We start from the raw sequence: 129,486 nt of genomic DNA, 5'->3' as shown, positions 1-129,486 counted from the left end.
GATTCCACCGAGAAAGGAAAGGGAAGACGGGCAGACTCTGTTTTCTGGAAACGTCTTCAGAAAGCAGAGTGTGTGTATTCTGTGCTGTCCTCTGGTGACCGGTCGTCAGTGTTTGTATTCGTGGTTTAGCCCACGGATCCGTGGCATTCGGTGGCTCTCGTGGCTTTGCGTGTGGTCAGACGTGCTCAAATGCATCCCGTGGCGGAGACCGTGGCCAAGGTACTGTTCTGTTTCGGCGTTTCGAGAAGGTTCCGCTCCACGATTGCTCTCAGTTGACTGTATCACTGTCGCCCCACCCGAAACGCACCACGCTTCTGTTTTCCAAAACAGAAATTGTTTCTGTAAACACGTCCCACCTCCGAAGGAAGTGTACGGTTGGATTTTCCCGGTGTCATTAATATCTCGTCCCGCAGGGTGAGCGGGTGGTCTCCCTGCCCTCGGGGCGGCCCGCCGGGTGGACCTTCCCCCGTCCCCTGCCCGCCAGTCCGCATTCCCCCCCATGAGGGGCTCGGGCCGCCCACTGGCTGCGGCTCCTGAGAAATTGGTTGATAAAAAACTTTCCCAAAGTGTCCTGAAGTCTCTTCATACACATGTCGCTCTGCGGAGTTGATTCCTTTCCTCCGCTGGGTTTCAGACGAGTATAAACAAAACTCTGATCCATGAAATTGCTGTGCTGAGGGAGCGGCGAGGGCTGGAAGCTTGATCAAATCCTGTTTTTTTCTTGACACAGACTGATGAAAAATTAAAAAGAAAATGACAGTTGGAAGCGTGATTTTAATAGTGGAGTGGAGTCGGGGGTGGGCCCAGCGGGGTGATGGATCGGGGGGATGGGGGACAATGTCGGATGGAGGACGTGACCGGAAAGGAGACAACAGGTGGGCAGTGCTCACCTGGCCCGCAGCCCAGCATGGCGTCTGCCCGCGGGCGGTGCTGCCACCAGGAGTAGCAGTGACTCTGGGCATGTGGGTGACGGGCTCAGTAGTTACAGCTTCTTTAGTGACGGCCTCACCCGGCCACTGCACAGCTTGGCACCACCAGCCCCGTTCAGAGGCGTTGGCTTCGCAGGTGTGGGTGGTGAGGGTCACCTGGCCCACTCGGGGGCGGCTGGGTGGGATCGAGGGAGACTGGGATGCCGTGGGGGCCCCCCCAGGCAGCCAGGTCCCAGCTGTTCTCCTCCCCACACCTGTCCTCCCTCCGAAAGGAGGTCATGTCTCAGACGCCACCAGGTAGGGGCCTCACGTCCCCCTGGGCAGGTCGGAGGAGGCCTGAGGGGCCAGCTCACCTGCCGCCCCGGCACCTGGGAGACCACGGCGTCCTGCAGGCCCAGGGATGAGCGTCAACACTGCCCCGGGCAGCGAGGCCGGAGGAAGTCGGCGCCTGCGTAACTGCAGCGTCGGACGACGACCCAATCACTGTGACCCTCCCTGGGTCCCCGCACTCCAGCCATGTCAGACTCCCCCGCAGCTGCTCACGGCGATTATTTTCTCTCGTTATGGGGAGCTTCTGTGTCAAGAAAGAATCATGCTATTCCAAGCGTGTCATGATCCTGGGTTTCTTTTCTTTTAAAAAAATCCCCGGAGGCCGTCTGGCTGTGGCCGGGCAGAGCCCGTCTCTCTCATGCCAGCTCAGGACCGGATAGGGCTGGGTCTCGTGTCGGTGGCCGGCCCGGGGGTGGCTGTGCCAGCCAGAGCTCCGGTGCCTCCACACCTCCCTCCGTGTGGCTTCTTTAGATGGCAAGGCTGTGACCTGCCGGTGAGGATTCGTTAGAACCTTCCGCCCCCCACTACACCCAGCCCAGCTGCCTCCTGCTCCCGCAGGGGTGGTATCAGCCCTGCCACGCAGCGGCCCGGGGCCACCATGTACAAAGGCCCAGATGCTTCTCCCAGGCCTTTGCTCCCACCCTCCGTGCCCAGCGGGCAGTGCCCCCCCCCTGACAGCACCCCGGTCCCCGGGGATTCCTGCAGAGACAGGGCACCGTCGTGAGAGCGCCTGGGCTTCGGAACAGGTACGTCACCTGCCTTCCAGACCTCCCTCTGCCGCTGCTGGCTGTGCGTGTGGACAGTTTCCTCACGTAGAAGGTGGACAGGTTTGCTCTGCCTTCCTCACTGGCCGTGGCGAGGATGGAGCTAATGCAAGGTGAGCACCAGGGACGGGGCATCAGGTAAGCGCCAGCTTGCTGCCCCCATGAGTGTGCAGGGGTGCGTTCGGGCGAGGACCGCGGCGTGTGCACACCCGGCACCTGTGGCCTGCCCTGGCCCCTTCCCCTCTAACTGCGTTTGCAGCTGACGCTTGTCCAGGCCTGGCCCCCGGGTCCCCTTCCCGGGAGTGCGCCCCGGTCTGCAGGCTGAGTGGGGGTTCTCGACCCCTGGGCCGGTCGGGCATCTGCCCTCCTCCCCCCACGGCCCTCCCCGCAGGCTCAGGGAGGGGGACAACCTCCGAGACTCCCTCCAGGACTTGCTCACGCCCACAGGCAGCCCTGCGGATTAACACTAACCTGCTTCCCTAATTTTATTGTCTAGTGTGGATTTAAGACATAAAAGTTAATGCCCGTGCACTTCCAAGGTGATAAAGGGGAAAGACGGCAGTAAAGACGCTCCATCTCCCGGGGGAGCGGCAGTCGCCTGTCAGGGGGGCAGGTCCTGAGCACGGTGGTGTCGAAACCATAAAACTTACCGCAGAGTGTTCGCGGCGTGACCGTGTTTAACTGCGGTGGTGGGAACCACCCATCTCCACGCGGGGCTGGACACCAGGCCCCGGGTGCCGGCGATGCTGAGAGCCACCGAGGCTGCCCACGGGGCGCCCGGGCCCACGGGGTCTCCCCGACCGTGGGAAGAAGGAACCTGAACGCCAGCAGGGGCGCAGAGCTGGGGGCAAGGGCAGGGGGACGGAGCCCGGGGAAACTGAGACTAGTATTTTCTGCTCGTTTCGGTCAGTGGATATTTATGAAGCGGCTCCTCTGTGCCAGGCCCAGTCTGTGCCCCCGGCCCCTGGGGAATAAGGACAGGTGAACAGGCAGCCGCGTGTGACCCAGGGATGCAGGCCCCTGCCTGGGCCTGGGCTCTCGGGGAAGGTGGCCCAGCAGGTGGCAGGCAGAGCAGGGGGGTGGGCGGTGCGAGAGAGCACAGCAGCCCCAGACAGGAGGGAGAGCTGGGTGGGCCGGGGAAACGCAGAGGTGCTTCGGGGCCTCGGGGTTGGGGTGGCAAGGAGGCTGCGGGTAGGGGAGAGAGGTGGGACCCGGGTGGGTAAGGGCCAGACCCCAAGGGCCTGGGATGCCAGGATACGGCAGTGAGTGGCTCCCGTAGGGGCCGGGGCAGCCACTGGGAGGCGGGAGAGGTGCATGGGTCCGAGAGCTGTTCTGCAGGCCGATTCCATTTTGTGCCGCACGGGCCTAGGAGTCAGGGACACAGAGCCCGGCGTGGGACCACCATGGGGCTCTGGGGGACCCCTCCAGGCCCCAGCTTCCTCAGCTGTACAGTGAGAGGGTGGAGTAGGCGGCCTCAAAGACCTCGTCCAGCTCTGACAGGGTAGAAATTCTCTTTCCTTTTTTTTTAAATTTTTAATCCAGAGTCAAACATCACCCAGCTCCACCCCTCAGTCTCCGTTAACAGCTGCCCCTCTTGTTTCCTGGTGTGTGGTGCTTTGCACCGTCCACATTTCAATCTTTGAAGTTTTGATTAAGTTCTCACACTTCCTCCTCCTCTGTGTGGATTCTTTCCTTGTAACAAGATCTCAATTGCAGAAGTCTTAATCGTAAGAGCCCCTGGCGCAAGCTTAGCGCCTGCCAGCCTACCCGGACGCCCACGCCCTTTCTCTGGACTTGCTTTCACCTTTTTGGGTCCTGCTCAAAATGATGCTGTAAGGTGTGGTCGCTCCCTAGACCTGGTGCCTAAAGACTCCGCCTCTCACCCTGCTGTGCCTGCTGGTTTCTACGGAGGAAACCAAGTAGCTAATAGTCTATTTATTTTTCCAGCAGTCTTGGGAAACAAATTCATGCGAGGCGTATATCTGCATAAAAGAAGTAGTGGCTGCGTTGCCCTCACTAAAGGGTAAAGCCACATTGGTATGCGCTGCACAAAAGTAGCGGCCGACTTTAAGTCACAATTTGCATTTTCTCCTTGCAGAGCTGTTTATCTGGGGATGCTGAAGTTCTCTGTATGTGGGAAACTCTCATTGGGCCGTTATATAAAGGGACACTGGCTGAATCCGTGTAGCTCGGGCAGATTTCGAAAGGTGGGCAGCGTGTTCTCTGGAATAGCTTTCCGTAATTCTATAACCGCTGGTCCCTGGTATGAAGCAAAAGCTGCACTTTACCCCATGCCTCTCCCCGTAGGAGAATTCCAGAAGCGGTGGCTTAAACCTCCATCTCTGGGATTTGAGGGATATTCGAGTCTCTGGAGGGACCGTGGAGGACAATGTCACTCAAGGATTATCCTCAAGGTAGCAACACTCTTCCCCCAGTCATAGCAGGGAAAAAAATAAGGTAACTATTAAAATAAGCAAAGGAAGGCAATTCTACCTTCACAATTATCCAAAGAAAGAGGCTGGACTCAGTTTGAGTCAAATTGATACAGAAAGGTAGGTGCCAGATCATGATCATCCTGATAATAGCCTGATAAGGTGTGTATGATTCTTTCCATTTTGCAGATCAGAAACTGAGGTTTAGAAAGATTGAGAAACTCACCCAAGGTTACGTGGCTGGGGAACAAGAGAACACGGGCTTTGAAGGCAGGTCTAGCAGGGTTCACTCTCCTGTCAATGTGGGGTCAGAACTCAATAAACAGGTTTCAAATGGATGAATGAAGAGACGAGAGCCTGGGCTAGGTCTATGTTGATAAGACTAGAGATTAAAAAAAAAAAAAAAAAACTAGCTGCAAGAGGAATCTCAGAGGGAAAATCTGGATGAACCTTTGTGTCTATCCGCTGTGGGAGGTGGAGCAGTCACCCACCACGGCCTCGACATGACCCCCTCTCCAGACTGGAAGCGCATGGGGACGGCCGGGCCATGGAAGTGGCAGGAGAGCTAATGTAAGACGGAAAATGATATTTCTGGGTCTCGTGAGAAACAGTGATAAAAAGGTCAGAAACAAAAGTAGAAGACAGCTTGGAGATACGGCCACCAACAGGATCAAATTGCTTCTAGAACACGTAGATTAAAAACATAACCAATTTTTTTTGCCACAGCATGGTTTTTCGAGGAATCAAGATTACAATAACACCTGAGGTGGTTTTGCAACTTGACTACTGAGAAGGGAGTCAAGTCTGGGTGACATGAAGCCACCTGTGCCCCTGGGATCCCTGAAAGCCGCCAGAAGTAGGTGGTACAAAACCACACGGCTTCCGGTCGTGAAGAGCAGATTTCCCCTGAGATCCAGGAAACTGAAGGCCCCTGAGTCTGAGAGCAGCTGTCTAATAACAGAGCCTCCCTCCAGCATGCCACTGGAACACAACCGCACTCCGGTGACACGGTTTTCCGTCCTTTGCCTCTGCCCTGCAGGGAGCTATGTTTCAGCCTCATGACCGCTCCTAGAAGGAAGCGTGAGTATGGGTAAAAAATGCACGACGTGTGGGTCTCACCAGGCCCTCCTCGAGGTTTTCAGAGACGTGTTCCCTGGCACAAATGCAGCAACAAATGTACAGAAGATGAAGATGGAGAGAGCAAAGAGTAATTCGTGCTCCTGGCATCAACAGAGAGGAAGGAGCAGTATATCTCACTTTCTTATTATTGCGATCGTCAGGCAGCACAATGACACAAGGCTGGAGGAACAGCAGCTGCACTGTCTGCCAACACCTGCCTCCCCTGGACCACAGCCTCTGACCGACCGGGAGGTCTGAAGGATGCCCTACTCTCCCCTGCCCAAGGCACGACTCCAATTTGATCGTGGGTCATAAGACTCCCTTTCTAGGGGGTCCTGCCCCACACCCTGGAGGAAGGAATGCTTCACAGAGAGCCCTTGCTGGGTTTAGATCAAACCCTTTTGGTCCAATCACCTTTCTATGCACGTGTCTGTGCTTCAGTCACACCTTCTAATGACATCTCTGTAAACGGCCCAGGAAAACCGGATTTGGGGGCTTCTGAAGAGCTGAACGCTTAGAGGTTCCTGGAGTGGGCGCACTGGGAGGGCATGGAAACTGCACACCCCCTCCCCCATACCTCGCCCCGGGCGTCTCTTTATCTGTGTCCTTGCAATGTCCTTTATGAATGAGCAAACGTAAGTGGTTTTCCGAGTTCTTTGAGCCTCTCCAGCAAATTAACTCAACCCAAAGAGAGGGTCATGGGAACCCCAGCTTGAAGCCAGAAGTTCTGGAGGCCCGGACTTGTGACTGGCGTCTGAAACGAGGGGAGGAAATTTTGGGGACTGAGCCCTCACCCTGTGGTATCTGACACACCTCCAGGTAGGCAGGGTCAGAATGGAATTAGAAGACACCAGAACTGACTGCTCCTTTGCTGGTGGGGAGAGATGCCCCGTTCGGAAGCACAGACGTCTTCTGTGCTATCATGTTGGTGTGAGAGCAGAGGAAAGACCCAGTCTGAGTTTCTGCAATCAATACCCTACCACCCGGCACGGCGCTTGGTTCATAAAAGCATCGAAAAACATTTATGACAGAAATGAATGAATGCTGCAGCTCTAACTTAGACTCTTACTATCTTTGCTTAGACAACTGCAGTAGCCTCCTAACGGGGCTTATTTCCTACTAGCCATCCCGTTCCCTATTCCATTCCTTCTACGCGCTGCCGTTAGGGTCACACTTCTAACGTACAGATGTGACGGTGTGGTGTCACTCCAGTGCTTAACGCCACCTGGGGCGTCCCAAACCCCAGAGCGATCCTGAGCACACCCAGACTCCTCCGCAGAGCCTAGGTGCACCCACCTGGAACCTGGCCCCCGCCTACCTGCTCCTCACCCTCCCCAGGCCTTCGCACAACTTGCACCCCATTTACCAAACCTCCAGCAGCTCCTCCGGCTGGCCACATTCCTCCACTCCTCGCCTGCCAGATTGCCCTCCCTCTGCCCTGTCCAGGTGACCAAATTGTCATTATCTTCTTCCTGCAGCAACTACATCATTGAGTCCCGGAGGCAGGGCTTCCATGCAGAGTCAGATACATATGTTATTGTAGCATTTATCAAATGATAGTTGATACATATATAGTAACCATTTTTGTACATATCCACCCCCCCCACACACACACACACAAAGCTGCAAGGTCCTTGATTCTGAAAGCCAGATCTTATGTGGATTTGTATTCCCGCCAGGAAGCACAAGGTCTATAGCAGAAGCTTAATATACGATTGTTGAATGGATGGTTAGTTTTAAGAAGTACCTAATAAACCTTGGTATTTGCATTTCCCTAAATCTTGTTTTGCTTATTACCTTTTTTATAGAAATAGTCACTGATGCTTATGTTTACAAGTTTATTGGGTTCTAATTTTGTCCTTTAAAATGAAGACCGCTAATATCATCCATTCATCAGCAAATATTTATTGGGAGACACTTGTCCGATACCGGATTTGAAGTAAACAGATTAGACATCGTTCCTCCCCTGGCGAGGCTGACAGTCTATTAAGTATGAAGGAGACGTTGACCTTGACCCAATAAACACATCCATATAAAATCATAAACCGAGGTGAGAGTCATGACGGAAAAGAACAGGTTGTAAGGAGAGAGAGTAACAGGAGGGACCTAGTTTGGATAGAAGGGTTAGGGACGTTCTCTTCGAAGGGGTGACGTTAGAGAGAACACTAGAGGATGCACAGGAGTGTGATGTGCAAAGTCACGGAGGAACAAGGGTGAAGACCCTAAGTAGGTGACTAGTAGCTTCTCTAGAGAAGCTGGAAGGGCCCGGAAGGCCGGGCTTTGATCTGGAACCTGGATTTTGTCCTCGGTGCCAGGAAGCCACCAAAGCCTTAATATAGGAGAACGACAGGAACCTCCGGGAGGGCCCTGCCTGCGACCCCACATATTGCCCTGCGGGTGTGCGTGCGACTCTGGACCTCAGTGGACAAAGCCTCTGGCCCTGCTCAGTGACAGCTTGGGTCACCAGGCTCCTGCCCCGTACGCACTGGAGAAAGATAACGGAAGCCCACTTTAAGGGCCACACCTGAGAAGACCCTAAGCTGTCCTGGCTGTTCAGGTAGACGTTGTCACCTCTCTCAATGATCTCAGCGGTTGAAAGGCATGGCCAGGTAGACGGGATCTAAGAGTCCTTCGAGGTCTGACATAAGTCCCTGGAGCCAGGTGACTGACACCAGTACAGGAAGCCAGGTGCCCCCCCTGGGGAAGGGGCTCAGGAAGTCTGGGGGGGGGGCGCAGTACTCTCTGCAACGCTCCCCGCCCCCGACAGAGTCACAGCGCCTGTGAGGAGCCAGGCCTCGCTGGCCCCGCAGCGCCCACCTGCCATGCGGGGCAAATGCAGCCACCTGTCAGGCTCCCCCACCTTGCCTGCGGTTCCCGCGACAAGAAAGGCGACGCTGGGCTTGTCCCCGCAGGCGTTACTGAGGCCTGGCCCTTACACACCTGCCCTGCCCCGTGCGGTGCCGGAGTGTGACACGCCTGCCCTCTCCAGAGTCCCCGCAGTGGGGACCAAGAGGCAGTTTCCCCCTCTTCGGAGCGCAGCCCTTGGAGACCTACTAGAGGCAATTTGTCACTCAGGCTTCGAGCTGCCAGCCGAGAAGGGGAGCTGAGAAGACTTTATAATGAGATCCTGGTGCCAGTAATTAAGTGCCAGGCTTTGTTTTACACCTGTCTTTCCCGCCCTGCCCGATCCTGTCACCGCGCTCCTGCAGGCGGTGCCTGGGGACTGTCAGCTGCCCTGCGACTGCCCCCCAGGGGGCAGGTGGGGGTGTCTGGGGGTGCATGGGGGCTGTCAGCTGCCCTGCGACTGCCCCCCAGGTGGCAGGTGGGGGTGTCTGGGGGTGCCTGGGGACTGTCAGCTGCCCTGCGACTGCCCCCCAGGTGGCAGGTGGGGGGGTCTGGGGGTGCCTGGGGACTGTCAGCTGCCCTGCGACTGCCCCCCAGGTGGCAGGTGGGGATGTCTTGGAGGAGGGGGAGTCTGTGCTCCCCACCCCCACGCTCGGTCTTACTCTAACACGGCACCATTTCCGTCCTGGAACTGGGTTTCACCCCAGAGCCACTCCAGCACGTTTTGATGACATCTCTCTTTAACCCTTTGGTGGCACGAGTCCGTTTCCTTCTTTTGACAGGTTCCTCTTCCCGAAAGCGCCGCAAAGCCCAGCGGCGGAGCGGGCGGGGGAGAAAAGGGAAGTTCGGGCAGGAGGAACAGCGCGCTCGGGGACAGGAGGGTCCATCTTCTCTGGGGTTTTCCAGGCAAAAGCAGAGTTCCCTTCCCCTAAGCGCCCCGGCTGCCGGACACACGCGACACTTTGCGCTGACCGCAATCTGTCACCGAGGTCAGCCCAGTGCAGCCTGAACTCTGGCCCGGCGGCGGGAGCACTGCGCCGGGAGTCCGAGGCGGGGCTGGGCCTCCGGTCCGGGACTCTGCTCTGTGCGGCGACAGGACGGGAAGGGGCGGCGCGGGCCTCGATGGCCTCCAGGACACTTTGGAGTCTGCAGAGGACCACGCGTGGCCTCTGCCCCTTCACCCTGGCCCCGGCCGCCCCCAGGGGAAGCCCCTCCCTCGGGCCCAGGCGCCCCTCGCCCCCCACCGCCGAGCCCGCTGCGTCCCTCCCGGCAAACGGACGCTTCGCCCGTCCCGCAGCCACAGAGTCCCCGCCGCGGGCGCGGGAGGTCGCCCCGCTTCCCTAGGAGAGCGGAGAGGGGCGCGGGCTGAGGGGGCGTGTCCGGGGCGGGGCTGGCGGGCCAGTGGGCGGGCCCTGGGCGGTGGGCGGGGCCTGGCGGGATGGTGGTTGAGCCCTGGGCGGTGGGCTGGGTCTTGCGGGGCCGATGGGCGGGGCCTGGGCGGTGGGCGGGGGTCTGGTGGGGCCGGTGGGCAAGGCCTTGGCGGCGGGCGGGGTCTTGCGGGGCTGGTGGGCGGGGCCTGGGCGGTGGGCGGGGCCTGGCGGGGTTGGTGGGGGACCTGGATGGTGGGCGGGGCCTGGGCGGTGGGCGGGGGCTGGCGGGCCAGTGGGCGGGCCTTGGGCGGTGGGCGGGGCCTGGCAGGCTGGTGGGAGGGGTCTTGCGGGGACAGTGGGCGGGGCCTGGGCGGTGGGCGGGGCCGGCGGGTCTTCCGGAGCCCCTGGCCGAGGGCGCCGCTTGCGCCGCGGGGAGGAGCAGCGGAGCGCGGGCGGCGGGGACGTCCCGGAGGTGAGCGCGCTGCAGCCGGAGGGGACCTGCCCGCCGGGCCCTGAGTCGCGGGCGGGACGGGGCTGTTCCAGCTCTCGCCCCCGCCGGGCGTCTGTCCCCGTCCTGCGGGGCCCGCGAGAGGCGGGGGCCCCTCGGCCCGGGGGTGGGGACGCGGGTCCCGTGCACACCCTGTGCCCGGCAGGCGGGACGCGGGGAGACCTGGGCAGCGGCGAAGTCGCCGCGTCCTCGCCGTGGGCCGAGCGGCTCCCTCTGGTCGGGTTCCTCATTCGCACCTTCCTGTCCACCCGGGGAGGGAAGGGGCCGGCAGCCTGTCCCAGGCGGCTCCGTCACTGTCCTTCTCGGGAAAGGGGGCTAGATGGCCGCCTCCGGCAAGGCGGTGAGAATCCAGAAAGTCGCCGAGCTGCTCCGCAAAGGCCCGAGCGCCCTGCCACACAGCACGGGGCAGTGTGGCCTGGCCAAGGCCCCCTTATGTTGGGGGGAAAATCTGCTTTTGGAGACGATGGCCTAGCGGCTACGCTCCTGTAGAACCGCAGTCGGAAAGCCCTTTCCTAAGGGTGCGGGTGGGTTGGGGGCCGCACTGCGGTTGGCTTGATTGACTGTCCCGGGGTGAGCGCTGCCCCGGGAAGGCTGGCGAGGCCACGCGGGGCGGGACTCGACGGCAGCGGCTTCCCCCGTGGAGGGTGCGCGGTGGCTACCTGGTGTCTGGAACACGTCCGTCCAGCACCGTGAGCCACAGACAAGCGGCTTCGCCCCAGTGTCCCTCAGGTACTGTTGCTGAGCAATGACCTAATTGATGCGACGCCCTGTGTGGATAGCAGGTGCACCCACCTGTAGTGACATGCTTTCGCTCGGTGCCTAGTTATTACGCACCAATGCTAGGTGCAGCTCCCACGCGGGAGCAGTCAGGCCCAACCCACCTGGGCTCTGCAAAGTTTGTCTAAGATCTCTTGGCCTCCTTGACCCACCTTATTCTCGTGGGCAGAAAGCAATTCCCAGCGTGCCACGCACAGCCAGCAAGAAGGGAAGCGCTGAAGCAGGACCCTGGGAGAAGTTTTGCGGGGCCAGATGCCGACCCTCCGGTTGCTGGACTGTGGGGAGGTTGCAGGGAGTCTCAGAGAAGGGACTTGGGCTAAGGCTAATTAGCAAGCAATAAAACAATAATTTATATTTTAACAATCAGTGTGTCTATGCCCATGCCCATGCAAGCAGGCATAACTATCAGCCTGACTGGCTCCTCCATTCAAAATGATGACATTTATAGCTCTGAGCAAAGCAAATTGCAAAACCAACCCTACCAGCTTTTCAGCTTTGTTTCAGAGGAGGGAGAACCTCTCCTGAGGATGGGATATCTAGCACAGAGCCTTTTTTGTTTATTTCTGTGCATGAGGAAGTTTGGCTTTGCTAAGTATTGAAATTGAAAATAGTACTGTTTGTTTGTCTCTGCATGTTCACAGGCTTGTATAGCAAGAAAACATTGGGATGTCCAGTTATTGAGTCCAGGTGTGTTTATTTCACTCTTAACTTTGTGGAAAGGAATGCAGAAGGCAGATCCAAATCTTCCATTAGATCTCTGAAGCTTAGATGCTTCCCAGCTCCGGTTTCATAAAGTCCCCTAATGTGTGAGCCGCACAAACAATATCCTCCTCTCTGTGTAACAAGCCTAAGATTGAGGCATAGTCCCTGCTGTTCGGAAGCTTCGAGGTCTAGGTGGGAAGACAAAACCAGCACCTGTGAAACAATTGGAAAGTAATTAAGTGCAAGATTATATATCGTCTGCTTGCTCAGAGAAGACAGCCAGTGTGGGCTGGGAAAGGCAGAGGGCTTTGCGGAGCTAGCTGGTCTTAAGCTCGACTTAGAAATGGCATTCAAGGCCCAGGACAGACAGAGGGAAGGAAACTGGAGGATAATATGAAGCTCAGAATAAGCAAAGGCACTTGCTGTCCACAAGAGGCAGTCTAAATTCCCTGTCTCTTCATGCAACCCTGCCATCCTGACTTCCCTGTAGGGCTCTGACCTTGTAGTTTTGCATGCCTCTTTCTCTTTATGCTCGCTCTCTTGTGCTCACAGCGCTCTGCTGGGGAATCCTCTTCATTTTTTAAGACGCATCTCAATGGGCACTTCTCCAATGGGGACTTCCCTGGCTGGTCCCTACCCCAGTCTCTGAGCAGAGTTGGAGACTTCCTTCCTTGTCCTCCATTGCCCCTCGCAAAAACCTCTGCTGAAGCTGTTACCACCTGCACTGCCCACAGGAGTTGAGGGGTCTGTGCCTCACTCATCCAGGGATACCCTGAGCCACATTTGGTGTCTGGCACCTAGGAGGCATTTGGTAAATGATGTAGGGAACAGTAAAGTGTCCCCTCCTACTTGGAGCAGAAGGTGTGGGTTGTGTGTTGTTGGGGATCTAAGATCGGATAAAGTAGCTGGAGCCAGTTCCCCGAGGCCTTGCGGAGTGTGACGCGGTGGTTGTGCTCACGACCCTTAGCCACCCCTACCGCCCTCACTGTGGATCCTTGATCCGGCCCCAGAGTGTCCCTGCAGCCTCATTTCCCGCCAGCTCGTGCCTTGGACTCACGCTTCGATCTTCTGAGCCCCCCGAGCCCCAGACAGCGCCCGGGGCCTGGGCTTTCTCTTCCCCCGTGGCCAAGCTGCTCGGCAGCCTCTGCCAGGAGTGTCGCCTGCCGTCCCCAGCTGCCTGCTGGTCACTAGGACCCCACACCTGCACCCCCGTGTGCAGATGCCCCTCGGGCTGGGTTTGCAGGGTCTCCTCTGTGCTCCACGGCGCCCCTGCTCACCCTCAGCACCCGTCACACCCGCCTACGGCTGCCGGTTTCTCGGCGGTCTCCCTCCCGGGCTCAGAGCCGGGGCCGCGTCCACACCGCGCTGTTCCCCACCGGCCGCGTCCACACCGCGCGCTTCCCCGCCAGGCTTGGCCCAGAGCCGGGGCCGCGTCCACACCGCGCTGTTCCCGACCGGCCGCGTCCACACCGCGCGCTTCCCCGCCAGGCTCGGTCCAGAGCCGGGGCCGCGTCCACACCGCGCTGTTCCCCGCCGGCCGCGTCCACACCGCGCGCTTTCCCGCCGAGCTGGGCTCAGAGCCGGGGCCGCGTCCACACCGCTCGGTTCCGTCTCGCGCGCGCCCCCTGCCGGTCCCCAGGAGAAGCGCCTCTCCAGGAACCGGAGAAATCGCCCCAAGCTCAGCTGCTTCCTTTGCTCCCAGGAAAACGATGTGACCTGCCCAGCGCCCCCTCCTCGAAGCCCGGATGCATCTTCTTTGCGGTACTGTCAGGTGCTTCACTCTTCAGGGCTGAGAAGGACTGGGGTGAATGTGACAGCGTAGCCCCTGTCACCAAACTCATGCAGCGACTTGGCCCTACGCGTCCCAGGACAGCGGGGCAAGAGCGGACCTCCAGGTCCTCACGGCTCCAGGGGCGGCCGGTGCGCCAGCAGCTGCAGCAGCATCCGGGGTTTGTTGGAAATGCAGATGCTCGGGTCCCACCCCGACAAGAGGATGAATCAGAATCTCCGTTTCAACAAGGTCCGCAGCTGCTTCCCAGGCAGGGGGTGGTTCCAGGCTCGGTACGTTTCGCAGCGTGTTCCGTTTTGATTCTGGTGAAAGATCACAACCACAGGTCAGTTTGCAGCTGGATGCAAATCCCAGCTCCACAATTTAATAACCGTGAGACCTTGGGCAAGCGCTCACCCTCTCTGAGCACCAGTCTGATCGTTTATAAAATAATAAAAAGCACCAGAAGTCAACTCTTCAACCGCCAGGACGCCCTTCATCCTAAATCCGAAATCCAACAGTTACGCGCTGCGTCCCAGCTCGGCCACATCTGCCCCGTCGCGCTGCTTAGAGATGTCGAACTCTGAAGGTCACCTTGGCTCTGTTTCCCCCTAGAAACCCACAGGGGCCTTCGGTCAGCAGTTCTCTGCTCCCTGGAGAGTAGAGATGGTGGAATCATCCTCATCCTTGTGCTTGAGTCGTTGGAAACGAAATGACCACAGAAATGTCATGAAAAATTGCTGGGTCGTGGGGAAAAACCTGCTCACTACCACAGATTTTTTTTCTCCTCCCTGAAGTTACGAGGAAGAAAGATGCCGTGTGGCCGAACGGCTTAGCCATCCACCTTCTGAGCGAGAGGCTGAGCCAGAGTAGCCCAAGATCCGGTCAGCCATGATGTTCTGCACACCTTGATTTACAAAATGGTCTTGATCTTTTTAAAAATTCCGTTTAACAGAGAGACGCAGAAAGTTTCCGATTCTTCTACAAAGAAAAATGCTGAATGGGGACCCGCCCATGGACGCTGAAGGGGACAGGGACTGAGAGGCTAAGCCTGCGTCCCACGCCCACACTCGGAACCGGTCCAGGATTTTTGTTGCTATGTGAACTTTGGAGAGACTCTCCCGGGCACCCACTTGGAAATGAATTAGGCATTTTTCTTGGATGGTCTCCCGTGCTGGGCGGCCCGGTGGGCCCCGGGTTTGGGCCCAGCAGGAGAAGCATCCTAGCCGCAGCTCCACGCCCAGCTGGGAATCCTCTGCCCTGACGAGCAGCCTCGTTATTTGCCGGGGAATCGAGTATTAGCTCAGCACGGGAGCAGCCCTCGCTCAGCGGAGACACTCGCAGGCCCACGGTGGTGCCCCCTGGAGAAGAGCCACCCCCCAAACCCCGGCTTGCGTGTTTGCTGTGCGGAGAATCCCCCGGGCTCAGGTGAGCAGCTTCGCTGTCCAGGCAATTAAATCAAGAAAGGGTATCTGTCCGGCTAATGGCTGGAATTAAAGCTAAATGAATTCAGCTCAAATGAAAGGGATCCTGACCCTTCTCCCTCTGGCCTCATTATCTTAATTAACAGTGCTTGGCGGGAGTACTGAGGCCGGCATTGATTGTGCCGTTCCTGGTTTTCTCCCTCAAAGCCCCAGACACAAGTGAACTCAGCCTTAATAATAAAAACCCTCAACAGCCCTCGGATTTTCTCACCGGCCCTTTTCCCCTGAGAGCATCCCAGGGCTCTGAGCTGGGGGGTCCTTCAGACCGGCGCTTCCCCAAGCACGGCCGGGGACCCCTTGCATCCAGGTGCCTGCATGTGGCTATAAAAGGTTCTTTCCACCAGGCCTGTAACCGGAATATCCAGGAGTCAGGTTTAGGTATCAGTAGTGGGTTTGTTTGTTTGCTTATTTGCTTGTTTAATTTAATTTTTTAAAATTGTGGTAAAATATAAACAACCTAAAATTTCCATTTAAATCATTTTAAGTGCGGAGTTCAGTGGTGTTAAGTACCTTCACCACCCTCTGTGTCCGGGACTCTTTCGTCACCTTAGACTGAAACCCTGTGCCCAGTGAACAACGATTCCCCAGGCCCTGCCCTCCCTCCACCCCTCGTGGCCTCAGCTCCACTTTCTGTCTCCGTGGGTGTGTCTGTTCTGGGCATCATTAAGGACTTGTGAGAACTGCTTGGTGGAAATGGGCTGGTTTTCGAGAGAGTGACAGGGCAGGGCAGCTATTTCACATAGTGGGCGTGGGGGAAGGCTCTCATCTGAGGAGATGTCACGAGGTCCAGCCATGTGAGAAGCAGAGAGAAGGTTCACGTGGAGGCAGCAGCATGTGCCAAGGCCCTGGGGTTGGACAGAGTCTGGAAAGGCAGATGTGACCCCGCAGGGCTGGAGCTCCCACCCTAGGACCTGGGAGGTGCTGGCTGCCCCTCTGCCTCGAGTGTCAGCCCTGACATAACCTCTCCTTTCCTCCTTCAGGTCCCCGCTCACGTGTCATTACGTCACAGACGCCTTTCCCGACCACCCTATAGACAGAGCTGCCACCCTGGCCCTGGCATCCTGCCCCCTTTTCCCTGCTTTATGTCCCCCATGGCTTTACCTCCACCTGCCAGTGACTATTTCTTCTTTTATTGTCCGATGCCTCATCCTCCCCTGGGACGGAAGCCCCATGTGGGCAGTCTTGGTCTGTCTTGCTCACTGCTGTTTCTCTGGCTCCCAGAACAATGCCTGACACATAGTAGGTGCTCAGCAAATATTTGTTGACTAAGTTATCGAGGAGAAAAATGGTTGAAGATGATACTGCAGAGACAGGCAAGAGCCAGTCCGTAGACGTCCTTGCAGGATTTTATTCCGAGTACGGCGGCGAGGAAGGGAGGGCTCCGGTGCAAAGAGGGGCAATAGCAACCGAATTATGTGTTCAAAAGAACACGTTGGCTGCTGTTTGGAGAATGAGAGCAAGACCAGAAATGAGAGAGGCTAGCGAGGGGTCTCTGGTGTAGCCCAGAGAAGAAGTGGTGGCGGCTTGGACTGGAGCAGTGCACAGCCTGGGAGTGGGGATGGGGCCAGCAGGACTTGCTGATGGATCGGATGCAGGAGTGATGGTTAAGAGGATGCAGGTGACGCAGCTGTTGTCACCTGACCTCTTGGTGGAAATGCCGGGGCCACTTACTGAGATGCAGAGACATCAAGAGTGATGATAAACATTCTCACCAAGTTTTTCCTAATGATTGCTACATTTTGATACTTTGAGGCAACTCATTAATTGATGCTGATCTCAGCTGTGCTGCACTTTGGGTGCCGCAGCCCCACGGTTTCTGGGGAGCCCCCGCCACAGCTGAGCCCGGCGCAAAGCACAGCCTCGGCGGAGTCGGGGGGCCCCGGTGCCAGGACTGCTCCAGGCCTGTCCACACTGACCCGGAGACGGCGGCCGGTGCGGGGACCTCCTGGGATTCGTGCTCTTTATGAACCGCGACCTCCTTCCTATTTCTTTCTTTTCTTTCCCCTTTCATTCTCCTGGCCCCTGAGCCATGTCACTCTTTCCTTACCCTCCAACAGAGGCTTTTTGTCACATTTAGAGCAAACTGCGGACTTCCCGGGTGCTTTGCCCGTGGAGACTCCGGGCTCTCTGAGGCTGGGCTGCTCCCGTGTCTGCCCCTCACCGCGCCCAGCATGACACTGGGAACAGACGCCGGACACGTCTACTCTGCAGCTTTTGCTGCTGCCCCTGCGGGGGACACTCAACCCAGACAGCCAGCGAACTCCCCCCGGACTTAACCACACGAACCGGCTTTGGGTTATTTGTTTGCACTCACACAATCTCACAAATGCCAGGCAAGCAGGAGGCACTTAGTACATTTTTATTAAACAAACGTGACTCTTTGTGGGGATGACATGAAGTCCCAATTTCTGCCTGATGAGATGACTGTGTGTGCACAGAGTAGGGGTGGATAAACGCAGGTGGAGGGGTCACCTGGACAGCGCGGGGGGACGTCGGGGGCTTATTTTCCACGCACCAGCTGAGCCTTCCTGGGCCGGGAACGCGGTGCCGGGCTGGGCTGAAGCAAAGATGTGTCTTTCCTGCTGTTTACCCCAATTTCCCTCAGCAAATCTTGAATGACTGAACCAACGGATGAATGAACAAACCTAGAGTTATTACAGAGATTAATGGAAATATTTCTAAAGGACCTAGAATACTGCGTAGTGTGTAGATAATTCAGTACAAATGCTCGCTAGAAAGAGCAAGGACGGCTTTGTCTGCACTGGCCAACAGCCACGTTCACGGAGTCAGAAGAGGCCAGGGCTCGACGGGGACGGGCATGTCGTAGAGGAAATCCCCAGTTCCAAGGCCCCAGAGCTTCGATGCCCGTGTTCTCATTGTCCCTTCTTCTCCGCAGGACCATGGGAGACCACCTGGACCTTCTCTTAGGCGTGGTGCTCATGGCCAGCCCTGTGTGGGGAGTCTCTCCCTGCTCCTGCGACGGCCGGATGGCTGTGTATCTTTCCTGCAACCTCACCCAGGTGCCCCCGGTCCCCAACACCACCGAGAGGCTCCTGCTGAGCTTCAACTACATCAGGACTGTCACCGCCTCGTCCTTCCCCTTCCTGGAGCAGCTGAAGCTGTTAGAACTGGGGGCCCAGCACACGCCCCTCGCCGTCGGCAAAGAGGCCTTCAGGAACCTGCCCGATCTCCGGATCCTGGACCTGGGCGGAAGTCAGATCGACTTCTTGCACCCAGACGCGTTCCAGGGGCTGCCCCACCTGTCCGAGCTGAGACTGTTCTCCTGTGGCCTGTCCGATGTCGTACTGAAAGACGGCTATTTCAGAAATTTAAAGTCCTTAACTCGCTTGGACTTATCCATAAATCAGATTCGTAGCCTTTGCTTCCATCCTTCATTTCAGGAACTGAATTCCCTAAAGTCCATAGACTTTTTCCTCAACCAGATACACACTCTGTGTGGGAGCGAGCTGCAGCCCCTGCGAGGGAAAACGCTCGCCCTCGGACTCGCGGCCAACGGTCTATACGGCACCGCCGCAGCCGACTGGGGCAGATGCACCAACCCGTTCCGAGACGTGGTGCTGGACAGCCTGGACGTTTCGGAGAACGGCTGGACGGTGGACACCACGGGAAACTTCAGCAAAGCCATCAGTGGAAGCCGGATTTCCTCTCTGAGTCTCTCCCACCACGTCATGGGTTCCGGGTTTGGCTTCCACAACATCAGAGATCCCGACCAGAGCACGTTTGCTGGCCTGGCCAGAAGCTCGCTGACCCGCCTGGATCTTTCCCACGGGTTTATCTTCTCCCTGAACCCCCGCCTCTTCGAGACACTCAAGGACCTGAAGCTTCTGAACCTTGCCCACAACAGGATAAACAAGATCGCAGACGAAGCGTTTTACGGACTCGACAACCTCCAGGTTCTCAATCTGTCCTATAACCTTCTGGGAGAACTTTACAATTCAAACTTCTATGGACTAACTAACGTGGCCTATGTTGATCTGCAAAAGAATCACATTGGGATAATTCAAGAGCAAACGTTCACACTCCTGAAAAAACTAAATACCTTGGATCTCCGAGACAATGCTCTTCAAACCCTTTCTCTCGTTCCAGGAGTATCCACCATCTTCTTGGGAGGGAATAAACTGATGACTTTGCCCAGGACGAGCCTTGAAGCCAGCTTCATCCAGTTATCCGCGAACAGGCTAGACAATATGGATGAACTCTACTTTCTTCTTCAGATACCTCACCTCCAGATTCTCATCTTAAATCAAAATCGCTTATCCTCTTGCACGCGAAGTCCTACCCCTTCAAAGAATCTCAGCCTAGAAAAACTTTTGCTTGGAGAAAATATGTTGCAACTTGCCTGGGAAGCTGGGCTTTGTTGGGATGTTTTTAAAGGTCTTTTCCACCTCCGAATTCTACATTTGAATAATAACTACCTTACTTTCCTTCCACCAGGAGTGTTTAGTGATTTGACTGCATTAAGGGGACTCAACCTCAACTCCAACAGGCTGACAGTTCTGTATTCTGACGATTTGCCTGCTAATTTAGAAATCTTGGATGTGTCCAGAAACCAACTCCTCGTTCCCGATCCTGATTTATTTGTATCCCTCAGTGCCTTGGACATAACTCATAACAAGTTTATTTGCCAGTGTGAACTTAGCCCTTTGATTCAGTGGCTCAATGAGACCAATGTCACTATATTTGGGTCTCCTGAGGACATGTCCTGCTCGTACCCTGACTCCCTCTCTGGGGTCTCCCTGTACTCTGTCTCCACAGAAGGCTGTGACGAAGAGGAAGTTTTAAAGTCCCTGCAGCTTTCCCTTTTCATCTTCTTCACCGTCACTTTGACTCTCTTCCTCGTGGCTGTCCTCGTGGTCACCAAGTTCCGGGGCTTTTGTTTCACCTGTTACAAGACAGCCCAGAGACTGGTGTTCGGGGACCATCGCCGGGAAGCACAGCCCGATCCGTACAAATACGATGCCTATCTGTGCTTCAGCAGCAAAGACTTGGAGTGGGTGCAGAGCGCTTTGCTCAAACACCTGGACATTCAGTACAGTGACCAGAATAGATTCAACCTCTGCTTCGAAGACAGGGACTTTGTCCCGGGGGAAAACCACCTCGCCAACATCCAGGATGCCGTCTGGAGCAGCAGGAAGGTCGTCTGTCTTGTGAGCAGACACTTCCTTAGGGACGGCTGGTGCCTCGAAGCCTTCAGCTACGCCCAGGGCAGGAGCCTGAGTCACCTCAGCGCTGCCCTAATCGTCGTGGTGGTCGGGTCCCTGTCTCAGTACCAGCTGATGAGACACCAGTGCGTCCGAGGGTTTGTGCAGAAACGGCAGTACCTGAGGTGGCCCGAGGACCCCCAGGATGTTGGCTGGTTTCTTAACAAACTCTCTCAACAGATACTCAAGAGAGAAAGAGACAAGAAGAAAGACGATGGCGTTCAGTTGCAAACCGTAGGAACCGTCTCCTAAGCAAGAGAGCAGTTTCCAACTTCTCTCAAGCCACAAATAACCCTTCACTTTGTATTTCCCACCAAGTCACCATTTTGGGGTCCTTTTGGGAGGTTTTTCTTTTTTGGCTTCTGTGAAAACAACATAAATCTCTTGATTTTCATATCAACACAATGGTTTGCCTCACTGGCCTCCGAATGGAAAATAACGGATCTAGAAAACTGCGACTGCCCCGAGAGATTCCCACTCTCCATTAATTTCCTTGCGGACCGGGCAGTACCGTTCTGCAGGGTTGCGTCGGCTGCGGGCCGTGTCCTACCCGCTGGGAGGGCACCTGGGAGAGGCTGCAGAGGGCCGGCAGGCTTGTGCACCATTCGGTTCAAAGACAGGCTGGTCCATGGCTCGAATTCTCTGTGTTCTGCGGAACAATACCGAGCGGAAAACAAGCAGCAGAAGAGGCCGGTTTCCTTCTTCTGCCGTGGGCACGGTGCCGTCGCTGGGTGCAGGTCACGCTTCGTCTTAGGGATCCGAGGTGGCCCCAGAGAAGTTGGGGTGAGAACAGCTGCATCTTGAGCAGCTTCGTGTTCTACCCCCGGGTCCTGCAGGTCTCACCCCGTGAGCCGTGTTCTGCCACACGCTGCCTTCCTTTCAGCCCGGCCCTCAAGACCCCCCGCGATTTAGCACCGACCTGCCTTTCAGCTTTATTTCCCACCACGCCTCGTTTATCGGCCTCGTGGGCTGCGGTGCAAAGACACGACTTTGCGCACTGATCCTGGCCTGAGTTCTGCTTCGGCTGCTCATTAGCTGTGTGACTCAACCGCAGCGGCACACCCTTGCTGGGCCTCGGTTTTCCCATTCGTGGGCGTGATGCCATCTACCTCGTGGAGCTGCCGTGAAAATTGCACTGGCCCAGGGTGCCGGGCTCCTCAGATCTGTTCCTCAGTTGCCCTAGTGGACATGACAGTCACAGTTTCTTTGAAAATTGTATATTTTTTATCTTAAAAGAAATTTATGTGTATTTTGCATTCTATTCCTTTTTTCACTGTTACTAATATAGAAATGTTTTTCTGCAAAGGCACTGGGGAAATTTAAACCAAGGAAGGGGTGCCAGAATTACCCTGTAACCTCAGGTATGGCTTCCTCCAAATCCGCCATACGCTCAGGTCAGCACCCTCAGTGTGAGGAGGACAGGTAGGCCTGGGACGCGGCACTCGGAAATGTGACTGCCTTCCCCTCCCTGACAATCCCGAGTCCTCCAACAGACACGCGTGCACACACACACACACACACACACACACACACACACACGCACTGGCTAGTCTCATCCCGGCTTCCCTGGGCCGCCTCTGATCCGTGAGACTGAGCTTGCCCGGAACCCAGCGACGGTATGATTCTCATACACGCCATGCACACCCCACTCCACCTCTTCCCTCTGGAACGTTCTCCCATCTCTGCACATCCACCCTGCATGTGTCTTTAAAATCCATCCCGTGAATCCCCCTGGAATCCCTCCCACCCAAAGCCTTTTCCCTTTTGTGAAAACTCTTGGCGTTTTATCTGTTCTTTCAAAACGAGCCCTTACTGCTTGCTGCCTCCTTGGAGAGTCACGAGCCCGCCCGGCTGCTGGCTCCCGTGGACGGTGGGCTCCGTGGGGAAGGACCCTGTGTGCCGTGTCCCGCCCTTGCTGGTTTCAGGATTACGTCTGCCCCGTGAATGTCCTGGACTAGCACGAATGCTTGTTCTTTGTGACCCACAGATTCTGTCCCTGACACGTGGCCCGGTGGTGTGCCAGTGTGTTTTTGTGTATGTGAGGACCACCTGGGCTGGGGGCCCTGCTGGCAGGACCCTGTCTTGTTCATCTAAGTACCCCAGGCTCAGCGTGGTGCCTGGCCTGTAGTATGTGCGTGACAAATGCCCAGTGGCTGAGCGAGGTGTGCTGGGAATCCCAGCCTGCCTAGCGTCAGCGCCTGCCGCTGTCACACTCCCTGGGAGGGGCAGGCCAGGCAGGGCCATGAGAGCAGGACGTCCACGGAGGCGCTGGAGGGTGCAGGGGACCACAGGCTCTGAGACGCCCCGAGCACCCCATCTCCAACAGCCGGGCGTGCCACGGGGGCCCTGGGTCACGAGACGGTGGCAGCCTGGACTGGCAGCCCGGAGCTGGGCCAGAGAGGGAGGGCCTGGACACAGGGGAGGAAGACAGAATCCACAGAAATCTGCAGGGAGCGAGGTCCCCTCGAACCCGTGCTAAGAAACACAGGAGAACAAGATAAAAGTGCTGCTGCCGGTAACAGGTGTGACCACGAGCCGGGAGACTGTGACAGAGCCACTGCCTCCATCCTGGCTCCCAACCCACCTGCCACCCCTCATGGTTGACCCCAAGCCGGGAGTGGGGTGAGGGCAGCAGGACTGGGAGGATGCCTCCTCCTCAGATCTCTGGTAAGACAGGGCTCTCCTAGCCTGGCTGGGGGGCTGGGGGTAGCGCGACCCCAGGGACCCCCCCTTGGTTTGCATGACTGCCACCATCACTCTGTTTTCCAAACCAAACCTAGGACATGCAGAGTGACCAGTGCAGCTGCATCTGCAGGAAAATAAACTGGAGCACAGATGACCCTCCGCGTGTGAAAGGCATCTATCTGTCCCACAGCCTTTTCTAACCCTCCTGTTTAAAAACACAAACAGCAGGTAATTTTCCTAACACAACACATTTAAAAAGCACCTTTTGCCGTTTCTGTATAGAGTTTATGGGGAACCTATTCACTTCCACATCTTAGCCACTCTATTCCAGAAACTTCCCTTTTCTGACAAAGATCCAAAACTTACTCTTTTCATTGTATCTTCTCACCCACAGCCAGGCCCAGCGGTTGGAATTCTTTTTGAGGACATTCTCCCAGGTCTTAATCACGTCACAGGAGTTGCTGCACATGTGACAAAAGGAAGGACCAACAGAGCCCGGGTGGTCCACTGAGGCACTGGTCGCTGAGTGAGCCACACTCCACAGCAATTCAAAGTTGGGCTCAGTGAATCGATAAATTCCACATGGCATGGTCCTTCGGGGCCACTCCAAAACAGGAGGAACTGCTAGTGCTCAAACTAAGAATGCCTAGAGCTTTCTGTATTTGAAATGGAGACTATTCTAGAAAAATCTAGAATAGTGACTGGACCTGCTGAAAGCTTCAGGGAGAATTCCATTCATCACCCCAAATACAACTGACTTTGGAAATTCCTTGTCAACCATGTGCATCTGCAGTGAATAATATTTCAGATAGTCTTGATACGATGTAACACAAACGTGGTTTAAATTTTAAATCTCAAAATAACTACGTGGTGAAACAAGAGACTGTGGAATAAAAGTGTAAGAAGGTTAAATGCTCATCTGCCCCAAAAGAAAATCAATATTCTCTTGGGGTGTTATCTTCTGAAGAAAAATAAAAAAAGAAAAAAAAAATTTTTTAAATCAATATAAAATGTCTAAAGTATCCAGTCAAGGCATTGCATGCTGAGTATGTATCGGTAAGTATGGGAATGCCGGAAGAAAGAACTAGACAAATTAATGGTGGTGGCCTGAGGGAGTTCTGCCCGGTTCTTCCATCGGAAACATCTAGAAAAGCAGGAGAAACTATGTTTTAGAATCTGTTCAAAGGCTCCAGAGAGCTTCAGGGCAGTGAATTAGGCCAGAATGTGAGAGAAGAAGGAAATCAAGAGAGATGACTGCATTGCAGTGACGACCTCCCAGTCATCAAAAAAGACCACCAGGGAGTGAAACGGCAAACCGTGGTGCGGGGTCTGTCCCGGTGGTCCGTGGTCCCTGGACCCGGGTTCCCAGGGGCAAGAGTGAGTGACGGCATGATCACGCATACAAAGCCGTCCCACACAACCAGTTAATTACAGAAAAGAAACTCTGCAAAGCGAAGGCAAAGAAAGAAGCTGCCCAAAGCGAAAATTCATTCCAGAGAGAGGAACGGGCCAGTCTCGGCGAGTAAGAAAGATGTTGAGAACTCCCGGGTGCTTTCCTTTCTTTTATTGGCCTGGCCAAGGGACCAGAAAATATTGTCAGACATCCTTTAAGATGGTGTTAGCATTAAAAAACTGTAAAGCAGACTCAACTGGATCTACGAGAGCTTCGGTATTTCTTTTGTTTTAGACTTTATGTCGATGTTATAATTTTTTCCTTTTATATGAGAAGGGAAGCTAAAGATTACAGAATATTTACAACCACAGGTGTTTTGTTAAACTGATCAGATTTTAAGGGATGTCGCAAACACTCCGTCTCAAACTGGGAGGGTGGTAACATTCCTACCAAGGGGAGTTTGGAAATGCATGGGAGGCATTTTTATTTTGCTACGATGACTAAGGATGCTACTAAAATTTCATGATCAAGACCAGGGATGTGGCCAGGCGTGGTGGCTCATGCCTATAATCCTAGCACTCTGGGAGGCCGAGGCGGGAAGATCGCTGGAGGTCAGGAGTTCGAGACCAGACTGAGCAAGAGCGAGACCCCTGTCTCCACTAAAAATAGAAAGAAATGATCTGGACAGCTAAAAATATACACAGAAAAAAATTAGCCGGGCCTGGTGGCACATGCCTGTAGTTTCAGATACTCAGGAGGCTGAGGCAAGAGGATCGCTTGAGCCCAGGAGTTTGAGGTTGCTGTGAGCTAGGCTGATGCCACGGCATTCTAGCCCGGGCAACAGAGTGAGACTCTGTCTCAAAAAAAAAAATAAATAAATAAATAAAGACCAGGGATGTTGTATGTTTGTGCAAGCAAGTAATATGCTCCTGTCCTTTCTTTAACTGCAACTGTATTTTCCTACAGTTCTGTCTAAAGGAATAAGGATTTTTTAAATTTGTGTTTTCTTAATATTTTTTTCTTTACAACTCCAGTGGTACATATAAAGGGATAAGGGTTTTAGTGTAGTCAAATTGTTTGACTATCCATGTAAATGTAATTTTTCATTTTTTTATATTAATATTTGTCAAGAATAATGTGTTTAAGATAATTTTGAGAAATAATAAAAGCTCGACCAGTGTAGGAGCTTAATGATGACTTAGAGCTAATACTTTTTTTGCTTCTAAATATAATGCCGTAAGAAAGCTTATGTTTTTTAAAGACTTCAGATTCATCTGAAATGGCAATGAAATTCTCAGATGCCCCAACAAGTATCTCAGCCTCTGATTACAAACAAACAAAAACCTGGGGCTTTGAGAGACCCACTGTCATTCTTTCTCTCTTTTGCAGAAGTTCTAAGAGAGCTTGGCCAAAAATATTTTAAATCCTAAACAAAATTTTAAGCTTTGCCTTCCTTTCAAATAAGTGCATATAAAATAATGTATAAACATATCATATGAACCTGGTGTTAATTTCCAATCCCTTTCTAGAGCTGTGGCTTTCTTTAAATGTTCCTAAAATAGGCTGTCAGTATAAAATACTTATACAAAGACACATCAGATGTCTGAGACTTCATATGAAATAAAGAATGTAAAATATCTCATTCATAATTTTTATATTGATTACAAGTTGAAATGATAATATTTTGGCTAGATTGGGTTAAATAAAATACATTATTAAAATGAAGACCACTTATTTTGTTTTACCTTTTTAAATTACTTCTAGGAAATACAAATTTCATACGCAGCTGGTATTATCTTTCTGTCGGACAGCATTGTTTTAGGGAGTCAGTGAGAAATAAGAAAAATATCAAGGTCACGTTGAAATGCTCTGTTTAGTCATTCTGGTTTGATGCCATTTATCGAATCCTCTTATGTATTCCCTACCATTTCATATCCCTGGTGGATTTAGATAGGAATGAGCTTTCATGCTCATTACAGAGAACTTGTTTTTTCCTATCTGTAATTACTCAGTCTCCCCATTTGAGTCCGGTCTTCATGATAGTATTTATTTTTCTGTTTCTGATTTTAGAGTGCATGCATGAAATAAAATGCTGAAGCCTCAGGGAGTTGGCTTTCTCTCTGTGTGTGACCTCTGACAGGTTAGGTTGGCTGTGATCGCGGTTTAGCCTCAAGAATGTATTTTCTCCTTCTCCGCTCTCAGTCCCTGTAGGAGGCGCTTCTGATCCTCCCAGCACAGCCTGGGCGGCTGCTACTGGCTTTGCTGACTTTCAGTGAAAAGGAAACAGTTTCCAGTGGGGGATACTTTGTAAAAAAAACGTCTCCTCTGTGATGAAGTCACTGATTGGCCAAAGCTCTCGTCGCACCATCAGCCATCTCTGTTGGCTGTAACAGCCTGGGATGTTGCTATTTAATTATTTAAACAACATAAATGGGCAATCGTTTTATACATTATCTGATTTGCTTCTCAAAGAAACATTATGAAGTTTTGACCTTAGCCTCGATTTTATAGGGGAGGAATCTGAGACTCACAAAAGCCCATGGCTTGCCTGTGGTCACACAGTTAGACTTCTGGTCCCTAAGTCAGTGCTTTTGACTCCATTTCCCACCTCTACTGTTGTCCTGGTAAGGAAGTAATTCGTATCTGAAAACTAAATGGATGAACTGTGGAAATTGAGCTATCAAGGCCACGCCCTGGAATGTGTCCTGCGTTTGTTTCAAAGCACCAAATATTTGACTTCTGTGAAAACAGTGCCAAGGTAAATTAGGCAGAACCGGAGACAGGAACTTATACACACACCTATATATTAGTGGCAATTTCAGATGTTTGAGTTTCTCTGTGCAATAGAAATGGGAAAAACATTTGTCAGGCCAAGACAAATAGTACATGCTGATAGAAGACTTTGCCTTGGTTCTGACTCACTCACGGGAGAACATGCCCTTTGACATGACTTTTTGATTATGAGGAGAGATTTAACCCTACTAACCATGCCCCAAACAAACCTCCACGCTCCCTGGCTTTCAGAACAGGATACTTGCTTAAATTTCCCTTTGTTTCTCTGATCCCTTTACTGAAAGACTGGTAGCTTTCTACGTCTTATTCTATTAAATCTAAATTCTTATGCTTGATTTTCAAGGGTTTTCATAATCTCACCCATCCCAGCCACCCAAATTTGTCTCCCACTCCTCTAATAGAATCCTTTCACCCTAGTAAGGTTAGATTTCCCTACTGTCCGTTAAACATATTTCTTTCTGCTGTATCTTTTCTTATGTTGTGTTCTTCATGCGCCCTTTCCTCTCTTTTTGGAACCTAAATTCTATATATTCACCAAGGCGCAGCTCAAATCCCACCAGCATCACTTACTTTTCTCCTCCTTTGAACTCCTTACTGCTGAGAATTTGTACCAAAACACATCTGAGCACTTTTGTGTGGCAGGACAGTGTCTGTGTTCAACGAATGCTTCACCCCTTACTCTTACCGAGAGAGGGAACTGACGCTGGCAAGAGAGGTCTGTTTACCTTTGAGGAGTTCCCACCCGGACAAACATAATGAAGATCCAGAATCATCCTCTCCCTTCAGGGGTGGAGTCAAAATTGGGACTCCTTGGACACAGGGGTAAAGGTGGCCCTACCTCCTAGACCCTGGCCACGAAGGATGACACTGGACACACACAAAAAAGCCAGAACTCTGGGGAGAGGGAAGAAACGAGAGAGACCTCAGGATGCCCAGCAGGGAAAGGATACGGCACCGGCTGACCGGAAAGAATGAAGACACGTATGTATGTTGTTTTTCTGACTCACTATATTGTGACCAATCACAGGGTTACTATGTTTACTAAGATCTTTACGAGGATTTACCTGGTTTATAACTCTTCAGTTATTTATAAGGACAGCCAAACCTTGTCTCTTTTTGTCTAATATCATAAATTTTCCCCATATAAGTTATTGGACAACTCGATTTCGGTATACATGACATTAAGAATTTAAATTGTACAGTTTTATGAGTTGTGACTCATGCATATGCACCTGAAACTAATCAAGAAAAGGAGCATCCGGCCGGGCGCGGTGGCTCACGCCTGTAATCCCAGCACTCTGGGAGGCTGAGGCGGGAGGATCGCTCGAGGTCAGGAGTTCGAGACCAGCCTGAGCAAGAGTGAGACCCCCCCTCTCTACTAAAAATAGAAAGAAATGATCTGGACAGCTAAAAATATATATAGAAAAAATTAGCCGGGCATGGTGGCGCATGCCTGTAGTCCCAGCTACTTGGGAGGCTGAGGCAGGAGGATCGCTTGAGGCCAGGAGTTTGAGGTTGCTGTGAGCGAGGCTGACGCCACGGCACTCTAGCCTGGGCACCAGAGTGAGACTGTCTCGAAAGAAAGAAAGAAAGAAAGGAAGGAAGGAAGGAAGGAAAGAAAGAAAGAAAGAAAGAAAGAAGGAAGGAAGGAAGGAAGGAAGGAAGGAAGGAAGGAAGGAAGAAAGAAAGAAAGAAAGAAAGAAAGGAAAGAAAAAAGGAAAGAAAGAAAGGAAAGAAAGAAAGAGAGAGAGAGAGAAAGAAAGAAAAGAAAGAAAGAAAGAGAAAGAAAGAAAGAAAGAAAGAGAGAGAGAGAGAGAGAGAGAGAGAAAGAAAGAAAGAAAGAAAGAAAGAAGAAAGAAAAGGAGCATCCATCACCCCCAGTTTCTTTGTGCCAGTCCCTTCCTTACCATGCCTTCTCGTCCCTTCACCAGGCCGCAAATGATCTGTGTTCTGTCCCGTCCTCCCCGACACCCTAGTGTTTTGTCCAGTGTCTGGCATGACATGGTCGCACAAAACGGAAGCGCATCACATCTGTGTCGAATTAAATGACTTCTCTCCTCTGGATATAGATCTGGGAATCTCAAGCTCTCAGCCCGGGACTGTCAGGACCCCCCTAAAGGCCACAGGCTGTGATCTGCACCCCCAGCCCAGCACTGCGCTCACCTCCCCTCTTCTCAACCTGACGGGCTCGTGGGGTGGGGGACCCCAGGGGACCCCGGAGCCGGACGGGCAGGGAGCCTGGAACCGGAGACTGACGGCGGCAAATCACAGGTGAGGTTTAAGGGAAAAGGAAGGACCCCGCCAAGACTAGCTGGTCCAGGGGGGACCAGACATCCGAAGCTGCCAGAAGGCGCCGGAAGGGACCTGTCGCCGCGGCGCAGGGCCGGGGACCCCGGTGCGCAGAGCGGGGCGAGCGGCGACGGGGGCGCGCGGGGGCGCGGCCGCGGCGGGAGGCGATTGGACGAGCGGGAAGATGCGGAGTCCCCGTTGCCATGGCAGCGCCCGGACGCAGTCGGCCTGGCAGGAAGGACGAGCTCCGCGTCCCGCCGGCTCCGCGCGGTCCCCGCGTCCGTCCCGCAGGCCCTGCCGACGTGTCAGCCGGGAACGGCCGAGACCTTCGCCGCCCCGCCCCGCCCCGCGTCGCCCCCGCCCCCTCCCCGCCCCCCGGCCCGCCCCCGGCCCGCCCGTCCCCCCCCCGCGTCGCCGGCGCGGGGACACAACATGGCTGCGGCGTCCGCGCTGCTGCTCTGGCTGCTCGCGGCCGGGGCGCCGTGGCGGGTGCGGGGCCAGCGGGAGCCGGGCGGCGGCCGGCGCTTCTCGGAGCACAAGCTGTGCGGGGACGGCGAGTGCAGCAGTGAGTGCGGGCGGCCGGTGCGGGGGTCGCGGCCCGGCGGGCGGGGCGCGGGCAGGGGCAGCCCCGGGTCCCCGCGTCGGGCGCTGCGGCTGCGCCCCCACTTGTTGCAGCGCTTCCTTTTTCCCCTGCCGGGGCGGGGGCTTGCGGGGGCTTGCGGGGGCGGCCCCGGTGTCCCCATCCCCGGATCGGCGCGGGCTCCCGGGTAGACGCGGCTGCGCGCCGCCCTCGGCCGCCCCCGCCGCGGGGATCGGGGGGCGCAGGACCCGCAGCCGCGTGCGGGCCGGGCCGGGCCGGGTGGGCTCCCCGCGGGGCTCCCCGGGGTTCGGCCTCGCGCCCGGTTTTGAACCGGATCGGAGCTCAGGTCCGGGACAACCCGAGTCCGGGCGCGCGGTGTGGCCCGGGGTCTCCGCGGGGTCCGCTCAGCCGCGTCGTCTCCGCGCGGAGCCCCCGAGACGCCGGGCAGGGCCGGGCAGCGCGAGGCCAAAACCTGCGCCCTCCGAAGGCCGAGGGTCTCCTGGGACCCGCAGCCTCTGCCGAGCGCAGGAAGCGGAATCTCTCCCCGGTCCGGGCTTGGGACCGCGCGTGGGGAGGCCACAGGGCTGCGGACGCAGATGAAGACGGTTATCACAGCAATAATGATAAATGCTCCAAGGGTGTCACAAGCCTAGACCAGCTTTAGCCGTAGCTGTTTGTGGCGTTGGAACCTCGTCCCCAGTGTCTGTCTGACCAGGGCCGGCCCTGTGGCCTCCCCGCCTGTCCCGGGTAACCGTGTAACCTACTGACACCCGCGGGTTGTTCACACAGTGTGAGCGAGACGTAGAGGCCAAGAAGCCTGCAGTTCAGTTACTTATATTCCAATTGGTGTTCTCAAAAACCAGTCTCATAATTTGAAGCATTTGTATCAATACAGTTTGTATCAATACAATATTTAATGGTGTATCAATCACCACTAAAGAAAAGAAAGGGGGTGATCTTCGTGTTAAGCTGTTCCTGGAGGTAGCCAGCCCTATGGCTGCTGTCAATAAATACTGCAAGGCCGGGCGCGGTGGCTCACGCCTGTAATCCTAGCACTCTGGGAGGCCGAGGCAGGAGGATCGCTGGAGGTCAGGAGTTCGAGACCAGCCTAAGCAAGAGTGAGACCCCCATCTCTACTAAAAAATAGAAAGAAATGATCTGGACAGCTAAAAATATACAGAAAAAATTAGCCGGGCATGGTGGCGCATGCCTGTAGTCCCAGCTACTCGGGAGGCTGAGGCAGGAGGATCACTTGAGCCCAGGAATTTGAGGTTGCTGTGAGCGAGGCTGACGCCACAGCACTCTAGCCCGGGCAACAGAGCGAGACTCTGTCTCAAAAAAATAAATAAATAAATACTGCAAAAGTGGAGCAACTGCCGTGATTTTTCCCTTCAGTTTTCTTGGAGCAAAACCAGGGATTTATCCATTTGCCATTGGATAGGGCGAAATATTTGCTCCTCTTTGCTTTCGAGCTCTGACCTCCCAGGGTTCTTCAAAACAAGTTACCTGGAGAATCACATCCCTGATGCTTCCCTAGTACTGAGACAGGGTGTTCGAAGAGCTCAGAGCCGTAACATAACTTGAGAAGTGGTGTGTATCCAAACAGGTGTAACCAAACACGCAACAGCAGGAGCAAGGGCTGGGTCCGTGTTGTGTTTATTAAGGTGTGTGTGTGAGGTGTCCTTATGTGCTTTCCAGATAGCTGTTCCTCAGTGAGCATTATGTTGTCATCTGATGTATTATGACAGATCCTCAATGATCTCTTTTGGGGGAGCAAGGGAAACATGGCTGTTCCCAGTGCTGATGGAATTCCCAACCTTAACTTGCCCATCACCTTCAACCTTCCTCTCACCCAATTATATGTGAATTAGGGGGCTGACATATTTGAAAAGAATCAGATTTTAGCTTTGGAAAACAAATAACCCCCTCCAAATCTGTATGTTTTTTTCCCTCAAAGATGTATTTAAAGATACGTCTTTATGTATTTGATTGCTAATTGGCTTTTAGAAAAAGTGTTATTTCCATTTCATCCTTCTTCGTTTTTGCTATTTAAATGCACTTATTGTCCATTTCATCTTACATCAGACACTGTGTGTTTGGTCAACGAAAAGAAAAATACCGCTTCTACCAGTTGCTAGATCTAGTGTGATTTAAGTCCTGCGTTTTAAAAGGATGAAGGTAACCAGTACTGACCTACTCTCATAGCTCCGTTTGGTCCCTGCTACATGAGATATCCATTTTTGATTTTGTTTATATAAAAATATAAACATGGGTATTTTTTCCTTGGTTTTGAAGCCTTCTGAATGTTGGATCCAGTCAACATTAGTTACTTATAGAAAATACTGCCTTGTGATGTGTTTGGATCAATAATAGAGTATGATACATAATATCCTTTCCCATTAATTTACCCAGATACTGTACAGAGAGCACGACTTGGCTGCAAATGAAATTGACAGTGTTTACTGCTGCCCAGTAGCAGTTCCAGCCACTTAGAGGTAGCACCTTTGAGTGGTTAGTCCAAGTTAATCGGCCCCCCGGGGGTTCCTCGGTGCTCTTCCTGGTTCCCTATTACCTCTGCACGTAGCCGTGCTCACGCTAGTCAGCACCTGTGCTTGAATTTACCCACTTGCAAGATGCAGCTTTTTATGATGATGAAACAGAAAAGACTGAGGACTAGAAGGTCAGAGAGGAAGCCAAGAGTTTCCCTTGAGAATAGCCGCGTGTGGCGGTAGACACATTCGCTTTCTGTTTCTCCGTATTATCCACCGAGAAAAACAGGGACGTTGTCCTTTCTCCTGTCTACTTGCAGGGGATGTTGTGATTTATAGCAACAAAGCTCTAAGGATTTTATGTACTTTAAACATGGGAATTAAAAGTGCTTCCAGAGAATACTGGGAAAACTTGATTGTTATTAACAACAGAATTCTTGTATTTCCTGATAAGTCAGTATGGATGGTGAAAGCTGAATCCTCATATCTGTTTTTTGGTTTTTTTCTTCCTATATATATATACAGTGTTAATGTACCGGGGTGAAGCTCTAGAAGATTTCACAGGCCCGGACTGTCGTTTTGTGAGTTTTAAAAAAGGTGACCCTGTGTATGTCTACTATAAACTGGCAGGGAGAGGGCCTGAAGTTTGGGCTGGAAGCGTAAGTACAACTTTGACATACTTTATTCGCTTTCTTTTTATTGGCTTGTTTAGCACTGGAGATTTAAATATGTTTTCTGAGAGTCTTTGATGGGGTTAACATGTCTTCTTTCCTAGACTGTGAAAAAAGAAGATGACCCTGTGTCCCTAGCGGGCCCTGGGCCTGCAGACAGCAGGGACTTAGCAGAGGTTTCTGAAACAACAGAACTGATTCTAGCTATTGCCCCTGAGCACCAGTTTCTAGGATGTTCCATATGTACCAAAGGTTGAAATGGTGAAAACCTGAATATTCCTTGACCTCTTTGCTTTAAAATGGATTCATGGGAGTTAGACTTAATCCCATAAACTATATGTGAGACAGTGTTTCAGGCGTGCAAGTTAAAAGTTGATTTTTCATGTATTTCCTTTCTTCTATATTATTATTTATGAAAAAGTGGCAGTCTTGGGAACAATCATCTCTACGTTACTAGTCTGTTCAAAAAACCAAAAATGTTGTGTTTACTGGGTGCTTTCTTGTTTGTTTTTTTGTTTGCAACTTTTGGGTCTTCCTTTTTTCTGACTTTCAGATACCTGTGTCTGGAGGTTCTCCCAGGGGCCCATTTCTGGCTGGTTTCATGGGTGCTTTGATATCAGACATGGCAGCCAATGCCTGAGTCATGCTTTGATGTTGTTAAAGAGGAGATTCATTAGGAATAACCTGACTGAGAGGCTCTTCTTATGAGTTATTGTCCTTTCCTTGTTGGAGCGTGTGACGTGTGGACTTTTATCCATTTAAGGTAGTGAGGGTCCTTGATGTCCCTTAGGATTGTCCCAACTTAGAGAAATACCCAGTCCCAACTGTGAAAACTTTCCATAAAGCACCGAGTGAACAAACAACAGAAAAACAAGGCGTGAGAAATCCCTCTGGGAAAAACAGATTCATTTTGTTGGTATCCCAGATTCCTAGGGAGCGACCTTGAGAAACGGCAGCTGGTCAAGTGCAAACCTCACCCCGTACAAAGACGAACCTATTCTGTTTCTTTCAAGTTTACCAAATGAGATTTCTTTGTTTTTTTTTTTTTTTTTAGCAATTTATTGATTTTTTAAAATTTTTTATTTATTTATTTTTTATTATTTCAGCATATTATGGGGGTACATAAGTTCAGGTTACGTAGATTGCCCTTGCCCCCCACCCAAGTCAGAGCTTCAAGCGTGTCCATCCCCCAGACAGTGCACATCGCACCCATTACGTGTGTGTACACCCATGCCCTCCCCCCCCACATCTACCCGACACCCGATTAATGTCATTCCTGAATGTGAAATGAGATTTCTTCATAATCTTCATCTTGGAAATCTTTTCCCACATCCTTAGGCCGCATTTTTCACAGAGCAGTTTTTTCCCCCTCCTCGTCTTTGAGCATCTGGATAAAATGAACTTGACTCAAGGCTTTCTCTCCTGCCCACACTTTGGCTCGTGACACTGTTTGCCTCTGGGTAGCGGGTCGGTCTCTCTGGGTCTCAGCTCTCACCCTGCTCTCAGCACCCAGCCGGGAGGGACCTTTGCCGTCTGATGACTGTTTAGGTGGCACTTTGTTTGCACTGCTCACGTGGCGTTTGTTTGACTGTTTTGTAACTGCGGTTAGTTTGTGTGCTGTGCTGGCTCCTGCAAAGTCAAACACCCTTTAATGGAAGGGCCCATGTCTCTCTCACTCGTCTTCCTTCTGAGTGATTCCTTACAGGGCGGTGGCTCTTGCTTGTTTGTCCTGATGCAGAATTTGTTCTCTGGAGGCCATACTCTTCCTCCCCGCCCCACCACACTAATCAGATCAACAGCGCCTCGGCACGGGTGACATACGGAAGCAGAGTTAGACATAAAGATTACTTCAGTCATGTGGGCCCACGATTCTGCAGCTTTTTTTTTTTTTTTTTTGTCAGATTGTAAGAAATGAGATACCACCCCGTGCATAAATACGGAGTTTTTATATGACCTACGGTCTCAGTTGACAAAGATTAAGCAAAGATAAATTTATAGTGTTTCTTTTCATCATACATCTCTGATGTCTTTCCCTTTTCCAGATTCTCCCTGAATAACATTTTCCTCGGAAGGCAAAAGTATATTTCCCCCCAGTCTCCCCTCTCATTGCATGGACGTTATACTCAGGGTATTGAAAACTCACTCTCCTTAGCTTTCAGAATGATTCTTCTTTCTATTTCTTAGTTTCCATTCTGCAGCCTTTTTTGATTTCCTAGAGTTTCAGACTTTATCTGCCCATAATGCCGGTTTTAGTGGCCCTGTCTTATCTAATCTTCGTGGCAGTATTCTACTACTGGAACTGGCTCTCAGATAGTTTCCAAATGTAACAAGAGCACTTGTGAATGGGGATATTTTACAAATTAGCGATAAGATGGCCTTTTGTTCGTTTTGTGCGTTTCATTTACGTGTCAGTCTCCTTGAATGATTAGGGAGAAATCTACATACAGCTCCCTTTGAGATAGTAGCTACTGTTAGTGCTGAAAATGAATAGGATTGTTTTCTGTGGAGGTTTCACTTTGCATGAAACTGAAGTTTGGTGTGTAGATTAGCACGTATTACATTGTATTTTGATTCTGTCCCCAAATACATCTAAAGGTCGTTTTTGAAAAAGCCAGTATAGCACATACTTGTCAGTAAACACAGTTGACACTTGAACAAGGGTCCACCTATGTATGGAATTTACTCAATAAATATATTGAAAAATTTTTTGGAGATTTGCCACAATTTGGAAAAACTCACAGACTAGCCTAGAAATATGGAAAAAATTAAGAAAAAGCTATGCCATGAACACATAAAATATATGTAGATAGATACTGGTCTATTTGTATCACTTACTACTATAAAATATACATATATCTATTATAAAGAGTTAAAATTCATTAAAACTTACACACATGTACGTTTGCAGACCGTGCATGGTGCCATTTGCAGTGGAGAGAAATGTAAACAAACAGTGATGCAGTATTAAACCATAACTGCATGAAATTAACCATAGTACATGCTGTGTGACTGTAATCATTTTACAGCCCTCTCCTGTTGCTATTGCAGTGAGCTCAAGTGTCACCGGTATCTGCTTAAAACACCGTGTGACACTGAGCTTGTATCACAATAAAAAGTGACCTCCTGCAGTTCCTGTGTACGATTACAAAGGGCCACATTTAGGGACCTGTAGGGCCACGTGCATCCTTGAGGCTGCGGGTTCCCCACGCCTGGACAGTAGGCTATTAGTAGTTAAATTTTGGGGGAGTCGAAAGTTATATGCGGATTTTCACCTGCACCCCACCTCCTGCGTTGTTCAAGAGTCAGCTGTATTTGCCTTTTGTTGTAGTGGCTGTACATTTCGGAAATTTTGTATTTTTTTTTACTTATTACAGGGCTGTTGTTTCTTGTTTAACAAAGACTTATAAGTACTGGTTTATGAGCAATGCTATGAAATGCGCAGGTAAATTCTTACTAGAGGTTATTTGGAATTGCATTTCTCACCAGCTTTGATTTGTACAGTTTAATCATATAATGTACGATAATCTTCTCTTATACAGATCTTTTATCTGTTTCTAAGCCCTCACTTTATGTTAGCACTTCAATGGTTTTAGAAACATTGGCTCAATAATATTCTGTACTTAATTTGTATTGGAATAATAATCGCAGCGTAATTGTAATAGCAACTGTGTATCTCTCTTTGTTGTATCTACCTACCTGTATATTTGTATATTTCCTGTTAGTACTAAAAATCTCTCATTTATATTTCTTATATAGAATTTGATTGACGTTTGTCCATTTTGCCCATTCTCTCTTGCAGGTTGGGCGTATTTTTGGATATTTTCCAAAGGATTTAATCCAGGTAATCCACGAATATACCAAAGAAGAGCTACAAGTTCCAACAGATGTAAGTTGCGGATGTCTTTTCTGTTCTTAGATATAAATTGGCTGATAAAGGACTGCCTCATAAAAAAAGAAAGAAAAATTTGAAAAGAATTTAAAGGAGATGCTGTCGTGATCTGATAGTCATCTAATGTATTGAGGCAGATGTTCTTACACAAGGCTGTATACTCATACAGGACATTTCTTTGCTCTGAAAAGTTAAGAGTTCATTATCTTTCTATTTGGTTATTAAATTTAAGAGTTCAATAATTGCATTTTACAAGCAAAAGGAGAAAGTGTCCTGATTTGAAAACTGCTCATTGAATAGCCATTAGACATTTTAAACACATGGAAATCAGGTAAAATTAGTCAAACTCATTTTGCACTGGGCCAGACATATCAACTTACAAGGGTTTTCTTACCGACTTCAAGAACTATAGTGATGGCACACATGTGGAAAAGAGAACCTGAGAGTTTCGGGTGAGGTCGATAAAGCATTTTTCTGCGGTGCCCTGACTTAAAGTGGTTTTGTGACTAAAAGGATTTTGTGTTCTGGAATCCTCATTCCAGCTGACGATTTTCTGGAGTTTTAAAATTTGTAGTAATGGCTGCCAGCCTCCATTTAGAAATTCTGAGTAGCTTTTTGGAGTCTCTGCAGAGCTGCTGGGCTCAGGCAGCTCTTGGAGGGGACTGGCGGAACGGATGCAGTCGCCGAGCTGTTGCTATTCTTAAGATTTCTGGATAATCCCGGGGGCCATAAAGTCAGCCCTGTTGCCCGTCTGGCCTCACTCCTGACGCAGAGATTGCCGGCGACGTCAGCGTGAGACGGCAGCTTGCTGGTCACCAAGCCCTGACCAGCGGCTTCCGTCTTCTCGTTGCTCCTCCACCGCCCGTGTCCTCGACACCAAGGAAATGGCTCGGGGACGCGGGCGATGGAGAGAGGAGACCGTTAATCCCCACGACGCTGGACAGGTCTTCCCAGAAGATGGCGGAAGCTCAGTTGGGAGAAGGAAAGTGTCTTTGTTGGTTTTGTAGCTTTTCCCTCCGTTCATGACTCTTTGTGTGCCAGTCTGCGTGCCAGTGGAGGAGGCAAGACTGTAGACTTACAGGTGGTCCCGAGAGCAGATCCTGGGGACTGCCTGGACCCTGATCTAGAGTAAGGTGTGCGCCTCCCCGAATCCCGTGTTCAGGTTGTCCTTGTGGCAGGAACAAAGTGGGGAGCCCCTGTGACATCGTTCTCTGTCCCTTTACACTTTTACTTCCCTTGCACCTGCATCCCAAGAAGATGCTCCTTCAGTTGATTTCTCTTTCCAAATCCAAGGAAGATACGAGCCAGAAATCCACATAGACTTAGAACGTGACAGCCAGGCGAGTCTCCCTGTGTCTAGCTGGGTGAGCAGAGACGTGTGCACACGGGGCGCGGCCGTGGAGGAGCTGGGTGGTCTCTCGGCCTCTCCCGGATGGGGTGTTAGGAAGTGAGTTCCCAGGACGTCAGGCGTAGACATCGAGCGCTGGGGAACCCAATAAATGACACCCTGCTTTTCCCCACGTGTGCCCCAAACAAATCGAGAAACCCAGGAGTCAGGCAGGTAGAGACCAAAATGTCACCGTTGTTGACTGATAAAGCCATTTGGAGAATACGATTCAAGTGTGCAGAAATGATGGCCTAACGTTGCAGTCTACATAAACAGACTTTCCCAGCCACAGACGGACCTAGGCAACCGGGGCCTCCCCAGTGGGGACCGTCCCTACGAAACCAACAGCATGGAGGGACAGAGTATGCGTTTTCCTTCTGGCAGGTCCCAAACAGAAAAGAGGGATAGGGCTGAGGGAACCCACCAACCCCATGGTTCCTTCCTTCCCTGGGGAAGGGAGAGTGAAGGGAAGCCGGGACCGGTACCCGGGCGGGAAAGGGGGCTCCTGCCTCCCACGCACCCCCCGATAGCCAAGAACAGCCATTGCCCAAGGTTGACGCAAACGCCCCTCTAGCGCCAAACGTGCATTTGAGACTATCTCTATCATTAGTACGGCTGCGAGTTTGCTCTTGTGACACTTGGTTAGTGGCTCACTAATGTGTTTCTTTCTCTTACAGGAAACAGATTTTGTGTGTTTTGATGGAGGAAGGGACGATTTCGATAATTATAACGTAGAAGAACTCTTGGGGTTTTTGGAACTGTACGATTCTGCCGCTGGGGATTCTGCGAAAGCCGCAGAAGAGACCGAAGGTGTGGAACAACCTCCCGGAGGATCTGAGGAAAGCGGGGCTGAGCCGGGGGCAGCCGAGCCAGCGGGAAGCGAAGGTGTGTCCTCAGGGAACACCGAGGGCCTGGAGGAAGCGTTCCTGGCCCAGGAGAACCGCGCCCAGGCGGGCAGCCAAGCGGGAGCCGCGCGGGGAGGGCAGCCTCCGCCGGAGCCTGTTGACCAGACGCTGCAGGGGAGACTAACAGGGGCAGAAAGTGAAAACAGAAGCGGCAGCGGCTCTCCCGTCTCAGCTGAGCAGGGGAAGACGGACGCGTACAAGCTTCTGAAAACAGAAATGACTCTAGACTTGAAAACCAAGTTCGGCTCCACCGCCGACGTGCTGGTGTCGGACGAGGAGACGACCAGCCTGGTGACTTCTCTAGAAGACGATTTCGACGAGGACTTGGACGCCGCGTACTACGCGGTCGAGGAGGAGGAGGAGGAGAACCAGGAGGACCTTGAGCAGCTGCCGCTGCTGAGCTTCGTGAGCGGAGGAGACTCGGGAAGGCCAGCGAGGCCGGGAGCTGAGAAATACTCCCCCGACAACGAGGAGCGGAATGCAAACGAAAAGGACGAGCTTGAGGGACTCGTGCCCCCGGGCGTCAAAAGTGATGATGCAAATATTCTAACAACCTGGGGGGACACGATCTTTTCCATTGTCACAGGAGGGGAAGAAAAGACAGGTGTGGTGGATTCGGAGAGTTCCGATTCGGAGGAAGAAAAGGAGGACGAGGACGCGTCAGTCCCAGGCAGCAGACGGGACAAACCACCAGTGACGGCAGACCACGCTGACCCTGACGGTGCAGACGACGGTCTTTTGACTGTAGACGTCCCCAAAACAAATAGTGACAGAGACCCAGAAGCGGACACCGAACTTCACAGTGAAGGAAAAGGGAGGAAAGTTCAGGAACCTGAGTGGAGCCCGGGACAAGACGAGACAGAATTAGAGGACGAGAAGCGGGACGGGGTGGCCGTGCACGGTTCCACTCAAAGCAGCGACCGCGACGCTTTGCCAGCTGCCGACGAGGGTGGAGACACAGCACCGTCAGCCTTCGGGGACAAAGACGACAACCCAGAAGTAGCAGCTATTCACATCTCAAAGGAAACGCACCCCGAAGACAAGCCCGCAGAGCAGACGCTGGAAGTGGGGTCGGGGGGTGGCCCTGTCCGCAGAGCCGAGGGGAACCAGACGGGCTCGGAGAAGATGACACCGGCGCACCTGGGTCCCGCAGCGCCCGCCGGGGACACACGGCCCGACACACCCGGAAACGCGGTGCGGGAAGCAGGCGCTTTGCCAGGGGGACCGAAGCCGCACAGGCTCTCCGTCGAGCCTCCCCGGGAGGCATCTGGAGAGGACCTGGCTCGCCAGACTCACAGCCAGCCGCGCTCGGCCAACCCGGGCAACACCGGTTCCCCAGGAGACCTGGAAGGAGAAGTTCCCGTGCCGGGGACAAATCTCTCCTGGCCACAAGAAGGGGCCGTGTCTGCTGTCGTCCCCGAGCCCTCGAGCGCGACCACGAGGCCATCCGAGGACGAGGGCAGGGAGGACCCGGCAGAGGAAGAGTTTGCGGGTCACAAGGCAGCGCGGGGCACGCAGGAACCAGGAGGAGCAGTGGCAGGAGCGGGTGTCGCTCCCGAAGCCCCCGCAGCAGAGGAGGAGGACGACGACCTCCCCGAGGAGCTGCTGGAGGACGAAAACGCCGCGAGCGCAAAGCAGGCGAAAGAGAGCGGCCCTGGGGGCCGGGCCGGGCAGGCGGACGGTCACCTGCAGATCCCCGAAAGCGCCGTTGTGGGGACCACCAGTCCTGATGCAGAAGACGAAGAAAGCAGACGAGAAGCCAGTGTGGCGGGCAGCGGAAGAAAGAGTGAAACTGCAGCCGCCGGGGTCGGCACAGCGGGCGGGGGACCAGCGAGTGTGGCCGGAGAAAAGGAGGGTCGCCCTCTGCCAGACGAGAAAGCACAGAGACCGCCTGAAGCGAGTGACTTTCCCGACCAGAGAAAGACTCAGACTCCAGAGTTGGGCGATGCGTCTCGGAACAAAGATTCTGATGACCCGAAAAAGGACAACTCCAGGGATCCCATGGAGACCTCGGGGCTGGCCGAGAAGCCGGGCGGAGAAGAGCTCTCGGGAGAGGACCGTGAGGACGCAGAGAAATCTGTGGACACAGAGAGCCGGGGCTCTGCTTCTGGGGAGCCTGAAGATGACCCGTCCCTCTGGACCCCACAGACGACGGCAGAGCCAGCACCGGGTGACAAGAGGGACGACCTGCCCATAATCAGCAGCTTCTTTCGAGAGCAGCAGTCTCTGCAGCGGTTCCAGAAGTACTTCGACGCCCACGAGCTGGAACTCCTGCTCCAAGAAATGTCCTTCAAGCTGAAGTCAGCGCAGCGGGACAGCCTGCCCTACAACGTGGAGAAAGTCCTCGATAAGGTCTTCCGGGCCTCCGAGTCTCACATCCTGGGTGTGGCGGAGAAAATGCTAGATGCTCGTGTGGCCCGGAATCGAGACGAGGGGATGCAGGACAGCAACGTGTTTGAAGAGTCTGCAGCGCTCGACGACATCCAAGACCTGGTCTATTTTGTCAGGTACAGGCACTCGGCGGAGGAGGAGGCGGCCCCGCTGGCGATGGCAGGCTGGGGCGAGACGGTGGCAGGTAAGGGACCCACCTGTGGCCTCCCGGAGACAGCTGGAGTGGCGGGGGTCGGGGTGGGGCTGGGGTTCGCCCAGGCGCCTCCCGTCGTATTTGCAAAGGTCTGTTCACAGTTTCCAGGGTGCCAAACGAGGGACCCACGTGTCCCTCCCTGCCTTCTTCCTTTTAGGCTGGAGCACGGAGCAGGATTTCTCACTGTTTCCCTTAGGACGGTGGAGACCGGTTAGCATTTTCAAAAGGAACCTTTATGCAAAGCTAAAGAGAAAACTATAAATGAGAAAGTGATGCACAGAGTAGACCTGTTGACACAGGACAGATGTCGTGTCGGGTTAGGAGGGGGCTCTGCTGGACGCAGCGTTTACGCCGTAAGAGAGCTGCTCTGCAGCCCAGCGTCGGCCGGCACGACTCCCACCTCGATGCCCTGCCCGTGTTCCTTCCCCCTCCAGCACGTGTCTCTCGTGGATGGCGTGTTCTTTCCCGCCTCCCGGGAGCCGTCACTGGCTGTGGTGAACCTCTCCCACACACGCGGGCCTTCTTGTTGACATTAATCAAGGAGGGAGTCAGGAGGAGGAGCCTTCTAACACAGTGCTTGTCACACACAGGCCACTCAGTAAATATTTGCCGAATTGACCCTGAGCAAATATCCTGACAGAAGCTTCCCGATTCCCAGTTCCATGTTCTGTTCCCTGTGCCCGGGCTCTTCAAACACACGTGTTTGCCCTGAGGGCGTACTGCAGATAACCATAACGCCTCAGGAAAATGGATCTCCCCAAAGTGCTCATGTTTCCAGAGAGTCAGTGCAGGGGAACATGTTTTGCATTTAATCGAAGCAGACGCATTTGGGATGAGAACGCAAAATTCAAATGCATTTTCAGGGTGAAATATGAGGCTGCAAAGAGGCTTATCTCTGCAGTGGGTCACGGTGGGCTGTGCCCCGAGCCCCTTAGGGACGGAGATGGGCTTGTTCTCTTGGGCTCGCAGACCTGCTGTGACGGTATTTGCAAGGCCCTTCAGCACGCTGCCTTGGCGTGGAATGCCCTTCTCTGTACCAGCTCGGTGAGAAGAGCATGCTCACGTATGAAGGGATCGTGTCGTTTCTATGTCGAACAGATGTTTCCCATTTCTGCTCTTGACTGCAGTTCCCTTTTGCACGTTTATCTGTGTGGGCGTGTGTTGGTTTGCCAAAGGCAGTTAAGTTATTGAAGTCCCTGCCATAAATATATTTGCTCATGAAATACTTCTTTGTAAATTTTATCACGTAGATTAGTCATCCTTCAAGTGGGATGAAAGAAACTGAAACTCTTATTTGCCTGCCTGGTGATACCCCGCAGGGTGCCTGGGCGTGGAGGGTGCTGTTGGGGTCCCCCGTGCTGTATTCGGGGGGCTGTGCTGGTCAGGGGGGTTAGCTGACAGGTAGTGCCAGCTCACTGCTTTCTTCTCACCTGCAGAGATGCAACCACCCCATGAAGATCATTTCTCACCAGAGAACATGGAAGAACTTAATATGCGGATTGTTGAAGAGCCCACCCAGTTGGACCAGCCCGTGACAAGGGACACAGGAGCCTCCGAAGTGTCACAGCAGTTGAATACTGAGAAAGATTTAGACCCAGGTAAAAGCTTGCTACTTTTTTTCTACAAAGTAATGACATAATCCTAAAGAAGACCTTCTAAAATTTGTTGCCAAAGGTAGGAAATAGAGGAGAGAATAATCCAGATATATGCTAGTTTAAGGGGAAAAAACAAAATCCCAGAGCTAATCGAGAAAAAAGCAGGGGTTAAGACAGATGTAGAGGCCGGGCACAGTGGCTCACGCCTGTAATCTCTGCACTTGGGGAGGCTGAAGTGGGAGGATCAGTGGAGGCCAGGAGGTTGAGACCAGCCTGGACTACATAGCAAGACCCCATCTCCACAAAAAATAGAAAAATTAGCCAGGCATGGTGGCACGTGCCTGTAGTCCCAGCTACACGGGAGGCTGAGGCAGGAGGATCGGTTGAGCCCAGCAGTTCATGGCTGCAGTCAGCTATGCTCACACCACTGTACTCTAGCCTGGGCGACAGAGCAAGACCTTGTCTCTAAAAACAAAAAATGTATATATGAAGAAAAGACGCCAGAGAAACTAACCTATAGACCAATGCTTGGCTGTCACTGGCTTGTACAAATTATTTTAATCTAAAATATTATTCTTAAAAGGACTTATGCTCTAAAATAGTAGTTTTCTACCAGACCAACAGTGTCAAGAATTCTGGGGGTGGGACCAGCAATCTGTGTCTTAACAAGCCCTCCAGGGAAGACTGACCTGAAGCAAGTCAGGATTGGAGAAGCACTGCTCTAAAACTCCCGAATTCTGTGTTTTCTCCCCACTTTCCCTCTTTTCCCTGAATAGAAGACAAAGTAATGCAGTTCATTTTTCCATTTGCTATTTGGACATGGTAAATAAAACTTTGTATAACCCAGGGAAGGCGTCCAGGGGTGTTCAGCCTACACGAGCCAGTTCAGGACTTCGCAGTGTGTAATGGCCCAGTGTAGACCAGCACTTGGGAGGAGTACCTCATCGCAGCGCACAGGGAACATCCAGTGGGAGATGAAAAAATGCTTTTAAAAATCGTTAAAAAGCAAACCCTAATAATGGTATCAACAGCTTGCTCATTTCCGTGTAGCCTCCTCTCATCGTACAGGAAATCAGAACAGCTAATTGTGTCGTTTTGTCTGTCCAAAATGGTGATGGTGACATGGTGATGTCATTACTGTTTTGTGTTTTTGAAGCTTGCGGTCTGGAAGATAGATACAGCCTTACTGTGTCCCCCTGCAGGGCTGGGTGGCACTGCACTCACACCCCACCCCCCGAGACACACACACACACACACACACACACACACACACACACGGTGTAGGAGAAGTCACAGCAGGGAGAGGCCTTCTGCCAACTGGAGAAGGAATGACCTCTCAGAGTGGCCCATGTTCCAGAGGACGTTGTATTCGTATAGAATGCATATATACACCTCTACACACCTTTAACTCAAAAAAGGTTCTGCTTGTTGGAGATAAGTCATGCATCCTTAAGGTTTGTTACTCTATGGCTCAGAAACTTTCAAGGTCAGGGACAGTTCTGCTTACAGAATTACAAACAGGTTTTTGCCCTGTCCTTTAAGTTCCACCTCAAAATGACTTGAACGACGTTTACAGGTGAATCTTCCCAAATGTCCCTTATTTGCATCTCAGGGACCGACCGAGGCGCTGACATGAAGTCAAATTCATGGATCAGTGGTGGATGGAATCTCAGGGGTGGGAGAGAACTTAGAGGCAACTAGTCCAACTTGTCACTACTTGCACGCTGGACTCCCAGATGTTTACAAAACCTGCCTCAGACTCATATAACTCACATGGAAACCCCCTCCCGACCACCCTGTCCTGTGGAAATCCTTTTAGGTGTAACTGGAGTCCTGCCTCTTGGACACAGCCTTGAAGCCAGTTTCCTATGTCGTCAACAACCCCCTTCAGTCCCTCTTGGCATTTACTGTACTCTGTTATGCAGCCATTATTCCTCCATTCAGTGAACAATTATTGAGCACCTGCAGGGTACCAGGTGCTGTGCCGAGCACTGGTGCATTCCACCTGCAGGTCTGCAAACCAAGGCTCCCTCTTCTTCATTCCTTGTTTTCCTGAAGTTTCTAGCACAGTGCATCACTAGCACTAACTGAACATTTGTTGGATATGACTGTGTCTATGCAGAGAAAGCATAAAATCCCGCTTTTCTCAATTCCCGTGAGGAGGTATCATTCCGATAGAGGCTATGTTGCCGGGGAGGTGCTGGAGGGGGCTGGCGGGGGTGGAGTGAGTTGGAGACGCATTCATTTTGTAATTGAAGGGTGTGGTGGCTCTAATTGGCATTCTGACTTTTTTTCTCTCTCTGTGCAATTATCTTAAAACCCCATATTCCAGGCAGAGTGACTAATATTTAGTGGGTCCTCAATAAATATTTAAAATGAATTTTTACTCTAAAGCATAAAATAAAATATTCATTTTCCTCTCCAATTTTAGGGCTAATGCCAACAGCAGGTGCTCCCGTTGATGCTGTTGATGCGAAAAAGCAACCAGAGATAAACGCCGAAGAGCCAGCCAGCGTCACGCCTTTGGAAAATGCAATCCTTCTAATATATTCATTCATGTTTTATTTAAGTAAGACGGTAAGTTTGACACATAGTTTCTTCACTAGAGTGTTATTACAGTTTTTAAGTTGATTTTGAGCGTGAGGTGAAGAACTTAAAGCGTGTTTATGAAAATGGCCCCTTATCCTTTGAAAGAGAGCCCCCGAAACGAGCTGCAGGTGTATGGCTTGGGGGGGGGCTCCTAGTTCAGCACATGCGGAGGGATTTGCTGCCTGTCGGCGCTGGGTGGGGGCATGTCAGGGCTGGGTGGTTCTTCCCGTCCGGGGACCTTCAGTTCTAGCTGGGAGATAAAGTCATTCACTGGAAATACAATATGGTGCAAGCAGAAGTACTGACGCGATGGTAGAACAGCATGTGGCATCAGTTGGTCCACTGTGGTGGCGGGACAATAGGAAAGGCCCCAAGTTAGCTGAGACGTGCTTTCAGCAGAGTCGGCGGATAGGTGAGAGCTTACCGTGTAGTCTGTGGTTGAATAGAAGGGCTGGGTCTCGGCAGGTGCAGTCAGACAGAAGAAATTACAGGTTCAGAGGAACGGAGGTGTGAGGGAAGGTTACTCCGGGAAGCCAGGGGAGCGTGAGTAGTTGGTGGCGTTGGAAGTGCGGAGCTGGGGGTGGGGGGTGGCCTGTTGGCGGGAAGGAGGCAGGGACAAGTCAGAAAGGAAGCCGTGTGCTGTGAGTGGTGTCAGACCGTTAATGGTGGGGACCCTTGGAAGGACATCAGCAGGAAAGGGATCGGTCAGATACGTTTCTTGGAAAGAGTGACTTATGGCAGACTATTCAGGTCTTTCTGGAGAGAGTCATGATCCAAATGAGACATTTAATCTACCTAGGAGCTTGCCTAAGCTTTTTAGGACTGAGCTCCCTCTTGGAGCACTTGTTGAAATTGGACTTTTTTGGTAAATTAAAGGAATGAGTCAACTTTTCAGAGGTTGGAAGCCAAGGTGCCCAGGAGCCGGGCAAGTCTCTTTTCCTTTGTTGCTTCTAGATTTTCACACCTAAGTAGTAAGGTCTGGCCCACTCATACTACAGAGAAAAATGTACCCATTTTTTTCTAGTACTTGTTTCCACTTTTTGCATCAGGTTTCTAATGCATTTGGAATTTATCCTTGGGAACAATGAGAAAAAGATCCACTTTTACCGTCTTCCATATGGCTTTCTAAATAGGCCAGTACTACTGACTAACGAGCCTGTTTTTCCCCACCTGACTTACCGTATCCCAAGTCTCCAGCGCAGCTGGGTCTGTTTCTGGATTGTTCTACCCTGCCCTCCTGCCTGTTCTTGCTCGATTGCTCCTGCCTGTTCTTGCTCGATTGCTCCTCCGAGCTGGCTTCATGCTCAGCCTGAAGATACACCTTTACCGATCTAACAATCGCATTTTTCCCCTCAGGTTAAATGTCCCCAGTTTGTTCAACTTTTAGAACATGATTTCTAGCCTATTCATCATCCTTGTCCTTTGCCACCGGCCAGACAACCTTACAACGTGGCCAGGTACCTGGGGTCCCGGCTACCGGGACGGTGGCTTGAGCCCAGGGGTTGAAGTCCAGCCTGGGCAACACGGGGAGACTCACATTTCTTTAAAAAAAAAAAAAAAAGAAGAAAGAAAAAAAAAAAAACAACAACGTGTTACCCAGACTGAACCCACTGACACAGGCGCGACACTGACGTCGCTGCTTAGCATAAGGCTCGTGTCAGGGTGTGAGCGAGAACGAGGCCGCCGGAGCGGCGGGAGACCCGGAAGCGGAAGCGGAGGGGCGAGGCGGGGACGCGCGCGGGAGGCGGCGGCGCGGCCCGAGCGGGGTCCTTCGCGGGGAGGGTCCTGCCTGGCTGGAGGGGCCGGGGCCTGGCGTCTCCCGGCTCTGGGCGGGCACGAGAGGCCAGCCGTCCCCTCTCCCCACCCGCCTCCCATAGTCCTCCGCCAGGCAGCTTCCGGCTTCCTCACGCCGGGCCGGTGGACTACTTTGCAGGCCCCTCCCTCGCCTTAGATTCTTCCGCTCGGCTGGCCGCTCTCCGCTCCGCCCCACAGTTGGTTCCTTCCGCGCTGGCCCCGCCCCCGCGGGCCGGCGCCGTCGCACGTTGGCGTGCGCGCGGGGCGTGGCCTGATGACGTGTTCACAGGCCGCCGTGGGCGGAAAGCGCCGGCAGCTGGCGAAGGCCGAGTGTGCCCCTCCTGTCCGCCGCTTGTACCGGTCCGTTCCGCAGGGGGAAACCGGGACGGGGGCGTCCAGTGCCGTTCCGCCGGGAAGTTCCGCCGGGAAGCGCCGCCTCCGCCGCGCTGTCCCCACACCATGGACCCGGTTGCTGCCACTGTGCCTTCTCTCTCCGCCTCCCCGGGGGACGCGGAGCTTCTGGGCCCGCTGTCGGTTCTCTACGCAGCGTTCATAGCCAAGCTGCTGGAGGTGACGGCCCCCGTTTCCAGGGAGGGACCCGGCTCGGGCAGGCGGGTGGGCGGGTGCCGGGCAGAGGGGCCTCGCTGACCCACGGCGCGACGGGGCAGTGGGGCGTCAGCCCGCGGCGGGCGGGACGTGTCCGTGCCGTTTGGGGAGGCCGGCGAGAGCGTGTTTGAGAAGGCTTCGTCACGTGCCCGTCTTATGGCTGAGCTCGGGCGAAGTGACAGGCGCCTCGTCACGTCTTGGCGAGCGAGATGGAAACGGGCCCGCAGGTGTTGTCCCCGTGACCGCTGACCGGGGGGACCCCGCCGTCTCCAAGGAAACGTGCAGAATCAAGGCGTTGAGTTTTGTAGCAGACAGTTCAGAGTAGTTTATCCAGGCCGGTTATCAAGAACTCTCTGACTGTACTCAGCATTTGTTCTTTGTTTATGTAAGAACAGATTTAAGGTGTAAAATTTACGAGAAATGACACATTATTTGTGTTATTCGTTAGCACTCTGTTGGTTTTATTTGCAGCCATAAAAGTTGATTATGTGTATATTTACATTTTATGTCTTACGCGGTTTTTTAAATTGCAGCCAACTTATTTATCCAAGGAGAAGTACGACCCGGAAGGATTCTGGCGTGTTTTAGGCAACGTGATGTGGCAGGGCCTGTTGCAAACTGGAACTATGTCCTCAACTTAAAGACATTTAGATTCATAATATTAATACTTAAAAACCCTATGAGCCAAACAAGAAATATGAGACCCCCAATATCCTATCTTTCATGAAGCGGTGGAAGCTATTGAAGATTTTTGAGGGAGTAGTTATCTGATAGAAGTTGGTTTAGAATTTGTATGGATAATTCTTTGTGACTGCTTAATTGTAAGTTCCTTTCAGGTTTCCCGTTATTTCTAACATGTCCATTTCAGATAGTTGCTACGTTGCCTGATGATGTTCAGCCTGGGCCTGATTTTTATGGGCTGCCATGGAAACCTGTACTTATCACTGCCTTCTTGGGAATTGTTTCATTTGCTGTTTTCTTCTGGAGAACTATCCTTGTTGTGAGTAAATTAAATTAACTTACGTTCATAAATGCAAGATCTGTTTTATAATCACTGGCCCTTTTATTTATTTTTTTAGTTACTAACATGAACACAAATTAATGCTTACGATTGAAGCTAATCTTGTAAAATAATTTAGCGTAATTTTTGTGTTGGTAAAAACTTAAGTGCACAAGACAACGTGTATAATCTCAGTGGGGAAACTTCAATCTGTAAATCCCTTATATCAAAACCTAAAAATTAAGAATTAAGTGGATGCATGTATATACACTGTTAGTAGAATTGGGAATTCTTATAACCATCCTGAAAAGTAGTTAAATAGTATATATCTGAAGCCTTAAAAATGGTCATATCCTTTTAGATAGTACTAATACCGTGTTTAGTAATGTATGCTAAAGAAATAACCAATCATACATTAATGATCTTGTACCAGAGCATTCCGTGGAACAGTATTTATTAGAGTGAAAATTTGGCACAACCTACTGTGAGCCATAGTAGGGGAATTATTACATTGTCGTACATCCATATAATGAGATATTAGGTGGCTTTATGTATTTCGAAGACATTGGGGCACAGTAAATGCTCACAATTTAACGTTAAGTGGAAAAAAGAAACCAAGACTTTAAAGTGTAGATAAACCGTGTATATTTAAACACACACTCGTATTTATACACAGGGAAAAAATGCAAGGAAATGCATCAAAATGATAAAAATTCTTATGTCTAAGACATGAGATAATTTTTTAGTTTTTTTCTTGTATATATATTTCCCAGATTTTCTGATTTGGTCATGTGCTGTTATACTCAAAAAATATCTTTTTATTTGGGAATAAAGATTATATAATGTCCAAAGACATGTGATTAAAATTTTTTATTCCTTAGAGTCTTTTTTTTCTGTGCAGAATTTGTCTTTCATGCGTATATGTACATCTGTGTGTGTATACTCATGCATATACGTACTTATGCTGTGTATCATTTTGCTTCATGGTTATTTAACAAAGTGTAAATCAGCTTTGCAGTTGAAAAGGTTTCAGTTGAAACTTAACAGTTAAAAGTGGCCAAGAGCATTGATTGTAAATCTTTCTAAAATTGAATATTATTTTTCTGATTTCTTATGTTGGACATATCATCGTTAGTAAGTTTTCTCTCCTTGTACAGTTGATTTGTAAAATCACTTAAAAGGAGGGTTTTCTTGGCCTGGATTCCTGTGAGGAATTCTCTCACCTCATGGGGGCCTTTTCTCAGATAAAAGGAGGAAGGCAGACTAGAAAGGTGAACAGAAAGGGAAAAGGTGGAAACATTTTATATTTCCCACTCTTGTTGGGAAACTCTTGTTTCTCCCATTTAAAAAATCATAGCACCTGTTTTCGTCTCTTGTTAGTAACAGTAGAGAAATAGTCATTTCTTTCCATGTTGGAATTTTCTGAGTGCATTTTCCTATAACGGCATCATAAGCGATGTTTAGATACTATAATAATACTGAGATACCATGGATGATTTGTGGACTGGTCTTGAGTATCTCATCACCGTTTTGATAGGGGAAATATGTTCTGGGTTACAAAGAAATTTAGTAATACTAGTTTTGTTTTAAATTACTGCTTAGATTTTATTATCCTATAATTCAGTGCTGTCTTTGGGGTATGATTTGAGTTTTGCCCCTTTGGGAAGGATGTTAGCTGTCATTTCTCTTATTGTTTGTACATTTTCCTCTAGCAATTTTCCCTTCCCTTTCAGATATATGAACACAATTTTTAGTGGTCTAGGAAAATCAAACGATCTAGCTTTATTAGAATTATTTCTAAATTCAGCCAGTATTCAACCTTGAATAGGATTTCTAAGATGTTTTCTGGTGAGTGAAACGGGCATAACATAGTACAAAGATTACACCTTTACTTTTTGAACAATCATTGTTTCTAGACTTCTTTCTGGCTATTTGGGGTTGTCAAAATAAGTGACTTCGAGTAAAGCATTAGTATATTTATTGTGAAAATATTAGCCATTTCTGTTATTAAAGTTAGTTACACATTTCATATGAGTGCTGCTCATTTAATAGATATATAAACATATCTTTAGCTGCAAAACTAAGGTATTTACCTTAGTGACTATTTATGAAGTATCACTACCAGTTACATTTGAAATGGTTTTTAACCTTTTCTTATTTTTTTAATCCTGTTGATTCATTTTGCTGAACCAAACTGTTACTAAATTCTCATTTGGTTATGATTTTGACTGTTGTATCGGGAACTATATGTTTCTATTAATGAAATGTTTGACATCAAATTATTTTATTTCTCTCTTCTAGGTAAAGAATAGAGTATATCAAGGTAAATTTTTAGGCTTATCTTGTTACTTGTACTATTCTCCCTCTGTATTGGTGTTCAGTATCGGTTTTATGTAAGCTAAAAGTAGATGTCATGACTTCTGATGTCTGACTGACTCATAACTTGTGACAATTTTACTGTTCTAGGTTGCTGGGTTGGCTGAGAGAGTAGATAGATGGTGCTGCTGCCAATTAAGATAGATGAGGAGGAGCAAACTGTGGGATTAGGGAGAAGATGAGTAGTTTAATTGGGGACAGGTTGAGTTTAAACGTTGATATGATGCAGATTTAGTACTTGTGAACAGTGTTCCTGCACTAATGATTTAATCCATACATTAAATATTTAAGTAGATAATTTGAGGAATAGAAATGTAAATCAGTATGCTTGTATTTTCTGCTTCTCTTTGCAAATGACATATATCTGAAGTGATGCTATTGGCTGAGAAGAAGGGGGCTTCATGCAGGGAAGAGTATCGAGCTGTAATAGTTTCCTGTACTTCCCACCTTTGAAATAAAGTTTAACAGCAATCTCATTGAAATAAGAGTTATGTTTCTTACATTGTAATAATAATTTTACATCCGTATTGCTACTAACTACAGATTGCTTTTTAAAGCCATGATAGTTAATGCTAAGAAGTTCTTTTCCCTCATAGTGCCAGATAACATGTCTTTGCTACTAATACATTGGGTAATTCAGTTTCATTTAGTGATCATAGTAACCTCATCTGTTTTTTCTTTTTTAGTCACTGAACAGCAAATTTCTGAGAAGTTGAAGACTATCATGAAAGAAAATGCAGAACTTGTTCAAAAATTGTCAAATTATGAGCAGAAGGTATAATTATTTTTTCAGTTTTTTTCCCCCATGGTTCCAGCTTGAATTATTTTCACCTGTCTTATAGTTCAGTTATGTTATTTTTAAATCATATTTTCTTCCATATTTTCTACAAATCATCCAAATCTTAAGTAATCATAGTATGTGTAAAGTACTACTTTCTTATGTGAGGGGTCACGCACTGGAAAATAAGTTTTGGTAGCACTATAATGTATAATTCTGAATGCTTTATATAGATCAAGGAATCAAAGAAACATGTTCAAGAAGCCAAGAAACAAAATATGATTCTCTCTGATGAAGCAATTAAATTTAAGGTAAAAATTCCTTTGGGGGGATTAAGTTCTAAAAACAAGAGTAAAAGTATTGAGCATTACTAATCTTAATTATCTTTTTTTGTAGGATAAAATCAAGAGACTTGAAGAAACGAATGAATCTCTGGATGACACAGCTAAAAATCTTCGTGTTATGTTAGAATCTGAGAGAGAACAGAATGTCAAGAATCAGGACTTGGTAAGAGTTCTGCTGCCAAAGTGTTACTATAATTTGGCTTCTGAACTACTTTGCAGATCGAATAAGTTGAACTCTTTTCCATTCTGTTAAGTAAGAGTGGGAGTCAGGGAAGTTGAACCCACTTCTGTCCATTTTTGTGGAATTTTAAGTGCTAATACAACAAGTTATTATTGTGGGCTGAGGAAGTATTTTTGTCCTCAACTCTTGGTAATTTTCGTGTTGATTGGCTCTGCCCTCAGGAACATACAGAACAACTAAGAAATTGTCACCCAGTTCAAACAGCACCTTTATTTTGCTTTGCTTTGCAAAGTTCTTTTTTCAATAACCTTTTAACTTGAGAATAATTTTAGAATTACATGAAAGTTGCAAAGATAGTAGAGAGGGTTTCCATAAACTGACACCTAAGTAAATCTGATAACCTCATTAAGGTAGGATTTGCCAGGTTTCCCCACTGTAAAATTATTCCTTTTTTTTTTTTTTTACCTTTTGCATATTGTACTCTTTGAAAGGAAGTTAACTGTGCACAGCCCCACGGTTAAAAAGTTGAGTTATGTTCCACCTCCTGAAAGAGCCAGTGTCTTCATAAATTATTTGGAATTCATCTATGTGAGATTTGTCTATATTTTGTGTCCAGTACTACCATTTTTAATTCAGGCAAGAGAATTTTTAAAGTGACCTTGAGGTTTTTTTTTTTTTCTTTACCACCAGGAGAAAAACCATTGCTTTGAACTGGTTTACATGGAAGTTTTTTCATTTTCTTTGCTTTCATCTTTTTGCCTGGTCACCTCCTACATTATTTCCTAAGTAGGAAGGTTGTGGATACCATGAAATATTTATGTCTTCAGTTATTTTCCCTTACCTCTTAAAGTTCTTGATCTTTCCCTTAGACTAAAACTGGATCACCTACTGTTACCCGAAACGCAGAGGATGGCTCTGGGATATGTTTTGTTAGCATTTCTTCTTTTTAGCGTATCCCAGTGTTTCTGCTGAAGCCCTAATACATGTTTTATGTTTTGTTTTCCCATGACAGATACTGGAAAACAAGAAATCTATAGAGAAGTTAAAGGACGTTATTTCAATGAATGCCTCAGAATTTTCAGAGGTAAAGCTGCCTATGATTCCTGCAGGATGTTAATACTGTGTCTTGGTGTTATGGAGGGGCGGCGATTCCGTGTGTGCTAAAACATACATACATGCACATGACACCATGTCGGCTTTGGAAAATGCACTTTGGTTTTTCCTTGGAATTAATTGACTGACAGGAGTGTTTTGCATTAGGTTCAAATTGCACTTAACGAAGCTAAGCTTAGTGAAGAGAAGGTGAAATCTGAATGCCATCGGGTTCAAGAAGAAAACACCAGGCTTAAGAAGAAGAAAGAGCAGGTAAAGAAAAGTTCATGTCCTGGGTCATATAGAGAACCCAGTATTGTTACCTCGTGGATGTCTGTTCTGAGATCGGCTTTTAAGGTAATGAAATATGCGTGTGCACGATTCTGTTCTTAGACATGCAGAGTTTAAACTGCTCCCCAAAGTGGGCATATGTATATGTTCTCTATTCTGGATTTTCTATCTTCTGTATGATTCATTACAGTGACTAGAGTGTTTAGCCTTTGTTTTATCAAACACCAATCAGTTACTACTAACTTGAGTAGCCTCAGGGGGGCAGTGGATTAGCTTTTAGATCTAAGGATTGGATACTTTATAACCCTTCTTTGAGCAGTTCCTGCTTCCACTAGCGCAGGAAAGGTTACATGGTAGGAGTCTAGACTTGGGAGACAGCAGGGTGTGTTCTGTTGCTGCTGGACGTGAATTATTTGCGTTGGCTGCAGTTTTGTGAAGGATGCACTAACCTGGATCAACTTCCCTGATAACTCTGATGTTCTCACTGCAGCTCTGTGGCTTGGGGCCACCCTTAACTGAGGTCTTAACCTGTAGTGACAGGCCACGGTCCTAATGTCTCCGCTGCAGAAGCCCTAACTGGGAATCGCACGTTTTTACTTTTCAGTTGCAGCAGGAAATCGAAGACTGGAGTAAATCACATGCTGAGCTCAGTGAGCAAATCAAATCATTTGAGAAGTCTCAGAAGGATTTGGAAGGAGCTCTCACTCACAAAGATGATAATATTAATGTAAGTTCATTCTCATGAATGCATGCTTAATTCTTATGAATTCTCTTGAATTAAAATTGAGAGGCTCTTACCAGTACCCTTTTGTTCTTGTCTAGGCTTTGACTAATTGTATTACACAGTTGAATCGGTTAGAGTGTGAATGTGAATCTGAATCGGAGGGTCAGAATAAAGGAGCAAATGAGTCAGATGAATTAGCAAACGGAGAATTGGGAGGTAAGATCAGCCTTGGGTGAGATGGACCCCCTTTTGACTTCTTGTCTTTAATTAAGTACACGATGCTACTCACCAGCTGGTTGAATTTCCTCTTGAGCTTCAGGGTTGAAGGCACGTGTCGCGGGATTAGTATGTACGTTTGCAGTGTTTGCCTTGGGCTGAGGTGGGCTGCGGGGTGGCCGTAGCAGTGGGCTTGCAAAGAGCGCGGACTGTGTTTCTCCGTTCTGCTGAGACTTGAGTGCGCTGGAGCTGCGCTGCTTGGGTCTTAGAGCTCCCAGGGTCAGACACACACAGCAGGAGGAACTTCTTTCTCAGCCTCATGCAGATGAAATTTTAATACTTACCATTTCTGCAGCTCTGTGGTTGTAAGTCCCACAGCCAGTTTACAGAACACTGGGGTGGTTAGAGCCGTAAACTAAGGCTGTGAGAGTGGAGAGCAGGGTAGCATTGTCACTGATGGGGAAATGCTTGTAGACCCTGTCTCTCCAGTGGATAGCGCTTGCTCAGCAGGTGTTTTAAACCAGCTGTCGCCAGCCTTTTTGGCACCAGGGACTGGTTTCACGGAAGACAGTTTTTCCACAGACGGGGAGGGGGAGGGGATGGTTTCGGGATGATTCAAGTGCATTACATTTATTGTGTACTTGATTTCTATTATTACATTGTAACATATGGTGAAATAATTAAACAACTCCCCATAATGCAGAATCTAATGTTGCCAGTGGTCTGACAGGAGGTGGAGCTCGGGGGGTGATATGAGCAATGGGGACCGGCTGTAAATACAGGTGAAGCTTCGCTTGTTCACCTGCAGCTCACCTGCTGTGTGGCCCAGTTCCCAGTAGCCCATGGACCAGTACTGGGCTGCGGCCCGGGGGTTGGGGACCAGTTTTAAACCACACCTGGGAGAGAACAGGAGTGAATCTTTCTAAGTAAGACATTTGTCTCAGGTAGAGAGAGATCTGAGAGAGAAGAAAGAGCTTCATCTCACATATTTTTCCTTGCTCAGAATGGCATGGATAACATTTTTATTGTACAAGTGGGAGTTTTCTTACTGAACTTAAGTTTGTAATTCTCTTTTTTTTTTCTTTAAAAAATGAAGATCCCAGTAGAAGCAGTTCTCTTAAAAATCAATTAGTCTCATCAGTTCTGTCGGTTTTGGGTTTTTTCTTTCAATATTTGAACATAATTGTGTTGTTTGGGGGAAATCAACAAAATATAGAGTTAAAAAGCAAGGGAAGAAAAAGCAATTAAAGCCTTTTGTTTTATAGGTGACCGGAATGAGAAGATGAAAAATCAAATTAAGCAGATGATGGATGTCTCTTGGGTATAATCCTTTCTCAGATTCCTGTAAGTGCCTGTGTATTGTTACTATGCCTCACTTTTAAGAATACTTCTCTCTTCTGCAATTTTTAGACACAAACTGCAGTTTCAGTGGTTGAAGAGGATCTAAAACTTTTACAATCTAAGCTAAGAGCCTCGATGTCCACTAAATGTGACCTGGAAGGTAGGTTACTTCTTCAGAAGAAGTTGCCACATATGGGAAAGATACAGAGTTGCACTGGGAGGATAAAGAGTGGCTTTCTGCGTTCCTACTTCTCCCTCCTCTCAGCTCCGCCTCCCAGCCGCGTTCTCCCGTCCTGCGCACACACGTAGAGCGCCAATGTTTTATCCTTTACAGACCAGATAAAGACGTTAGAAGACAACCGCGATTCCCTGCAGTCTGCTAAAGCCAGACTGGAAGACGAATGCAAAACCTTGAGGCAGAAAGTGGAGATTCTGAACGAACTCTATCAGCAGAAGGAGATGGCTCTGCAAAAGTAAGGTTTTTCATTGTTGATATTGTTGTGTGACTGTGTATTGATACAGATAATTTTATCTTTTTTTTAGGATTATTTACAAGTTTTTCCGTCTGTAGTATAGATTTGGCTTCTTTTCTGCCTCATTTCTCTTAATTCACATTTTCCTTCCTGTTCAGACCAGTTGTCAGACATTGTTGCCTGTAATTCGTTCGAGAGGGAGCAGCGACTTGTGTGTCCCTGCTGCGGACGTGCCTCTTCTTTAAGATCTGTCTCCTCTCTGTGGCTCCACCACTCATCCCCCTGTCCTGTCTTTGTGGTCATTTATGCAGTGTTGATTTGTCTTGCATTTGTTTCACTGGCTCTTAAGATAGTCTTCAAACATTCTGAGTGGTTTTTATGTGACATCGTTTGTAGTAGACCACAAACTTCAAAAGGTATATTTATTTTTTGAAGGTATCATAAGTTCTGGATTCTTAGTATAGTCAAATACTGAGACTAAGCATAACAATGTCATTGTGGCAAGGATGTTAGGAATTTGGAATATAGAAATACTTTTTTGGCGAGCATATTTAGGTACTAATCTTCTGAAATACACATCTCAAATTTGGAGCTATGTATCTTTTAAAGATATATTCTTGCAGTTCATTTTAATTTATTTCCCCACAAGAATATCTGACTTCTCTAAAAATAGGTTATCTGTGCCAGTTGCTGTTTGTGTTTACTCTATCTTGTGAATAACCCTTTTTACTATAGCTCTTCTAATTTTGTTTCTGATTCTTAGAAAATTAACTTTCAAGTTAAGTATCTTGTGAATCAGAACCATGAGTTAAAGGTCGCTGGTATTTTTAGATCATTCAGTGTTGCTGCCTTTCCAATCTATGTTATAGAAATAGCAGTTTGACATTTTGAACTTGATGGTTATCAGGTTAAAACCAGTTTCCAGCACATGGTACCCTGATGGTGAGAGAGCTCAGATATTTTTTCTGTTTGACAGACATTGCCAGTGTTCAGATTGGCCTCTTCCCTCAATCATGGTTCCACTGAAGCAGGCAGTAGGAATTTCACGTTTGAAGTGTGACGATGTTCTCTGGTTAATTGCACAGTTAGAGGACGTGTTCTCAAAGGCTCTCGTTTTTTGGCTGCCTTTATCATGGTACCAGTCTTAGAATGAGAAACAGTTTGTCTGTGACAAAATAAGAAAATAGTGGTCTTTCCATGGTTAGAAATAAGAGAAGTAATTGTCCCCGGGTTTGTGCTAATAAACTTAATTGTGTGAGGCCCGTCGGCCCTGGCTTTGCACAAGCAGTAAACGGAGCTCTCATCGTCTCGGTGCAAGAGACTTGCCGTGGGGCACAGGACGGTTGTTACGTTGTGTTAGTTTATTAGTGAGTAGAGAATTGTGAGAGGTTAGAAAATACAGTGATTTGCCACCAGGCCAGAGTGTGATTTTTGTCCCTAAATGGCAGTGTGAATTCCTTCCTGTAACATTGTCTGTGCCTTTCTGAGAGGTGAACGGGAAGTGACACTTGAGTAGAGGGAGGAGGTAAGAGAAACACTTTCGCTGACGACTGGTCTCATCGCAGGAAACTGAGTCAGGAAGAGTACGAGCGACAGGAGCGAGAGCAGAGGCTGTCGGCTGCAGATGAAAAGGCGGTTTTGGCTGCAGAAGAAGTGAAAACTTACAAGTGAGTTCAGCTTCTAAAGAGGGTGTTAGCGGCTGATGAAACGGTCGGCTTTCTTTTCTTTCTTTCTTTCTTTTTTTTTTAACTTTTTACATTGTGTAGAAGAAATTAGCAAAAAAACATAAATAAATGGTCTGAGGGCATGAATACGTTCAGTTCACACAAGGGAAAAACTAAAAGTTAACAAATGAAAAAATGTTAACCAAAACTTATACCCAAATGCTGGCAAGACTGTGACGGAACTCGGTTCACGCAGCCAGTTCTAGTGGTTGTATGTTGTGGTGATTCTGTAAGAAAGCAGTTTGTTGTTTGATGTATCAACAGCCATTAAAGTGATTGTGCCATTTGATAGACCCAGTAGTTCTAGCTCTGGGAAATTTTCTGTGATATAATTAAAGGAAGAAAAAAGCTTTATGGAGGAAGATACTCATAGCAGGATTATTTGAGGACACACTGAAGAATACTTAAAGAAATTATGATTTATCAACTCAGAATGTCCAGCCATTAAATGATAAATCAGGTCGTACTAGTTTTCATCATGTCGTACTCTTAGGATAACCGTGTAAAATGTGTTTTTACATACATGGATGAAGTCACGGTACAGTTGTCAGAGTAAAGGTAACATAGTCGTACTATTTGAAACCTTATCCAGTTGTGCTTTAACTGATAAAACCAAGTGCAATTCTTAGGCGGAGAATTGAAGAAATGGAGGATGAATTACAGAAAACAGAGCGCTCCTTTAAAACCCAGGTAATGATTTACAGTGCCCTACAGTTGTGGAATTCTTTGGTAACTAATACAGACTATTATAACGAATTCCTAAATATATTTTTTAATGTGTTGTCTTCTTCAGATTGCTACTCATGAGAAGAAAGCTCATGATAACTGGGTAAGATTTTTTTTTCTTTGCTTTATTTTGTGCATAGTCTGCCACAACTGAATGTGGGTACTTTTCCTCCAACAGCTCAAAGCTCGTGCTGCAGAAAGAGCCATCGCTGAAGAGAAAAGGGAAGCGGCCAACCTGAGACACAAGTATGTGATGTTGATACGTGTGTTTTCAGTACATGTTATAGTTTTAAGGCTGTGCTATGTGGTATCTAATAAGGAATTGATTTCTGTTTCACATGTAAGTCATTCTTTCTCTGTGTTCAAGAATACTGGAATTAACGCAAAAAATCGCAATGCTGCAAGAAGAACCTGTGATCGTAAAACCAATGCCAGGAAGACCAAACACACAAAACCCTCCAAGGAGAGGTAAGGGAACACTTTGTAAAGGGCAAAAATCTACTTTTGGTGCAAAATTGAATGTAAATTACTTTTTATTTCTGTTGTATAATAGTTATGATGTCCTAGAAATAATCCCAAGAACTTACTAAAGAAAAAAAAAAAGGCTGTCTGAAAGTGGTAACAAGACGCTGTTGTCTTCAGGTGCCCTGAGCCAGAACGGCTCCTTCGGCCCGTCCCCCGTGAGCGGGGGCGACTGCTCCCCTCCCCTGATGGCAGAGCCACCCGTGAGGCCGCTGTCCGCCACTCTCAGCCGAAGAGAGATGCCCAGGAGTGAATTTGGTGAGATTCGCAGTGTTGCCTTGCACCAAACTGTTCCCAGAGGGTCCTTTCAGTTCTACGTGATTGAACATTCTCATGTGAACAACACTTTAGAATTTGGGTCTGTCCAGTATAGAAAAGAAAGTTTCTCAATTTGTCTTGGTGGATCAACAGTCTTACTGCCAGGTCTGCTGTAGAATAGAAGGTGTTCATTATTTTCTTGGAGGTTCCTTTCTTGTTTTTGTTTTTTTAAATTTTTTACTGTGAAGTATAAACCTTTATCTTTAAAGGTTTAAAACGCTTTGGAGTTCTTCTCCCAAATACAGTTGACCCTTGAACAATATGGGTATGAACTGTGCGGGTCCATAGATACGTGGATTTTTCTCAATAAACATAATTGGAAAATGTTTTGCAGATTTGCGGCAACTTGAAAACACAAATAGTATAGCCTAGAAGTATCAAAAAATATGTCATGAATGCATAAAATACATAGATACTAGTCTGTTTTACCATTTACTATCATAAAAATACACATTATAAAAAGTTAAAATTTATCAAAAGTCACGCACACAAACACGGAGCATACAAAGTGCCGTTTGCAGTTGTGAGAAGTGTAAACAAACGTACAGATGCAGTATTCGGTCGTAACTGCATGAAATTAGCTGTCAGACGCACGGGACTATAGTAATTTCGCGGCCACTTCCTGGTGCTGCTGCGGCGAGCGCAGGTGTTGCCAGTACTCACTGAAAACGCCTGTGACGCTGACCGTCTCCCACGAGCAGCTTGTCCCTCCAGTAAGTTGCGTATCACAGTAGCAAGAGATCGCGCCTGGGTCTCGTGTATTTTTCACCATGCTAGTGCAGTAACACAGACCTTGGATAACACCGTGGGACCCACACGAAGTGGCTCTGTGATGCTCTCAGTGCTTCTGAAGAAGCAGAGAAAAGTCGTGACGTGACAAGAACATGTCGACTCGCTGGTGTGTCCTGCAGGTCAAAGTCCGCAGCCGCGGTTTCCCGCCGTTCCAGACGGTGCATCTTGTAAACAGTGTAGACTCACAGTGCTGTAGATCCGTTTTGTCTTCCTTACAGTTTTAGTAACATTTTCGTTTCTTTAGCTTTATGGTAAGAATCCAGTTTGTAATACATATACAAAGTATGTGTTCACCAACTGTTATTGGCAAGCCTGTGATGGGCAGGAGGCTGTCAGTGTTAATAGTGAAGTTGGGCGGAGTCGGAAGTTGCATGTGGGTTTCCAGCTGTGCAGAGGGGCGGGGCTGGGAAGGTGGTCACACAGCCGCCTTGCTCAGGGGTCGGCTGTGTCCGGAAAGGAGCCGTAACCCTGTACAACGTGTGCATCATACGTGTTTCCATTTCTCATCACTGTAATGTGACATGCTGAATCCTAAATATGTCAAATAATTGGTCAGATATGGAAATCATTCTACATACTGACTGAAAAAAATCAGCCTATAGAATTGTGTCAAGTCTGTAGCTTGGAGTGCCGACCCAGTGCTATGGATGTGCAGGGTTTATCGTTGTTCTTTCAGTCCGAGACCGTTGTTATTTTAATTAAGTCTGTGCATAAATTATAAGTGATTTCCCCTCATACGTATTGGAAGACCTGTTTTCAGTGTTGCTTTCTAGGTAGAATTGAACCCTGACCTGTCTACAGTTGGTTTATTTCTTCCGAAGTAAAGGCCTCTGTTAATTTCTCTCTCAAGGGTCAGTGGATGGGCCTGTGCCTCGTGCTCGGTGGTCGTCAGAGGTGCCTGGGAAGCCGCCTGCCTCCGGTAAGGGACCCGAGTGTGTTCCAAGAGTCTGAAACTGCGGAGGACGTGGGTCAGGGAATTTCTGTCTTCCTCACAGTGTGCACAAGACCAGAATGAGTCTAAGTCGGTTCTCTGGCCTTTGACAGATCCAGGGGCTGGGACAGCGGCCACGATGAACAGCAGCTCCAGAAACTCTTCCCCCACTAAGGCGATGGACGAGGGCCAGGTAAATGCCGTCGTTTTGAATTATAACCAGGTGTTTGAGGGACACTCGGCTTTTCCCACGCACTCTCTCTGCCTCCTCTCCTGTTTGTGTGTCCTGTCATATCTGTACTGTCTCACTTATTTTTTAAAAAAGCAAACTGTTCTCCAAGAGCTGGAAGGCCCCTCCGTTCCCAGCAGCACGTCTCTGGCTGAGCGTCCAGTAGTTGTAAGTGCTCGGAAATGGAGGACTGAACTGGGCTTGTTTGGTGTGTTTCTGGCAAGGATTTGAGGCACATGACACTAATCTTCTTTGCTTTAAATTGCTCGGTGAGATTGATCTTACTTTTGTCTGTAACTTGGGAGTGTTGCTGAAACCTGGTTGGTTGGTTTTTTTCCTCCTCTTTCCTGTTTCGGTTGGACTGTGTTTGGAGCATCCGCTGCAATTGTTAACTAAAAAATGCGAAAAGTCATCCTTGTTGTGTGCTTTATTGCTTAATGCTCTTGGGCAAATACAGTCATTATGAATTGCATAATATATTGTTATATCTTCATTTGGAAGCGTGCGATTTAGGAATACCTCCTCTCGTATACTAGGCAAAACTTATTTTGAATGATCTGAAATTACAGATTCGGAACAGAAGAATGTTTACTAGGTGTGAAATGCTGAGTAGTGAAAGTCTATAATTACCCACTGAGCTAGTTTCCAGCAAGATCCTTAAACTATGTTCACATCAGTGTATTTTCTTGTAATTTCTGTAGCTGTGACAGTGGGTGAGTCCTCTGACCATACCTGACAGTGCTTCTCTATGTTGAAATCAAAATAAGTTTAATTATTCAGAGTTTGCAACTCGGTTTCTTATAGGAAATGATTAGTCAGTATCTCAGGCAATAATACTGGTAAAGAAGGGAAGCATTAGAGTTGTGCTTGCCTAGTTTGTGTAAATAACATTGTTTCTATTGGAAAATACTTGCAAGTTCCAGCACAGAACTCCAGGAATACACATCTCTTGAGAGAGCTTTTTATCAAGGACAGCTGGGGTAAGATCTCAGACTCCTTTTGAAAGCAGAAGGCTTCACAGAGAGTAGAGACCCGAGTCGGAGAGGAGCAGAGGTGGGAAGAACATGGGCTCAGAGTCAAACCTGGTATCGAGTCCCGGGTCCGGCTCTTGCATGCTGTGTGACCTTCAGCAGATTGTCTCCCACTCCCTGTGCCTCTGTTCCTTCGTATGTAGAACAAGATGATCCCGTTAGAGATTCAGAGATCTGAGCGTTCGAGATAATGTGTGAAAGGCCTATTGAAGGCTCTCTGGATAGTTGTTACTACGTGTGTAGAGAATGGATTTGTCACTGCCTTCGTTCTGTGTTGTTAATAGGGAGAGCGTCTGTTGTGATGGGCGGGCTGCCTTAGAAATAGAGCACGATTTGTACGGCGTAACTGTTGTCACTGTGGAATGACCTCCATTCACAACCTTTTGACAGTTACTTGCTTTCCTTTCTGTTGATGTGCAACCATACGGTCATAGCGAAGCTGCTCACCCTTACGCACACTTCCAATCTCTGTAAGCTGCTGACCGTGGGAACAAGTGGGAGGGGCGTGTTCGGTGGCTCCAATTCTGCTCTTTGGGCTGCCTGACCCCCGCTTCACAGGGTTTTAGCTTTTGCTGGTGTTGGTGCTTTCGTCTGTTGTACAGAGTGTTTCAAAACTGTAATTTCTTCTGCCCTGCAGGTTCATGTGGCTGCAAAAGGGCCCCCTCCCTACCCAGGGGTGCCTCTCACGAGCTCCCCGGTGGGAGGCCCCCTCCCGCCGCCCATCCGGTACGGACCCCCTCCTCAGCTCTGCGGGCCGTTCGGGCCTCGGCCCCTCCCTCCTCCATTCGGTATGACGATCTGACAAGTTGTGATCGACTTGCAGAGCACAGTCCTCTTTCTGTCCTTGCTAAAACAGTTGTGACTGCAGCGCTTTCAGTGCAGGGACAAACTGGCCTGAGTACTTTCCCCCTCATTTTTTAGGAGACATAAGTGCTGCATGATCCATGTAGTGAGATGGGCAACAGCCATCTCTCCTAGACAAGAAAAGGGGCTATTTATAGGAAGCCAAAAATACTACTTCTGCAGGTGTTTACTGAACGTCTGTGGCTACGTACTAGGCTCTGTAAGAAAGAGAAAGGCAAGTAAGACCCGTCTCCTAACTTGGAAGACGTCCTCTAGGTCACAGATACCTGCGTTCTTCAGTCACTCATACTGGAAGCAGAAGCAGTGGGTCACAGTATAAAAAAGGAAAGATTAGACCCTCACTCCTCGCCTTGGGAACAGATGGAAGGGAGTTATTAAAGAGACTGCAGAATTTAATAGCTGCCTAATCAATGTTGTTGGATTTAATTAGACAGAGCTCGAAGGTGTTACCCAGCAGCGCAGACACCTTGACTTTGAGGGCATGTGTTAGGGCCACGCTGAGAAACTGCGTAAGGTTTTAATGGCTACAGTAACAAACAGTGGAATTTCCTTTGTCAGAGTTTCTTTGTTGCAGTGAAACCCTGTTTTAGTCTCCTTGGGGTGGTACGTAGTACTTGCAGGTCCACCCCAAGTTCTTGAGAGAAAGGTGACAGAATGTGTAGTGAGTGGGAAACACACGAGTCTGGAGCTCGTCAGAGCCCGTGTGGCTTCGGGGCCGGCGGGCCGCGGGCACCTGGCTCGGCCTTGCTGCGCCTCAGTGCCCCTCACCGTAACGGTGGGCACTGCTTGAATTTCTAGGGTTATGGGAAATAAGAGACGGTGTTGATGTTTTTTGGAACCATCTGAATTTAGACTTATTTACGTAACTGAACTCTGCTTCCCAGGCCCAGCCCTGCGTCCACCACTCGGCTTGAGGGAGTACGCGCCCGGCGTCCCACCCGGAAAACGGGACCTGCCGCTTGACCCGCGGGAATTCCTGCCAGGACACACACCGTTCAGGCCTTTAGGCTCTCTTGGCCCAAGAGAGTACTTCATTCCGGGTCCCCGACTGCCACCCCCCAGCCACGGCCCCCCAGACTACCCAGCACCACCCGCTGCCAGAGACTTGCCGCCGTCGGGCTCCAGGGACGAGCCCCCGCCTGCCTCGCGGAGCAGCGACCAGGACTGTCCCCAGGCTTTGAAGCAGACCCCGTGACCGACCGCGACTGCGACACGCAGACTGCACTCGCTGCTCATCACAGTAAGGGGGTTCCTTGGCTTCAGAATCCAGAAGTTTATTTTAAAAGGTTTGTTTTTAGAACTAAGCTGCCTTGGCAGTGTGCATTTTTGAGCCAAATAATGAAAAAATATCATTTTCCCCTTAAATGGAAATCACCTCTTAAGCTAGTACGTCCTTACACCTTTGAAACGTGCAATAAAGAATACCTGTGTTTTAGCTAAGCCTATGTAATTGCTAAGTAATGCAGAATGTCCTGGAAAGTACGAACATTTCCTGTGGAAATGCTGTAAGAACATGTATTTCCATTATCCTATTTTTGTGTACACCAGTTGAATACAGAGCAATGGTGTTTATAAGCTTGATTTTCTTTTTAAATATCTAGTCGCAAAGACTGTTACGATGAACATGTTTACTGAAAGATCACTAAACTTTATCTCCCCTCTTGCTGAAATTCTTTGTAGTAATAGTTCATAAAAATTTATTGCTATTTCCCCGGCGTCTGTGGATTTACTGGATGTTACAGGGCTTGTACCCTTTGGGAAGCGTGGGCTCAGGCTCCCCGAGCCGCAGGCAGGGTCTCGGTGGCCCATTGCGCTGCCTGTGGCTGAGGGGTCCAACCTGTCACCTCTGCACTCAGCAAGCGACTCTACTTCCAAGAGGTCAGTGGCCACACCTGTGTCGCAGTCACGTGCTGTCTTAGGACCCTCGTCGTCTACCTGACATGGCTTTCTGTGTGCAAGTCTGCAGGAGCTGCAATTATTTGACCTTGCGTTGTCTTAGCTTTTACCATTCTTGTGGTAGGATGCATTACAGGAAAATGAAAACGTCATGACCGTAAAAAGAAATTTCTTTTAAAAAATGTACACAGACTTTTAATCTTTCTCGTACCTTGCCACTGACTCCAAGGACTGTGACATACAGATGAGAAGGGTATAATCCCCTAAGAAGCAATAACTTAGAGCTGTGAGGCTTGTAACATGCCTAGCTCAGCAACCGTGGGCCGAAGGAACTGGGTTCTTTCTTTTCGATAGGTAGTATTCCAAAATTAATATTTGAACACTGGTGCTTTTGTTTAAAAATCAGTAAATCTACGACTCTGGAACTGCACCACACTTAAAAGTTATACCCATTATTAACTACATTGTTTAAGAACTAAGTAAGTCTTAAGACATTTTAATTACAGTAATTTTAATAGCACATTTTAAGAAGTTTAAGATTTACATTAAATCTTAAAAGGCTCATATTTTGGTACTGCTAGCCTATATTCTTCCATGCTCTGAATTTCTATGATGTATATGATTGAAACCTAGAGCATGACTTGTCACTGTTGGGACATTCAATCAATTAAGAATTCCCTGTAAAAAGGAGCAAAAGCTTCCCTGTGAAACAATTTTCTCTTTGTACTAAATTACTGAAGCGAGTAGTCTGGAAAGATAAGGACCTTTTGAAAGAAAACAACTCTTTGAAAATTCACAAGGAATATGTGAATTCTTTAGGAAGAGAATTCAGTCTACATGTGCTCCAATTTAATATCTAGAATAGCATAGCCCCTTTTTAAGAGCATAAAATGAGATTAAGTCTCAAACAATTTTTCAATAATCTGTTAACCTCTTCAGGATACGAAACAACGGTGAAGGTAATATAATTTTGAATTTTAAATACAGAGTCTGTCCAAGTGGCGCTTATGCCCAGAATCCCAACACTTTGGGAAGCCAAGGTGGGAGGGATCACTCCCAGGTTTGAGACCAGCCTGGGCAACAAAGCAAGATGCCCTCTCTACCAAAAAAAGAAAAATAGTATGCCAGCTCAGCAGGTAAGTTAAGGAAGGTAAATTAAATCTTTTTAAAATTTGAAACTCGAGTATCTAGTATCACTGAAAAAATCAGTAAGCTCTAGAGATTCCGGTGCACCGTAGCTGGGCAGCTCTGAACCAGCCTAGAACTGCCCTGCTCACCCCTGCCCGCTGCACCCCTGCAGCCAGGCCCAGGGCGAGCTGCCGGCACGCAGATGGCGCAGCGGCATCATCCCCTCCGGCCAATCAGACTCTTCTACCTCACAAGTCCCCTGTTTCAGAAGTCATTGTCAGCTAAATGCGGTTCTGGGTTCAGTTGCTAACATGACCTCGCTTAGGAAGCAGCAATGTTTTAGCCTGAAAGCACGTTTCTACTGTACCCGTCGTGACCGGCAGGGGCTGATGTTCCCATCGCACAGCAAACGTCACCTGTGGGGGACGGAGTGTCCTGCGTCAGCTGCTTCAAGACAATCACTTGTCATTTCATTCAGGTCGGAATTAAAGCTAAACTAATCACACAGTGTGCAAGTTAAGCTTCTTTAATACTGACGAAAGGCATTTGTAGTTCATATAAACCATACTCATGGGAAGGACAGCAGATGCTTCTTCATATAAATTATCACTTTGATATACAAGTCTTATGGTCTATGAGAAAAGAAAAAGAACGATTTATCAGTTTTGCTACATTTTAATAGGTTTTTTAAGGGATTACTTTTTAGGTCTTGTCAGCAACATCAAACAAAAGGTACTGAGTACTCCACAGGGTACAGAGTGCTGCCAGGCACCTCAGAAAACTTACATGACGTGGAGAAAATGGGGTTCTTGCCCCTCAAGGAGCTTACAGTCTGGGGTTTCGACAACCTGTAGTCCTAAGAGGTGAGTGAACAACAAAGTAATTTATTAAGGCAAATTCTTCATCCCCTAGAGCTACTGCGGACCGAATCATTTCAGAATTTGGAATTAATCCAATCCAGTGATTGCAAGGCAAGACTAAACGTGGTTGAGAATTCTTTCAGGCTCATGTATTTATTAACATCCATCTGGGACACAGAATGGGCCTCTCGAAAACGGGAAGTGCAGACCTAGAGCTCCTGAACTGCAAGGGCTGAAACAACTTAATTGTGGTTACTTATTTTAAAAAGCAAACATTGAATGGTAGGACTAGGGCTGTTACACTAGTTTAAAAATAGGCCAGGTACAGACACTGCATTCTCCTCATGCATTGCTCATTTAAAACAGTGATAAAGGACGGGGGTTCTACATGTAACCCACAGAAAGCCCCCCCCAAGTTTTAATGTTCTGTGTATCAAATATCCACTTCATGTGCACTATGAAAGTTTTATTTATGCCCCATAAAGTCAAAAGTAATGTAAATAGTCAAATTATAATAAGCTAATGACCTGCATATTTTCATATGGATGAATGTCAATATATTCTAAATAGGAAATAAATGGCAATCCTATCTACCTATATAAAAAAAAATAGAGTATCTTTCCAGATTTTGCATACTCATCACTATAAGGTATGCAGGTTTTAGGTTTCACAATCAGTTGTCAGAAAAACAGCAGTTACGCCTGCAGTATCTTGTTAGCATCTGACTCGATTATTTCTGGATTACATTATTTAGAAGATGATACTGTAAATCCATCTAAATTTGTAATCATCTTGAGATGGCGCCAATGTTAACCCTGGAATCAGTATCAGAAAGAAGAACAATGTGATGAACAAGTACAGCTAATCAACATGACTAAAAATATGCTCATTTTCAGAAAAACAATCTGGCCCTCTGGAAAATGTCACAGCTACAACCTGGGGAACGCTCCCACGTGGAATACTGATCTGGCCAAGGCACACTATTGCTAAGCAGGAAAACTATCAGATCAGGGAGAATTTAGGCCACTTCTGAGGAGCAGCCTACAACTTTCCAGACAGACCTTCTCAGGCAGCATAACTGGTCCAGTTCCTCTCAGAGCAGTCTGACGCTATTCTACCCACATCAACCCACCGTTTGAAGTGAACTCAGACCAAGGGGGCGGACGGGAGCAGAAGTGAACGGCTGTGTAAACTCGAGCACATTCTTATTGCTGTGTTAAGTCTGAAGATGAGCACGTCCCACCCACCACGGTATTGTTCCAGGAAGCAAGGCAGGAGTAGTGGTAAATTAGAAAATAGACTATTAATTGCACAATTAATAGAAAAGTAAAAACATGTTTCAAAGTCTACGATAAACCTGTGTCCGAAGGCGTCCTGCACGTCAGCGATGTGGGGGCAGCTTCGCGACAGACGCCCTCTGGCCCTGGCGGGGCTGCGGCTCGTCCTGCCTGGGGAGGGGACAGGCTGCACGAGCTGGGTGGCTCCTACCCAGGGGGAGATTCACAGAAGTTCCAGGTTCAACGTGTCAGGGTCATTCCTTGTGCAAAGTCTGATGTAGATGAAGATAAAGTGGTTTCTTGGTCAATAATTGCAATTTCTTTCTTTTAAAGTCAGTGGGTTTCTTGTATCTGTAACAATAGAGAGACCATTGTTTAAAACGCTTTGAGATAACTGAGCTATGCCAAAGTCACATACTGGGTGAGGGGCACTAAGAAAAAAGATACACGAGTCACCATTAACTTAGTACTAATGCTACGTGAACATCACTTACAGCTCGATTACAATTGGCCCAGGTTTAATCTCATCCATCTCCATGAAAGCAAAACACTTGGTGCTGGTAAACCTTTTTTTAGGCTTGTAGTGTTTGAATTCAAAGAAGATAGCTGCACCTGAAAAATTAAAGCAGAACAAACCACATAAATCACAGCACATTTCTTGTGTGTTAGTTTCTTTGATCAACAGAAGCATAGGAGCCACAATTGGCATAATTTTACAAACAACCTGTGGCCAGCGGTCTCTGGCAAGACTATAACTTACCGTGGATGTCACCCAAAACTCCTGTTTATCTGAGTGACATTTCTCCATATCACTCAATTCTACAAAGTATAGCAAAACTTCTTGAGCTAGACTGACTTAAGAATGTATACAGCCTGGGTGCGGTGGCTCACACCTGTCATCCGAGCATTCTGGGAGGCCGAGGCGGGAGTATCGCTTGAGCTCAGGTGTTTGAGACCAGCCTGAGCACGAGCAAGACCCCGTCTCTACTAAAAGTAGAAAAATTAGCCGGGCATGGGGGTGCACATGCCTGTAGTCCCAGCTACCCAGGAGGCTGAGGCAGGAGGATCGCTTGAGCCCAGGAGTTCGAGGCTGCAGTGAGCTATGATGACACCACTGCACTCTTAGGGCAATATAGCAAGACTGTCTCAAAATAAAAAAAAAAAAAATGAATGTATATAAGTCCCGTACACAGGTAGAACCATAAACCACTAAGGAATATAAAGGATTAAATATCACAAGAAAAACACAGACACTTAATACCCATAGAAATTAGGCAGAAAAGGCATTTAAAGGAGTTCCTAAAAAAAATTAAAGCTTGAATCATTTCTCTTCTCCCTGAAACAAAAACCCAAAAATTCAGTTTTGGGGGTATCTTAGAATTCAAACAACATCAGTTACGTGCTTGTTCACTTACAAAATATTATCTATTTCCCAAGACCTTTCTCAGTGTTCAAAGCAGTTTTGGGTTTTCTCCTGTAATCGCATTTGCCTGTATCGAGATGGGGCCACGCAGGGCAAAGGTCCAGAGGGTGAGGCTGCCTGTCCCAACCCTCTCCTCCCATGGGCAGGTGAGTCAAATATTTGGACAGCCTAGTGTCCCCAAAGTCCAACAGATAAGCTCTTCCCAAACCTTGCAGAAAAAAGCTAAACAGAGAAATAAGCTGCCCCATCAGTGTGGCCAAGAACAACTCATGGCTAACGCGGGCACGGAAATGACGGGAGGGAGCCGAGGTCTCATGCTTGACTGGCTACCTCTTAACACGGCCTGAACCAGCGCGGTGCTAGACCTCGGCTTCTAAAGGCAGGCCACATACATCTCAAACTGTCGCTGATGACAAAACTCGCGAGTGACTAGAAGTTAAGTTTAACTGCGTTCAGGGGCTGGTCTGAAGGTGGCGAGTCGTCTCACTTGACTGCTCACAGTCAGTTACAGATTGAGCCCCTTGTTCGACTTTCCCCCTTCTCACTACTGCACTTGTCTAAAAAAACAAAAACAAAACAAAACACAACCATGTTCAGAAACGCGTGCGCAGCCCCAGCACTCGGTCCGACCGGCGTGCCTCACATGGCAGGGGGAGAGAAATGCCGCCCGCTCAGGAGACGGTGGGCGCGCTGCGGGCAGAGGGGCACACGGAGCCACCTGTGCCCGACACGCACAGGGCTACAACCGGTGAGGGTGTCTCCTTCCAGGTGTGCGGCTGCCGTGGCCACGAGTGCGGCTGCTTCCCTCTCCCCACAGCAGTAACAGAGGTGTCTGATTACCAAAAGCTTCAGAGATCCTCAAGATAGCAGATCACATTGCTTAGAGTCTCCGGCTAACACCCATCTCACCACGACTGCGTCTGAGGTCTGAGTAAGTGTGAAGGTAAAGTCACGTTTGGAAACAATACTAAAGTTCAAATATATTGCCATCATTTTGAGGAAAGTAAAAAAAAAAAATTATTCATCTGCATCATCAGTAAACATTTCCTGCATCCCTCATCATGCTATTTATAAGAAAGAACAAAATGTGAAATGAGAATATCCTAGGTATAATCCTTCCGTGTTTACAAGTGTTTTAAATTAACCTATTACTGTGTGCATTAGCTGTAGTATCAGTTAAAACTACGGCAACTGTAAAGAATTATTTCAAAGCTGGAGAAAATGGATAGAGCCAAATTCTGGACAGAGCTCTGCCTTCAGCATCTTCTGCGTCAAGTCACTAAGAACACAGTGTAATAACACAGAAAAGTTAGCTCAGGAAACGCCCCACCTTCTCAGCACCACATCAAAACATTGCTCAGAGCAATGGAGTTAAAGAAATGAAAGAAAGTTGTTAACACTTTTATGCAGAAGACACACGTCATATACTGAAAGTTCTTCAGCATTATTTATCAAGCCCCTCTTCTCTGCATGTTCTTGTACCACGGTGACTCCCAGGCTTTGGTGCGTATCAAGAATCCCTTAACGCTTCCTACAACAGGCTGCTGAGATCCACCCCACAGTCTCTGACCCGGAGGTCAGGGTGGGGCCTGAGCATTTGCAGCCAGCTCGGTGCCGGCGCTGCTGCCCCAGGGCCACACCGACAGCCACTGTCCCACAGAACCTGGAGCCACGTCTTCAGGGGTACGAGAGACGGGGCAGCAGCACCAGACCCGAGAGGTCAAATACCATATTCTAGAGGTTGAGGCACTTGTTTAAAAGGCCCTCGTACATCTTACACAAGCTTCCTGCAGAGCTTGAACATTCCAGAAACTGCAACTGAACCTCAGGCGATAAAGGGATTTCGGAGTCTTTTTGGAGAACACTGGCAATCCCGCTGGGTGACAGGCATGGGAAAGCATTTAATCCTAAACTGTTTAACCTGGACATGTACCCTCACTGTTAGAGAAATTTGTTGTCATTCCCCATCTTCCTGCAACTTACGATACCTTTCTACCCAATACGTTCGACTGGGAGGAAAAACGGGTTCTTTACCTGTGAGAGACTTGACCATTCGGGAACCTTAGGGAGCTGCTGCTTCCCTAGCCTTTCAGTCCGGGAAAAACTTTGTTTTGTTAAGAATGGTGCATTATGTGACAGTGTTATTAGACAACTAGATAATATAATCGCTAAGTTCACATTTAAGATAAATGTACATTTTATCCAAATCAATAAACACTGTATGACATTCACTTCTGCCAGATACTAGCTGTGCTGGGCCCACTATGCACACAGACTCGGGGGAGCTGAGGGCTCTGGCCACGAGAAGCGGGTTATTTATGATTACAAACCTTTAGTTAATTTCTCAACATGCTTCTGGAGCTCGATGTCCACGTTAAAATGAACATACGTATCTTCTTTTCTTGAAGCCACAGGAGTATCTTGCACAGGGGTTAGATCTATGCCATTCAGATCTACAGAGAAAAAAAATAAGTATTTTAGGAACATTCAAATAAATTAGACTCAAAAATTGCAAACTACAAAGGGCTGTGTTCCTAAAGAGGCTTCCAGAAAGCCAAGAGGAGAGTCTCGGGCTGACGGAAATTCCCGCTTGGCGTGAGCAGGTGCCTGAAGAGCTCGTGGTGTCTGCAGAAGCGTGTGGAGGACGCTGCATGCAGGGGATGGGAGACCTGGAGGAGGGGAGGAAGCCTGGCCGCGACCAGGTATGGAAGAGAGCTCGTGGCCAGGTGCAGTGGCTCCCAGCTACAATCCCAGCACTCGGGGAGGCCGAGGCGGGAGGATCTTCTTAAGGCCAGGAGTTCGAGGTTGCAGTGAGCTATGACGATGCCACTGCACTGTAGACTGTAGCCTGGGCAAGGGAGCGAGACTCTGTCCCCCCGCAAAAAAAAAAAAAAAAAAAAAGCTACAAGCTTTGTCTACAACAAGACAAAATTTGATCTTTATAGTTAAAGAGGTAAAAAGAACTTTTTGTTTTCCTTGAGGAATAGGCCACTAAATTTTTGTGTGCAATAAAAATTTAAAATGTAAATAATATGCCACAGTGGGGTCCCTGCTCCTAATTCCCAATGCTGATCGAGGGTATTCCTTGGAAAGGCTTTTAAATGTGACGTCATCAGAATCCCCCCATCATGTTCCAGTCGGAGGACCAACAACAGACACGAGGGCTGCCAAGGAGACCCTTACATTAATGAATGAATTTTTATATGTGTTATCTAAATTCTCATTATATTTGCTATAACCTGATTTAAACCAACCAGATGGTGCACTAAGTTATCGTGTACGGTTTTAACTTCCTGGATCCAGGAATCTTCCAGTTTAATCAAATTCAACATGGACTCGTTTGATGACTACTCAGTGTGTGTATGTATTAGTCAACAGACCTGTCTTAGGGAACTTAAAACAACTTAGTACATTTCATTATTTCCGTCCTTAAAGACATTTATAAGAACATGTTTTAGTTCAGCATGGACGCAAAGGTGACTTAACATCTACTACATTATCATTAAATATTTTTGTGTTATAATGTGTATTCCTGAATGAATTATGCAGTTTTGCAAATAGCCATCAAAATACAATGTCGAGTATAAACACTTTCCAGTAGACCATGTATTTGAAAACGGATAACATCAGAAATTAAAGTATCACATAACCTGTCATGGGATTAGTTAAAAAAGCATCACAGCATTAGTGCTGTAAACCACGGTCTCTACATATTATATTTCTCCTCTGTGGCTGAATTCCTTTTTCTTTTAATTGGTACTAATGGACCCATGAGTCTGAATTTATTTCTATGGTTAATAAAAGTTCCCTCCATTTAATTTCAGCCTGTATCTGTTTATTTGATTTGCCTCAAACTACAGATTAAAGTAAAACATTCAGATTAACTGTCTAGTTGTTTCTGGTAAGAGTGTAACAACTTCGTTCTCAATCACCCAATAATTATTTTTAAAAGACTGTTAAGTGCTGTACAGATAAAGTGTCCTGTATAAGTGCTTGGCAAACAGAATTCGCCCACTGCAGTTTCCCTCTTACAGACTGAAAAAGTTGTTTACGAGCAATCAGTGGACCGCCAGGCTGGATGGGAGGGAAAAACCTCCTTCGTAACTGCAGCACCACAGTTAAGGGCGAGAAACACTTCACGTTTTTAATGCCCCGTTTCCCTGCCTTCACTGAGGACTCACATTCAGGGCCCGACTCCCATTCACCTCGCGGGACTCTCCTGTGCAGAGAGCTCCCTGGGAAGGGAGGGAGAACTCCCTGGGGCGGGAGGGACAGGAAAACAGAACTGGGCTTTGGAAAGGAAACTACACACCTTGGCAGGTACAGGACGCTTTGCTGACCTGGAGACGGAAGGATGTATTAACATCTGCTGTTAAAGACCATGTGTATGTCTGGCCAGCACCCTCGACACAATTTTAAGAATGAAAAGACATACACAAAGAAAAACTCAAAAGCAAAAGGGAGTGTAAGTTATGCTTGGAAAATACTTTTAGTAACTCTCTCAGAAATACTTGGTGAGACAGTGGTATCTCCTCCACGGATTTCGCCTCGTTGTAGAAGAAACTAAAATGAGTTGTCACAGATATAAGACACCTCCCCCCGCAAAAGAAATGGTACCAAACGAGAAGCAACATTATAAAATTCGCCAGAGGAAAAGAAGGTAGACGGAGCTCCTTACCTTTCACACTAACTGTGATGTAGGGGTCAATGCACTGCCCGGCATCCTTCAGACCGATCTTCTCAATTCTGATGGTGAGTAACGTCATTCCTGGTTCTGACGGCAACCTTGGTAATAAAGTACCTGGCGACAGGGGAAGAGCAATGAAAGTGAGCTCTGTCAGTAGTTGCACAGTAAATATTTTAACAGACAGAGAGAAGAAATGGCCCTGGTCTTAACTGACTTAGTAATGAGCCAGGCATTATTTTGGTTTTCAAAACTTCCAAACTTGACATTACTCTTTCCAAATATTTAGTTATACACAAGATAAACCTGTACTTCTGTATCTCAGATTCACCACTACAGCAGAAATTGTGACTTCAAGCTCGTTAAAAATTTAAGTCAGTCCCGGAAGCTTAATTATAAATTACCACATCATGAATAATATACTCATATATATACACACTTTGTATATACTCATATATATAATATACTTTACATCTCAGTAGAGAGTGGTAGAACAAAGACAGGACAAACTTTTTAAACATTTGTTATATTATCCTAAAGCTTGAGAAATATACTAGAATCGATCTACAAGTCCTTTAATTATTGATAGAAAAAATAATTTACAATTTAATATTTATGTATTTAATTGAATAATCTTATAGTCTAATTTCCCACTCTTTTCCTCATCAACATCAAGGCAAAAAAGAACCAAAAACCCTGTTGGAATTGCAGTGAAATTCAGATCAATTTTAGAAAGAGTCACAGCTTTACAAACTGCGTGTTCTGATCCATGGACTGGATTTTTTAAAGACTTCTTAATTTCTCTCAGTAAAGTTTTGTTATTTTCTTCACAAAAGTCCTATATTTCTTTTGTTGAATTTATTGTGCAGGACTTGATATTTTCTGATACTATTATAAATATTATTTCATTTTCTAAGCAATTGTTGCTTACTTATAGAGACAAATAGATTCTTATGTGAGGATTTTACATCCACGAACCACTAATGACTTCTATGTTAAGTTCTTTCACATGTTCCATATACATATTCATAACATCTGCAAATAGAAGGGTTTTCTCCCCTGATTTTTATGTTTTATTTCTGTTTCTCATCCTAGTGCACTAAGTAGGACTTCCAAGGCAATGCTAATGGAAAGAGGTAATAGTAGGCCCCCTTATTCTACTCTTGATCTGAAAAGAAAAGCTTTCAATTTTACCATTAAATATGATTTTTGGCTCTAAGTATCACCTTTTATCAGATTAAGGATGTTCTATTCTTGGTCTGCTAAAATTTTTGAAATCATGAATGGATTTGGAATTTAACTGAAAACTTTTCCTGCATCTACTGAGATGATCATGAAATTTTCCTCCTCAATTTGCTAATATATTAAAAATTTAATATATTGTTAAATTCTGCTAATTTAACAATATATTCTGAAAGTCACTCAAGTTGATAGAGATCTCTATCACTCTATCTCTATCACTCAGTTGATAGAGATTTTCCCAATTACTTTCTATGGCATTCTATCTATCAGTTTTATCAGCCAATCTTCATATGGCAGTTAGGCTGTTTCTAATATTTTAGTATTACTAAAACTACCTGAGCAGAGAAGCTGGTATGTAACGCAAGTGTTTTTGCATGTTAGTGGGGGCGCATCTTCAGTGTGAGCTCCCAGGAGGCGACTGCCGGGCTAAGGGAAAACGTATATTGTTGCTGCCGAGATATTGCTGAAGTCCCCTCCAAGGGGACTGTGCCATTTTCTATTCCCACCAGTGAGGAGGGACACAGCCCCACTTCCCCGCAGCCTCGGCAACAGTGGTTTTAATTTGCACGTCTTTTATTGTAAGTGAAGCCGTGGATCTTTTCATGTTTAAGGGTTCCTTGTACATCGTGTGTGTGTGTGTGTGTGTGTGTGTGTGTGTGTACTGTCTGTCCATGTCTTCTGCCCAATTTTCTAATGTGCTTGTACAGGTCCTTGTTGTCACAACTTAAAATTTTCTTTATATATTAAGGATGATAGTCCTTTGTCTTTTTTACTTTAGGGTGTTTTTAGTGTTAGTTTGATGATGGCTTTTTTTTTTTTTTTTGACAGACAAAAGGTGATGACTTATCCAACTTTCAGAGTCAATAAGAGAGTCTCTTTTTATGATAGACCATTTTCTCCCAAATAAACATTAAAATTGTTTCTAGCTTTAAGTGAATCAGTTTCAAAACCTGTAACTGTCTGAATCTTTTAGTTGAAATGATAGGGCTAACGTTTCTTTCCTCTTTACCAACAAACTTTTTTGCCTGAGGCTATAGTAAGGTTTAGTCTAACTACTGAACATATTTCTAACAATGTAATATAGAGGCAGTGATTTCAAGCCTAAAAGATACTCTATGTAAATATAGTTCTTCTCTAATTTGATGTGGGGTATAAAACATTTCACTCCATCATGGAAGGTTCAATTTTACCCTCATTAAAGAACAGCTGAAGCTGTGTAATTAAGACTATAGCTAGTATAGAAAGACGTGTCTATTCAAGGTATTTCATGGTTTCCAATGTATCTTCCCTGCACGGTCAACTTCTACACACCTTCTTTGTCTCAGTTCTAGTTAGATCACCTTTGCTAAACTCCGTCAGGTGTTTTTTTTGTTTGTTTGTTTTTTTTTTTTTTGCTCACTTGTAATATTCTGTGCTGATCTCTAACCATGATGATATACTTTGGGCTCTGTCTTGCTGACTACATGGTAAGCACCCTAAAAGATGGGTCTGAATATTCATTTTTGTATTGTTTTCACTAGTAATAAATAGATCTTTGTTGGAGAAACATTTTGTTGAATACATGAATTTTACAGCTCTCAGGGTTACTACGCTCTAGTAAATATATGGCCTGAAAATACATATCAATGTACATGGCCTTATGATATGCATGAAAGAAGATAAAAATATTAGCATAATACTAATTCACCTGCAGCTCATGCACTAGATTTTGTGCACTGAGCGATGCATGTTCACGGTGACAGACAGAGACCGGGTAGCCCCTATAGCAATTTTATTACAGGTCTCTGAGCCTCAAACGGCAGAGCAGTAAGACTACGTTCACTTACTGGGTACCCCCCCAACCTTTTTTTTTTTCTGGAGACAGGATCTTGGTCTGTTATCCAAGATACAGTGCAGTGGCGTCATCATAGCTCATTGTAACCTCAGACTCCTGGGCTCAAGCCAACCCCCTGCCTCAACCTCTTGAGTAGCTGGGATGACAGGTGCACACCACTGCACCTGGCTGGTTTTTTTTTTTGTTTTTTTTTTTTTTAGTTTTTGTAGAGACGGGGTCTTGCTCTTGCTCAGACTGGTGCCAACTCCTGGCCTCTAGCGATCCTCCCACCTCGGCCTCCCAAAGTGCTACGATACAGGCCTGAGCCACCGTCCCTGCCTGAATGGTCCCTTCTGATGTCAGCAGCTGCTCCTGATCTACCTGCCCCAACCTCCTCTTATGCAGCACCAACGGGAGCAAACGTGATTCCCTGGTATCAAAGAAAATTGGAGGGAATTTTTCAATTCAATGTGATTTCTAAAGAAGTATGAGTTAGGAGAGGAAGGCTGTAATCTAGGCAGAAAGACAATTCTGATAAGGTAACAACAATGAATTTCAAGCTTCTGAGTCATTTTACTGCACTAGTGCAACAGGGGATACAAAAAAGTCCATTTGATGACAAAAATTATTTACTAATAGGTTGTCCCTGGGGTAATAATTCCAAGTTGCATCACCTGCAGAAAACAACTTACAAATGCTGAACTTATAAAAAAAATTGAAAAATCACTTAACTACAAGTCACAGCCATTGACAAGTAAAGGTGCTGATTATTTTGAGATTCTAATAGCCAGGTAAAATAAACAGAGTAAAGCTTTAAAAAAAAGTCATATTCAGTTAAAAGGCTCAGAAAGCAAATTAATTAGTAGCAGAACTTAATGCCCAGAGAAAGAAAAGTCACACTCTGGGTGAGAATCAAATAATGCTGCTATGTGAAATGACAGTAAGTTTTTAGGACAAGACACAGTATAAGAAATTTAAAAGGTTCCACTCTCAAAGAGTAAATAAAATCTACCAAGACTACCTTTAGAAAAGTTGACACTCATTTTGGCTAAACCAGTTATGTAACAGAAATAGGTTTGCTTTATGAGATTGTAAAATTTTGAAAAGGAGAGAGATTCGTATCAAAGATAAGCTATGTTTAACTACCTCTTTTTTTCTTTTTAATAAAGGTTGGCCAAAAAGTCATTTTTAATTTTAAATGGGAAAAAGCTACTCTTGGTCATAACATAGCCACACATCATGCCTCATTAGCTTAACGGGGGTGGTGGTTAGTACATACGTTTGTCAAACCTCATAAAGCTGCACATTAAAGAGAGTGAATTTTATACGTATAAATGATACCTCAATAAACCTGACTTAAAAAAAAGTCATAACAATTCTTAGGGCCGGGCGCGGTGGCTCACGCCTGTAATCCTAGCACTCTGGGAGGCCGAGGCGGGTGGATCGCTCGCGGTCAGGAGTTCGAGACCAGCCTGAGCAAGAGTGAGACCCCGTCTCTACCAAAAATAGAAAGAAATGATTTGGACAGCTAAAAAATCTATATAGAAAAAAAAATTAGCCGGGCATGGTGGCGCATGCCTGTAGTCCCAGCTACTCGGGAGGCTGAGGCAGTAGGATCGCTTAAGCCCAGGAGTTTGAGGTTGCTGTGAGCTAGGCTGATGCCACAGCACTCACTCTAGCCCGGGCAACAAAGCGAGACTCTGTCTCAAAAAAAAAAAAAAAAAAAAAAAAGAACAATTCTTAGAACCACCCTGTCCCAATAACATAGACGTTGCCTAGTTATTACAAAATCGGGCTCCATTGGGGTAGCAACTTTTCCCTGCTCTATAATTAAAGTTAAATATCACTTTGTTATTTCCATGACATTTTCAATGAATATAATTTTACAAGTTATTTCTCAGTGGCACAGGCTCTGGATAACATGATCCCAAACCCAATCAGCACTGATTAAACTACAGGTACTCTTTCTTACTTTTGGGGGAAAAGAATCAGGGACCAGAGGGGCTCAGTAAGCTACCTGTACCTCTGAAATGAAATACCACAACGCTGTGTCAGAATACAGAAATCTATTCAGTTCAGGCTTAAATCTTACATAGCAAATGGATTTACTTATGGTAGAAGTTTCTTTCCAACTCAGCAGCCCGAATCCCCATAAAGACCTTAATCTGTCCACTTCACGATTTATATCACCTGCTTCTTGTTTGCTACAGAAGTACAGCAAGTAAACAACCAATCAGACAGCAGTTTATAGAACTGGAAGCTACATCAATTACAGTACACGGTTTGGAACGGGAATAAAAATTACTGAGTCAGTGAAACAGCGAAATAATTTACCTCACCATCCCAGCAATCTTGCAATTGCCTACAAATACGACAAGAGCAAGAAAAATACAGCTCTCTCTCCGTAAAGCAAAGTAGACTGGAAATAATGCCCTGTACCAAAGAAACATTATTAACAGTAACAGCCACCAGCTACAGGCCTGTAATTTTTCCAATAACTTAGAGGCATGACCACGAGAGTAACAGCCACCACTAATATTAGGCGTGTGAAAGGTACCATGCTGAATGCTTAATCTTCACAGTAACCTGATGAGTTAGGCATCATTATTATTCTATTTTATGAAGAAATGAAAGTTCAGCCAGGCGCGGTGGCTCACGCCTGTCATCCTAGCACTCTGGGAGGCTGAGGCGGGTGGATCCTTTGAGGTCAGGAGTTCGAGACCAGCCTGAGCAAGAGCGAGACCCCGTCTCTACTAAAAATAGAAAGAAATTATCTAGACAACTAAAAATATATAGAAAAAATTAGCCGGGCATGGTGGCGCATGCCTGTAGTCCCAGCTACTCGGGAGGCTGAGGCAGGAGGATCACTTGAGCCCAGGAGTTTGAGGTTGCTGTGAGCTAGGCTGACGCCACAGCACTCACTCTAGCCCAGGCAACAAAGCTAGACTCTGTCTCAAAAAAAAAAATAAAAAGAAGAGAGAGAAATAAAAGTTCAGACTGGCTCCAGAAACAGGTGCAATCACTCAGCTAGTGACCGGCAGACCAAACCTGTATCATTCCTGCTCCCAATGCATCCTCTCCAAGGAGTACTAAAAATACTGGAATATTACTTTAAATTATTTAAAAAGTCATCTAGATGACATACAAATTATATTTCAATATGACTGTAAAGCTTCTACAGTCTATTCTAAAATGCATCCCGATATTACAGCGTATTGCTTTGCTTCCCAAGGTGAACTAGTTTCTCAGAAGTAAAACCTGCGCTGTGTAAGAACAGAGCAGACTGAAGCAGTAACTGGGACAGGCGAGGATGTATCCAGGGTGCTTGCCCAGGTGATGCACAGGGAGAGGGGACCAAGGCTTGCTGGACAGCCTCTGCTTCCCTAAAACGAGATGGAGGGGGCCAATTGCTCAGCATCCCCTCCCCCGGGGCCAGTTTTAACCACCACAGCTTGATTAATTAAAGAAGTACTTATGACAGTATCCAGAAAAGAGCTCACATGGCAGCCTGTTTTTCTTAGAAAGGCCTGCTTGCAAGGTCAGCCCGTGGCCAGCACCTGAGCACCTGATTTGGGGGGTTCCCACCACCCCCTGGTAAGAAAGCTCACCGTGCCTGAACAGTGCAGGCCACGTGGCCTGTGCTCAACACCCACTTCCCTTCTGCAGTCTGAGGTTCGGGTCTGTGCTGGGCAGAAGGTACCTACACAGTCGGTCCCTGGTAAAGCCCTGGCCACTGACTCTCCAATGAGCTGCCCCGGTGGACAACATTTCGCACTTCACACGCCCTCACAACTTGTTGCTGGGGGATTCAGCACATCTTAGGTGACTCTGCTGGAGGAGAATTCTGGGAAGGCAGCACCTGGTTTCATGTGTTCTCTCACTGCAGTAAATCCTGGCTGTGAGGACAACTACACGCTGAGCCCTGAGTCCTCCTGGTGAGTCACTCAACACGGCGGGGTGCCGAGGACCCCTGACCCAGCTGACGAGATACCTTCTCACCAGACTTACAGAACAGCTCCTGCCAATAACATGGGCGTGAAGATTTGCCCAAGATTGGCCTGGGCTTTGCAGAGGTTTTACTCTCCGACCAGCAAATATCAAAGTAAGTGTCAAACACTCTGACCCTGGATGAAGTGCAGTACTATTTTTGGCAACTGACACCCACCGGGAACTCTGGCAGGAAAAGAATCAGGAGACCCCACTCCAGCACCACCCTCTTCTTCATCTTCTTCAAATTCCAAATTCTCTTCTTCGCCAGGTGCTAAAATTCTTCTACATGAAAAGAGACACAAAAAATAGTGAGCTACAAAACTGAATATACCAGTGAAGCTTCACAACTACTCATTTCCTAGCTAAGAGGCTGATGTAAAAAGATGTTGATATGCTGAAAACAACGTTTATGTCAATGACACCAATAATACCAAAGCTGCAGAGTGTGGTGGCACGTGCCTGTAATCCCCGCTCTCTGAGGGATCACTTCAGCCCAAACGTTTATGACCAGCCTGGGCAACACAGCAAGACCCCATCTCACAAAGACAAAAACCAAAGCTGATATTTTAAAAACCCAGAAATATGACATACAGGTATAAAATAGATAATAAAATAAGAAGACAAATATAAATGTTTATTTTACCTTAATGGGACAGGCTGAACATCAAATGGGAATTCTTTATTATATGTAAGAATATTCTTTAGGACTGGAATAAAAAGATAAAGAAACATGAATGGTTCTATAAATCAAAATAAAAAATTGTATCTTAAATGACTAATTTTAATCAATTTTACTATGCATATTAATATATATTTTTTAATTCCCAGCCTTCCTACCATTTAAGAGCCACAGGGCATTTGTCCATTGAAGGTCTTAGCTAAATAAGAATATCCAGAGTATACTTCAGGTACCAGTATTTTCAGAGCACTGTCAGATACCCAAAGAGAGTAAGTTCTAGGGTCTCAGAGCCTTCACGGAAAATAAACTCAAATAGTTTTTCTACGCACAGGATTCCAGGTGAGACACGGGTGCCCGGGAAAGAGAACACCCCCTCCCTGCAGTACGTTCACTGAAGGACTGGTACCAAAGATGACCAGGTAGAGGTATCCGAGTGCATTTTATTCTCTGTCCTGACTAGAGTTCCCCTCATTGCCATCAAACTGGTAAAGTCGGTAGTAGCAAGGTTGTAATTCTTATTTCTTTTTTTTTTTTTTTTTCAGACAGAGTCTCACTTTGTTGCCCAGGCTACAGTGAGTGCCCTGGCATCAGCCTAGCTCACAGCAACCTCAAACTCCTGGGCTTAAGCAATCCTACTGCCTCAGCCTCCCGAGTAGCTGGGACTACAGGCATGTGCCACCATGCCCGGCTAATTTTTTTTCTACGTATATTTTTTTTTTTAGTTGTCCAGATACTTTTTATGTCTATTTTTAGTAGAGACGAGGTCTCGCTCAGGCTGGTCTCGAACTCCTGACCGCGAGCGATCCACCCGCCTCGGCCTCCCAGAGGGCTAGGATTACAGGCGTGAGCCACCCTGCCCGGCCTTCTTATTTCTTTTATGATAAAATTTATTTTATATACAGTCATGCACCACATAACCATTCTGGTCCACAGCAAGCTACATAGACGACAGTGGTCTCATAAGATTATAATGGAGCTGAAAAATCCCTATTGCCTAGTATATAACTACACTTTTTACAGTATATATAGTTTATGTAGTACTGTACTTACTATCCTATACTTTTATTTATTTATTTATTTTTTTTGAGACAGACTCTTGCTCTGTTGCCGGGGCTAGAGTGCCGTGGTGTCAGCCTAGCTCACAGCAACCTCAAACTCCTGGGCTCAAGTGATCCTCCTGTCTCAGCCTCCCGAGGAGCTGGGACTACAGGCATGCGCCACCATGCCCAGCTAATTTTTTTTCTATATATATAATTTTAGCTGTCCAGATAATTTCTTTCTATTTTTAGTAGAGATGGGGTCTCACTCTTGCTCAGGCTGGTCTCAAACTCCTGACCTCGAGCTCCCGCCTCGGCCTCCCAGAGTGCTAGGATTACAGGCCTGAGCCACTGCGCCCAGCGTATCCTATAGTTTTTATTGTTATTTCAGACTATGCTCCTTCTACTTATTTAAAAAAAAAAAAAAAAAAAAAAAAAAGGTTCACTGCAAAACAGCCTCAGGAGATACTCCAGACACAGGCATTGCTATCACAGGAGCCGACAGCTCCAGGTGTGTCAGAAGGCAGTGATACTGATGATCCTGACCTTGGGTAGGCCCAGGTCAGTATATGTGTTTGTGTCTTCATTTTTATAACAAAAAAGTAAAGGAAAAAAAGGTAAAAAATTTTAAAAACTGAAAAAGCTTATAGAATAAGGATATAAACAAAGATAATATTTTTGTACAGCTGTACAATGTGTTTGTGTTTTAAGCTAAGTGTTATTGCAAGAGTCAAAAAAAGTTTTAATGTTTATAAGGTAGAAAAGTTACAGTAAACTAAGGTTAATTTATTATGGAAGATTTTTTTTTTAAATAAATGCAGCGTAATGTCCTTGGCCTTCACACTCACTCACCACCCACTCCCTGACTCGCCCGGAGCAGCTTCCAGTCCTGCAGGCTCCATTCACGGTGAGCGCCCTACGCAGGTGTGCCACTTTTACCTTTTCTATGTTTAGATACGTTTAGAAACACACAGACTTACCACTGTTACAATCGCCCACCATATTCAGTACAGTAACACGCTGCACAGGCCTGTAGCCTACGAGCAGCGGGCTATGCACACAGCCCAGGGGTGCAGGCGACACCATCTAGATTTGTGTAAGTACACTCTGTGATGTTTGCACAAAAACAAAATTGTCTAACAATGTGTTTCCGTCATTAAGCAATACGTAATTATATATACATATGTACTCACACACACACACACACACACACACATGAGAAGTCTCCCGACAACACGGTACCACCTCCTCCTGTGTTCTGACTGTGGCTAACCTGTATTTCAATGGTTACATTCTGGCATGTAAACTTCAAGAGAGATGTTCTAAATTCTAGCTGTATCTGGAGATTAAACGCATAGGTATTTAATTTAGCCTCTGGTTTCCCAGTAACTACCTGCAGTTACATCAAGGTGAATTCCCAGCATCGACTGGGCAACCCAAAGGCTCCCGTGCTTTTGTGCTCAAACTGTTCAGCCTTTGATTTTGGAGTCCTGCAGGTGGGAGCTCAAACAGGTGTGGCATCTCGGCCTCCCAAACCAGGAAACCAGAGAGCGCAGGCTGCCATTCCGTGACTGCCCCAGCCGGAGTCGGACTCACTAGTCAGACTTCTTACATACGTACTCTATAGCTGCGGTCCAACCCCTGGGCCACACACTGCTACTCGCCTGTGGCCCGTCAGGGACCAGGTCACGGAGCTCCACCCCCCCCACCTCACCCCCACCCCCTCCATGGAATAACTGTCTTCCATGAAACACAGGAAACCAGGGGGATGGGGGTGGGCACACAGGGCAGGAGGTGAGTTGCAGGCCCTTGAGCAGAGCTGCTTCTGCACTTACAGCTGCTGCTCGTCACTGGTATCATGGCCTGAGCTCCGCCCCCTCGCCCCCCACTCCCCATCTGTGGAAAAACTGTCTCCCATGAAACCGGTCCCCAGTGCCAAAAAGGTGAGGGACCTCTGCTCTGTACTAAATCCTCCAGTGATAAAGAAGTCTGAGACTCGTGCCTAGATTCTCATTCTTCTTCTCAACAAATGTGTACTGAGTACCCATACTGCTCCGATCGCTGTTTTAGATGCTAAAAATAACAGTGACCAATACAGAGGGTCCTTGCCCTCATATATGGATCTTGGACCCTGGGCAGGAAAAGCAGACAGTAAACAAGCCAACAAGTAAGTAAGGTAATGTAAGATTGCGGTCAGTGTGACGAAGGACACAGACAGGACGGCTGTGCAACTGCAAGTGGAGAGAGGGAGAACTTTAGCTGAGGGGGACAGGGTGAGCCTTTCGAAAGCAAATTGCTAGAAGACACTTGAGCCCTGACCTGAGATGAGAGGACCCACCCACGAGCAGCTCGAGGGAAAGGGCTTCCCAAGGATCAGAACAGGCTGGAGCAGAGCGCAGGCTCCGGGGCAGGGACCAGGCAGGCGTGTTCAGGGACAGAATGGACTGCACGGCTCTCAAAAGCGGGACAGGCCGGGGGGACATGGCAGACGATGGAAGCTACAAGGTTTGAAATCAAATCCCAGCCCTACAATCATGCCAAGGATTTGAACATTCACACGGCTACTCTGAATCTCAGTTTCCACAATCCGGAAATGGGAAAACCACTTCCTTCACAGGCTGTTGAGAGAATTAAAATCAAACAATGCATATGAAATTACATGGAAAATTTAAAGCACCTACAAGCACAAGCCTGCACTATCACATGGCAACGTGTTCTCCCTGTATCTTTCCCATCTTGCTGACTAGAATCCTTGTATTTCTGTTCTCGCTTAGAAGTACTATTTTTTTTAAATTATAGGAACATCTTTTCTAAACTTGGCACATGACTGATTGTTCATTATGAGCAAACTATTAATTCAACTCAATAAATATCAATTAATCATTTACACATATTGTGCCAGATACTGAGATTGGGGGAATGGGTACCAAAAATGACCATGTGTCATTTACATCAGAAATAAAAACACAGTAATGATATTTTAATAATAACAAAGTGGGAAAAATCAACCCTTAAAATATGTACAAAACATCAGTAAAAAAGTTGAAAACTGCATCAGTTATTAAGAAAATCTTCCATGTGTACTGTAAAGGAATTAAATGGTATTTTCTTTTCTTAGGTATCAATGTTTTGAAAAGGAAATGTTTGTTTTGGCCTGATAGGCTCTCAACATTTTCTTTTTACAAGCGTGGAGCATATCAGATATTTCACTTACGTGAATAATTTTGGAAAGAAAACATACATCCTTTCTCATTTTCTGTAACTGTGGGATGGGTTTCACCAACTATAGAATAACAGGGATTCTAATGTCCTTTTAAAATGGAGTTCTACCTTAAATTTTACATAGGGCTTTCCTTCCTCCAACACTTTAGGAGCTAATGCAGTGTTGTCATTAGCAAAATGCAGTTGAGAGGATTTATCCAAGTGCTTGGCACACAGCTGCTAGAGTAAAAAATGGTAACCATTATTACCCATGAAAGATCCTGTGAGACACCAGGAGTGGTACTTGAGCATGTTTACAGGAAGAGATAATAAATACCTGAGGATAAACAGTTTGCAATCTTTATAGTCATCCTATGTATCTTCAAGAGCCTTAAAATTTTGTTTGGAAGCAAACTAAAAAAAAACTAATGGAAATTAGTGACTAAATAATAAGCTAAGATCTTATTTTTATCATTAAAAAACTGAACGTGATAATTTCCTTTAAAGCCATTACATAATAAAGACATCTTAACTATAGTTGTTATCTTTTATTTAAAGCCACCGATGTACTTTTCTCAAAATAATCTTATATATAGCTAGTCATGAAAAACCATATAGGATACGATTCCATTTACATGAAGCGTCCAGAATAGGCAAATTGACAGACAGACAGTAAATCAGTTGTTGCCTAAGGCTGGCAAGTGGGGGGAAGGGTGAGAGATAGGGAGAAATGAGAGACTGCTAACGGGTACCGAGTTTCTTTTTGGGGTGATGAAAATGTCCTAAAAATTGACCATGGTGATGGTTGTACAACTCTGTACAACTCTATTGTACAATTAACATATTAATAAAAACCACTGAATTGCATTCACTTTAAATAGGTGAATTGTATGGTATTTGAATTACATCTCAGTAAATTTACTACTAAAAATAATCTTACAAAAAGTATTTGTTAATGCTTTAAGAAGAGTCAAAACAAAATTCTAGGTACAGGAAAATGCAGTAGTTATAAATAAAAATTTGTGAGAAATTTTACATTATTTGATTGGCATTCCTATATATATTACATACAGGTAAGAACTATTTCTGAATACAAAATTATGTCTTGTAACAAAAAGCTTATGAACTGGATTACATAAAGTAATTAAAAGTATTAAAGTGACACGGCTCATAATTCTTGCCGTTTTCAGAAGGATAGTGTTCTGAGAGATGAAATATGACCACCTAACAGTTGCAGAAAAGCTACCAGAGTCACACACGAATCTGCTACGTGCTCCTGTTTTTTGGTTACTTGTCTTCACCCACTAAAACCACAGAAACCAGATGCCCTGGGGTGCAGACTCTGAGAACTCCCTTCTTTCCTGGACCTGCAGTCACAGTCATATTGCAACTCCCTTAATGATATGTGTGTCTTTGTCAGACTAGCTATAAAAGAATCAGAAATTGGTAGTTTGCAGAATGTGTATGAACATTTTCTTTAGTTCTTATGAGACACATTTTCCCACCTGAGTCATGGGGACATCAGCAGGATGGCACTGCTGTGACAGAGCTAGTCTGACCAGTGTCCTGAGTTCCAGGCCCTGCTCAGCTACTGGGGGTTGACGTGAAACAGGACAAGTCACTTCACCCTTTTCTTCAACTACAGAGTGAGAGAACTCAACTCCATGGCTCCTAAGACGCCTTTCTGTTTCAAAATACTATGATTTTGATTCCCAACTTATAAATTTGACTTAGATGGATAAATAAAACCTACTGTTCCCTATTTACATAAAAATGTTAGTGTGCACAATCTTGTTTCAATGAAAACTTACATTTAGTCTTATATTCAACTCTTGTGCTTTTGCCCATATTGCAAATGTTTCCCCTAAAAGAACATCCATTTGAATCAGCAAAAAAGCTTTATCTGGCATCATCCGAACCACCAAGACATTTGAAGGAATTGTTTACTCCAATTAAGTTTTAAAGAAGGGAAAGAAAAATGGAGACAACATGGAAATATTTTGTAGAGGAGCTCCAACTGGACTGTAGTTTTCAATGACACAGTGTAAATGACCATCACTAACTATGGCTTTATATTCTCCGCTAGACACTGCTGTAAATGTTTACCTAAGTAGTTATAGTCTTATTAAAGTCAATAAAACAAAATAGAGGCTAATACATATTTAGATGAGGTACAATCTCATATATTCTATAATGACAGTGAAATCCAAACAATAATTACTACAAACATCACAGGAATTATAAAAGCACCAAAAAAGAAAAAAAAAAAATCACCTAGGATGAGATATTAACAGAAATAAATAAAATCAGCATCTATGATATCTTAGTATCTATAATTAACTATTTTTCTGAAGGAGTAAACATCACTGAAAAATATAAAATAAAACTTACTTGGTTCTAGCTTCTTCAGGTCCTCCAGTTTAAATTCTTCTTGGGATTGTGTAGACTAAATTTAAAATAAGCATATTACATCTTTTTATTACAAAGATTTCATTGTACCCTAAGTCTTTTAAGTAGCAAGAAGCAATATTCAAAAGGCATCTATTTCTTGCTTTCAAGGTGGAAAATGAAAAATCCCAAACTGGCTTTTGTTTATTTTTGCATTCTTGGAACATTGAGGCTAAAAGTAACAGAAAGAAATTGAAGTCATATCTTTTATTTTGCAGTTTATAAAACACAAACTAAATCTTTTAAGTATAATAAATGAATTTCTATTATTAAAAAAATCTTTTTTTTTTTTTTCTTTTTTTGAGACAGAGTCTCACTCTGTTGCCCGGGCTAGAGTGCCGTGGCATCAGCCTCGCTCACAGCAACCTCAAACTCCTGGGCTCAAGCGATCCTCCTGCCTCAGCCTCCCGAGTAGCTGGGACTACAGGCATGCACCACCATGCCCGGATAATTTTTTTTCTATGTATATTTTTTTAGCTGTCCATATAATTTCTTTCTATTTTAGGTAGAGACGGGGTCTCCCTCTTGCTCAGGCTGGTCTCGAACTCCTGAGCTCAAACAATCCACTCGCCTTGGGCTCCCAGAGTGCTAGGATTACAGGTGTGAGCCACTGCGCCCAGCCTAAAAAAATCTTCTGAGACAATAGCTGCTTTTTGCATAAGTGCCTAATGTTTTATCAGACTAATTCAGAATAATTTATTTTCCATGTATTAGAATGAAGGGAAAAAAACCCTATTTACCTGTAAAGCTGCACTTCGTAATTCCAAGCATGTTGCAATTTTGCCTATGGTTTTCTGTAGGAAAAAAAGAAGCTATAAATACCAAAATTATTACAAGTGTTAGTTGTTAAAATCAAGGTAATTTTTATTGATGAGATCTATAATTCTCTTAAATAAGGTAAGTTTTATTTCTTTCTAGCATCTTGCAGACTTTAGAGAAAAGAAACAGGAGGCAAAGGGCTGAGATAAGGGAAGGAAGGTGAGTGTATATTCTCTCCTGACCTAATGTGCAACAGTGAATTCCAAATCAAGTTTGCTGTGGTGACAGCTTTAGAGATGATTCAAAGGGCAATGAAAAGGCTTCCTGACATCTTCCCTCCCAAGCCTCACCTCCTCTTCTCCATAAAGCCTGAAGTTCACTAACAGACATAAAATAAAAATATCTGAAAGTTAGCACAATCGTATAATTTTGACTTCAGTCCAACCCTGACTCACTGAATTAAATACACAGACAACACTAAGCCAAATCAGTATCTGTGATGAGCAGTGGACAATTCTACAGTCAGATCTGTTTTATATAACATGGTGAGCTATAAAATGGATGTAAATGATAGGGCATAGTCCTTGCCTTTAATAAGCACACGTTCTATTATGTGAGATAAAACACACGTGAAGCAGAGACACTTGATTGTGTAAGTCTCAGCAACGTGAACTATTACAGGTACTGAAGAAACAGAACAAGATCTGTAGTAGGAATCAAGCCCCAATGACTAGGAGGATTTCTAAAGTTGAAGAGTTAGGAAATCGTCATGGTCCAACTACCGAAAGTCCCAAACTGAAAGCAGGGAGACAGGTGTGAAAAGCTGGGAGAAGAGGGTAGTCGTTCTGACGTGGGCCTTCAAGGACCAGCTGAGAAATCTGTGATTACTTTAGCAATCGGTTACACAGAAGGTTTCTGAACAGATGTAACTCTATCAGATTTGGCCTGCAAGAAGATGATTGTGACAAAAAGCATACATAGGACAAAACAGAAAAGGGAAAATCAATCAGGTTATTTCAACTATCCAGGTAAACAGTAATCAGGACAAAAATATGAGTAAGTAGAGAAGAAATGGAAAGGAGGAGATTCATAGAAGAAACAGATATAAGAGCAGGCGGCAGAATCATGCCCATTAAGACATTTAAGTCCTTCCAAAAAAGATATTTCTTAAGCTTTTATTAGGAATAAATCCAGATTATGAAAGTGAAGTCTTTATGTACAATGCTTCCAATGCCTGAACAATGAAATATTCTGCAAAAAGGATATGTTTTTCTAAATGTATTGATGACTTTCAAAAGTTTAGTAAATTGTATTTGGGGGTTTTCTCTTTTGTCAATATTCTTTGGAAGGCAAATGAGGAGCAAAAGGGAGTAACAAGTATTGTCCCGGCCCCTAGCACTTAGGATAGTGCGCACTATACAATTATCGTACCTACAACAGAAAGCTGATAGACCAACTCACACAATAAACCACTACTGAGCAAGATATGAACCGAAGCCAAGGAACAAGTAACAATATTTAACCATCTCCACAATCTTTAAAAATTCTTTTTAATCCCAATATAAGAATTTAGAAAATGACCAATTCTGTTCCGAAAACTTAAAGAGTAGAAAATTACATTTATATATAGTAACTACAAAAGGATTCAAGATACTCATAGCAGATTTTATTCACCCTCTCAAATATTGCATAGAAACCAGCAAGTCTTTTCTACATAAAATCTAATATCCTGAAATCATTGTTCAAATATACCACTCAACTCTGACAAAACTAGTAAATAATTTTAAACATAAATATAATAACAATAATAGCTAACAACTACTGGGCACTTACTAAGTGATAGGCTCTCCTAAGCGATCTATAAACATTAATTCATGGAATCCTCACTATAGCCATGTGAGTCAGATATAAGCAATTTATAGCTGTGAAAACCGAAGCACAGAGAGGTTAAGTAACTCACCCTGGACATCAGTGCCTCCTACACAATATAGCAATATATATAACAAACCAATACACTTACATTAAATACTATCCTGCTATAACTTTTTATGATCTTTTAAAAACGATTTTGTCTGTATTGAGATATATCAATAAGTTTTAAAAAATATTAGTTAACTTGTTTTCCTTCTTTATTACAAAATCCATTTGATTTCATGCTTTTAACATTTAAAGTAAAATGTTGTAGTGTCACAACTATGAGTCCACTAAAATTATTTTAAATTTAAGCATTGCTTCAAGTTAAGCAGAAGCAATAGCTTTTTATACAGAAATCTACTGAACTATGGCAAAATACCAACAGGCATTATTCACAACTATTTTAAGGGACCACACCCAACCCCAGTATTAAAAGGAGTGAAACACTACCATTTCAGCTGTAGCATTAACTGTTAAAACATGTAGAATTTATTGATGTCCAAATCAAGTGCTTGCTACTCTAATTGTTTCACCTTTCTTAGAAATAGATGGTTCAGAAAAATGATTGAGAAACACAAGTTCACATGTGCCAGAAGAGCACAGTATTGACAATTAATGTGCACTGACGGTAAGTGAGGTTTAATTTTAGGTAAGACTTGACTTATTAGCGCTTCATTCAAATTAATTGGTCATACCTGACACGGTATGGAAATGAAAAATGCTTTTAGTTTCAGAATACTGGCTATTTTACTTCGTCATTGCTAGGAAAAGTGATAGCTCCAAAGATCAGTTAAAGGAAAAGATACAATAAAAATGGATAATTAAAGAGCTAAATTAATGTTGCTAAAATGTGTTGAATTTATATAAGGAAAAATAGTTCTAAAAAATACACATAAAGTAGTATAGTCTCATTTAATCTAGACTTACTTTTCTAGATTTGAACAGCCAGCCATCTACTGTCTGGCTGAGGATGGGGGAGGGGGAGGGGAGAAAGGGGAGGGTAGAAAGGGGAACCCTATAAAATATAAAACAAGCATATAGTGCTGGAAATCTCATTACCACCAAATTTGACTCAAAACAGGGAAAAACTTTCTAAGCATCATGAGACAGGATGTTCTATTCTGTCCAGAAACTTACATGAGAAAATCTACTACACCAAAGTAGGGAACTCAGTGGAATGAAAGCTTTTGGCAGCTGTTTGTTGGCTACCAAACCCGGTTGTTATAATGACAAAACTATTGGGAAATGAAACGAAAGCTAAGTGAACTAATCATGAGGGAGGATCAAATAAGAATCATGAACTTTCTTATTTTACACCAGAAATCCTTGCGGATACTAAGAAAATACATACGAAGTTTTCATAGTATTTATCGCCACTCAACTTTAGAGAGATCAGTGGTCCTGCTTTAGAGTTCTTTAGATTTAAAATAAATATTATGGAAATGTAAGTTATTCTCTCAAAAATTAGGATTCATCTAAAAAAGAAGCCTTATCTTAAAATAATATTCATATGTGAATAAAATCTCAGTAACCTAAGATCCAAAAAAGCATTTATTTATCAAATATTTTTGAGATTTCATTGTGAGGTAGACTCTAAAAATCTTCACAAAGGAAGCATTTTAGAAATGTGGTTGGATTAAAAAAAAATCTTCTTTCAAAGTCTCACAAACTATCGAATAGTTGGCATCATTCTAAAATTTGCCACTGCTACAAAAATACTGAAAACAGTAAAAGCATAAAGAATACAACTCAAAATAGAAAACGTAAAGAACAGTTTTGCTTAGAATAATGTAAGGAACATTCTCCACTTTCCTCTTCTGAGGAAAACACAATGGAGTTGTTTTTCCTTTTGCTTACGTGCCAGGTCTGGCATTTAATTAATTTTGCAGAGCCAACACTTTATATCAGAATTTCCCATATGATGTTTCAGAACACTGAACTCAACGAAACGTCCTATGGAGGGAAAAGGGAGACTTCCAAAACCAAATACATTTTAAATACTGCATACCCAAACTCTTTTAAAATATTCAACATACATGCTAACATATTAAAAGCCCGGAGAAGTCACAAACTCTTTGTTCCAATAACGTCTATTAATTTTTCAGAACCAGTGTTCCCAGAACATGCCCACAAGAGCTTTGTTTTCTAATCATTTATGAACTTGCAGCCTCTGATAACTTTTTCCTTATGTCACATGCAAATGAGGCCTACATGTCAGTGCGCGTTTTCTGGCCCATTGTGAATGTTCCACTTGCATTTTTAAAGAAAATCAAACTTTTAAATGCATACAACTGGCCTTATAGTCATAATACAGTACAGAGAGACTGGGGGAGGGGTCCTTCTCTAAGCCCAAGGAACAGGCAGGCCTCAGCTGGCAGCCACCAATGCCCCCCAGGCAGGTAGTATAAAGAGTAAATACCTCAAACCAGGCCTCCAGAAAAGGAAGAGGTACAGAATACGTAAAAGGTAGAGGTCTCCACAAGATTTAGGGGTACCTTTCAAGATCATTTAGGGTTCTCTAAACCCTAATTTCATACATGAGAAAACTGAGGCCAGAGCCGGAATACAAGACTCTAAGCCTTCGGACTCCAGGCCTCTGCTCCCTCCTCTAGGTCATGCTGCTTCCTGGTCCTTCTGGGACACAAGATCTGGGGATCTTTGAACCAAAGATAAGCTGGAAAAAGCAGTCACGTGGCTGCTAAGGAACAGCTACCAATTAAAGAATCAATAGCATCATCAAACACCAGCTTCAATCTTAGAAAGTTAAAGAAAATTAAAAAACAGGTAAACTTTTTTTCATGAGTCTAATCATCATCATATGACAAGGCTCATTTCCTGATGGCATTTTTTTTTTTTTCACAATTTTCATGTTTTAAAAGGTCAAATCACTTTGCAGCCATGTGGCTCATAGGTCCTATACCTAAACAACAGATGTTGAAAACTAAGCATATATGTAACTCAAGGCAAACAGGCGATTAAAAAATACGGAGTCATTAAGCATTTTTTTAATTCCCTAAGTTTTCATTTTGTTTCCATATTCATGACATACTTTGTTAGCTATTAATTTACATGCTAGGAAATCTGAGATTCTATTTGTCAAAATTTAGATAGTTTACCTCCTAATTCTGTGATGCCAGCTGATCATCTCCTAATCAATTCCTAGAGAAATTTTACAAATTGTATCGAGGTGATAAAGCATACAGTTTTTGTTCCTTTCCTTAAGCAAATCAGTAATTTCCTCTGTAGTAATTATTTTCCAGAGCTAAAATCCCAAATCTCCTGAATCTATTGTGGATATTAGCAATTATTAAGAAAAAAAGAAAAATACCCTTAAATTGTAGCAATGTAATATTTTTTAACATACCAAAAAAAAAAAAAAAAAGAGCACATTAGATAAAGTAGATCCTAAATATTTTTAAAATACAAATATACTAACTTGTATAAAAAAATCGCTAACCTTAATCTTTGGGGGCTTTTTCCTCCCAAGCTCCTAAAAATAAGAGTCAAATGAACACAGGCCTATGGACTAAAATAAATTGGTTAGGCTTACTTAAAAAGTATACAAAAAAATCACTCTCACTCTCCTTGTGCAAAATAAGAACAAGAGCAAATTAAGTCACCATAGTTTTCACACTGTCTTAAGACATGAAAGACTTCCCCTCCCCCCCCCACTATCTACAAGGTTAAAAATTGACTTAACAATAGATACTCAGAGCCAGGAGAAAATGGGAGTTATTTCCTCCCATTTCTTTTCACTTCTTTTAAGTATCCCATTTTTCATCATCTCTAGCAGTTTAGAATATCAACTTGACACAAAAATTTTAATTCAAGGAGAAAGAAACATTTTGCAACCTTATGCATTTATTCTGTTAATGGATTTTTATGCCAAATTCTTGACTTTAACCGATTTTTTTCAGTGGCTGTTTTTTTTTTTTTTGGTTTGCTCATCTGGGTTTCTTGGTTTTTTTGAGGTTATTTTGTGTGTTTGTTTGTTTTGAGAGGAGGTGGATAAGGAGTTGTGAAAGTTAAGAGTTAAACAGGTGTTCAGGTGAAATGCAATTACTCACAATCCTCTATCTCCCCGAGTAACTTTAGACAAACTCCAGCCTCTGGGGTCCCCTACTCTTCAACCAGACCACGGATGGTCTCCCCTAAAGTGAAAGCCCAAATTGCTGAGTAAAGAAATTCATTAAGTGATAAGTCTCATGTTATCTCTAAATGATTAATGTTAGGCAAAGCATAATCAGTTACCGTTCTTTTTACTTAAGTATAACAGTTTTTTGTTTTGTTTTGTTTTGTTTTTGCTAAATGGACTTGAAAGACAGAACCCTTTTCATATGGAATCTGATGTATCTAGACATCATTTTATGGTACCTTTTGTTCTTCTGTGAATTCGGAATTATTGTGTTGGGATTGGGCCTCTTTTTGTAGATGTCTTGCTAATCTGTAAGAAGAAAACACACATCCTTTAGAAAGGAAGGAAAGCAAGTAATTGCAACAAGGAGAAACAATTTAAATCTTTGCAAAAACCGCGAAGTACAATAACACTGTGTTCTGTTTTCAAAGTGTAAATCTACATTACTTTTAGAATCAAATTCTTTACACAGTGATGATGTAAATAAGATATAATACTTTTCATAGCATTTCGCTGGGACAAATCGCAGCTCTAGGCAGTAAACCCAGAATCTTAGAGCTGGAAAGAATCTCGAAGGGCATCTAATCCAACTTCTTTTAGTATGCATGATTTTCTTCTCTAACAAGCCAGTAAGTAGTTGTCCAGATTCTGCTCAAACATTGCCAGTGAGCACCAATGATAGTACCAAACACAGATACTTTATCCATCTATCATCAATTTGCTGATAAAATTAGTCCAAATTCAAATTAGGGCAATGACAAAATGGTAATACTCTATCAAAATATACTTTTGAAAACCTGTTTTCATGAAAATAAAGTAAGTTCTCCACCAATCAGAAATAGAAATCAATGTTTATCTGATTATCATCATACTTAAAAACAACAGATGGGCCCTGGGTAAGTTTTTAAGGATGGATCTATGTTACTAGTCAACAATGAAGATCCAAAGCTATTTCTGAGATAGCAAAAAGCAAAGCACTGACTCTTACAAATAAACAATAAAATGAACAATTTTGAGCAAAGGATTTGAATAAGCATTTCTCCAAAAAAGATATAAAAACGTATAATAAGCACATGAAAAGATGCTCAACATCAGTAGACACTAGGAAAATGCAAATCAAAACCACAGTGGGATACCATTTCACACCCACTAGGACAGATATAATTTTAAAGAGAGAGAGAGAAAGAAAATAACAAGTGTCAGCAAGGATGTGAAAAATTGGAACCCTCAAATGTTGCTGGTGGGAATAAAAAATGGTGCCAGCCACTGTGGAAAACAATTTGGTAGCTCCTCAAAAAATTAAACATGGAGTTACTGTAAGACCCAGCAATTCCAAAATGCTAGCTGTACACCTAAAAAACCTGTACACAAATGTTTACAGCAGCATTATTCATAACAGCCAAAAAGTGAAAATAACCAAAATGCCCATGAACTGAGAGAGTAACAAAATGTGATACACCCATTCAATGGAATATTATTCAGTCATAAAGAAGAATGGAGTACTGATAACATGCTACAGATGAACCTCAAAAACATTATGCTATGCCTGTAATCCTAGCACTCTGGGAGGCCAAGGTGGGAGGATCGCTCAAGGTCAGGAGTTCGAGACCAGCCTGAACAAGAGCGAGACCCCTTCTCTACTAAAAATAGAAAGCAATTATCTGGACAACTAAAAACATATAGGAAAAAAATTAGCCGGGCATGGTGGTGCATGCCTGTAGTCCCAGCTACTCGGGAGGCTGAGGCAGGAGGATCGCTTGAGCCCAGGAGTCTCAGGTTGCTGTGAGCGAGGCTGACACCACAGCACTCTAGCCTGGGCAACAGAGCCAGACTCTGTCTCAAAAAAAAAAAAAAAAAAAAACATGCCAAATGAAACAAGCTAGGTCCAAGAGACTACATATCATATGATTATATTTACATGAAATGTCCAAAATAGGTAAATCTGCAGGGACAAAAGGAAGATCAGTAGCTGTCAGGAGGTGATGGCCCTGGAAGTGACTAACACCAGGTACGGGGTTTCTCTTGGGAGTGACTAAAATGTTCAGGGATTAGATGATGGACATGGTTGCACAATATTGTGAATATGCTAAAAACCACTGAATTGCACACTTTAAAATGGCAAGTTTCATGTTACGTGATATTTACATCAATAAAAAAATCTGCAAGGAAAAAAAAAAACTGGCAAAAGAATTTGAAAATAAAATTCCCAAGCACATTGTGAACTATGCAACAGGAATACAAAGAGTAGCAAGTGCTAGATTTTCTACCAAGCCCATTGCAGAAGACAGTTTATGTTTGGGAACAAAAAAAGTACTAGATGGGAGTTCTTTGAGATCATATCTTTAAAGATCAGGCATAAAGCTCATTATTGCTTATCCAATCTATGGAAAGTTTGCATCGTCCTCATAGTAAACCAAGAAATTCTGACAAAATAGCTCCACCATGTCACTTAATCAAACTCCTGCCGTCCATTTCTTTCTTTTCTCCCAAAGCTGGAAGCCCCGTAATATTTTTTCCTAAAATGTCATTCACAGACTCACTTTTGGTGGATTCTCTACAGGAGAGGGTACAAATGGAAACATGTATAGCCACTGTCTTTGTTCTGTATGTGGTTTCTTTTCTAACTCTTGCTGACCTAACACCTACACAGAGTACGCATGAAGGAATCCACAGTCTGTATCCTTAGCAATGTCAACTACGCATCCCTGAATTCAGGGAAGTTACAGTGTGGAATGAGTTTATTTCAATAACTCTACACATAATTTGCTAACGGTGGCTGTCAACCTAAGCAGGATCGTTGTCAGAAAAAAGGGTAAAGCCCTAAACAAACTGCTCAAATAAATGCTATCAGTCAGTAGAAAGGAAGGATGCTAAACTCAGACTGAATCTTGTCATTAAAAATTAGGCAACAGACTAGGAGGAAACATTGTCAAGTCATAAACTGATAAAATACACAGCTAGAATACATAAAGAACTCTTTTACTTAACAGGTAAAAGACAACTCAATTTAAAAATGGGTAAAACATCTGAACAGACACTTCACAAGACTTACAGAGGGAAAAATAAGTACATGAAAAGACATTCATTCAAGGTGTGAATGAATGTTCAGGGCAGTATTATTGATGACAGTCAAAAAGTAGAAATAATTCACATGTCCATCAACTAGTGAATGGACACACACAATGTGGAATAGCCATACAATGCAATACTATTCACCAATAAAAAGAAAATAATGATACATGCTACAACGTGGATGAACCTTAAAAACATGCTAAATAAAAGCTAGATGCAAAAGATTGTATGTTGTGGGATTCAGATTACATATATGTCCAGAAAAGACAAATCCAAAGAGACAGAATATAGACTAGTAGTTGTCTGGGCCGAAGTGGAAGTATGGAGTGATTGCAAATGGGCACAGGGATCTTTTCTGGGGTGATGGAAATGTTCTGAAATTTGATCGTGGTCATGGTTGCACAACGTGGTAAACTCGACTAAAAGATCATTAAATCACACATGTAAAATGGGAGAATTTCATGGTAACTTATACCTCAATAAAATTATTTAATAAAAAAAAACTTTTAAAGCCTGGGCAAAAAATTAATTTTCTGTATCCACAAAAAAGTACATCATTTCACAAAGCAAGATCTGAATCTGTTCAGTGAGGGAAAATCTACATGCTAAGGATATTAGATGAGAAAAATAAGAGCTGACATTCTGTTAGTAAAAGTGAGATAAATGTGTCAAATATTCCTCTCTAGAGACTCATCTCACCCTACAAAGGTGCCTACAAGTAAAACAGGACTATTCTCAAGGGACAGTTTTAACTAGACTTTAAACACATAAACAAGTAACTGATGCAAACACCATAGCATTTCACGACACAGAAATTAGTGCTTCTCAAACTATCTGTAGTTAAGGGAACACTTTCCCCCCTAATCTGTTCCAAGCTAATACTTTCATAAAACACAATTGAAAAAAGATCATGAAGACATCAAATTGCTGTAAAGTTTTGAAATGCTTGTTTTCAATTTCTTTCTTCATCTTGTTACAGACCAGTAAGTTTGCAAACCAGCACCAATCTGTGGACCACACTTTAAGTAGCACAGATGTAAAGCATAGAAGAGATGACTAAAAGGTAATATTCAGTCTTCAAACTCATCCATTCATTCAACAGATATTTATTGAGCATCCATGTGCTAGATAAATACCTTGCAATTGATCCTGGGAAATGTGTGACTGTGAGCAACAGTTCCTGTGTCACTCTACCATATATTAGGGGTCGTGTGTCCCCAGGTAGCTGAAAGAGGTGGCCTGCTAAATGAAGTTACTTTTAATTGACCATTTATATTTTGGATGACAATTTTAGTTTTGACACAATTCATTTAAATCTTCCAACAGTATTTTGGCATCAACTTCTTAATACGCCCACAACATACTCCTAAATTCATACATTCAATAGAATATAATAATTATATAACATCTAAATAAACAATTATGTATGGTTAGCCCAGTACTACTCTGAATCATATACAGTAGAGAACAAAATAGACCCCACCAACCCACTCCACCCTCACACCCTGCCCTCAGCAAGCTTGCCTTCCAGTGGGGAGAGAGACAGTAAACAAAACAAATATGTTTAACAGAGTATATTTTAGATATATTTCAGATGATAAGTACTATGGAAAAAAATAAAGCAGGACGGTAGAGGGGGGCAGGCTGTGTGAGACTAAGGTAGAGAGAGTGGGGGTAGACAGGAGGCTTTGTGATTTTAAATAGGGTGGCCAGAAAGAACCTCACTAAGAGGACAATATTTGAACACCTGAAGCAGGTGACCCCGTGACCCAAGCAGACCCAAGAGCAGTCCAGGAAAAAAATACAAAAACCCTAAGGCAGAATTGTGCTTTAGGGAACAGGAGTATGGCTGCACTTCATGTTTTCACGTGTCTGTAATTGCAATACCCAATTACTCTAAAACCTTCTATTAGATTCTCAGTGTTTTGAGGGCAGAAATTTTTGTATCCCCAGCCCTTACTTGTTGAGTGATGAAATTGTTCAAGCCCTAGTATTCTTTCCTCCCACATATTTCAAATAAAAAACAAAATTTGCCTTTATTTCCAGATACATTAGATAACTTTAAGCTCTTGACCACATTTTATATGTAGCCTGCATGTTTACAAAATTTAGGCCAATCATTACATATCACTACTGAAATTCAACACTGGCAGTTTTTATGACAACTTGAGGACTACTCTGAATCATGACGTTCAAAGGTTGGCACTGAGGTCCAGCAAGGATTTGCATGTGCCTAGTACCCTCATTCAGATGTTTCTAAAAATGCCAACTGAACAGCTTGCATATTCAACTTTCCTTTGTAATTTCAATTGGACATGGTATTCTCCACTTTCCATTGTGAGGTCCCCTGTCCACTGCCAACAGCTGCTAGGTCCCACCATACAAGTAAGCAGCAGCTTTATATTTCAAGCTACGCAATTTTCGTGAACACACAGAATCCGTATGCACAGGTGTTCGCTACCTGGCTACAGTATGGAAGGTTATGTTCTTCAGTAATGAAGAAAACCTTCTAATTTGTCCAGTTCACTTACAGAATTAGTCTATCAATGCATCTTAAATAAAGCATCTAAAGCACTATGTAGTAGAAGAGAGAGAATTTGGAATAAAAACAACAACAACAACAGATTTCAGTGGTATCATCCTGTGACTCAGGGTAAGCTGCTTCACCTGAGCTTCAATCTTCCTCATTTTGTAAAACGAGAACAATTATATTCTCAGTGGGTAGTTCCGAGAGCGAATGAAATCACGTGAAAGTGGAAAACGCTGGCTGTCGTTACACCTGGCAAAACGGCGCAGGGCCTGGCGGCTTGCAGGGCTTTTGAAACCGCAGGCAGTTCAAAGTCAGTGAGACTGGGTAGCGAAAACACCTGCACGTCTAAATTACCTTAACGGCCAGCTAAAGACAAATAACGATCACTGCTTTAGAGGACGAGAGCTTAGATCTTCCAGGTACCAACCGTGTATTCTTTCCAGAAAGGTGGGGGGTTGTTACACATGCTTTCATACTCAGGGAAACCTCAAACAGTAACTTGCTCCAAACCAAGATTAAATAACGAAGGGCGACAGTTTGCAAACAGTAACATTTTAGCAGGCGGTTCTCACACCCAGTCAACCGTGCAAGAAGCTCAGCAAGATTATCTATGCATAGTCTCGCCTTTTCGTTTTAAAAACATCCCTGAAAATTGGCCGGGAACACCAGGAAGGGAAAGAAACGGGGCCGCGGGTGTCGGAGGACACCGGCACTCCCGGGTGCCCCGAGGCCGCACGTCGCGCACAGGAAGGCGGGGAGGGCCCGGCGACCCCGCAGTTCGCCCCCCGCGTTCGCCTCCCGCGCGGGCTCCACCCAAAGCGGCCGCGGAGCAGGGGGCGGGGGGGACGCCGCCGACCACACAGCAGCCCAGAAACCGAAACAAAACCGAGGGGGACTGTGTATACGCGGCTCACCAGGAGAGGCGAGCGCGACAGGGTCCCTTCCCCAGGCAGGGGCCGCGTCCCGGGGACACCCGCTGCCCCCGGTGGCACCCGGCGCCCTCCCCTCCCGCCCCGGGGAGGAGGAGACGGACGGACACACGCAGAGCAAGGCCACTGTCCCCGGAACGGGGGCGGGGAGCACACGGGCGTCCCCCAGAGAAACCGAGGCGGCAACCTGGGCGAGGCGGAGCGAAGGAGGGAAGGGAACTGGCTGCCGAGCGCGGACCCGGGAGACGCCGGGCGGGAACGAGGAGGCGGCCCGCGAGGCGGCGCCCGGGAAGGAAGAGCGACCTGTTGAATGGACCCGGCCCCGCGCGGGCGGCGGGAGAGGGCGAGTCACCCCCGAGGGTCACCCGCCGTCCCCGGACGGCCCCGCCCTGAGGAGCCCTGGCCGCAGACGCGGCGACGGGGACACCCACGGCGGCGCGGCCCGGCCCGGCGCGTCACTCACATCTGATACTCGTCTATCGCCTCCACCAGCTGCCCCCACGAGTCGAAGTCGGCGCCTCTCCTCAAGCTGGCGCCCCAGCGCTGCAGCAGGCTCCGGGTCACCTCCGACATGGCGGGTCCCCGCCCCGCGCCCTCCCGCCCCTTCCCCAGCAAGGCCGGGCTCTAGGGCGCCATCCTCCCCGGGCCTGGCCCCGGCGTTAACAGGGCCGGGAGGAACCGCCGCGGCCGCCGCCGCCACCCGCCGAGGAGCCGCCCAAGCCCATTTGCCGCCACAGCCAAACTTTACGGCTCCGGAGCGACCGCCCCGCCGAGGCCCCGCCCCCGGCCCCGCCCCGCTGCACCCGGGGCCGCCATCGCTATCGCGGCATCCGCCCTCGGCTCCAGAGCCCAAACCAACTCCCTTCCTCTCTGGGGAAGAGGCCGCCGCTCGAGAGGAAGGACCAAGGAGGGCAAATTAGAGAGGGCTGATGAACAGAGCGTTCTGAGGGGGCTGAGACACCGCGGCAGACCCCGCCCCGGAGCGGCGAGCACTGCCGCCTCGGTAGCTGTCATGGCCGCCGGGCCACGTGACCCCGGCTCGGCCCGGGTCCGGCTTCTAGACGCTCTAGTTCAGTAGTCTCGTTCCTCCGACTCCCTCCTTTTCTTGTTGCAGGCTCCGATACTGCCTTTCCTCCCTCAGGAGGACCGCGCTACAGACTCTGAGGAAGCCGGTAAGTATGTCGGAGGCCGGGAGTTTCCCAGTAATATCCCCCACCCCCGGCGTTCCCCCGGAGTCCCAGTCAATAGGGTCATCCCTTTTACACCGGTTTCCACAGACCCCTGGATAGTGGTCCAAAAGTCTTCTAATGCCTTGAAAGAAAAATAGAAGGAAAATCTATATTGCCCACCCCAATCAATGGTGTTAATAGCTAGATCCACCGAACGCCCTTGCCCCGAGTCCCCACTGGAGCTCGGAGATCGTCTAATGCCAGCTAAATGGGGTTTGTTCGGCCGTCGTCTGCCCGCCTCGCCGGGTCGATAGTGTCGGCTCTCCACCACAATGCCTGTGGAGAATGAGGGGCGCGCCAGCGTTGGCGCGTGCGCAGAGTCGCCGCCCGGCGCCTCGAAAAGGGGCTGGGCAAGGGCGGAAGAGGCCGGGTGGTAAACAGGAAGTGGACGCTCGGCTCTCTGGGGCGGGGCTCAGGTAGGTTCCCCCGGGGACCCGGGTCTCCGGAGCGGGGGCGTCGTGTCTGCGGTCGGGTCCTGTGTAAGCGCGTCAGGTTGCCGCGTCCGCCGGGATGCGGCACCTGCGGGTGGGCGTGTCGCTCCCACCCCACCTGCGAATTCCCGGAAACGGGGCAAGGCCGGGCCGCGGCGGGGGCGGGATGGGTGGGGGCAGGGGCCGGGGCCGACCCCCTTCGTTCCCCGACTTCGGGCACGTTCGCGCGGGAAGCGGGCGCCGCCTTCGCAGAAGCATCCAGGAAATTTGCTTTCCCAAGATGCGGTGTCGAATGTGACCTTATCTCCGGAGGGCTTGGTTTATGTGCGCGTAGATGCGGCGTTTAGGCTATCGAGGAGGTTTATGCAGACGAGGTTTGGCTGATGGTGTTCCTGAAGGGACTTGTTAAATGTTGTGTTCAAGTTTTCCCTGGGTACGCAGTGCAGTCTCTATGCATTAAATATCTGGAGCACCCCAAAAGCAGTTTTGTCACGGATAAGTAAATGTGGTAAGGGAAGCGCGTCATGCAGGTATCTCGTACACTGTGCAGCCCATATTTCTTTCTAATAATGAGACAAGTTGACTGACAAGCTTGTATCATGCCTTCAGAGTAAGTAAACCTTATCAGAGTTTCTTGTCTATTACTTCCTGGAATCAAATTGCCATATTTCAGTCTTTGGCTAGGCTCTCCTGTGTTATTTGCACTGCTTACCCAGGGACTTTGGGCAAGAGACGTACTGCTTTTTTTTTTTTTTTTTTTTTTGAGCTAAAAGGTGTGGAACTTAATTTTTTTAAGTTGGCATTTCACTTAGGTAGTTTTTCAAATGTTTTCGTTCTTAGGGTAGCAGTCACTGGTCAAGCATTGCATTGCTTTTTTAAATATAAAAGATGGATTGTTATTAGCTATTTTATGAAAAGCATGTTTTGTTGCGGAACACATGCTGTAACCAAGCCACTGGTGTCAGTAATACGCGGGAAATGTAGTAATTAACTTAAGAACATCTTAACAGTATGTAATTAATTTTAACAGTATAAATCAGGGTCACTATTTGGATCTGTTTTGGAAATTACGTTCATCTGGTCCTGTGCCCCTCTCACCTGCAGCTGTCCCACCAGTCTAGTACTTTGCTACTCAGACATGTAGGCTGGGGACCAGCATAATCAGTGTCTCAGGTGTTGCGTTTTAAGGACTACCCCACCCCCAGGTGATTGTTATGCATATTAAAGTTTAAACATTACTGCTTTAGGATATTAACATTGAAGTTCCTGTGGGCAAATTTCTAAATGCTGGCTTTATTTTGTACAGGTCTGATCTAAACATAGACCACCATAGACAATCAGTTAAAACAAGATTGATTAACGGCAAGGAAGCATTTTATGTGTATATGTATAATATTTAATATATAAAATGTGTGCTCTAGTAAACTTTTATTTTAAAAATAACGAATTTAATAGTATTTACATTGTTTATTAAATGTTTTAATTTTTATATATTTTTTGTCTATAGAAAACAGCTGGAGAAAATGACCCATTGGTTTCATAGAAACCCATTAAAAGCCACAGCTCCTGTCTCTTTTAATTACTATGGTGTGGCCGCTGGTCCTCCTGCTTCAAAAATTTGCAAGTAAGTTTTAGTCTAAATCAACAAGTAGTGATTAAACCACTTTCAGATACAAAGTACTTTTTTAGGTTCCATGGTTAATGCCTCTTTCTATCTCCTGTAAGTGATTTGAGATCATCCAGGACACGCCTCCTTGAACTGTTCACTGATTTGAGCTGTAATCCAGAAATGATGAAGAATGCAGCAGATTCATATTTTTCTCTTTTACAAGGTTAGTTATTTACATGAACTTCTGAGTTCTTTTAAAAAGCTATGCAGGCCAGGCATGGTGGTTCACACCTGTGATCCTAGCACTCTGGGAAGCCAAGGTGGGAGGATTGCTTGAGCTCAGGAGTTCGAGACCAGCCTGAGCAAGAGTGAGACCCTGTCTCTACTAAAAATAGAAAAATTAGCCAGGCATGGTGGTGCGTGCATGTAGTCCCAGCTACTCGGGAGGCTGAGGCAGGAGGATCACTTGAGCCCAGGAGTTTGAGGTTGCTGTGAGCTAGGCTGACGTCACGGCACTCTAGCCCGGGCAAAAGAGTGAGACTCTGTCTCAAAAAAAAAAAAAGCCATCCAGAAGTTTACATTTAATTCTTAGACTTTTCAAATTTGAATAATCTTCCAGGCCATATTCTTTGGTATGCTCAAGTTTCAAAAATGTAAGGATGTTAGGGTGGTATGTTTTCTTCCTAACATTTGAAAATTAAATGTGTACATACTTCGTATCATGTCAGGAGAAGGTATGAGATTCAGAAAGGGAGAGGGGGTGAGGTGTTTCATTCAGCCACCTGGAAAAGTAATTATCTGAAAATTCTTCTAAGCAGAACACTCAATATTTCTTCTAAAACTAAAATATCTTATATCTTTTTATAGGTTTCATAAATTCACTGGATGAATCTACCCAAGAAAGCAAGTTACGATATATTCAAAATTTCAAGTGGACAGATACATTACAAGGACAGGTTCCAAGGTAAGCAGTACTAATGTACCTCTAAATTGAAGCCAGTTCTTGTAACTATTTAGCTAGTGGGTAACTCAGCCTCCGTATTCGAAGAAGAAAAATACACATCTGAAATAATTTTTTCGTATCAGGAAATTAATTAAAAGCATTTGACCTAAATCCTAATACATACAATTACGTAAAAATATAATTTGTTTCTCCTGACAAGATCTGTTTTTGAGATAATACACATGATAACTAAAATGGAACAGCCTTGACCTTTAGTAACACATAAAGAATGGTTTGGGAATTCGGAGCCCAAACCCGGCTTTCCGTCTTCGCCTGCATTCAGGCTGAGCTGAAGTTTGGTTTTTCCTCCTACTATTCTTTTTCTGGTGGATACTTCAAATGCCTTTCGTCAGTCTTTCTCCTCCTTTTTTTCTCCCCAGCTCCATACTCTTTTGATTCACAGTATTTGTTTTCTTCCTTTTTTCTTTTCACTGTTCTGCTGTTTTAAAAAATTTTGCTTTAGAACTTTCTCATCACTCACTTGAAACTATTTATAACACACCTAATCATACAGGAAACATCACAATGGTGCTAATTTTTTATTTAACTGCTCTTTTTTAACATCATTGTATTGTTGAAGTGCCCACATATTTTAATCTCCATTTGCTTCTGTTTTATAAAAACAGAAAGGAAGGAATTAGAGATTGCTGAAAGACCAAGGCAGGCTGTGCATTACAGTGGAAAGAATAGAGACATTAGATTCTTACGTATCTAGGTGCAATCGCAGGTTTTCTCCTGGGGAACATCTGCTTCAACTGTATGTTGGGGTTGTGGATATAGGACTTTGTGAGGAACAAAATAATAAAATTTACGTTAAGTGAATAATATAATGCTGGGCATATAATAAGACATTCATTAAGTATTAGTTTCTTTCCTTCCTTGGGAATATTATATGTAGAACTCATAAATTGGGTAGGAAGTGGGGTAGAATACTGATGGGCTTGACATTCAAAATCTTCTTTAGTTTGGCTCCATGCTGTGTTGCCCCGGCTAGCCGAAAGAAAGAAAACTAAAAAAAAAAAAAAAAAAAAAAAAGTTTGGTTCCAGCATGGTTTTTGCCCTTCTTTTTCCTTGATTTCTTTTTATATACCATCTGCTCCAATCAGGGACATTGGGTCACTTCCATCAGAAAAATCTATACTTTTCTGTGGTATCATTTCCTAATCTGGGATGTCCTTTTGCTTCCCTTGTGGTCATCTTCCAGGGCACAGTTCAGATTTTATATATACCATTAAGCCTTCTGTAATCATTCTGGCTTGAAATAATTTTTCCTCTGAATTCCATTTTTGTACAATGTTGTATAAGAACCACCCATTTCAGAATCAACTGAATACTTGTTAAAAATATAGATCCTGGGCCCTGTCCTAGACTTTCTGGGGTTAAGTCCCAGAAATCTGTATTTTTAAAGCTACCCTCTATATAATAAACTTTGGGAACTACTATTCTCATGCTTAATCACTGTGAAGTACAAACTAGACCATTGCATGTAGCCAGCCATTCCTTGTTAATTCCCACGTGTGTTGTGTTTACAACTATGTTAAACACAAGCATCATTTTCTTCATCTATACTAGTTAGTGTATCACTTTGTAGTTTTGAGTTGGATATCTAATAAGCTTCATGTAGTGAAGTCTCAAGAATTTACAGAACTTAATGATCATGTTTATAATTCCAGTGCCCAACAGGATGCTGTTTTTGAATTAATTTCCATGGCATTTAATGTAGCTTTATGGTATACCAAATACGCTTCAAGACTGGCTGGAAAAGAAAAGTAAGTTAAAAGGGGAAAGTTATATGCATTTGTGTTATTTGTCAAGTATATGGAGCTTCATTATTTTTAAAAACTAGGCTAGTGATTAAAAGTGCCAATTTGGACAAGTGAAAGATTGCCTGATAATGTTAATATTCCATGTGTCAGAATTATGGTGCCTAGTGTTAAAAGGGAAAAAAATTTTAATAGCCTTGTCATGTGGAAGGTCTTTCTAAATAAGTCCCCAAACCAAGAATCTATAAAGTAAAAGATTGAATATTTGACTACATAAAAATACCATAAACAAAGTTAAAAAACAAATGACAAGATTGGTCAAAAACATTACAATGCATGTGATAAATTATTTTTATATTGTATATGCTTACAAATCAAAGACTAGCAAATCAATTGAAATAAGCAAAGGACATGAATAGGTAGTTCAAAGAAGAAATACAAAGGGCTTATATGTATGTGAAAAGATGTTTTGAAGGATTAAAGAGTTGTAAAATAAAATAAAATACAGTTTTTAAAGTAGTTAAAATGAATACAGCAACAGAGATTGGCAAATTAGTCGTGGCTCATCCATATACGGGAATAATATGCAACCATTTAAGAATGAAGCCAAATTGTGTGTGCCGATGTAAAATTATCTTTACAGTAAGTTAGGTGATGACAAGAGCAATGAGTATAGGTACCATAGAAAACTAGTGGTTTTCTTTCTTTTAGAGAAATACAAATGAGTAATTTTGGTTTTGTGATGATGTATTAGTTGTTAGTTTTAACACCAGAAATGGGATTCGCCCTCTAACTAATGTAATCACTATTTTTAAGCATAACAGAAGATGAAGCAAAAGAAGTACATCGAAGCCTAAAAATTGCAGCCGGGATTTTTAAACATTTAAAGGTAAAGGTAAAAATAATATATAAATACATATGTATTTAAATATATATATATATATAGAAGGATTTATATATATACATATGTATATATATAAATGCTTTAATTCTTGAAAAATTTTTATTTTTTCTTTTGTGGAATGTGGAGGAAGAATTGTTTTATTTTGTAAAAAGAGCCAGTATGTGCTCTGTGTTCCTTTTCTTAAATACCTTATGGATGAGTGCAGCTAATTACCAAATATTAAATGTCTCCATTTTAATCTTAAAATTACCAATGACTTTTATAATTAGAAAATTGAAGTTGTAATACTCTGGTCATTTTTCCGTGTCTTCCAAAAAGGTAGGAGAAAACAGAAAAATTGGTGATTCTCAGCATTTCTTAATGTCTTCTGCGGCCGCTGCCAGGAGCAGCCCTGATTCCACAGAACTGCACTTGGGACTGTGTCCTTCCTCCGTATCACGATGCAGGGGGCAATCAGCACACTCTGATTCTCCCAAATTGCCTGGAGACGTTATACGGGGATTACAAGAAAGAATAATGTGTCTTCCAGACAGAATTCCCCCCACTTCATTCTAATTAAACCGCTATTTACTGAAGGCTTCCTGGAGGCCAGTGTTAGATTTTTCATGATAAAATAAGATAGCTTGTACAGTGATTAAAAAGCTGTGATTCTGGATTAGGTGTAGAATAGTAGGTTTTTTTCTTTACATCTTGAATTTATTAATGTGAATGAACAATTCAGGCTATCATGCAAGAGGGAATTCCAGTTACTATTTATATTTCATTCAGTTAAAGGTTTTTCAAGAGGAAAGTATGGCTTGCATATCTAAGCAATCTGTTATGACCTAAATTTTGTTCTTAAATTTCTTGTTCTTGTTAAAGCTGAGTCTTAGTGTATAGGAGCTTTTATACTTTATAAGCTTACTGTTGCACTTTTTTACACAATTTTTGTTTGTCCTCTAAATCTCTGGTAAGTCCCCAAATTCAGTGTCTCATAACTTCTGTTTTCTTCGTCTCTAACAACTGGATTAAAATGAATTTTGGCTCCTTTGTTTTTTGTTTTTCTTTCTTTCTCAGGAAAGTCACCTCCCAAAGCTGATCACGCCCGCAGAAAAGGGAAGGGATTTAGAGGCGCGGCTCATGGAGGCTTATATCATCCAGTGTCAGGCGGAAGCTCAAGAAGGTATCCCAAATACTGTCAGATTTTTTTTTTTTTTTTTAAGGACATCTGTATTGGCATTTAATTCTTTTAAGATCAGAATGAGCTGGAATTGAGTTTCAGGTCTGAGAAATTTGTGATGAGGAACAAGTTCACCTTTAGCATCTGCCTTCAGCTCTCAGCAGGGAAAGGTCTTACAGTGCAGTGGCTTTTTTTAAGGAGGATTTTGATTGCATCCTGTTCCTGACAGTATAAATTTCTTTAACTCATCGTTTCCTCCTCCACTATGCTCATTCTTTTTCCTCTTTCACTGTTCCGCTCACCTTGAAGTCTTCACCTTTCAATGGCAGGAAATAATGGGACTTACGTTAAACATTAAAGAAACTTCTGTAGGCTTTTGCTTTTCTTTATTTCAGACTCCATTGCTCCTCAGAAAGCATTTGTGTCCTATCATGTCGTGCTGTTTTGTAGTAGTAATTCTCTGTGATTAGCTAGTAATTGGCTGGTGATTTAAAGAGTTTCCAAACCAGCAAGCTCAGTGCTGTGCTGTTTTGTTCAAGTTTCCATTTTCTGTCACTTTTCTCATGTTAAAACTTCTAACAAAGTGCATGAAAATCTCAAGAAGTCACTGTCTTTTGCTATTAAAATTGAAATCAGGATGAATAAAGGTGAACATAATTAAAAATTCAATTGATTGTGTTTGGTTACAGTAACAATTGCTCGAGCAATTGAACTGAAACATGCTCCTGGACTAATCGCAGCACTGGCTTATGAAACCGCCAATTTCTATCAAAAAGCCGGTAAGCTTATAAATCTGATGTTACATTTTTAGTCTTTAGATTCTCAAATTTATTTGCTCTTGCCTTAATAGGGAGCAAAAGTAAAAGATTCTCAGATTCTTTTATTATTTGCAAAACTAAAATAATATCTTTAGTATTTTATTAATATTTATCTTGTTTAAAATAAATGAATTAAAGCTGTTCACATTTAATATGCTATGTAATTTCCAGTGGAATGGGCAATGCTATCCTTCTTAGTTGTGATAATCATATAAGTATATAGCTTTTTTTTTTTTTGGTGTTTATAACAACCTTATAGTTAGGAGAAAAGGTTGGTAAAGTATGTGTAGGTGTGATCAGGAATTGGTTTGTAAGCCTTTGACCTTTATTCTGTAGATATTTGGGACCGATTAAAAGTAAGTCTGACTTGATTGGATGTGAATTTAAGAAAGGTTCCTATAGTTGTAGAATTATAGACGAGCTGTGGGAAGGAGTAGTCGGCTGACTGGACTTAGCACTTGAGAAGAAATCTCACGGTCTGTGGAGGAAAGGGTGAAGCTTTGACAAAGACAGTGAAGTAGCAAATGGAGAGGAAGAAACGGATTTGAGAGATGTTTGGGAGAAGGGTGTGTGAGTGAACGTGTGTGTTACAGAAGATCGAATGATGCATGAGGTGCGTGAGAGGAGCGTGTCCTGCATGTTTCTGACTTGAGTGACTCGACTGTTTGCATTGCCATGTTATATAAGGTTTCATATATTAATACATAACAGTATAGATGTTAACAGTATTTACTTTGACATTCTAAATCATAATCTATTTTTAGCATTATCTTTAACTTGAAGGTATGTTAAGCATCAAATCAAAGAGATACTCTGGTGTTTAACCAATCTTATGTAGCTTAAAGTATAGTTATGGGAAAGTAAATCACTATAAGTAAAGAAGGGTGTTTTTGTTTTGGTTTTTTTTTTAAGCCAGTCAAATTTAGCAGAGGGGGATTTTTTGTTTTGCACTGTGTAAATGCTTGACGTTTAGACTTTGATGGCATTCTGCTTTAGCATCAGAACACATGAACTACTAAAAGTCGTCTAGTGAATCAGGGTGAAATTATATTTTGCTTTTTAAAATGTAACTTTAGATCATACTTTATCCAGTTTGGAGCCTGCATATTCTGCTAAATGGAGAAAATATCTTCACTTGAAAATGTGTTTCTACACAGCTTATGTGAGTATTTATAACCCTAAAAACAGTGTAAATGATTGTCTTTCCAGCCCTGGGGGTGCCAGGTGTCTCATCTTACCAGACTCTTCATTAGCGCTTTGCCAGCAATGGAGAGCTCTCAGCAAATACTCACAGTCAGCTCAGCCATTGTGGGCAAGTGGGCAGGAAGAGATGACGTAGAATTGTAGAGCTGGGTTACAGCAGCGGAATTACTGTTTGATTCAAAACACACTTTCAGGCTGTGAACCTTCTGCATACTTAATGAGAATTCTTTGAATTGTTTCCTCCTGTACATTGAGAAATACTTACTAATTCTAATCTAAGGCTTCCCATGCAGCACCTCAGCTAGGTTGGTGAGGAACCATCTACCGGCATCACTGTGGAAGTTACTTAACAGTCTGCCGTCCCCACCAGACTTAATTGTTCTGTTGATTAGAATGTCATGTGAGAGATCATCAAAAACCTTTTTCAGGTCTAAGTAGCTATTTTTGTTTCTTATACCTTATAATCAGTTTTCAAGCGCACTACGGAAGACCGTGTGCAGTAACCCTTGACATTGATGTGGACGTTGAAAGAGTAACATTGCAAGCTAATATGTTGCTCTTAAAACTTCTTTCGTCGTTAACTTGGAAACACTCTTTCCGTCTCCCTCTGCATTAGCACAGTAATTTCCTACTTCTTAATTTTAAGTACAGATTTCAGCAAAAAACCTTTATTCTCAGGACATGGTCAGAAGGCTATTTTGGCTCAAGGCTTGACATAGTTCCATCTTTTATATGGACAGAGGTGGGGAGAAGCTTGCTCAAGTGAAGAAATGTAAGAGCTTGCATTGATACTTCAAACAGTAGATACAGGCGTTAGTTTATGTGACACTTACATAGAATAGTAATAGTGGAAAGCATGATGTGGGGAGAGAATGAATAAACATGTGTTTGTCTGTCAGGCCTACTGTTACCATGGTCAGACTTTATTGGCTGGAGACAAATGCGGGGAAGCAATCAGGTCTCTCCAAGAAGCAGAAAAATGTGAGTATTCCTGCCAGCATATTAACTCGCTTTAAAAAAATAAATGTTTTATCATAAAGGGGGAGTAGGTTATTAAAGAGATTTTGGCTGAGTTCATGAAAGGGAAATGGGAATGGGTGAGATAATTGGAGAAAGGAAAAAAATGTTTCAAAAAAAACACAGGGCTGGGTGCAGTGGCTCACACCTGTAATCCTAGCACTCTGGGAGGCCGAGGCTAGAGGATCGCATGAGGCCAGGAGTTCAAGACCAGCCTGAGCATGAGCGAGACCCCATCTCTATAAAAAATAGAAAAATGACCCAGAGTGTGGTGGTGTGCACCTGTAGTCTCAGCTACTCAGGAGGCTGAGGCAAGAGAATCGCTCGAGCCCAGGAGTTTGAGGTTGCTGTGAGCTATGGTGATGCCACTGCACTCCAGCCCAGGTGACAATGTGACCCTGTCTCAAAAACAAAACAGAACAAAACAAAACAAAATTCTAGAACCTGTAGAGCATACCCACCTTTCACTAGTAGTATTATTATTGGTATTGCTGTTATACTAGGTAAACAACAGTAAAAAGCTTAGTAGCTCTGATTTAAAGCCTCTAAGTATAAATAAGCAATGTTAATTATACTCAAAAGACTTTGTATCTTTTTCACGTGCAGTTTATGCAAAGGCAGAAACACTATGTAAAGAATATGGAGAAACCAAAGGGCCTGGACCGACAGTCAAACCTTCGGGACATTTGTTCTTTAGGAAACTTGGAAACCTTGTGAAGAACACCCTAGAAAAATGTCAGAGAGAAAATGGATTTATGTGAGTACAACTGAATACTATTTTAGTAATACTAATATGTCGATTTATAATTACATTAAAATATTACTATTTTAGTCACAGTTTCTGTTTGTCTCTATTCCCAAAGGTTCCAAGTTAAATGACATTGAAGTTTAGCATTAGTTTTCTCTTTAAATTAGTGATAAAGTTCCACTGTGTGGGGCCTTTTGTTCTACTCTGATGATGATATATATTCATAAAAGCACATATGAATTAGGAACATGTAGCCTACTTCATTAGGATACTGTCTTATACTACCTTAATTTTCTCTTAACTGTTTCTCTGATATTTTTTCTTTGTGTATTTTAAATACATATGTATCTTCTCAGCTCCCTTTGCGTGTTCGTCTCGCTCTGGTGTTAGCTGCCTATAATGCAGGAAGATGAATTTTCTCTCAGGCTTTCCCGGTTCTTTCAAGAGGTTTTCCCATGTGAAATCAACGTTGTTCAGACTGTAGGTCTCCCCCTGTGTAGGCTGGTGGACTTGACCTTGACCTTGACCTTGCTTTTATCCCTTTACGTTCTTCCCTGTATATTCTTCATCTAGTCACGCTGAGCTCCTCACTTGCTTGAACATGCCTAGTTCACCTTGAGTCACTTCCTTTGGAAAGAGTCAGTGAACCCCCAAATCTGTTGTCCCTCTTTGCCTTCTCGTGGCCGTAGCTCCGGTCACGTCGCGCTGTAATTGACGGGGTTTCATGACTGTCAGTTACTTTTCTCCATGAGGCAGAGAGCTCTCTTATCATCCGTAAATCATCATTTTCCTGAACAAGACCTTGGACATATGAGGCACTCAAATAGTTACTGAATACATGAATGTTTATATAAATTGCTTTTTGCAGTTACTTTCAAAAAGTTCCATCGGAAGCCCCACAACTGGAACTCAAAGCGAATTACGGTCTTGTAGAGCCTGTACCTTTTGAATTTCCTCCTGTAAGTGCTCATTGGACACCAGAAACGTTGGCTACGTTTGATCTCACCAAGAGACCCAAGGATGACAGTGTAAGAGATTGGGTTGTTTTCTTCCATTGACAAAAGTTTAAAAAGAGAAAAAAATTCAGAGTTAGAATTTTGATATTCTCTCACTTTAAATATGTGCATGTTTGTCTAACCATTAAATTAGCTAATTACACTACCTGGTGTGATCATCACAGAAGAGTCAGAGATAAGACCTCTGGGCCGTAAATGTCTTCTGATTTTCTACATAATTGATTGACATTCTTCTTAACACATTATCTTACCTTTTTACAACTTGTCAGTGCCTCTTTTAACAAGAGTGTGGAAGAAAACATCATCCATGTTTATACTCCTATAGTAATCTGTTTTGGATTTAGCATATTGCACGATGTTTGAAGAGTTAACCTAATGTAAGCATTTCATGAATCCAGGGGTAAAATAAAAATGCTTTTATTCATTTGGATCTAAGTACATCTTGGCATTCTAAATCAAATGGTAGATTAAGTGGAAATGGTGAGGTCTAACTACCAAAAGACTAGGGATCTATGGTAAAAGAATAGGATTGTGTTGCAGCCATAACTCCTTCCTTGAAATTGGGTCATTTTTATGTAATTTCCTTCCCATACTAAAACCATTATTCCTTAAAATAACCATCTTATGTCCTTTTCAGCCTGTCAAATAATGCCCTAAGAGATAACCCATTAACTGTCACAAGTAATTTCTAAATTTTAGTGTTCTTCATGCATAGATTCATCACCACTCAGAGTAGTGTGGGGCTAGGAGTACCATTAGCTTGATTTTTTGCCGATGAGACTAGGTTTTCATCTTACTGAAAATGTTACTTTCTAAATATGTCTTAAGCTCCTGGAATCGCTTTGTTAGTATCAGTGTTATATAATTTAAGATAGCATCTTTTAAAAGTCTGAAGTAGAAAAGATCAAGTGTTTGTTTTTGGAATCTTAATTTCTATCCTTACACTGTATTTTTGTTTCTCTCTAGACCAAACCCAAACCGGAGGAAGAAGTGAAACCTGTGAAAGAGCCAGATATCAAACCTCAGAAAGACACTGGTTGCAGCATCTCCTAAAATACACCTGGAATACAACGTGCACTTAGAAGTTCTCTGCTAGTAAATAAGATAAACCATGGCACTGGAGTTCATATGTCTTGAAATGATTTCTCTGAAGTCTATAGAATCGTTATTACATTCAGAGGGAATCTGCCTTCAGTTTATTTGTTCTTGATTATTAATATAGTGGAGATACTATATGCTTTGCTTTTGAATTCTCCTTTTTAATCAGGACATTTGAAAGATTTCATTGTGTCTCTCAAGGGTGTATTTGAGGGTTGGGTCTTTTTTTTTTTTTTTTTTTTAACACTGAGTAGTAATAAGTTTCAGGTTCATATATTATAGGCCCGAATCATATCATTTCAGGTATGTTTTTCTATCTTCAGAAAAAATGTTTATTTTCCTTCCTCTTATTAACATCAGAAGAATGCCAGGAATCAGTTTTTTGTTTTGAGCTTTGTTTTTTTTTTTTTTTTTTTTAAACTTCCTGATATCTGGATTTTTTTTTTTTTTTTTTGGGGGGGGAGACAAGAGTCTTTGTTGCCCAGGCTGGAGTGCAGTGACGCGGTTGTATCTCACGGCAACCTCAAACTCCTGGGCTCAACTGATCCTCCTGCCTCCGCATCTCCAGTAGCTAGCTGCAGGTACAGGCTCACATCAGCACATCTGGCCAACTTCTATTTATTTTTTGGAGACATGGGGTCTCGCTGTATTGCTCAGGCAGGTCTCGAACTCTTGGCCTCAAGTGATCCTCCTGCCTTGGCCTCCCAGAGTGCTGGGATTACAGCCGTGAGCCACCGCGCCCGGCAGGGGTTGGTTTTAACAGAGTTCTTTCCCCTCACCATTGTGTTAATCGGAGCACAGACCTGTTATATTCTGAGTTATTCATCTTTTCTGGTGGGGGAAAAGTTCACTTAAAGATCAGAAAACCATCAAACCAACTCTTTTACATATATTAGAATCCACAGTTTACTCAAAACTCAGTGTCTCTAAGTTACAGCAAGACCTTTAAGGTGTCCCTGTTGAGTGGCCCTGTGCCTCCTGAAGTCTCAGTCACCCTGCAGTGATTTGTACAGGTACCTTTTCCAGTGGGTTTTTTACTTAGAGGACGGAACTTTGTAACAGCTGTTAATGTGTCTATAGGAGAGAAGATAGTATGAACGGAAATGTTTTTTGAAGAACTCAAATACTGCATGATATAAAGAAAAAACTCCTAAGTGAGGTAGGTTGTCCTGAATTACACTGGTCATTCTCTGCTTTGTTAAAGGAGTAAAATGCCTCTGTTACCTGATTTCAGCGTGCGATGTTTTCATAGGGTTTTCTAACGTATCCTGTCAGGACTGGATCGCTTTCGGCCAGAGGCCATAACAAATGTAGAGAATGAACACAGATGAACTGTATGATCTTAAAAATAGATTGTAACATTTGAAACGATTAGTATAGGTACAAACTTGGGAAATGGTGCATCAGACTTTACCAAAAGTCACACGTCTGTGGGTTTTTCTTTTGATGATTCTTCCAGGCCATCAGATAATTTTTCTATTATAAATGACAGACTGATTCACTTAATAGAAATAACGTAAGTAACATATATCGAGAGCTTTCTGTTTGCCAGGTACCGTGCTGAGCGGTTACGTAGATAAACCGTTGAACCCGCACGGCAGCCCTGTGAGGAATCAATCAAATCTGCACAAAGTGCTCCAATAGAAATGTACGTTTCATTAGGAAGAACGAATAGATGACGCCTGTCTGAATCAAATCATTCAAATAAATTATTTAAATCATATGTCATAGTTCACACTCCATAATAAAAGCTACATGAAAATCAGTGAGGTTTTTTTTCCTTAATATACAGAAACACTAATTCTTGCAGTATAAGATTTAATATTTGAAGCTGCAGTTTCCAGAATAAGTGGAGTAGTAGTAATTTTATTTTGCTGTCTGTAGGAAAAATAATTTATTAAATTTCACTGTTTCGTGTTACTACAAAGTCATCGTTGCTGTATGCTACTTACTGACAAAACTTTAAACAGCACTTGATACCAGCTCTTCACTCTCTGCCTGTAGGACCTATTTATTTTAGGTGCTACTGCTTATTCTGCTTACAGATTTTCACATGGACATTTTCAGAGATTATGCTACCATTTATCAAATGGAAACATGTAATATGCTCAGTGCTTCTGTAAAACGCAGTAAATGCTGGTATTACTTTCAATCAATAGGCATCTTTGATAGCAGATAATACTCTGTTGACTCAGAAAGGTGACACTTGGTGACTAAAATATCTCATTACATAATTTGTTGAAATCATGTTGGAAATTTTGGGGAATTATCAAATGTAAAGAAGTTGCAAGAAGGTTGTAGAGAGATGTAATTATTTGTTAACTATTACGTGCATTTCATACGAGGCAATGACAGCTGACATATTTCTGCTAAAAGTGGTGTTTGTATAATGAGTTATTTATGAAAATAAAAGTAATTTTACTTACACTTGCATTGGAATTTATATTTGTTTTTGTTAAATATTTTTACACTTACTAAGCCAGTAGCAATATATTAATACAATGCAAAATCATAACTCTTCATAGTAATGTTTTAAAACGACATACATTTGCATCAGTTGTTTTATGTTAATACTTCATGAGTTTATTAAATATTCAACACTCCTTGACCTGCTTGGTTTCTACTTAATGTTTATCGGTACCTGTCACCTCTTAATCTCAAGGATTTCAATCGGCCTATTTATGTCTAATGCATAGTATTATCCAGTATGCTACAGTATTTGTGTACTTTGATAAGGTAAGCTAGAGAGCTTATCATTACTGCTATACAATAATCTGTAGAAAACTTTGTATTTTGCAAACGCAGTGGCATTTTTAGTGCTATATAAATGTACTCAGAAGTAAAACCATATTCAGAAATATTTTCTTATTTTCCAGCGTAATCATGCTTTAGAAAATTTGCATTTCTTATCTCTTTTAACCTGTATGAAAATAAACTTGGAATGTCATTTTGGGTTACCATACTTTGTATCTAAAGGCTATTTTTTTTACTGGACATTTGAGTAATTCGCTTAAAGTTTAAATTCTTATTTAAAAATGTGTTAGTACGGTTCAAAAAAGCTGGCTAGCTAAAACAGTGAATGTTTTAATAGCACACAAAGGGATCCAAGTAGTTCATCTGGAAGGGGAGTTTATAAAACAAAACTATGTTTGATCGTGCTTAATCCATTTACTCAATTCCACGTGTCCAGCGCCTGTGATGCGCTGGAGGTAGAGGCAGCTGACGCTGTTTCTGGAGTACTCCCCGAGAACACCTTAGACTTGGATTTTGCTTCTTTAGAGCCTCTGGAGTAGTTTGCCTCAGGCTAATTCACAGAGCCTTGTGGGGGGCTCGCTGGGCAGGACCTGAGGCAGCTGGAGCTTCCAGGCTGGTCACCACCAGAATTTCAAACCAAGAACTTTCTCCATCATCTGCCATGATGTAAGAAAAGTTGGGAAACTCCCCAATGGGACAGGTGAGGACAGACACACAGGTCATTGGGTGCGTGTGCGTGGTTTAACACTGAAAACAAAGAGAAAATCCCTGCCAGGTGGTGGTCTGCAAGTGACTCCCAAGGAGCAGTAGTGGTTTGTGTTATACATGTGTTTGTTTATTCATATTTCACGTCTTTCCCTGCTTTACTTTTTGCCCCTGACACACACACACACACACACACACACACACACACACACACACACACACACACACACACACACACACACACAAGGGTGAACCACAGATCGGAGTGGGCCTAGGGAACTGCTGCTCTGGGCAGCTCGGCGTCTGCGCTGAGGAGTGGGGCTTCCAGTGTCTTCTTGCACCAGAGGTTTGACCTTCAGCCACCTCAGAGCAAGAGGGACCAGCAGGGGCCGGGCTAACCGTGCTCATTAGCTCTCCCGTCCTTACCTGGCCCCCATTCTTTGCTGGGTTTTAACCTGGTCCATCTTCTACATAAATAGAAACTAAAAGAACTCTAGAGAATTTTAGGTATCATTTACCTTCTTAAATGCCAAGGTGCAGTGTGTTATTTGGATACAGATTACAATGCTGTGTTTCAGTGAAGGAGTTAATTAAAACGACTAGTATATAGATGTAACGAGAAAAATGTCAAATGAAGGATGAGTCATTTTAAAAGCAGGAAATAAAGACCAGTCGGCCACAAGTCTGTTCTCTCCTTATTCTTCCAATCTATTAACTGTGCAGCACCTTCCCCCACCCATTAAGTCAATGTATGATTCGATTGTTAAACACCGAGCTCCAGCTGCGTGTCCGGCAGGGCAGGGGCAGAAGGTAATGGCCTTGCACAGGTGAAAACCCCCCACTAGGTGGAGGGGCGGGGCAGGGAGGGGAGGGAAGAGGGAGACAGACGAGGTTAGTGAAATGAGGACGCTGTTGGATGCTGGGACGTGCTAAGGAGAGAAAAAGGAACAGGAGGTGAGATGTTGAATGGCTGTAAAGGGAACGAGAAAGCAAAGAGAGCTCAGGGTGGGCTCCGTCTGAAGAATGACTCCAAGAAAGGAGGGGAAGGATGAGGCAGGACAGAGGGGATAGCAGGAGGGTCCCGGCAGGTGCCTGTGCAGTCACGGAGCCGCAGGGAGAAGGCCAGCACGGTGGGAGTGATGATGTCGGTGGGGAGAGCACGGTACCAGACTAGGGCAGACAAGTCCTGGGCGTTCGATACACAGCCACGCGGCCACGTGGTCACCGCGGGGACTGTGGCTTTCACTCTGGGCGAGATGGGAACACAATGGCTAGTTTTAAGCAAAGGAGTGACCTGAGCTGACTTAGGATTTAACAATTCTGGCTGTTTTGGGGGGTGTGGACTGTAGGGGACCCATCAGGAGGCCTCTGTGATAATCTGGGTGACAGACGATGGCTTAGACCACGGCGCTGGCAGTAGAGCAGTGAGACGTATTATGATTCCAGAAATATCCAGGAGAATTTCCTGATGGATTTGACGTGAGGGGTGATTAAAGGAGACGAATCAAGAATGATCACAGTGTTTTTGGCCTGAGCGACCAGAATAGGGTTGTCATTTATTGGGATGAGAAGCCGCCGGAGGAGTGGAGGTGAACTTGTGAGTGTGTGTTGGGGTGATGGGGGGGCCGTGGGGGGCAGAGTTGGCGTTGGAAGCACCAGCAAAGACTCAGCCACGTTAGGACTGAGCTGTCCATTGGGCATCTAAGAAGAGACGTCGACAGGGTGGTCGGGCCTGTGAGATTCCGTGGGAAAGTCTCACCTGGACAATATAAACACAGGACTCATCTGTGTGTAGATGGCATTTCAAGCCATGGGGCCCCAGAGACCATCAAGGAAGCAGAGAAAAGAGAAGAGGTCCCACCGCCGAGCCCTGGTGTGCTACAACACGGAAAGGCACACGGAGAACATGGCCTGTTAAACACATCATATACCTAGGAACTCTCCTTGATCATCTAGATTGGGGGTTTTTAAGAAACATAAGAATTTGGCGGGGCACAGTGGCTCACGCCTGTAATCCTAGCATTCTGGGAGGCCGAGGCGGGAGGATAGTTCGAGGTCAGGAGTTCGAGGCCAGCATGAGCAAGAGGGAGACCCCGTCTCTACTAAAAAAATAGAAAGAAATTAGGCAGACAACTAAAAGTATATATATAGAAAAAATGAGCTGGGCATGGTGGCACATGCCTGTAGTCCCAGCTACTCGGGAGGCTGAGGCAGGAGGATCGCTTGAGCCCAGGAGTCTCAGGTTGCTGTGAGCGAGGCTGACTCCACGGCACTCACTCTAGCCTGGGCAACAGAGTGAGACTCTGTCTCAAAAAATAATAATAATGATAATTTAAAAAAAAAGAAACATAAGAATCAGACGGAGGTAGAAAGCTCGTTGCAGGAGTATCTGGCCTTCTGAAATGTCGCTCACAGACACCCAGGCCAAGGTGCTCGGTGTGGAGCTGGCAATGCCCCCAGGCTTTTGTAAATAACAATAAGTAGGTTCCAAACTGTTCGCTCTTGAACCCCTCTGTATGACAGGCACTGTGGTTACCAAGATGAATGTTGCAAAGCATGTTCTAAAGTGCCCATTAGGTGGCAGAAAACCATTCGGTAAATCAACTGTGAGCTCACTCGCGTGCGTTCTCTCTCTCTCCCTCTCTCCCCCCACCCTCCCCGCTCCCACCCCCGTGTGCCCTCTGAACGGAGAGCTGTATTTGCCTGCTGAACGCACAATACCACAATCATGACGACAGAGACCAGTGTTTGCTTCAGAGAACCGACAGCTCCCACCCATCTGTCACCTAGCAGGGCCGAGCCAGGTGTGTGGGGCGGGAGCGTGCGCGTGTGCTTCACGTGGTTTGGAAACCTCCGAGTGTGGCTGGTCGTGAGAGGAGTAAAGTGACTGTAATGAGACCCTTAGGCCTTATTTCTAAACTTCTGCTATTTAAGCTTTTTAGCCTGGGGCGAGGAGGAGGACGGCTCACAAAGTAGGAAGCAAGAAACCGTCTTGGGAAAAAGTAGACAAGTGTCTTGGAGCTGGCCTGCTGTGCGTGTAAGCTTTTTCTGGAATACGCCAGGTCACTAAGTCACGCGTCTCTCTCTGTGTCGGTCTGGAAGCTGCTTCTGTCGTCGTCCCCGAGGGCTCGATGTTGGCTGTGTAAACACGGCAGCCCTTCCCACAACTCAAACACGCTCCGCCCTGCGAGACACGCGGGAGAACACGCCGAGCCCCGCGTGTTCCAGGCCCTGCGTGGCCTCCCTGGGGGACCCTGGGACCCTTCACTGAGCATCTCTCGGACGACGCCTCACGCTCGAGTCCATGCCGCGTTCAATACCAGACGTAACCGGTGAGCAATGCAAGAAAAATGCAGAGGAATCACGCGAGTTAACTTTTTGAAAATGTTTTGATTTTCTTTTGATTGTCGTTGTAGAATGTGTTTTCTTATGACACTGATAATATCTCCTTTGACGATACTAATATGCATAGCATATTGTTGGTCTTATATACAAAATTAAAATTGATTTTTTTTTTTTTTTTTGCTGCTCTTTGGCATCAGGAACTACATGGTAACCGCTCTTCCTGTTCCCGCCCCGGCTCTTCTGGGATGTGGCAGCGCTGAGCCGGACAGGGAAGTCCAGGTGCGTCACTCAGAGGTCTCTGAATGGGGCAGGCAGCACGTCACCTTGCTGTGGGTGACAAACGTAACCCTTGACGGGCCTTTTGCAACTCTGACCTTTGCTACGGTGGCCTAAACTCAGCATTGTAGCAGTAAGATTTGGGGATTTATTCATATAGACATAAGCATCTGTATATATGAATATGTGTGTTCAATCGTGTTTGTATTACCCCAAAATATACTGTTAAAATTCAATCTGCTGTCTTCATTTTAATAGATGGCTGGCAATCCGTCTATATTTATTACGATTACCGATTTATCTGGGATTATTACTCAGATTTTATTTAGTGTTTCTATTGATCAGGCTTTTTCTACACTCTTTCCTCTTTCTCGCCTTCCCCGGGCTGGCTTGTTGCTTCACGGGGTTTGCAAACTCCTGCCATGAGCACACCCCCAACAAGCATTGTTTGTAGTGGAGATTCAGTATACCCTGTCTTGATCAATTATCCCTCCGAGGTTTTATGTTTGCATGTAACAGAGTTCTGTGGGTTACACGGCCTTCCGGTCCCTCAGCCTCACGTTTGGTCCTCGTACTATGAGGACCATGAATTGGGGCCACACGCCAGCCTGTGGTGCCGGCCTGGGGTTCCAGTTTTTTCAGGTGACGATTTCTACCCCGGTTGCCAGAGGGCAAATGACTTGGCTGCTTTTGCAGGCCAGGGAGTAGTTTTTCTAGTTCGTGCTTTATAAGTGAGACAGTACTTTATAATCTTGTTTTATGCAGGCAGCTTCAGCTCCCCGCGCTCACGAGACCTGGGAGTCGGGGTCCTCCTTTCTCTGTCGCTATGGCAACTGCATCTGGCTCCAAAACACCCGGGAACCAGCTTGGCTTCAGCTCACACTTACGATTTTATGTTTTCTCTTATTTCTGACACCCAGGCTGGCTGGCTTTCTCTCTCTCCCATACATCTCTATTTCTGCATCTCTTTTTCTTACTTCCTTAGTGCACTTAAGATTTAATGTTATTGTTTGTTTAATTTTATCTGGCATTTCTGTGTGGTTGGAACAAGAAGGAGAATTATTCCACCTCCGCTCAGCCTGCCGTATTTGCCGATATCACATTACATTAAATATCGATCAAGACGATAAATGTCCTTACGATATTGGAATTGTGTCCCGGTAGCGGGGACGACAGGGGCACCACTGCTCCTGGCTTGGCCTGTATTACCTTTTCGTGCCACCTAGCCTTGGTCACTGTCATCCCAGTCCGCCTTAACTCATTTTTATATCTTTGAACCTTGGAGAAGCACTTTCAGTCCTCGTCTTTTTCCTCCTAGGAGGCATCTCTGCCCCTTGTGAATCTGGGGTGCCAAACCATATATGGAGGAAACATATTGCCCGGCTCTCTCTGGCGTCTTCCAAGATTCAGTGATAGATTGGAAAAGGGGTAACTCACTTCCTCTTCCGGAAACATGTAAGCCCTAGTCGCTTGCCAGGCCAAAAAGATCCCCACAATTATGTAGCAAAAAGTCTTCTGACTTAATAAACCAAATTTAAATAATTTTCTGGTTCTCGATGTTTTCGGTTATATATTATGAGCCTACGTCATCAGGTGGCAGATAGGTAAATGAAAGCTAATTTTATTATTTCTCCTTCTAATGATGGTGTCCCACAAACCCGAACCTTCAGACTGGAAATTCAGCAAGCCTGCAGTGATCAGAGAAGCTCTTTGGCAAACGTGCTCAGGCATCCACCCTTTGTCTCCACACACGAATCATCCCGACGTCTTTCCCCGCGTGAGCAGCGCTGCCAAGAACCGTGTGGGCCTTTTTCATCTTTGCAGGCTCTTTGGTGACAACGCCCTTCAATTATCCCTGCAGCAGTTTCTCTCCTCTGCCAAGCTGCGCTGCCTCCAGCTGCAAGATGTAATTGGTTCCTGTGCCGACAGCAAAGTGGAGCCAAACACACCTTAACCATTTTTATTCTCAGCTGCCTTCTATGGCTTTGTCAAGAGCCGGCAAACACGGTCATCAGCTTTTTAGGCAAAAGAGGGCAAAAGTGGTGAAAAGCTCTTTAGGGAACATCTTCCTTGTAAATCCTCATTCCAGCTGGGGACAAGAAAGGACTGGCATGGCTCTGCCGATCTGGTTTTAATCTGGGAGGGCAAACGATTGCACTGAGAAAAAGGAGAGGAAGGACTTCCAGTGAAATACCCGCAAGAAAGTGGAAGTGAATATTGTTTCCCTGGAACATGTCTTTTCTCTGTCATTTTCAAGGCTGCCTGCAGGCTGAGCAGCTGTATAAATCAGGGCAAAGTCATACGACAAAACGCTATTCAGAATTGAGTGGATTCCTGTAGAAAATGTGTTCTAAGATATGTATTTCGTGATGATCTTTGGTTGTCCTGGGGGAAAAAATTACTTCCAGTGACAGAGGAAGAGGACCCCCAAGACAAGGTGGCTCCCAAGAATGTGTGGATCATGGGAGAACCCACCTCTTCATCTCCAAAATGTACGAAGGTCGTTCTTGAAACTTTATGTATAAAATTATTAATTCTAGGCCAGGCGCGGTGGCTCACACCTGTAATCCTAACACTCTGGGAGGCCGAGGCGGGAGGATCGTTTGAGCTCAGGACTTCGAGACCAGATTGAGCAAGACTGAGACCCCCATCTCTACTAAAAATAGAAAAATTAGCCGGGCATGGTGGCATGTGCCTATAGTCCCAGCTACTTGGGAGGCTGAGGCAGGAGGATCCCTTGAGGCCAGGAGTTTGAGGCTGCAGTGAGCTATGATGACGCCACTGCACTCTACCCCAGGCGACAGAGCAAGACTTTGTCCCAAAAAAGAAATTAATTCTAATTTTAACAACCGATCAAAATATCAATTTTTTCCTCCTTGGCTGACTTGATGGTTAGTTTTATGTGTCCACTTGGCTAGGCCCTGGTACTCAGTTATTTAACAAAACGTTAATATAGGTATTGCTGCGGAAGTATTTTGTAGATGTAGTTAACATCTGCAATCAGTTGACTTTAAGTAAAGAAGATGATTCTAGACAAGGTGGGTGGGCCTCACCCAATCAGGTGAAGGCCTTGATGAGCACAGCTGAGTTCTTCTGGAGAGGAGGGAATTCTGGCTCCAGACTACAGCATCGGACCCCCTGGCCTACACCTTTCAGACTTGCCAGACCCCAGGAGTATGTGAGCTGATCCCTTGAAATAAATCTCTTCGATCCTGTTTCTCCACTGCCGGATGCGGCTGGTACGCAGCGTGCATTTGCAAGGCGCGGCTACGGTGTTTAGTTAGCTGCTTGCTACACGGGCCAGCCGGCCAGTGTCACCGTTACACAACATGCGGGCCAGCCCTGTCCTCTGCTTCGTGTTATTTCATACGTTCCGGCTTTGAACACGCTCAGACTCTTGCATTCTGACGCAAACTGCTTTCACCTTGGCTCCCCGCGGCTCATCGCATGACGTCCGACACCCTCATGTTTACGGAGAAGCACCTGGGCCTGCGTTGGCTCTTCCCGCAGATCCCAGCCCAGAGCTGCAAACCTTCCACCCGGCTGGGCTGGCCGGGGACAGTGAGCAGACGAAAGACAGGCCCCGACTTCGAAGCTTCCCCAGGTCAGTGCTCAGAATCCGGGAAGGAAACATCTTGGAGCTTAAAGGGAAAGCGCCGTGAGTACTCAAGAGCCAGGAAACCTAGATTTTAAAGCCACTGTCCCCAGTCATTAGCTGGGTGGCCACACGCAGGCCAAGCACCAGGCTTCTCACGTGGGGATAATGGGAAACCGACCTCCCTAAGAAGGGTGAGAGTTGCTTAAGGCCCTGCGCGTGGAGGTGCTACTCCAAGCCCTGCTCTGCCGGCACCGTCTTGCCATCAGCCAAGCTGCAGACTTCAGTACTTTAGGGGCAAGCTTGGCTCGCAACTACCCATCTACCCATCGCTAAACCCTGAGAGTTCAGCCTTGGTGGGGTCTCTGAAACTCGTGTCTGTGTCGGTCATCCCGCTTCCGGGCCCTGGATGCACCTGTTTTACTGGTGGAAGCACTGAAAATCTCTCTGTCTCCCTCTCTGCCCGTCTGCTCTTTACCTCCCTGCAGGAGGTTTTCCTTCCAAACCAGGAACATGATCAGGTTACTCCCCTTCTCAAAAGCCTTCAGAGGTCCCACGTGGTTGCAGAATAAAATTTTAAACTCTTCAAAATCATTCACGTTCTAGGCCTAACTTATCTTTCCTTTGCTGTCTCTATAAGCCAAGCTCCCTGCTCCTTAAAAATATCTTATTTCATGCTCTGTTAACGTAAGTTTCTGTCCCGGGGATTTCCGGTTCTCTCTTCGTATTAAAACATTTGTCGCCAGTAAAACATTTGAACCATTCGAGACTCAGCTCCAATGCCAGCTCTTCTTTGAAACCTTCCCTCACAAGAGTTCTCTCTTCTCTGAACCTGATTAGGAGGTCTCTCATCTGTTGCACCCACTGCTGGTGTTCGAATGATTTGTAAAGTCATCTTCATCATGCTTCAGATAATGGATTTGGGGGATGGTGAACGATTGGACTAGGCTCAAAAACTCTGCAGCCAGTTCAATCCTATCTGACCTCATTCACCCATTCCCTCGTTCCACAACTTTCCATTATGTGCCAGACGCTGGAGACAGAAGCACGGCTAGGACCCTACAGTCAATCCCGTAGTTGCCCCAATCCAACTCCAGGATCTTGCGAGGAGGCCCCAGTGAGGGTCCGTCCCAAACCACCCACGTCCTTCCTGAGCCGTGACAAGCAGAGTGACTGCACGAGCCCCAGGTGCTCCTGCTCCAAGCTCCTTCCACCCAGGTGGCAAGCGTTCTTTCACCCGCTATCCGGAATGTTCCTTAAAACCCAACATTAAAAGACACCTGTCCTTTGATCAAGCCTCCAAAGCCTCGTTTTCAGATTCATCCCTGTTAAGTCTGCGGAACAA

General features: G+C 45.6%; 4 protein-coding genes and 1 long non-coding RNA gene across 19 annotated transcripts; 4 read left to right on the top strand and 1 right to left on the bottom strand.

The window, feature by feature from the left end:
- The first annotated feature begins 10,181 nt into the window (after nucleotides 1-10,181).
- TLR5 (toll like receptor 5) lies at nucleotides 10,182-24,943 on the top strand. Of its 5 annotated transcripts, none has more exons than XR_006731313.1 (3): nucleotides 10,213-10,260; nucleotides 22,772-23,162; nucleotides 23,329-24,943. XR_006731313.1 is itself a non-coding variant. In XM_045537093.1 (2 exons), the coding sequence occupies exon 2, from the start codon at nucleotides 17,928-17,930 to the stop codon at nucleotides 20,499-20,501; it is 2,574 nt and encodes an 857-aa protein (XP_045393049.1). In that variant the 5' UTR covers nucleotides 10,211-10,260; nucleotides 17,924-17,927; the 3' UTR covers nucleotides 20,502-21,498. The 5 variants fall into 5 exon arrangements, 2 of the variants coding, with proteins under 2 accessions (XP_045393049.1, XP_045393051.1); XR_006731312.1 differs by lacking the exon at nucleotides 10,213-10,260 and having other exon boundaries at nucleotides 21,539-22,916; nucleotides 23,030-23,162; XR_006731314.1 differs by lacking the exon at nucleotides 22,772-23,162 and having other exon boundaries at nucleotides 10,182-10,260.
- Nucleotides 24,944-28,913: 3,970 nt separating this feature from the next.
- MIA3 (MIA SH3 domain ER export factor 3) lies at nucleotides 28,914-66,160 on the top strand. Of its 7 annotated transcripts, XM_045537084.1 has the most exons (29): nucleotides 29,836-29,974; nucleotides 33,004-33,137; nucleotides 36,949-37,035; nucleotides 39,103-41,905; nucleotides 43,351-43,512; nucleotides 45,941-46,086; nucleotides 49,367-49,498; nucleotides 51,800-51,821; nucleotides 52,561-52,649; nucleotides 52,886-52,963; nucleotides 53,049-53,159; nucleotides 54,190-54,261; nucleotides 54,438-54,542; nucleotides 55,165-55,287; nucleotides 55,383-55,500; nucleotides 56,766-56,821; nucleotides 56,911-57,001; nucleotides 57,176-57,314; nucleotides 58,880-58,981; nucleotides 59,668-59,728; nucleotides 59,832-59,867; nucleotides 59,943-60,010; nucleotides 60,132-60,232; nucleotides 60,407-60,544; nucleotides 62,247-62,315; nucleotides 62,441-62,520; nucleotides 62,653-62,724; nucleotides 64,225-64,375; nucleotides 65,336-66,160. In XM_045537084.1, the coding sequence occupies exons 1-29, from the start codon at nucleotides 29,842-29,844 to the stop codon at nucleotides 65,644-65,646; spliced, it is 5,790 nt and encodes a 1,929-aa protein (XP_045393040.1). In that variant the 5' UTR covers nucleotides 29,836-29,841; the 3' UTR covers nucleotides 65,647-66,160. The 7 variants fall into 7 exon arrangements, with proteins under 7 accessions (XP_045393036.1, XP_045393040.1, XP_045393035.1 ...); XM_045537080.1 differs by lacking the exons at nucleotides 29,836-29,974; nucleotides 62,653-62,724 and adding an exon at nucleotides 28,914-29,391; XM_045537079.1 differs by lacking the exon at nucleotides 62,653-62,724.
- Nucleotides 66,161-67,985: 1,825 nt separating this feature from the next.
- AIDA (axin interactor, dorsalization associated) lies at nucleotides 67,986-104,244 on the bottom strand. Its single transcript, XM_045537092.1, has 10 exons — nucleotides 103,932-104,244; nucleotides 97,177-97,246; nucleotides 90,870-90,923; nucleotides 90,073-90,127; nucleotides 83,408-83,471; nucleotides 82,940-83,046; nucleotides 75,714-75,836; nucleotides 73,366-73,488; nucleotides 70,107-70,224; nucleotides 67,986-69,963 (listed from the first exon to the last, which is right to left on the bottom strand). Exons 1-10 carry the CDS (start codon nucleotides 104,039-104,041, stop codon nucleotides 69,867-69,869), a joined length of 921 nt encoding a protein of 306 aa, XP_045393048.1. The 5' UTR covers nucleotides 104,042-104,244; the 3' UTR covers nucleotides 67,986-69,866.
- Nucleotides 104,245-104,255: 11 nt separating this feature from the next.
- Nucleotides 104,256-117,603, top strand: BROX (BRO1 domain and CAAX motif containing). 5 transcript variants are annotated; one of them, XM_045537089.1, is made up of 14 exons: nucleotides 104,256-104,640; nucleotides 106,435-106,509; nucleotides 106,636-106,752; nucleotides 106,854-106,960; nucleotides 107,605-107,701; nucleotides 109,414-109,509; nucleotides 110,320-110,392; nucleotides 111,464-111,569; nucleotides 112,256-112,345; nucleotides 113,461-113,546; nucleotides 114,487-114,568; nucleotides 115,211-115,361; nucleotides 116,221-116,380; nucleotides 117,335-117,603. In XM_045537089.1, exons 3-14 carry the CDS (start codon nucleotides 106,652-106,654, stop codon nucleotides 117,419-117,421), a joined length of 1,236 nt encoding a protein of 411 aa, XP_045393045.1. In that variant the 5' UTR covers nucleotides 104,256-104,640; nucleotides 106,435-106,509; nucleotides 106,636-106,651; the 3' UTR covers nucleotides 117,422-117,603. The 5 variants fall into 5 exon arrangements, with proteins under 5 accessions (XP_045393045.1, XP_045393043.1, XP_045393046.1 ...); XM_045537087.1 differs by lacking the exon at nucleotides 106,435-106,509; XM_045537090.1 differs by lacking the exons at nucleotides 104,256-104,640; nucleotides 106,435-106,509 and adding an exon at nucleotides 105,117-105,176.
- Nucleotides 117,604-123,592: 5,989 nt separating this feature from the next.
- Nucleotides 123,593-126,066, top strand: LOC123627498. The gene is made up of 4 exons (XR_006731311.1): nucleotides 123,593-123,729; nucleotides 124,028-124,257; nucleotides 124,468-124,549; nucleotides 125,865-126,066. It is a non-coding gene; the product is annotated as an uncharacterized LOC123627498 (long non-coding RNA).
- The last annotated feature ends 3,420 nt before the right edge of the window (nucleotides 126,067-129,486 follow it).

This window comes from Lemur catta, chromosome 25 (genome assembly GCF_020740605.2).
Source record: "Lemur catta isolate mLemCat1 chromosome 25, mLemCat1.pri, whole genome shotgun sequence".
Taxonomy (NCBI): Eukaryota; Metazoa; Chordata; class Mammalia; order Primates; family Lemuridae; genus Lemur; species Lemur catta.
The sequence above is the reverse complement of the archived record's forward strand: the minus strand, read 5'-3'. Positions and strand labels throughout refer to the sequence as shown.

What these genes read in the sequence shown, in the direction of transcription:
- TLR5 (XM_045537093.1), top strand. Translation starts at nt 17,928, where the DNA reads ATGGGAGACCACCTGGACCTTCTCTTAGGCGTGGTGCTCATGGCCAGC.
- MIA3 (XM_045537084.1), top strand. Translation starts at nt 29,842, where the DNA reads ATGGCTGCGGCGTCCGCGCTGCTGCTCTGGCTGCTCGCGGCCGGGGCG. An exon ending in AAGGAGATGGCTCTGCAAAA is followed by an intron (nt 57,315 to 58,879) that starts GTAAGGTTTTTC and finishes GTCTCATCGCAG; the next exon opens with GAAACTGAGTCAGGAAGAGT. An exon ending in AGCGCTCCTTTAAAACCCAG is followed by an intron (nt 59,729 to 59,831) that starts GTAATGATTTAC and finishes TGTCTTCTTCAG; the next exon opens with ATTGCTACTCATGAGAAGAA.
- AIDA (XM_045537092.1), bottom strand. Translation starts at nt 104,041, where the DNA reads ATGTCGGAGGTGACCCGGAGCCTGCTGCAGCGCTGGGGCGCCAGCTTG. An exon ending in GCGATAGACGAGTATCAGAT is followed by an intron (nt 97,247 to 103,931) that starts GTGAGTGACGCG and finishes TTCTTCTTACAG; the next exon opens with ATTAGCAAGACATCTACAAA. An exon ending in CCTGAAGAAGCTAGAACCAA is followed by an intron (nt 83,472 to 90,072) that starts GTAAGTTTTATT and finishes TTTTTATTCCAG; the next exon opens with TCCTAAAGAATATTCTTACA.
- BROX (XM_045537087.1), top strand. Translation starts at nt 106,652, where the DNA reads ATGACCCATTGGTTTCATAGAAACCCATTAAAAGCCACAGCTCCTGTC. An exon ending in TTACAAGGACAGGTTCCAAG is followed by an intron (nt 107,702 to 109,413) that starts GTAAGCAGTACT and finishes TTATAATTCCAG; the next exon opens with TGCCCAACAGGATGCTGTTT. An exon ending in AGACTGGCTGGAAAAGAAAA is followed by an intron (nt 109,510 to 110,319) that starts GTAAGTTAAAAG and finishes ACTATTTTTAAG; the next exon opens with CATAACAGAAGATGAAGCAA.